General features: G+C 41.8%; 1 protein-coding gene and 1 long non-coding RNA gene across 2 annotated transcripts; both read left to right on the forward strand.

The window, feature by feature from the left end:
- Nucleotides 1-43,853: 43,853 nt before the first annotated feature.
- LOC148591354 (uncharacterized) lies at nt 43,854-121,591 on the forward strand. Its single transcript, XR_015914089.1, has 3 exons — nt 43,854-43,940; nt 47,229-47,313; nt 121,471-121,591. It is a non-coding gene; the product is annotated as an uncharacterized LOC148591354 (long non-coding RNA).
- LOC148591355 (uncharacterized) lies at nt 56,068-57,569 on the forward strand. The gene is made up of 2 exons (XM_088537718.1): nt 56,068-57,178; nt 57,559-57,569. Exons 1-2 carry the CDS (start codon nt 56,068-56,070, stop codon nt 57,567-57,569), a joined length of 1,122 nt encoding a protein of 373 aa, XP_088393844.1.
- Nucleotides 121,592-135,780: the final 14,189 nt, after the last annotated feature.

Genomic DNA, 135,780 nt, shown 5'->3' on the forward strand with positions numbered 1-135,780 from the left:
TTTAGGCTTATGTTTCACATATTACCCTGCTGTTCTGCTGAATTGTTGAAAAATGATGCCCAAATAGCTAGGTTCGTTCTTTACCGCTTTTACACGATAAAATTGTGCTATTGCTCTTTAACTTCAGTACAGCAGCATGTCAGTCTGCCTAGCTGATACCACTCAAAAAAATTAGTTATGTATCATCACATTTATTTTTCTTCTAAGTGACATTACTGGCCACACTAATAGTGCAACTAACCTCATAATATCCACTCTTTCCCCCAGGAAACGTGACTCTGTTCTTCTCCATTTAGTTTGATGCTCAAACATGTGGCGTCTCTTTCAAGTTCTTCTTTATCTCGGTGTTGTGGTGTGGGGGACTTCTCCAGATTATTTGCAATCTCTCTTCATACTTAAAACTAATGGTGGCATCCCCAATGGGAAACAGCGACTGTAAGAAAGTACACAGCTTGGCGTTTCCTCGTCTTTATTTCGCCCAACTTCAGCCATGGTGTTTCCTCTGAAAGAATGAAAACCATGGGGCTTATCAAAATAACATACCTCCCTGACTATTGATTGTGTCCTTTAATAGTCTGCCAGAATTAGATGGAGAAAATACTTTTTTACATCTTTTGGTGTGGCCCCCTGCCAGCCCAGCGTTGTTCCTTTCATTATATTATTGAGTGCTTCTTCCACTTTGTGGAGAAATTGTTCCACGGTTTCACTGTCAGGAAGTTTTTCCTGATATGTGGCATGCATTTATCTTTTCCACCCCTAGTTATATTTCCCTATCATTCAGATATTTGTCTGTCTTTTCATGTACTGAGGCATTTCAAACGCTTCCTGTGGGGCTGCCTCTCAGCTCAGTTAACGATTTGCTATTTCTGAATCAACATTTAATTCTTTTTTTTTTCTTTTAATCATCTCTTATTTCAATATCTTGATATTGAAAGTGATAGCGAAGATTGAAGAACAGAATAATGAAAGAGATTTATTATCTGTGATTTCTCAAGGTTTTTTCCTTCTGTTTCTAATTCTACCCTATTATTCTGCAAACTTATATTAAGTTTGGTGACTGATTAAAATCTCAAAGTCATTTATTGCCTTTTAAATTTGTTTCTCTCATTACATATATGTTCTTTGAACTATTTTCCCTTTTTTATTCAGTGGCATTTTTCTGATTTGAATCTCATTTTGTAATTTTTCTCTATGTATAGATCTGAATCTGGAATCCCCGTAGGTCCTTTTGAATTATTTGTTTGTCATCTTTAGTATTTACCTTTATGGTCTGTTCAGGATCTTATTTCTTTCTGCTAATATATTTATTAACCTCTTTCAGTTTGTAGTGATGCTAAAACAGGACTCTTACTAACTTATTTTTAACCTTACGATACTGTAAGATATTGTCTACATTAAAAATTGACATAAGTTTTTTCCCTACATTGTTTTCTAAATCACTTATTACTTTCCATAAATTTACTTCACATTTTGTGGTCCTGCTATTCCTGCTATATCCTGTTATTTTGTGTTCCTGAAAAAGTCTCGCCACAGATTTGTACGTAACATGATAGCTTTGTGGTGCCAGCACATCAGAGCTAATGGCAATCAGGGATGGGCTTTTCCCACTTTGCTTCCTCAAAGCTCAGTCTCCGTTCTGGAAAAGCAAGTCCATCCTTCACAAAGGGTCCTGTTCCGGCAAATATATGCCAGCAAGGAAAGATCTCCGGAATGAAATATATGTATAGTAGAAGGACTTACATGACATCTTTTTAACTCATTTGTCTGTCTGCACTCTGAGATTGCAAGTTTTCTTGAGTGCAAATATTTTATTTGAAATTTTTATATATGATTAATTAAAATTTAGAAGCATGATGATTAAATAATAATTAAATAGTCATAAAAATATGGATAATCCTCTCTGTGTTGCTGAACTTAATTCAGAGTAGTGCAAAGGGAAACTGCACATCTTTTAAAATGAGTTATGGAAAAGTTTACGTACTGTTAGCAAAAAGCTTCCTCAGCATGCTTTAATTTTGTAATACGTTAGCTGTTTTGTAAAATTATTTCAGACAGAAGTCATTTCAATTTTACCTTAAAATTTAGTTCCAATTTCTTTTGTCAGTTCTGGAAGGCAGAACAATTTTCTTAAGTGTTGAAACATTGACAATATGATTGCAATTTCAGGGAGTAACAGAAAAGAGCAAAATGTTTTGGCTTCTTCCATGTCTGTTGACTTCTGTGGCAACAGGATGGGATTGTTGCAGAAAGCATCAGCTGGATTCAAGTGTTGAAATGGAAACCTGAAGGTTTAGGTTGACTGTTGTCCTTCCTGAGGTTGAAAGCAGACCTGTAGGGAGCTGTCAGCGTCCTGCTGGAATGCTCTTGTGCATAAATTATTATTGCTTTTACTGTTCACCTGCTGCTTGTACTCAGTGCCGAGGCATATATCACACTTACCATTTGCAAGCTTCTGTGCACTTATTCACACTATTCTTTCTTTGGGCAGTGAAATATTACCCCTGTTATTAGAAGCTTTGACCTCTGGCACACAGGTAAAGCTAATATTTTATCAAAGTGACTGCTAATTTGGGGGTTCTGTATTTCTGAATGTTAGACCTGATAGGTTACATTTGAGTTTGAGGGTTTTGAGAGGTGCAGTGTGCTCCTAAATCCCTTCTAATTCGTTTGGAATCGTTCTGCTTCATATTTGCAAAGAGAATCAAATCCGGACTGTCTTAAGCTGTATGTTTCTTTTTTTTTTTTAAAAAAAGGGGGGGTGGGGGAGAAAAAAAAGGCGGTGAAGAACCATTATGTGAAGGTGGGAAATGGAATTTCTCGTTCCCAGACCTCCAAGGATATTTTTGCCATCTTCGTTTCTTTGATTTTTGAACCTGCCAGACATGTTTTTGCTCTGTTACTCCATGCCTCAAGTTCTTCATGATTACTTTGTCTTTTTTTTTCTCCTCCTACTTTTCTGCATTTCCCAGTTTCAGGTGATTTTTTGCTGTGCTGTTTGTCCTAGTCTGCAAGGCCAATGTCTCCTTTTCTCTGCACTGCAGAGCACTGGGCAGCCCTGATCGCAACAATGTGGTTGAAGAATTGCCTTTACCTTTTTCCATGGTTCTCATTAGGTTGTGAAAATCTGTTTGCATCATTTGGTCTTTGGGAACTTAGTTATGTCTAGGGCAGTGGAACAGAGAGGTGTATCTATGTCAGTGTTTTGGCTCAGTTCAGTAGTGTGTGCTGTAGCTTTTTCTCCCAGTTGCCCTCATTGTGTTTTCCCAGAACTGCCTAGGAGCATGCGAACTGCATTCCTTGCAGATTAAATGGAGCCAGACGATGTACTTGAGCAAGATGTGTATAGTGTGCTGGATGCTAGATCCTTGACATCAGTAATTTTCCTCTTCAGATGTGTTGCTATTGGGCTGCACCAGTTGTTAATGCAGACCTAGCCGATGAGAACCGTACTCGACTAGTCCTGCGGTGGGCCAGCTTCGCCAATGGTTTGTCAACTTTAACTGTTGAATTAAACCTGGTGTGAATTGGGCATAGCGCTACTAAAATACAGGTATCTGTAAATGAAAAAGCACTGTGGCCAAGAATAGCCAACGCTTGCTGCAATTTTAACCCCTGTTCTCTGACTGCTGTCTCTAGTAAGGTTTCTAGTTAAGTGTGTCTTATCAGTCAAACACTGGTTTGTCTCTGCATCAGACAAGCCTCTCTGCTTCTCCAGGTTTTTGGTAAGAACGAGGACTGGACTGAGACTACCCCAGATCTCACACTGTGGTAGAGCACCTTAATGTGGTGGGTCCAAGCTGTCTGTCACACAATTCCATGGATTGAACCTGGACAGGCCCCAATATTCAATCATAAAGCAGTCTGCAGGAGGGGATTTCACTCTTGGCCTCTAAGCACAGCGTGGTTTGACATAGCCAGGGCCCATCCCTTGACTCTGCGAGAAAATGACATGGTACAATCCTCATGTGAACAAGGGATCTTTTTCTTCTCTTTGCTGTCCTGCAAAATAAAATGAGGCTACCTTCTCTGTGTTGGGAATGCAGTATAGTTATGAATACTTATGGCTTGCTTGGTGAGCGCTAGCTGGTTTGAGCTGGAAATGAGCCAGGGGATACAGTAATACGCCAGAGCTTGAGCTGGAGCTTGTGCCCTTGCCCTGTTAAGGGAGCCGGCATAATCCTTTGCTGGCTGCAGAGGACAGAGGTGTCTTGTTTACACCCCAGTACCTTAGTAGTAGATATCCGGTCTGTGAGGCCTCATACAGAATTTCTTCTTGCAATTCCGTCTGGGTAAATTGAGTGGTTTTAACTATATTCCTGGATTGAAAAGAGAGGAGTGGGCTTGTGGATGCCAACCAGACAAATAACCAGGGAGAATTTGTATCTAGTAACTTCTGTAATTTATGTTGCTGATAATAAAACCTGGGATTATTTCAGGAGAAGAATGAATAACAGGCCCAAACAATTTTTCTTTAGAAGATGCAGTAGTTGATTCTGAAGTTAATTTAGCTGCATACGTGTGCGTAGTGCTGTGTTTCTTAGGTGTAGTTTGGAGGAAGGGACAGGTAGCTAAGGTAGCGATGAAGTTAAGGAAGCTGCAGACTTAAGTGACTTGTGTAATTTTTGCCCTTATTTTGTCTAGAGACCACCAGCTTGGAACAAGTCAATTTACAAAATATGTTTAGATACTTAGAGAAAACAGAGCGCACTGCCCACCAATTTTGGTGGCTCTGTAGTTACATTTTGTAATGATTTTATTTTTACATTTCTCTTGAAAAACACAAGGAAACTATTGAAGCAATCTGAGCACATCCTGAACAGGCAACACTTACCTGATACTTGAGTTCTGGTAACACATATAAAGTTAACCTTTATTCATCAATGACCTGGATGAAGGCACAGAGTGCTCCCTCAGCAAGTTTGCTGATGACACGAAACTGGGAGGAGTAGCCGATACCCCAGAGGGCTGCGCTGCCATCCAGAGGGACCTGGACAGACTGGACAACTGGGCGGTGAAAAACCTCATGCAATTCAACAAGGCCAAGTGCAAGGTTCTGCACCTGGGGAGGAATAACCCCAGACACCAGTACAGGCTGGGGACTGACCTTCTGGAGAGCAGCTCTGCGGAGAAAGACCTGGGTGTCATGGTGGATGATAAGTTGACCATGAGGCAGCAGTGTGCCCTCGTGGCCAAGAAGGCCAATGGGATCCTGGAGTGCGTTAAGAAGAGCGTCTCCAGCAGGTCGAGGGAGGTGATCCTGCCCCTCTACTCAGCCCTAGTGAGGCCACATCTGGAGTATTGTGTCCAGTTCTGGGCTCCACAGTACAAGAGGGATGTGGAGCTTCTGGAGAGAGTCCAGCGCAGGGCCACAAGAATGATCAGGGACCTGGAACATCTGCCCTATGAGGAGAGGCTGAGGGAGCTGGGCCTGTTCAGCCTGGAGAAGAGAAGGCTGAGAGGGGATCTAATTAGTTTCTATAAGTACCTCAAGGGAGGGAGTGCAGAGGATGGTGCTGGTCTCTTTTCAGTGGTGGCCACTGATAGGACTAGAGGAAATGGCCACAAACTGAAACACCAAAAATTCCATAGGAACTTAAGGAAAAATTTCTTAACAGTGAGGGTGACAGAGCACTGGAACAGGCTGCCCAGAGAGATGTTGTGGAGTCTCCTTCCCTGGAGATCTTCCAAACCCGCTTGGATGCAGTCCTGTGCCACGTGCTCTAGGTGACCCTGCGTATGCAGGGGGGTTGGACTAGATGATCTCTAGAGGTCCCTTCCAACCCTAAGCATTCTATGATTCTATGATTCTATGATTTTGCACACATATATGTTAAGTTTGAACCTGAGTAATTGTGAAGAGAGTCAGATAAATTGTACACAGAATGATTTCAAAACCACAGAGAAAGCAAATCAGCAAAATAGGGGAAATACATCTGTCTGGTCTCTTGCCATTGTAAAAACATTAGATATTAGTTCTAATACCATAGATAAAATATCAGGACAAAAATGAGTTCTCTTTTAATCACCACAATAATCAATAGTTTAATTTTCAAATGTGGTACTTTTATGGACCCTTTTTCTGGCATGCACAGAATAGTTTAAAATCTGTGTTTTAGATATAGTGAGGAGTACAGAAACTGTTGTATTTCCTACTCTTGTCTGGGAAGCCTTATAAGAACTTGTAAAACAGACTATTGTAATTGGTCATTACAGTATATGGCAGGGGTCCTCAAACTACGGCCCGCAGGCCGGATACAGCCCCCCAGGGTCCTCAATCTGTCCCGCCGGTATTTACAGAACCCCCCTGCCCCTCCGCCGCCGGGGGTTGGGGGGGGGAACCAAGCAGCCGCAGATGACTTCCTGCCACTTAATCCGCGCGCCGGCCTCCACAGCCCCCAAGCACCTGCCGGGACTGGGCTGAAACCAGCGCCTCGTCCTCGACCTGCCCTCCCCATCGGGTGCCTCTAGGCTACAAACCGCGCCGCCGCCGCCCCGTCCTCCTCCTCCTCCTGATGTTCGTGATTCTGCACAACTTCTAATTTTCATTCGTGGGACAAATGATTCTTTCGAAGTCACAGAGGCGCTTGCTGCACTGAAAAGCATCAAAGGAACAACTACAGGAGAGGATATCTATGAGAAAGTTTGTCAAACTATGAATGATTTGGAGCTGGACTGGGGTAAACTATTCAGTGTGACAACTGATGGTGCTCCTAGCATGGTGGGGTCCATGAAAGGAGTGGTTGCACGCATTAACAAAGAGATGGACAAACGCAACCATTCACATCCAATAGCCATACGCTGCATCATCCACCAACAAGCACTGTGTTGTAAATCACTGAAGCTGGACTCTGTCATGAAAATTGTAGTTTCTTGTGTTAACTTCATTAGAGCTCATGCACTAAAGCACAGACAGTTTCAGGAATTTCTGTCTGAGCTGAATGTTGCCTATGAAGATATTCTGTACCACACAGAAGTCTGTTGGCTGAGTCGAGGGAGAGTTTTGAAACGATTTTATGACTTACTTCCACAGGTTTATGATTTTATGCTTTCTAAAAAAGAAGAAGTACCAGAGCTCAAAGATGCAGAATGGAAATGGCACCTTGCGTTTCTGACAGATGTAACAGAGCTACTCAACAATTTCAATGTCCAAGTTCAAGGAAAGGGGAAGCTCATCTGTGATATGTATTCACGTATGAAAGCATTTCAAGTCAAATTAGACCTGCTCATTAACCAAGTAAAGGAGGAAAACTTCTGCCATCTCCCCACAACTCAAAACCTGTCTGCAGAAAAACCAGCAGTTGCATTCCCAAACAAAACATGTATGGATGTACTAGAAATGTTGCAAAAGGAGTTTCAAATAAGATTTAAAGAGCTTCGTTATAGAGGAATGGTTAGAGAGGCGCGGACATGGCTGCCCAGCAGGCCTGCTCAATTCAGGCTTTCAGGTTTCAGTGAAAGAACAAAGGGACTGCTAACTAGGAGATAAGGAAGTAGACCAAGGTCAGAGGGAATAAAAGAGCTGTTGAACTAAAAGGATGAGCTAAACAAGTAAGGGGGGGCTGTAAGGGTCTTAGTTAGATCATTGTCTACCAATTAGGAGCCTGTGTAATTACATCACTAACTGCTAGAATCATATAAATGTACTGCATGCAAGCTAATAAACGAGCAAGATCTTTTAACTCACATTGACTGTGCGTCTTGACTCCGGCTGACCTCCTACATCTGGCGCCCGAACAGGGACCCCTGGGACTATCGCTTAAATGCGGCTAGGGAACCCTGGAAGCTTAAATGCGGATTCGGTGGTGGAACGCTGGAAATACGCTTAAATGCGGATAACCCTTGGATCTGCATCCCAAGTCGCCAAGAAGCAGAAGGAAGGGTACAGGAGGTAACTCTCAAAATCTGCAGCCTGGAGGGGCAGCGTCAAGGACCAAGAGGTATTACTTAAATGTGGAAACCTCTCAGAGAGGTGGCTGTCAGGGAGGCAGTCGGAGAGGGGAGGTCAGGGGCAGGTTGCCAACCCGAGTAGCGCGCAAAAGGTTGGACCTGCATTTGAAGACCGCCGGCGACTATGGAGAGGGGGGCAGCACTCACTTTGCTGGGAGAAATACTCGCTAAGCAAGAGGCCAGCATGAGTACGAAGAAACTCTATGAGTTGTGTAAATGGGCACAAGAGAAGGGACGTCTGCAAACTCCGGAGCTTATGTTTAGTGCCACTGAGGGGCGGGAGATAGGGGGCTCTCTCTGCGATGCCACCATTGTGGGTAGCAAAACAGCTAAGGACCTGGGTTGTACATGGCGAGAAGTAATGATAGCAAAGGTCCTCCTCACTCCCGCGCAATATCTGCTATGGGAAAGGGAGTGGGAGAAACAAATCCAAAAGGTGGTGAACGCACATAACATCCCGGGAGATCCGTTGCATGGTGTAACTGTGCAGATGCTGATGGGACGGGGTCTCTATGGGGACCCCGCCACACAGCTAACCTACTCGATGCCCATGTATAATGCTTCGCGGAAGCAGGTGCAGTTTTTAGTGCCGTCAGAACGAAAGGCCCCATCATTTACGATGGTGAAGCAGGGATTGCAGGAGTCCTATGGAAATTTTGTGAATAGGCTCGGGCAATCCCTGGAGAAAGCTACTGAAGAACAGACCCTCTGCAAGCTTTCGATCTGGTGCAGAGAGAATGGGTTCAAAGCCGAGCCCCACCTAGTATTCGAATCCGATGTGAAAGCCAAAAGGAAAGTGGCCGTCGGAGCCACGTCCGCCTTTGCGAGCACTTCAGGACCGGGACCGCCATGCCACCGAAAACCGCTGGTGTTCGGAAGACCAACCGCCAACCCCCCCACCCGCGTCCTCGCCTGTGCCTGCGGCGCCTGCACCGTCTGTGCCCCGCTTCCGGATTCCCCCCCCTGTTGCGCCTGGAGAACGGCCCGGCTGGGTCCAGGACTTGTTAGATTGCCTTGAAAAAAGGAGAAGGGGGGCCAGGGAAGAGAAAGCGAATGAGATCAAGGAGACTTACGTTGCTGAGGGCTTGACAACAGCCAGGGGGAAGGTGCAGGGGAATTTGATCTGTCTTTTAAAGTGGGGGTTGAAGAATTGTAATGCTTTAAGTGAGGACAGAAACCGTTATTAGGGCCATTGTTTCTATTTGCCATGTTCATCTCTATAATGTGTTGTATCCTTTGTATATTGATGCTGACACGAGGTATGGTTGAAAGGTGGAAATTTGTATGATCTGTAGAGTCATAAAATTATTGTACGAAATAGAATCCAGACCTTGAGAAAGAAGATGTTTGCCTGCCCGGGCTGAGCAATAAGGAGCGCGGAGGTGGCTGCTCAGCCAGGCTCACAGCCGACCTCCTCAGAAAGCAGTTGAAGGCGGCTGCTCGACCGGGCTTGTAGCCAACTTAACTGCAAACATCCTCTAAATTAGTTTGAAGGTCAAACACCCGAGAGGGAGGAAGATAAGAAAGGCAGGACCCTCAGACTAACGGCTGGGACAATTTACTGGGATGCACACCTGCGCAACCACGAGGGAAGGTTATGTGACTGAAGGTGGAGTTTGTCCACCCCCCGGTCTGCCTGCTGGCACGTACTGGCCCTACGTGGCAGGATGCACCGGGCATAAACAGACAGTGCAGAGAGAGGGGGGGGCAAGACTCCTAACACTGAGGCCTACGTTGTCTCTGGGGGGACGCCCGCCAAGTTAGGAGCCTGTCAGCAACCCTCTAATCTGCCAACTCGAGAGAATGTTCAGTCTCAATGTCCTGCCGACAACCAGTGGAACTCACTAGTGGAGTGCACAGCTACGTGAGGTCGTGCCACTGGATGGAAATTGTGTTTGTGCTGTTTGTGTCTGTGGTCTTTAGATCTTTATTGTGTAATATATATCAGCAGAGAGGGCTGAATAAGCACAACAAGAAAGTGCAGAATTCGATGCAAATATAAATAGAAATGGAAATAGAGAACCTTCCAAAATGATAGGGACATCTTAATAATTGATTTAAAAGATTGTTTTTTCACCATACCATTGCATCCTGAGGACCATGACATAGTGGAACATATGAACCAAACGCTGAAACGCCAGCTACAAAAAAAACAAAAAATTGGCAAGAGCAGTCTATGTTTTAAATTTTTGAGATTACCCCAGGGCAGCCTAGTCTCTCTGATGGTCAAACATGGGGCTGGGCTAAAGGGAGCCCTGACAGAAGTAACTTCAGGTCCGTGTAAGGTGATGCTGAGAGACTGGAACACAGGAAAATGGACGGGACCTTTGGACTTGATAACCTGGGGAAAAGGGTATACTTGTGTTGTTACAGATACTGGAACCAGATGGGTGCCAGAATAATGGGTGAGACCTTGGCTGGAAGCAAACTCGGATACATCAGACATAGCATGCAAGTAGCTGGTACCCTAGCTGTGGAAAGTGTGAGCCTGCAGAAGAACAACATGGGAGGAGGAAGTGTTACTGTTATTATTAGCTGTATATTGTGGCTTTTAGGAGGTAATGTTGCTTTTAACGCTATTATAGAAGCTGATGCTACTTTTAATACTGATGGATATGTTATGCTTCTTAGGCGTATTGTTAATTATACCCAAATTAAGAGTTGTTGGCTTTGTGGGACAGCAGATCAATTTGATGCACTGGTGTTAGGTATTCCTCTAAGCAACTGGACAGACCTGAATCCATATAGCCTACTCAATGCATCATATCAGTGTAAAAAAGGGGGAATTGTGGGAGCATATCTAAGTAATGGAGGCTTCCCGATAGAAGACGGATACAACGAGCCGGACTAAGACCAAGGCGAAAAAATCATGGGAAAGTCACCAGCTGCAAGAACACAGAAGTAGGAGAGGAAGAACCTGTAAACAAGCTTATCAGTGCAGGATAGAGGACTGTGTGTGGGCCAATCATGTAAACGTGTTCCCCGATATCCAGGAACAATGCATCCATCGCCTAGGACAGCTCATCTCCACTCAGTGGGCAGGACGGCGATGCCCTGAACTTCCGATGTGCCTCACGGTCGTCTTCAACCCAATCTCGGTGTTTGCCCTCATCATGCAGTGGCAAAAGAAAAAAGGGGGAGAAGACGATTATCATTACACTCATCGCTTTATCATTCTGGAATGGGTATTTTTAGCAATGCAGCCAAAAAAAGAGTGTTCAAACTTGAATGGAAGTGCTCAGTGAAGCAATCAAAAAGGGTAGAGTTGTGGCAAATGGACGTCACGCATGTACCTGAATTTGGACACCTCAAGTATGTCCACGTGTCCATAGACACCTACTCTAAGTTTGTGTGGGCCACGACGCAGACCAGCGAAAGGACCCTACATGTCTGCAGGCATCTAACCACATGTTTTGCGATCATGGGCTCACCCGAGCACATCAAGATGGATAACGGTCCAGCCTATGTCAGTAAGTCACCGGGCTCCCAAACTCTCCAACTGGTCAGGCTATAGTGGAGCGCACAAACAGGACACTCAAGGACTATTTGCAAAAGTTCAATTCAATAGTGGACCCAAGAGAGCGTTTGGATAAGGTTCTATTTGTATTAAATCATCTCTGTGTCTTCGGGGACAATGTCGATCCATCCGTTGTTATCCATGCCACCTGTGTTAATGCAGGCACTCCCACCAAAGAAATGATGGTTAATTATCGTAACCCTTGAACGGGGATCTGGGAGGGCCCCACCACTGTCATATTTAATGGTCGAGGGCATATGTGTGTTTCCACCCAAACAGGTCCTCTGTGAGTACCCAGCAGGTGGACCGGAGCCGTACCAGAACGGAACGACCATCCCGAAGTCAGCCACCCCTTGACAGAGACCACACCCACAGGATATTTCCTTATATGTGGCAACCAGGCTTGGTCCAGAATTCCATCAAAGCCTATAGGGGGTCCATGTACGGTAGGCCAAGTAAGTATGGCTTTGCCCTGGGTTCATCCCAACAGCACCAGCGCCAAGAGAAGAACTCAGCGAATGGCACGTAGCATAATCCAGACAGAGCACTGTGATGATGAAGTCCGCCTCTGGTCCAAGTGGGAGGCCTTTTTCGCATTTTTCTTTCGTTCCAGGGGCAGTGGCAGCAAGAGCCCACAAAATCTTAGACACCCTGTCCTGCTGGGTAGTTAAACAAGCAAATGTCACCAGTCAGGTCCTCTCTAATCTGGCGCTAGATTTATCACAGGTACAACACGCAGTGCTACAAAATAGAGCGGCTATTGACTTGCCGCTACTGGCCCACGGACATGGATGGGAAGACTTTGAAGGGATGTGCTGCATGGACCTACAAGACCACTCTAAGGCAATCCACCAGCAGATTCAGCAGCTGATGGAGCACACCCGGAAGATACAAAAGGACGTGGGTTTCTTTGGACTGGATGGGTTAACAGATTTGTTGGGTATTGGTGGGTGGCTCAAATCTTTGTTTAAGATGGGATTAATGCTTTTGATTGTCATGCTTTTTGTCCTGTGCTTATTTAGCTGTGCTTTCACATGTGCTAAATGAATGTTATTCTCTACTACCAAGCACGCCTGGCTGGTGCAAAAGAAAAAAGGGGGAATTATAGAGGAATGGTTAGAGAGGCACGGACATGGCTTCCCAGCAGGCCTGCTCAATCCGGGCTTTCAGGTTTCAGTGAAAGAACAAAGGGAGTGCTAACTAGGAGATAAGGAAGTAGACCAAGGTCAGAGGGAATAAAAGAGCTGTTGAACTAAAAGGATGAGCTAAACAAGTAAGGGGGGCTGTAAGGGTCTTAGTTAGATCATTGTCTACCAATTAGGAGCCAGTGTAATTGCATCACTAACTGCTAGAATCATATAAATGTACTGCATGCAAGCTAATAAACGAGCAAGATCTTCTAACTCATATTGAGTGTGCGTCTTGACTCCGGCTGACCTCCTACACTTCGTCTCCATGAACAGGACATACAGCTTTTCCGGAACCCATTTTCTGTTGACATTGAAACTGTTGATCCGATTTACCAAATGGAACTGGCCGAACTACAGACTTGTGACTCGCTGAAAGATGCATTCAAATCAAGCAGCCTTACTAATTTCTATGCATCTCTCCCCTCAGAGACATATCATAATCTCAGGAACCATGCACTCCGAATTGCAACCATCTTTGACAGCACCTATGTCTGTGAGCAGACTTTTTCCCGAATGAAACATCTGAAATCTCCAATCGGATCCAGACTAACTGATGAACGCTGGCATCACTTGCTACGACTAGCAGTGACAAATATGGAACCTAACATTGACCATGTCATTAACCAAAAGCAGGCCCATAGTTCACATTGAAATATTATTTGTTTTTGTTGATTACAATTGTTCTTCATTTTAAATATTGCATTCTTTTTCCTGTTTTTTGTGCACTACTACAAATAAAATATGTGCAGTGTGCATAGGAATTCGTTCATTTTTTTCCAAACTATAGTCCGGCCCCCCACAGTGTCTGAGGGACAGTGAACCGGCCCCCTGTTTAAAAAGTTTGAGGACCCCTGCTCTGTAGCAACGACAGGGAACAACTGGAAACAGGAGATCTGCCTTCCTTGCAACTCTGCTACTGAACTAGTGTGCAGTCCTGTTCTCCTGTATCTAATACATGTTCCATACTTGTTTACAGCTTATAGAGCAAGAAAGAGAGTTTGTTTTGCTGTGATTAAAAGGTAACTATAGCAGCCACCTTCAGGTAAATTGTTAAAAAGCTGTTCAGTTGTATTTCTCACTTTTTACTTCAAAAAAAAAAGAAAAAAAAGTGACTCAAATTTCTTGATTTAAAAAAAAATGTAAAAAGAGCTGTCACCTGAACTTAAAACTAATTTGATTTTCTCTGGTGTGAATGCTGAGGAGACTGATGAGAAGTTTAAGATGGGGTGTGTCCCAGTGAAGTCAATAGTAGCTGAAAGCCTTGAGCTCCTGCCCCATCTGTAACTTTCCAGTAACAGATTAGTTTAAAACCAAAAAAATGTAAAATTTGGCATTGAAACAGGAAATATGTGAACCTGTCACAGTCAGCAGTCTCAAAGGGCAAGCTGCTTTGCAGGAGCTGTTTAACCTTAGGAAATAATTACACAAATATGCGAATGTTGTTTAGATAATTCCATGTGTTATCAACTCAGGTAGTCCATCATAACTGCAGACCTTGCAATGTCTAGGTGTTAGAATCTGGCGTAGTTGATAAAGCTTTGGTTGCTGCATCACTTCAGCTTGGTATTTAACAATTAATGACTGTGATATTACGTTAGTAAATTCAATCTGTTTTTTTGAATGCAACAGAACATAACACTGTATTCACTGTATGCACACTGCTTATCTGTGTATTCCTAATGGCTTGAGTCATTAAAATGTTATATACCTTTCAATACATGCACTAGCAATATTGGGAGAGACAAACCCAAATCTGTGGTTTCTCACTGTTTTTTTGTCCACATTATTGCCTGAGAATTTATCCACGATCATTTGTTTTTTTCATGGACTTTTACCATTGCAGACAGAATTTTTAAACTGCAAGTGAATTCTCTCACAGTCAAAACTTTCTTTGAAGTGGGAGAGATCGTGTCATTTGATTAATGTACTATAGACTCTGAGACAATATATTAATGGGGTAGCAAGCCTTGTAGGCTTGACAGCGATGAGGAAGATGCCAAAAAGGTAACAAAGAGAAAAATTTCTGAAGATGAGGATTCTGAGATGTAGCAGAGTTTTGTAAGAGAGATTAGAGGGCAGGACTTCCTCCCCTGCTCTCATCCTTTGCACCGATGCTGTGTAAGAGACCTAGCACCGTGCCAGCTGGATGTGCCCCTGAGCCTGGGCTGGCCCCTACTGTCCTGAAACCAGCATAGACAGCTTGTGCCATCCACACATATGGCATTTATGAGGGGCAGAGGAGCATTGCTGTGTGCCAGTTATTCCTGGTTGAAGGTCCCTTTGAAACTGAGCCCAGCTGGTGTAGGTTAGAGCAACCCAAGACTTTGCTAAACTGTGCCACAACTTGAGTCAAGGCTGAGCAGATCAGAGCGCTGTGGCCTCTTTCCTGACTCTTACCTCAATCTGTTGCTTTAAGCAGCTCACAGCTGCAGCAGGGGTTCTGGCAGGGGGATATTAAATGACGTCCTATATATATAAGAAACATGAACTTATTAATCCTTGTTTTACAATTTCCATAGACTGTACTATCAAACTATTTGATTGAACTTCTGATGTTAATAGGAAAAAAGTTCCATATTAACCATTTATGATCATTTTTCAGCAATAGCTATTTGGTTTAAAAAGTGAGGACTTCATAGTTAATAGTGTTTAAAAGACACTATTGCAAAAAAAAAAAAAAAAAGCACTATTTTTGAATGCTCATTTCTACCATGTGAAATAAATCTTCATTCTATTTACAAACATTAGATGATCTTTTTTTTCATGGAAAAGAAGTAGTTCCACATGGCAGAAGTATCTTCGCAAGTACTCCCATGCACTGTCATTAACTGATCCAGACCTAATGTGTGGCTATTTATATTCCTTAATAGTTTTATGGATGCCCCTTCTAGAGCTAGTTCCTGATATATGTGCCTCCTCTGGCATGCAGGGAAAGGAATAAATATAACATAAGCAACCTAAAATACCTCTGAATTACTTCTGTTGAACGATTTTAACCACATTTATCTCTCAGGTAATCTTCAATGGAATTTGTTGCATGCAAGTATGACAGGTATTCAATATCTGGTAGTCTCCATAGTGTTGGTAGTCACTGACAGCAAACAAGCTATATTCATTCTATTTTCATCTGCAAAAAGTACTCAAATTCAATAGTTATTAAGAAAAAGACATGGATGTCTTTTCATTTATCGCTGAACTAAATGGCAAATCTTCTTGATATTATTCCATATAAAATGGAACCATGTAAGATTTTTCATAATGCAAAGATTAAATCATTTGTACCCAAGGATGGGTATAAATTCTCAATAGACAATTTACTCCATTCTCCACCTGAACAGAGTGCAGGTGCAGGAGTTCACCTTATCTGTAGCTATCAAACGTATACCTGTTTTCAGGCTCCTCTGTTTTAGTTAAACATCACAGAAAGGCCTTTTCACACTAACAGGGATCTTATTTTTTAACTTTTATAACTGAAAATATATGCAGTGTGATTGCTTCCTATTTGCAAAACTTCATAATTTTGCATGAGCACTGCATGTAAAATATATTATGTGGGGTTTTTCTGCAGGTCAACCTCAAAGTGAAACTTATTTTCTTTGAAATATCCAACTGCACTTCTGAGAGAACTATTTTCAAAGTAAATGTATACTTTCTCTTCCAAACCATTTTTCATGGCTTTGCGATATAACACTTATTATACACTATATAAACTGTGTTAGCTATTTTCAAGATTTTTCAGTTTGGTTCCTTAACTAATAGTGTAATTTTGGAAAAGTATTAGAGTATGGACCCAAACCTGCTCATACTAAAAACTCTTGAAGCAGAATCTGCTGAAGCTTTATAATGTATCCAAATTTATTCATTGTAGCATTAGAATTTATTTTAATTCTGTTATATCATAATTGGTATGTCATAGGAATTTAATCATGTAGATTGTCATCCATCTCTGTAATTTTAGGCTGTTTAGATAATCAGTAATTTCTGGTTACAGAAAATAAATTAATGAAAACTTGCAACTTGTTTAGATCTAAATAAGGAAAATAGATTTCTAGTTGCAGAAGTTGCATCTTGAAGAGTTCTACTGTTTTTCTCGTGGATAATTTTAATTTATCCCCTTAGAATGAAGTGAAATGCAGTTACATCTCGCATCTTTTTAACTGATTGTGAGGCCTCGTCTGTCATCAGACTTTTGTATTTTGGTTTAATTAGTATTAGCAACTCTTATATTTATCATGTGTACCTTTTGCTAATGCCTTGATGCCTTATGAAAAGAAAAAAAAAATAACTATTAAAAAAAAGACTAAAAATAACCTAGAACATGGGCGGGGGGGAACGTTGTTTTGTTTTGGAAATTGGAGTATTATTTTGAGGTATCTGGAGACCCCTTTCTCTTCTTCCTATATCGAACTTTGGTATTTCTGCAGAAAAAGCATGGGAGGATGGATTATGCAAGCCTTGCACAGTGCCTTTGGATGCTTCCTGTACAATAAGCATTGTTGCCAGCCCGCCTGTCGGCAGGTAGCTCTTGGAGGTATCAGCAGTGAAATCCTGTGAGACCTCCCTGCTTGTCTTCTTGTTCATATAGTTACTTAAAGAATAGTGTTGGGAGATCTGGTTTGTGTTCAGACCTCTGTCATACAGTTCTTGCAAGAGCTTCAGCAATTCTGAGTGTCATTTTTTCCATCTGCAGAATAGGAGGAATTATAATCATGTGCCAACTGTTTCATGGTGGGCAGAGCACTCCAAAGTTTTGCTTTTCCCATTGCACTCGCAGCTCTACTGCATTGTTCTTCCTCCAAGTGTCTGAGAAGAGGTTCCCACACCGTGACGGCTCATCCTTGACGGAAGCTGGCACGGAGCACAGGGAAGCTGTCTGACGCGTTGCCCATGCTTTGCATGAGGTGCCCACTTGGAAAAGGAGGCAGTAGCAGCACATGCTGCCCATGCCGTGTTGGACTCGCATGAAATGTGGAGCTGAGCAGTCCGAGATGGAGAGGAAAACAACAGAATGAGACAGATATACAGGAAAACGTTGGGACAGACCAGATTGGATCCCAACCCAAAAGGAGGGTTCTCCTCATCCTTTGAGAAGCTGCAGTACAAGACCACCTGACAGTAATCGAGATCTTTGGTCTTGCCTGTAAAATCTCTGCCATTCAGTGTGGCTGGTAAACTGAAAAGGGCACAAGGTGACCTAAAATATGTTTGCTTTGTATTTGTTGACTGACACAGCATTAAGCATGGCTTGGTATTTCCCTCTCTTAGTCAACCTGTTTGGGAATTTGGTCCTTTCTTATTTTTCCTCTAGTACTAGTCAACCCTGCAAAGTCTTTGTGATTTTTGCAGGCAATATATAGAAATGCCTATTCCCAACCCAGAATGAACTGCTTTGATGCTTACTAGTATAGCAGGCTTTTGGGAAGATCTGTTTTTCAAACAACATTCCCTTTCTCAGGAAAGCTAGTTGTTTCTAAAACAGTGCAGTCAGTTTGCTGAAGTATCTCTAAAGTAGTGTGAAATCCAAGCAGAGAGCAGACCTTTTGAGGAGAAAAGTGTTTCGTGCTTGCCTATGAGATAGTTCGTATTTTCCTTAAAATAATGTTTTACTAACCTGAAGGTGTGTAAGTTTGCATGTCCTGGGCATGGCATTACCTTTGACTCCTCTCGTATAATCTAGGAAAATGAAAATACACTAGAGGTGGTGCAGAAACACATTAAAATATTATCTCTGAATTAAATATATTTCTTGACATAAAATGGAAAATTTTACTTTCAAAATTCATTTAAAAATGTAAATCAGTGTTTTAAATGTATTTTCCTTTTCAAATCTTACTGGTAGTACCACTACAGTTAGCACAGATGAGCCGGCCATTGTGTTTGCGCCTTTGGCTCTATGTCCAAGGAGACCTTTTCATATTTCTCTTCTGCTATTACTGTGGATCTCTAGGCTTATTATGTCTTGGGATTTTTGTTCTGGTGATGGGTTTTTGTTTTTTTTTTTTAATAGAAAAAGTGCACTGTCTCTGTGCAATATCTCCGATGGCTTTTTCTTGCACAGCCATTTCAGTTTATCAGTTTCCCAGATTCACTACAAAATGTTGTCATTTGGGATGTGCTACGTGTTTGCTGTTAACTGTTTAGTTTCAGACTTTTTCATCATCAGTATAAAATTCAGGAAATGCATTATTAGATATAAATCTAGGTTTTAGGTTTCAGAGAAACAGAGAGTTTTGCAGAAATACCTTCTTTCATCTGAGTATGTTTTTTTCTCATTTCAAATATTAAGATCAAGATGTGAAATATTCAAAGAACAAAATATGCTCCCTTCTCTGCAAGCAATCTTCGTACAATTATTCAAACTTGCATGAATCTACAAAAATCTTTATTCAATGAGTCTCAGCATAATTTATAAGAAATAGGACAAACTCCCCATAAAATGGACTGAAGACCTCATTTTAAGTTGAAAGATTACAAAATCTGCTGCAGAAAAGTCGGTACAGACAAATGCAACCTAAAATCAAGTAACTACAGACAAGTTGAATGACTTAGAAAAAGATTAAAAAAAAAAAAAGTGTTTTTCATAATCATACTTTGGAAACAAAATTTTCCAAGATGGATGCCTCAGGATAGCTACCTAAAATGTATTTAGATCTCTGAATAAATTATCAGATTTTCAGAGTGATGAAGACCCACAGCTGTTGACTTCAACACTTCTGAAAATCGAGCTACTTATTTAGGCATAGAATTATCAGTTTCAGATGACCAATTTGAAGCACTTGAAAATTTTAGTTCAGCTTTGCTGGCACCTTTTCTATCTCAACCTCTTTCACAAATGAGAATGCATTAAGGCTCAGGTGCCTTCCGAGGTATGTAGCATGACTTCTCCATTCCTCTTTATGCAGCCATAGCAATCATTATGTAAACCATGACCAAGAGACCCCCACTTTATTACATAATTTAGCAAGGTGATATATAAGCGCATTGCATTTAGTTGCAATGAAAAGAAGCAACAGCTGCCTGAGGCCGTCACCTTTCATATTAAAACTGCAGTTTTCAGTATCATAATTTCAGACAGACAGATGTAGCTAATCCCTGGATCCTTATGGACTCAGCGTAATTCCAAATCCTAAGGAGACCTACATTATTCTACAGTCTGCTGTGCTCACGCATGTAGCCAGCTATTTCTGGTATGGACACAATGTTGGCTTATTCCCCATCAAAGCTGTTTAAAATAGAAGCAAGGAAAAAAATATGCAGACACTATGAAGAGACAGTTTTTCTTCTAAATGTATATTACTTCTCCAACATTGTTTTCAGGCATATGCACGTCTTTTAGGTTTTTCAGAGTTTAGCTGAGTATATATGACAATGCAGTTTATCCTGCCATTTTATAGTATATATTTCGCCAATAGTAAAAGAAATGGTGATTCCAGTCTATATGTAACTTGCGTTAGTGTATTTCTTTTTGCTTTTCTAAAGTCAAATTGAGTCTTTGAACTGAACTATGGAGTTGTGCAGTTAATGATTTGATTTGCTAGAGCACTGATTACGCTTTAATTGGTGGAAGGCTTTTTTTGGACTGAATTTCTGAATTTTTTAGAGGCTTATTCCTGCTATCTGAGTCTTGTGGAAATCCTAAAATTGTGGGCTTTTCCCAGCAGCATATGAAATAATGAATACAAAATACCTGAAGACAAAATGTTAACCAGAAGCAGTCTCGCCTTTTTACAAGAACTAAATGCACCTCTATAAAAAATAAAAGAATTGCAACCAGTAGTAATTAAAAAACAGAATTGTCTGCATATTTGACTTGGAGAAATCTTTTAGTTAAACTAGTCATTTAGAAAATATCCCCGTGTTTTAGTGTGTCTTTTTCATTGGTATCCTAATTAAAATATATCACTTTCCATAAGAAGCTTCAGTTTACGTTGTTCTTCAGGTTTATCTTAGTCTGCTAATCATTTCCTTATGGAATTTTCCTTGAAAAGCTTTCCTCTTTCCTTGGAAGAGGGAGGAATCTTCTATCTCTACAGTCAAATTTCAGAACCCAGTTCAAAGACAGAAAATGAGCTCTCCCTCGTGTGGAGGTGATTTACAGGAGCTGCTATAGTAAGTTAACATTTTGTTATGTTGTGATCAAGAGCAGAATCTGCCCAGCATTAAGAACATCTTCTCCGCTTTGTAGCAAATTTGCTAAATGTGTTTTAATCGCTGCTAGAGGAAAGACTCAAAAGCATGTAATTGTTTCAAAAGCTTTAGGTACAGATCCACAAAGATTTGTAGGTATACCCTTCTTATTTAGCAACCTGAGCTTGAAAATAGAAGAAAAAGCCTAAATCTGCCAAGTCTTTTCCATTGATTTCATAAACCTATTAGATGTGTCTTAAATCCCCCAAATTATGTTTCAGAATAGAACTAAGGTACAGACTTGCTTCATTGTTCTTGATACAAGTTACTATAATTTATACACAGTGTAATTATCATGTTTTGATTGTCGGTTGCTTTTGTGGGTATGTACATACTTCTCACCAAGGAAATGAGGTTTCTGTTGTCTCATTCGCTGTCATCAAGGGACATGAAGTTAGTGGGTAGAGCAAAGGGGAAAGGGATGCAAATCCTAGGGCTTCATTCCCTCAGAACCTCTTCCTGGCACAAGAGTTCTGGAGCTGGAAAGAGCTGCAGTGTTGTGTTACACAGCTGAGAAATCTCAGTGTCGTGTTGGGGCATAGGAGTGAAAGAGCATCTTATTCTTGTCATCTGAGACTTGACAGATTTGGAGTTAGAGTGTAGAAAGTCAGAGAAACGAGTAAAATGCAGGGGGGAACTGGGCTGTCTCATAGTCACAAAGGAAATTAAGGAAATCAATGTAAGTCATTCCAGTGGCTCTTCTAAATTGACTTGGGTTCCCAAATTCCTGTTCCCTAATGAGAAGTAGCATTCCCCAAACTTCGGGACTCCAAAGTAATGGCTAATGTGCAAGCAATCAAGAGGTATTTAGTCTGTGCTTTATCTTATAATCTATAGTCACAAGCTAGCAATATGTAATACTTCAAAAAGTAATTATAACTGCTATAATTCTAATCTTTGGCATATTCGCATTAGACAATATTATTCCATTGATGTATTGCAACATACAGGCACAGGTAAAATATGCCAAAAAAAGCTAAAGATTGGAATTGTATTCCTATCCACATCTATCTTGTTACCATACTAAACCTAGCTACTTTAAACAAATGATCAGTAAACAAATATTTGACAAAGAATTGTTGAAAATAGGAAAAACAGTAGTGCCTTATAATTTTTTTGAATGCCTCTGCTAGGCTGAATTGCCAACATGGTATTTAGACAAAACTTTGCAGATGCATAATTTTTATTATATTTATTAAAATAAGTACCGAGAACACGATGGTTTTACTGGCCTTAAATTGCAATCTTAAGTTTATTTTATTTAGACAAATGAATCTATTCATTTTTGACACTACAGGAAATTAATTTGAAGCTTATTTTAACAACATGTAAACATACAGGAGCATGTTGCCTTCAGATAGAATTGCCGTTTTTAAAAAGAAAACATGTCACAAATGTAATTTTTTCTGCAGGATAATGGATCTCCTGGAGAACATGCAATTTATGTGTGGGACCATTTTATTTCCAAGTCAGCAGCAGAGAACGTGTTTTTTGTTGCTCACAGTTATGCTGGACTCACATTCATAGAGTTGGTAAGTGTGACTTCTCCATTGCCTTCTTTCCTAAAGTCTTTTGCAGATTTTCAAAATTCTTTGTGACCACTTTCTTCAAACAGCAAGTTAGGAACAGTTTTGACCAGTGGTCACTTAGAGCTGTGGGAGGATTTCTTTACACTGTATTTTTTTCTCTTTTACTGAATTTGATGATAAGGCTCTAAGCATACACTAACCTGAAAAAAAAAAAAATCATGGGGAAAAAAGCTCATCGGAGCTTCTTATTTTAGACTGTTCACCTAAAAGTAGTACTCACTGAGTTTCTGCTCTGTGCTTATAGAGACTGGAGGTCAAGTCTGAACAAAGTAAGAATAATTTTAATACTAAGCAAATTTTTGTATGTATATTGGAATTTAGCATGAGGGGAAATTCATGGGAAAGCAGTTTTTCAATAGAGGTCTACAGAAGTTGCTGGAAAGGCATTTTTCAATTTAGTAGGTGCTGGGTAAAACCTATTGTGATGTAAGTTTAGGAGAATTATGGTTAACTAAAACTATGCTACTGCTGAAGATGATGTTAGTCAGCCTTTCTGACTGTACTCTAGGAGGCAAAGACGTTCACCCTATCTGGAATAGAAAGAAGTTGCCTCGTAATGTTCAATTTATGCAGCTTGTATAGTAGAACACACTATAGTCTTCTCGTTTAATTCCAAAATGCTGGTGTAATCAGGACATGCTTTATTGAAGAAACTTTAAAAATGTTCCCCTTCTTGTGGAAACATAAATTTAGGGACTAATGACATAGTTTTTATAGACACAAGAATCGGCAGGCATATATTTACAATTTTTCTCTGGCCATGGCCCTGCTGTCATTCGGCCCCGGCTGCCCACATTGTGCATTGAGTGGCTCCTGCGCGACATGGTCACCACAAGCGTGTATGCTGTGTGTCCTGACACCCGCGTGACCTGCCCTGCTGCTGTAGGACTATATGTGTGTATATATGTGTATATATATGCACCCAGTGGGTAGGCATGCGCCATAGCTTCCCCCTTGGCGCCTGGACTGGCGCTGGGGGCGGCAGGGAGCGCGTGGGGCTGCAGGCCCAGGCCGCTGCGGCCCCACGGGCGCTCGCGGCGGGGCCGTGGCCGCGGGACTGCGCGGCGGCGCGACGCCAGGGGGCGATGCTGCTCCTCGTGTCGTAGGGCCACCGCTGGGGAGGGCGCGGGGAGCGGCGCTCCGCTCTAATCTTGCTTTAATTAACGCCTGCGTTCTTATTAAGAAACCCTAGGCTGCTTAATTCTGGGCCGGTTTTTTTATTATTATTTGTTTGTTTGTGGGCTTTTTGCGGTTTTTTTTGTTTGGTTGTTTGTGTTTTTTTGTTTTGTTGGGGTTGTTTGTTTGTTTGTTTGTTTTTGATTTTTTTTTTTTAGGCCAGTGTCCCTGTGCAGAGCTAATATTGAGGGTGGAGCCATGTTTGCAAACAAGCACGGAAGCAAACGTCCCGCGCAGTAGCGAATTTATTTATTTATTTTTATGTATAAACTTGAAATGTCATTCTTGGCAAAGCCAGCAGGCTGAGTTTGCCCTGTGATGAGTTTTAGATCCCTTGCCAGCTGTGCTTCCAGGCAGCGCCGGGGATGAACAGCTTTAGGAACGGGGGGAAGACTGAGGAGTTCTCGTAATTTATTTGCACAAAGATCAAGAGAAAGATGAGCTGAGGACGAGGAGAGGAAGTTTAAAAAGTGCATTTTCAGTGTGTGTAAAATATAGGGAGATTTCTTTATGCTTTGGGGAAAAAACAACCACTGCTATATGCTAAAGCACTGAGTCACTGTTTAATTTTATTTTTTTATGTTTCGTTTGTTTGTTTTTTCCATTCATGAACATAGTGTTGTTTTGGATGGAATTTGAAAATGAGATTGAATAACGACATGAGTATGATTTAGTAAGAGCAGGAATTATTTCGCAAACATCAGAGAATGTGTGTCAGTATTAACCTTGTTACCCAAATAATGTCCAAGCTCCATCATAAGACAGCAAATGCTGCTCTTAGCTCATTTGTGTCCTCTGTAGTCCGCAAAGCTTTTTAATGAATGTTGTATCCTATCCAGATAGGAGATTTTTCTTAGGCATGAAATTCCAATACTGCAGCTCGAGAGACGAGATCTTGAGGTTTAAAGTGCCTTTCCCTGCTGAAACTGCAAGGGAACTTGCTAAAAGTTGGATCCTTCACCCAGTGACTTTGGAATTGGGCCCTGTGTCAAATCTGATATGTTTTTTACTCTACTTCCCCAGTGTTTAACATAAATATTTCTGTCTGGTTAACTGTTGCTGACTTTAGTTAGCGTGTACGTGTTCTCACGCTGAGTGGAGCAAAGTCTTCGTAAATGTGTGTGGTTAACAGCTGCTACACTGGGTCCCTGCAAATGCTCTGTTAGTTGAGGTGATGGGTAGGCAGTGGAACTAAAAAGTTTTTTCCAGGTATAAGTTCTAATTTTTGGCTGTTTAAAACTTAATGATTTTCTTGCATAGGGAACATAATTCCTTAATAAACTTCCCAAAAAATGCCTTAGTCAAAACTCACAGACTTTAAAAGGTAAATTAATAAAACAACGGATTGTATTTTGTGCAGAGGGAATTGAAAATATTGTTTTAGACCAGCATGATCTTTTCTAAATGTCACAGTGATTTTGAACCATTTTAGTTATTAGCAATGTATTTCTTAAGCATTACATTATTATCTGTGTGTCAAATTTTCTGAAAAATCCTCCTAGAAGTTATTGCAGCACTCTAGGTAGTATAGCGTGTTGATTAAAAATACGTAGGTTTTCTAAATATTTCTGTATAATAACATAATAGTCCTGGACAGTTTTGAGTTCCTGCCTGATCTTTAATAATTGATATGTCACTTAGTAATTGATATGTAATTGATATATCGGTTAATAAGCAAAAAAAAAAATCAATATGGAACAGCTCTTTTTGTATTCACGTTTTTATAATTTGAAATCTTATTTTGATAGTACTCACAGTCTACATGCAGTGAGATGCCAGAACTGCTATAATAGGATTTTTCCCCCTCCTAGCCGAATGTTGCTTATGGCTGTAAAAAGTTAATTTCAGATCCTGATACACTTGCATTATTTTTTGAGACATTGGCTGAGTGTAGTACAGCAAAGAATACCACAAACACTGCGCCACTATGCTGTAGCTAATCGTTTATTACCTCCAGCCAAAGGAAGCCGTGTTAATGCGCAGGCCACAATGTCTCTTAAAACAAAGTAGGAAGCTGACAGAAAAGGTCTCTCAGACTTCTTCCTGAGGGTCTCGAGAAGAGGACCAAGAAGGAAAAGGCAAAACAATAGCTTCATTGTGTCATCCAGACTAATGTTCAACTCTGTTTAAATGGATTTTGGCATATTTGCAAGATCCCGTTAGCACATTAAAATAATATTTTATGATGAAGCTCTAATACTTACCAAACAATCCTGCCTCTGAATAGGAAAACTTTTTTTTCTCTGTTTGCTTAAAAATATGATTTATAGATGAAGAACAAGTAATTTAGATGCTTATCATCTGTGGTATGCACCATACCTTAGTAACGCGTTTATATTTTTTGGAGTATTTGCTGACAAAAGGAGCATGTTGTCCCTTCGTTTGCCAGGAAGGGATCTGTTGACTCCACAGCTATGTAAAAGCCTCTCATCAGCACCTATTTTAATCAGCAAGAACTTTACTATAAATGATTATCAGAAAAAGCATTGTGCTACGCTTTTATACCAATACATTTATTTTGAAATTAATAGGGAAAAATAATACAGAGTCTGTGTTTGAGAAGGGCTAATAAGCGTGCCCAGGAGACTTCCCTTTTTAAGCAATAAATGAAAGCTTTTGCATTGCTAACAGATTACAAAAGTTGCTTAGGTAATAAGACTCTTTTTCTCTTATCAGTAAAAAGGAAAAGGGGAGGGATGGGATGGCTCAAGGGATTGGTAATCAGATTACAAAGTCTTTCACTTCTAGGTCGCTGGTTCAAATCTGCCCCCTGTTTAGTAGTGACCAAAAGCTGTTCCCAGCTGATGGCTTTTCAGGAAGCTTTGTGAAATGCATTAGTGATCTATATCCAATGTCTAGTGAAAATCGCTGTTAGCAGTTGTGTTGGGAGTCTCAACTGAGATTATTCACATAGGGATAAATTTCAGGCTCGCAGACTGAAGAGTTTGGGTTGTTTTGTTTTATTTTATTTTCCTGAAAACAACTTTAAGAAGTTAGTGGAGCAGAGCATGCAGCTGAACTGCGCTATTGCAGCTGCTCTGAGCTTAAGCAGAATATCTTACTTTCCTGCATTGTCAGGATCATTTTTCACTGGCATTCCTTCATAAAAAAAGATGCTACCAGCTTTCTCGAGAACTAGACTGGTATTTCTTAATTTGAGTTGCATGTTATCAGTCCAATTTATTTCCAAATTATGCTAAAATAGATATAATCATAATTGCACAAAATGAAAAGTAAAAAGAAAATTACTAAATGTGTTTATCTTAGAAGAAATATCAAACTGTATTAGCAAAATTGATTTTGACATATCGAGTATAAAAACTTTCTATTGATGGTTTCAGTGCTGTATTTATGCAAAGTTATGAGAATTGAAGTTATGAGACTGTAACTTTGGTGGATGTTGTACTTGAGTTCTTCCACCGGAATGTGCCCAGGGAAAATGTTAGAAGAGTGTTACAAAAATGAAATACTGGAAACCAGACAGAGAAAATTTCCCTGTACATGCAAAAGAACCTTTCTGAGTGTACATTTCTTAGCACTGTGTTTTATTGGTGCTTGCCATCACATACTTAAATGATAGGTATAAAGATTTTACTCGTCAGTGTTTTGACGTGTTATTTTCCTTAAGTTGGGGGAGTGCTATAGGATACTAGCTGTGTGCAAGATGAATGTACTTTCTGATTTGTGAACCTGAAACAATGACTAACATATGTATTTTGCATAGTTCTATGGAAATCACTTGGACAATTTAGCGCTCTGCATGTGTCCATAGGGATACACACAAGCCATTAATAAAGTATGATTTTTTTTCTCCCCCCAAAAATGAAGAAAAAAACTTAGTATTTCTTTTGACACAGCAAGAACACTTCATATATACTGCTGTAGATGCTTTTGTACACAAAGCAGAACTAGATATTTCACCCATCTTAAAGCCTTGTTTGATTAGACAGTTTATATCAACCTTATTACTTTAAAAACTTTATTACCTTCACAAAGTTTTCTAGAACTTTACTGGTACCACATCAACTTGGGGAAATAAAACACATGCTCAGACTGAATATGGACTGGATAAATTATATGGCTATAGGAGCACAGATCATATTTTTATGATGGTATTTTAAATACAGGAAAGATGGTCCAATGTAATTAAACAAAAATAAAAATTCAAATTTAGGCAAGTGCCTTAGGAATAACTTTTATCGCAAGGTAGGAGTTGATTTCTATCCTGTGCCATTTCCTAATTGATTTGAAACCAGACAGAGCTTGGGGCTGCTGACCAGCATGGAAGCCCTTGGGCTGGACACTGTGCCAGTGCTCAGGAGCTGATGAGTTTCTCTGCCCTGGAGTAGCAGGGTCCCTCATATGGGTAGATCAGGTGGCCAAGGTTGGTCACAGCATCAACAATCCAGTTTGTAACTACTGCTACTTACTGTGGATTGTCTGACAGGCAGCAATTGGGGAAGTCACTGTAATTCAATCATGTGTCTGAACTCTTAGACTCCATAGTTTGGAGCTTCCTAAAATTTATGTCAACAATAAAGACAGCCAGGTGGTGTTTGAAAGCTTACGGGCTAGTCCCTGCTCGCTGATGCAGCTTACATGTGATACAGCACCTTGCTTAAGTACAACTGGGCACTTCTGATAAATGTCAATCATGCATCACCACTAGTGGTCAACTACACACTAGTTACTCTTTTTAAATGATATTAAGATGTGTCCGCAATAGCTGCAACATCAGATTAAGAATTTAGCACCAAACAAATGTTAAAGAAATTTGTCTAAAATTATAGCTTGTTATTTTCCTATACTCTGAGCTGACAAGAGGCTGTGAAATGCCATTTGTTTAAAACTGAGTGCAAGCTTGGAGCAACAGGATGACTGCATTTCTAATTTCATGCAGAAATACCTCTATTCTGGATAAATCTTATCCTCCTTGATGCTGAAGCACTTTGAACTTTCATGACACTGGATAGTCCAATTTAAGATCGGCAGTTTACGATGTTGTTTTTTTAATTATTATTTATTTTTTTCTAGATATGACACTCAAATAGCTATCAAGTGCTTTGGGAATCCAAGTAAACCAAATAGAGCAAAGTCATCTTCTACAGTGTAAGGTTTTGCTGGCAAAGATGTATGGACTAAGAGCTTTAAAAATCCTTCCCTGCCCCATCCAAGATAACTATGTTAGCAAAACCTCTGGTGCAGGTTTTTTATTCATACCTCTTCTAACAGACAAATGCTTTTGTTGGCTTAACTTATGTAATTTGGCAAGGTGACACATCTGCCTGACAGAAAACCTCCTATATCTCTTTTAAGAGGACTCTGTTGACACAGACCCATGGTAAAGGTAGAGCAGCAAAAAGTTCTGCTGCTGTAGTCAACTGTGCTGGAGGTTTAGGAGTGATCGTGTGCTTTCAACTATCCCAGTCCAAATGAACAGTAAATACAAAATGAGATACAGTTCAGCAGACTGCAGATTTTATAGTATCATTTTCCTGGGGTACATTTATGCCAGTGGACGTACCCAAGCTATGTTTAAACAAACAAACTTGACTATCAGATGCTCTTCAACATTAGTTGCATCGAATTCTGCAAACATTAGCAGCACGAATCATCCCTTATGGAGCTCCACATTCCTAAGAGTAGAGCAGCTCTGAGCTTTGTATATCAGAAGCAAGCCAATGTATCTGTAGTGCAATCTGCCAAATAAGAACATTAACAATTAAATTGTGATCTGGTATTGTTGTCTGTTCCCAATTGAGATAGATGGAACTTGTTCACATTTTGAAACTTTTTTTTTTTTTCTCCATGGTAATGACACTTACAGGCTTTCTGCAACTCAGAAATTTAATTCTGGGATATGGGATAGCTGCTGTCAAGAAGTACCAACTATCTGATTCTACATAACTGAGATGACTTCTGCCTCTCTCTCCCAAAATTCACTGCAGGTCTCTAGCAGATTAAAGACAAATATCCCAGCAACCTTCACAACAGAGATATCTTGAGATGCATTAGAAAAGAATGATTAGCTTTTGTTTGTTTTAGCTGTGCTTTTGATGGGAATGTTTTAGCAAAGATGATTAAGGGACTGGAGCATTTGTCATATGAGGAAAGACTAAGCGAGCTGGACCTGTTTAGTCTGGAGAAGAGAAGGCTGAGAGGAGACTTGATCAACATGTTCAAGTACCTGAGGGGTGATTGTAGGGAGGATGGGGCCAGGCTCTTCTCCGTGGTGGCTGGTGACAGGATGAGTGGTAATGGGTGTAAGTTGAAACACAGGAAGTTCCACCTCCATATGAGGAAGAACTTCTTTCCTGTGAGGGTGACAGGGCCCTGGAACAGGCTGCCCAGAGAGGTTGTGGAGTCTTCTTCTCTGGGGATCTTCCAAACCCGCCTGGATGCCACCCTGTGCCACGTGCTCTGGGTGTCCCTGCTGGAGCAGGGGGGTTGGACTAGATGACCTCTAGAGGTCCCTTCCAACCTTAACCATTCTGTGATTCTGTCTTGATCAAACCTTGCAGAATTGCAACTGTGCCACCTTATCTAACTTACAGTTTCCTTGCAGACCAAAAATGTATATGGAGTGCCAACATTTTGTCTTGTTTTTAAAGGACAGGTTTCGAACTCACGTGAGTGCTCAGTAAAGAGCTTTTATTAATGTTCATATCCTGTAACTGGTTGCATTAGATTCAGAGACATCTAGAAAACACTAGGAGAAATTTCGCAATCGATTTTGAGCTCTCCATTCTCCAAATCACGTTAGATAGGGTAATTTGTTAGTCTAATTCATTTTGCTTGTAGCTGTTGTAGCTAAGATGAAGTGGACCCTTTCTAAGTTCTTCAGCCGCATGGTATTACATCATTTGTTAACCCCAAATGATGTGACAGGCTTTTTACTGAGCTGATAAATTTTATCAGATCACCCTGAGATTTGTTAAGTGAGACAAGCCAAGGCAGACTACTGTGGCTCCAACCTTGCCCACAAGCCTCTGTTACGGCTATGCTGTGCTCTAACCTGCTAGCACAAAAACGTCTTTCAACCCACTGGAAATGTGTGTTTGGGAACTTGGTATTCTGCAGGTTATTACAGGTCCTTGAAGCCTTTCTCCTATAAATTCTTTATTAAGACACTAGGGACAAGGGAAACTGGAGAATTGCTTTATTAAGTTAGAGCTGAAGCCTGAGGCTTTTATACTAGAGCGCTATGAGTCTTACTGTTCACAAAATAGTACCAGCAGAATTTTGTGTACAGATTGTTTTTTGGTTTTGTACTAAGATGTGCATAATGGAGGTGACCTTTGCACCTTTTTAAAATCGGAGTTGTTTCAGAATTAAAAGTATTTCTAATCATAATTGATTTTAAGATTTTATACCCCAAATGTAAGGTATGTGTGAAAATTTTCAGTTGAAATTCTAAAAGGGAATTTAGTTACAGTGTGAACAGTGACAAGTCCTAGAATCCAGATGCCCTAAAACAATCTGTTCTGCTATGTCCATGCATTATTATTCCTGTTATAGTGTGATTTATTATTTTTGAAAATTATCAGAATTGTAGATGTAGCATTCAATAGATCTTTGATCTGATAGTAATTGAAATTCTAATCCCTAGTGAATGATACTATATGAAGGCTTGAGGATTGAATTCAATTTTAAGACGAGCAAAAAAATTGTGAATATTGTAGAAATTACAGAATTATATCCAGGAAGCTGTGAAACAATTTGGGAATCCCAGCCCACCAAACTTGCACTACAAAGAGTAATTACATGCTTCATGATGAAGAGTAGTCTCTCTCACTTCAGGAAAGACATTCACTCAAGTGTCACTGTTCAAAGGGACTGGTTACTTGATTTGTGCGACTCTGAGTTTAATGAGAGTCAAATGGATTCTTGAAAGAGGGTAGACACATATCAAGCTCCCAAGAGAGTACATTAATTTAAGAAAGAATCTCTATGTCCTTCCAAAAGTATTAAGGAAAATTTGTCTTTCACACACCACTCCTGGTGAGTGATTTCTCTCTTTGCCTTTAACATTGCTTTTGCAAATATTTCAGAGTCCAACTGATGCTGTTTTGATCCACTAGAATTTCTACAGAAAATTTGCTCCACTGCTGGAAATCATTGAACACATTCGGATTGGCATTGCCAGTTAAATTTCCTCTGAATAAAAAATTATTTTTGCTCCAGGTCAAATACTTATTGTAGACATACCCATTCAAGCCCAGTGCATACCATATAAACAGCATGCTGCAACTGAAATGGCAATGGAAGACAGGGGAAGTAGGTGAAAAGTTTTCTCAAAAGTTCAAGAGAGTGTGAAATTTGGGGGCATTTCTTATTTTTATCATATCCATTTTCCTTCCTTCCTAATTAGAAGCAACTCAGAGAAATAAGTATCCCCAAAATCCCACAAAAGCTTTTAAATCCATTGTGGTGAAGATTGGTTTGATTGCTTGAGCCCATAAAGATACAGGTGGCATGTTTTAACTTTCTTTAACCTTTCACTGAAGTTTCAATACTCAACCTTTTTACATTTGTTAGAGTAGCTATAAAGGGTATAGGAATGATGCTGCTGCAAAGAGTTACTCCCACAGGCCTGTAGAGAAATGCTGTGCTGAGGATCTGCACCACCTGCGCCTTGCTGATAATGTACAGGGGAGTGTTAGCGAATTGTCCTTGGCCGGCGGGGAATGAGGAGCTAGCTGGGAAAGAGTAGCTAGCCACTTCGGGTAAACAACTTTGCAGAGCTGAGAAGAGCCTATGCGGCCAGGACCTAGCAACCCTCCTAGCAACCAATCATAACGAGCCTGGAAATCCCTCAGATGCTTGTAGGTATAAATATACATGCACTTCGGCTAATAAACGGAGCAAGACCTAACCTCATATTGAGTCCGTGTCTTGTAATCCGGCTCGGCTCCCAACATCTGGCGCCCGAACAGGGACCTGGCACAACGGTGCGGGATTCCGGAAGCGACGCGGGGACCTGGCACAACGGTGCGGGTATTCGGGGGACCTGGCACAACGGTGCGGGAACGGTTAGCCTCGGAACATCGCCTTGAGACGGTGAAGGGAGGCCGGGGAGCTGAGAGGCGGCGGTGAGTGCATGCTAGCTGCAAGCCGGGACCGGGCGCAAAGGCGTAGGTCCGGGGGTGCTCAGAGGGGGCCCCTCCGCGAAGACCGCCTTAACCATGGACTGGGAGGCGGCAACACAGCTGCTATTGCAGATTCTCGCTAAGCGAGAGGTGGCTGTGAGTATGAAAAAACTCTATGAGTTGTTAAAATGGGCCAGAGATCAAGGCCACTTTTCGGATCCTGCCAGTATATTCAGTGTTACAGCGTGGTGGGATATCGGGGATTCGTTATGGAAATCCACAATCAGCGGAAGCAAATCCGCTAAAGAGATGGGGTTCACCTGGAAAGAAGTTAGGAACCATCTCCGTCAGATGGCTGCTGAGAAGAAGATGGCCATGGCGGCTTCAGAAATGTTGGGAGCAGAATCTGAGGTTTCACCATTTAGTGGGGGACTGAATGCTGCTCCAAGGGGTATTGTTGCCAGATCCCGGAAAACTGCGGCTGAAATCGCCGAAGAGGCTGGCCTTGGCTCAGAGTCGGGTAGAGCTGACCCCTATCGAGAGGCTTCTGCTTCTCCAGAGGAGGCAGGATCACCGTCGGGGGCTGAGGAAAGGGCTGGAGTGGCGAGAAAGTCGGCAAAAAGTTCGGGGAAGTGGGAGAGTAGTGGCAGTGAGCGTAATGCAGCCACGGATGCTGCGAAGCAGGCGCTGTTTTTAGTGCCGTCAGAACGAAAGGCCCCATCATTTACGATGGTGAAGCAGGGATTGCAGGAGTCCTACATAAGTTTTGTGAATAGGCTCGTGCAATCCCTGGAGCAAGCTACTGATGAACAGACCCTCTGCAAGCTTTCGATCTGGTGCAGAGAGAATGGGTTCAAAGCCGAGCCCCACCTAGTATTCGAATCCGATGTGAAAGCCAAAAGGAAAGTGGCCATCGGAGCCACGTCCGCCTTTGCGAGCACTTCAGGACCGGGACCGCCGCACCACCGCCGCACCACCCACAACCACTGGGGTTTGGAGATCCATCGCCAACCCCCCCCGCCTCGCCTGTGCCTGTGCCACCTGCACCATCTGTGCCCCTGCTTCTGGACCCGCCCTGGCGAGCCTGAGGAACGGCCCGGCTGAGTCTAGGACTTGTTAGATCGCCTTGAAAAAAGGAGAAAGCGGGGCCGGGGAAGAGAAGGAGAATGAGATCAAGGAGACTTACGTTGCTGAGGGCTTGACAACAGCCAGGGGGAAGGTGCAGGGGAATTTAATCTGTCTTTTAAAAGTGGGAGTTGAAGAACTGTAATGCTTTAAGTGAGGACAGAAACCGTTATTAGGGCCATTGTTTCTATTTGCTATGTTCATCTCTATTATATATTGTATCCTTTGTATATTGATGCTGACACGAGGTATGGTTGAAAGCTGGAAATCTGTATGATCCGTAGAGTCATAAAACTGTTGTGCGAAATAGAATCCAAGATCTTGAGAAAGAAGATGTTTGCCTACCCAGGCTGGGCAATAAGGAGCGCGGAGGCGGCTGCTCAGCCAGGCTCACAGCCGACCTCCTCTGAAAGCAGTTGAAGGCGGCTGCTCGACCGGGCTTGTAGCCAACTTAACTGCAAACATCCTCTAAACTAATTTGAAGGTCAAACACTCCAGAGGAAGGGAGATGAGAAAGGCAGGACCCTCAGACTGACAGCTGGGACCACTTACTGGTATGCACACCTGTGCACCCAGGAGGGAAGGTTATGTGACTGAAGGTGGAGTTTGTCCGCCCCCCGGTCTGCCTGCTGGCACATACTGGCCCTATGTGGCAGGATGCACCGGGCTTAAACAGACAGTGCGGAGAGAGGCGGGGCGAGACTCCTAACACTGAGGCCTACGTTGTCTCTGGGGGGACGCCCGCCGAGTTAGGAGCCTGTCAGCAACCCTCTAATCTGCCAACTCGAGAGAATGTTCAGTCTCAGTGTCCTGCCGACAAGTATTACCTCACGAGTAATTAGGCATACTTTGCTTCTTTAACGTGCTTTCACCTGAATAGCCGTAGCCACTTTGTTCTGTGTGATTATTGCCTAATCCCAAACCCATTCGCAACCTAATTGGCAACGAGGATGGGACTTGGCAATTGAGACAGTGGAACTCACTAGTGGAGTGCACAGCTACGTGAGGTCGTGCCACTGGATAGAAATTGTGTTTGTGCTGTTTGTGTGCGTGGTCTTTAGATCTTTATTGTGTAATATATATCAGCAGAGAGGGCTGAAGAAGCACAACAGGAAAGTGCAGAATTTGAAAGCGGGAAAGCCAGGAATAACTCAGACTATGGCTTTCCCCCCCACCTCCCCCGCCCGCCCCCCCCACCAGTGGAGGACTGGGAGCTGTACTCTGACTTGTATCCTTGGAAAGAGAGGAAACCAAATTGAAGCTATGCACACATAAATAGAAATGGAAATAGAGAACCTTCCAAAATGATAGGGACATCTTAATAATTGATTTAAAAGATTGTTTTTTCACCATACCATTGCATCCTGAGGACCATGACATAGTGGAACATATGAACCAAACGCTGAAACGCCAGCTACAAAAAACAAAAAATTGGCAAGAGCAGTATATGTTTTAAAATTTTTGAGATTACCCCAGGACAGCCTAATCCCTCTGATGGTCAAACACGGACCTGGGCTAAACGGAGACCTGACAGAAGTAAAATTGGGCCCGTGTAAGATGATGCTGAGAGACTGGAACATGGGAAACTGGACGGGACCCTTGGACTTGATAACCTGGGGAAAAGGGTATGCTTGTGTCGTTACAGATACTGGAACCAGATGGGTGCCAGCAAAATGGGTGAGACCTTGGCTGGAAGCAAACTCGCATACATCAGACGTAGCAGGCAAGCAGCCGGTACCCTAGCTGTGGAAGGCGTGAGCCTGCGGAAGAACAACATGGGAGGACGAAGTGTTACTGTCATTATTAGCTGTATATTGTGGCTTTTGGGAGGTAATGTTGCTTTTAACGCTGTTATAGAAGCTGATGCTACTTTTAACACTAATGGATATGTCATGCTTCTTAGGCGGATTGTTAATTATACCCAAATTAAGAGTTGTTGGCTTTGTGGGACAGCAGATCAATTTGAGGCACTGGTGTTAGGTATTCCTCTAAGCAACTGGACAGACCTGAATCCATATAGCCTACTCAATACATCATATCAGTGCACACAGGAGAATGTCACAATGGAAGGAATGCCCTGAACTCCCAATACACCTCGTGGTCGTCTCCAACCCAATCTCGGTGTTTGCCCTCATCATGAAGTGGAAAAAGAAAAAAGGGGGAGAAGACTACCTTGCGGTTTTAGAATGGATCTTCTCCTCAGTTCAACCGCGCAAGAGCGTGACCCCTCGGTTGGAAGCGATGGCTCACATGGTCCACCGTGGGAGAACTCGGGTGCTGGCAATCACGGGGGGTGAGCCGGCAGCGATCCACCTTCCCCTGTAGGCGGCGGATCTGGAATGGGCCTTGCAGCACTCGACTGCGCTGCAGTTAGCGCTCTTGGAGTTCCCTGGGGAGGTGACTTCGGAAAGGCCTGCAGGAAAGCTTGGTAACTTCCTCACCAGCTATTCGTGGGTAGAAAGACCAAAGTGTGTAGAAAGACCTTTGCGTGATGGCCTCACGGTATTCACGGATGCAGGGAAATCCTCCAGACGGGCGGCCATCACCTGGAAGGAGAAGGACCTATGGAAAGCCCACACCCTACAAGCGGTGGAAGGTGACTCATTGCAGACCTTAGAATTGGCGGCTGTCGCATGGGCATTGATGCACTGGAAGGACACGCTGTTGAATATTGTATCAGACTCTCTGTACATCGTCGGAGTAGTACAGCGAATTGAGGATGCTCTTTTGAAAGAAACTTCTAACCAGCGATTGTTCCAGCTGTTTCCACAAATCAAGAGAGCTGTGAGGTGGCGCTTGACGGTGTTCTGTGTCATCCACGTCTGGAGTCATCAATGGACACTAGGTTTGGGGGAGGGTAACGATTGGGCTGACCAGTTAGTGAGCTTGGTGCGTGAACATGGACCACTGAATCGTTTTGAAATCGCCTGTATTGCTCATGAACAGTTCCACACTAATGCCAAAGGCCTGACCTGGATGTATAACTATATCCGATGCCTGTGGAATTGTGCAGGCCTGTCCCCAATGTAGTCATCATGGGCCAGGTCTGGACATTGATGTGAACCCCAGGGGCCTGAAGGCGTTAGAGATATGGCAAATGGATGTAACACATGTTCCGGAGTTTGCTCGACTTAAGTATGTGCGTGTGTCTATTGATACTTACTCGCATGTAATATGGGTAACAGCGCAGCCTGGGGAAAGAGCCCTCCATGTGAAAAAACGTCTCACTGCTTGCTTTGCAGTATTAGGAGTCCCGGAAATGATTAAGACGGACAATGGTCCGGCATATGCCAGTGACACTGTTCGTCAGTTTTGCGAAAAATGGGGCATTAAGCATGTCAGGGGAATTCCAAATTCACCCACTGGCCAGGCCATGGTAGAACAGGCTAATCGCACCTTAAAAGATTACCTGATGAAATTTAAGGAAATGGCGGACCCAAAAGAGCGGTTGTCCTACACACTGTTTGTGTTAAACCATCTCTGTGTGTTTGGAGATGACACGGAACCCCCCATGTGGATGCACGCGCAGCAGGTCCGTAGTCAAAAGATACAGGAATCACCTATGAGTGTGCACTACTGGCACCCTCGAACCAGGTTATGGGAGGGTCCAGCAGAAGTTGTATTCAATGGTCGAGGGCATATGTGTGTTTCTACACCCACAGGTCCGCTATGGGTTCCCAGCAGATGGACTCGCCCTGCGAAAGGAGTCGCGGATGTAAGGGAGCATCCTGTCGAAAGGGACATGCAGGAGAGTGGTGGACAGCAGCGTTGCTGATGTTCTGGGTACTGGGCTTTGGGACGGAAGGGGCTCCAGTGTACCATCCACGGTTGTTTGATCCTCGACAGAACATCTGGGTGACCTTAGCTCGAGAGCTAAATACCACGCGTTTCTGCGCTAGTCTGGCCACCCCTAGTACCCCCTTTGTAACACATCTAGTTGGGGTACCTGTAAACGAGACCACGTGGAAGTATTTCTGGAATGCAGTAAAGGTAATGCCATCGTTGGGGAATCCCCAAACTTTGAAAAGATTGACAGCACTCGAGAACTTGGTAATGGGAATCAACCGTTTCGATCTTTGGAGCCACAACCTGCCTGTAGGGCCCGAACCGCAGGAGATAGAGTTATTAGACTCCCTTAATGCTTCTACTTGCCTTTATCTTAATGCATCGCAGAAGGGTTGCGCTTCGGGTTATAGTAATAATTGTCGCAGTAGCTCTCAGGCGTCCACCTGGTTGTACCCAATTGGCAACAGGAGTAGTTGGGAAAAATGGTGTGGCAAGGTGTCCCACAATTCCTCACATCCGGGATCCAACCCTGTAACCCCTCGGACATTGCCTGCAGGATACTTCCTCATATGCGGCAACCGGACTTGGTCCGGAATTCCATCAAGGCCCATAGGGGGTCCATGTACGGTAGGCCAAGTAAGTATGGCTTTGCCTTGGGTCCATCCTAACAGCACCAGCGTCAAAAGAAGAACTCGGCGAATGACGCGTAGCATAACCCAGACGGAGGACTGTAGTGACGAAGTCCGCCTCTGGTCTAAGTGGGAGGTAATTTTGACATCCCTCTTCGTGCCGGGGGCGGCAGCAGCGCGAGCCCACAAAGTCTTAGACACCCTGTCCTGCTGGGTGGTTAAACAAGCAAATGTCACCAGTCAGGTCCTCTCTAATCTTGCGCTAGATTTATCACAGGTGCAACACGTGGTGCTACAAAACAGAGCGGCCATTGACTTCCTGCTGCTAGCCCATGGGCACGGATGTGAAGACTTTGAAGGAATGTGCTGCATGGATCTGCAGGACCATTCCAGAGCAATCCACCAGCAAATCCAACAGCTGATGGAACACACCCAGGAGATACAGAAAGATGTGGGCTTCTTTGGGCTGGATGGGTTAACTGATTTATTGGGTATTGGTGGGTGACTGAAATCCTCGCTTAAGACAGGACTGATGCTTTTGATTGTTATGCTTTTTGTCCTATGCTTATTCAGCTGTGCCTTCGCGTGCTTAAGGCGAATGCTATCCTTGCATACTCATAAAGCCTGGTTGTTGCAAAAGAAAAAAGGAGGACTTATAGAGGAATAGCTTGGAGACCGAGGACACTTCACGGCTCCAGGCGGTCAGCACAACCCCGGCGTTGAAATGATCGAGAGTCCTTGAACTGCCCATCAGCAAATCAATAAACAACTGACGCTGCTCAGCAAGACGTCGGACTCTTCGGCTGGGAAGATTTTGCAGACCAACATGGACTTGGGAATGGGTGCATGTATTAGTAAAATCGAGGCTAATGTTACTAGTTGTTTTGTTGTTTATGCTTTGTATTTTTAGCTGTGCTTTTGCATGTATTAGACATAAGGTATTCTCGCTTACCAGCAAGGCTTGATTAGTGCAAAAGAAAAAAGGGGGAATTGTAGGGAAATGCTGTGCTGAGGATCTGCACCACCTGCGCCTTGCTGATAATGTACAGGGGAGTGTTAGCGAATTGTCCTTGGCCGGCGGGGAATGAGGAGCTAGCTGGGAAAGAGTAGCTAGCCGTTTCGGGTAAACAACTTTGCAGAGCTGAGAAGAGCCTATGCGGCCGGGACCTAGCAACCCCCCTAGCAACCAATCATAGCTAGCCTGGAAATCCCTCAGATGCTTGTAGGTATAAATATACGCGCACTTCAGCTAATAAACGGAGCAAGACCTAACCTCATATTGAGTCCGTGTCTTGTAATCCGGCTCGGCTCCCAACACAGGCCATCTACCTAAAGTCTAACTGGTCTATCAGTGGGTTCTCATGCTTGTGAGATCAAACCTTTAAGTTGCCTGTAAGCATATTCATGCTTTCCTTGTACAAGAAGTGCTATACTACATAATATTGTATACAAAAGATTTTATTTTATAATCCTTTTTAAAATATGTACGCTAAATGTATTATGTAGGCAATACAGTGTAAGAGACTATTTCCTGCACTCACTATACATAATGAAAGTAGCTTTGTGTGATTATAAAGCTATATTAATTGTATATATATAACTAGAGAGAAGATTGTCATCTGACATTGCAGGCAGCTTAGCAGTAGATCACTTGTAATTAAATTGACCAATAAATAGATAATTAACATAGTTGACTTTAATGGATGTATTTTAAGGGGTTTCAGCTTCTTGCTTATGTAAATGATAGAGTCTAACACTTGTGTGAATAGATCATTGACATTTTCCCTGGCAAAATGAAGGAACAAATTTTCACCCATCTGGATAGAGATGACTCAAAAAGATGCCTGAATGTTTTCTAATTTGTCATAGTGAACCCTGATCTAGGACTTACCAGTATAAGGGAATTAAGTATGAAGCAACAATGAGATGGTAAATATATCGCAAACAATAAATGTTACTGTTACTTCCTTAAATTATTCTTAAGAAAAACTATTTGTATTAAGACCCTTTATTCTTTTACATAATGAGATTATGCATGAAATAATTTCTATGTGAATGTAGTTTTTTTTAAAGTCATGGAATTCTGTGAAAGAGGATATCATTCTTTCTTCCTTCTTAAAAATCTCTCACAAACTAGGGCCAGAAGGGATGCCTGAAGGCTAGAGAGGCCTGCCTTAATCACAGCATGGTTCAAGGATTAGGAACTTCAGCCAGGGACTAAGTGTGTGTGCGCGAAGGTGGAAGGTGGACAGTCCCACCACCGACATCAAGATAAAATTTATCTGATCAGACTAGGGATGCCGTTCCTGTTGTCAGAGCTTCCCAGCAGAGAAGGGACACCAAGCCCTCCATTCAAGCTAAAATTGAAATTTCAGAATAGAAAAGGTGATTGGAAAAATGTGGAGGACCCAGACTGCAAACTGGGTCCTTCAGTGCTATGCTGTTTAGTGAATGGCAGAGCTCAGAGGGTGGTGATCAGCGGTGCCGAGTCTACTTGGAGGCCTGTGGCTAGCGGTGTCCCCCAGGGGTCAGTCCTTGCTCCAGTCCTGTTCAATTTATTCATCAATGACCTGGATGAAGGCACAGAGTGCTCCCTCAGCAAGTTTGCTGATGATATGAAACTGGGAGGAGTAGCTGATACCCCAGAGGGCTGTGCTGCCATCCAGAGGGACCTGGACAGACTGGACAACCGGGTGGTGAAAAACCTCATGAAATTCAACAAGGTCCTGCACCTGGGGAGGAATAACCCCCGACACCAGTACAGGCTGGGGACTGACCTTCTGGAGAGCAGCTCTGCAGAGAAAGACCTGGGTGTCATGGTGGATGACAAGTTGACCATGAGGCATCAGTGTGCCCTCGTGGCCAAGAAGGCCAATGGGATCCTGGGGTGCATTAAGGAGAGCGTCTCCAGCAGGTCGAGGGAGGTGATCCTGCCCCTCTACTCAGCCCTGGTGAGGCCGCATCTGGAGTATTGTGTCCAGTTCTGGGCCCCACAGTACAAGAGGGATGTGGAGCTGCTGGAGAGAGTCCAGCGCAGGGCTACGAGGATGATCAGGGGCCTGGAATATCTGTGCTATGAGGAGAGACTGAGGGAGCTGGGCCTGTTCAGCCTGGAGAAGAGAAGACTGAGACGGGAGGCAGTGAGGAGGATGGTGCTGGCCTCTTTTCACTGGTGGCCACTGATAGAACTAGAGGAAATGGCCAGAAACTGAAGCATCAAAAGTTCCACAGGAAGTTGAGGAAAAATTTCTTAACAGTGAGGGTGACAGAGCGCTGGAACAGGCTGCCCAGAGAGGTTGTGGAGTCTCCTTCTCTGGAGATCTTCCAAACCCGCTTGGATGCAGTCCTGTGCCACATGCTCTAGGTGACCCTGCGTGTGCAGAGGGGTTGGACTAGATGACCTCTAGAGGTCCCTTCCAACCTTAGGCATTCTATGATTTTATGATTCTATGATTCTATGAATGAGAACCTGGACAACCTGACAGAGAAGCTATGATGTGTTTCCTTTGAAATCATATAGTTATATCAAATTTGAGCAGCAGATGGGTATTAAACTTGTGTCGAGTGTTAGTTTCTTTTATATTTGCAAGTTTATTCTGCTCTCTTAATTTTTAACATAGACATGAGCTCAAATTTTTTTTTAAGAAAAGGTAAGTACATTCATTTGTTTTAATTGTGAGCCATATATGCATTGATTTTTGAGCATTTACTGAATGTTGAAGCTTTTGTCGCAAAAATATATAATCTGCCTGTATCTTCTCAAAGGATAAAGTATGATTCCTTATAAGAAGATCTGCGGTTTAAGTATCACCTGGATCTGTTCTCTTAGGTTGTTATTATCAGCAGAGAGTTCGAGCTGTTACAGTATAAGTCTTCTGGGTTTGCCATGCCACGTTGGGACATTTTGGTGTCACTCAAAGTTGGGCACAGTCACTTTATTCTTGTTTAAAATAAAGGTAATATTTTTGATTCTTGCTCCATTCAATTTACTGATTTAGTTTTTTTTTTTTTCCAAGTAAGCTCATAAAAGAAGCGATGCCTACCTTTTTCCTACCTTTTTTTTTTTTTTTTATAGTTATGTAACTGAAGCTCATTTGACCCCTTTAGTCCCTTGTTATCCCACTGGTGCATCAGGAAGCCCCTGCCCTGACTGTAGCCAGTGCTGTGTCTGAAATATCCAAGAACTCGCATTGTCAACCTCAATCTATCTACTGTCTCAATGGAGATTTGCTAATCTATCTACTGATCTCTTGCATTCTGCAAGATAATACAAGACAGGAGCCATCAAAGCTGTAACACTGAACCCAAAGACACCACTATTAGGTGTCTCAAATGCATTAGAAAAACAGACTATTGGTTTCTTGCTTGGGTCCCCACAGCTCCTGGATTCCTACTATAGAGCATTCCTGTGGTACGTTGTATCTGCTGATCATCTCTCTGCTGGCAATCATGTGCTGTTTTTTTTCCTGTAATAGTAGTGTCTAAACTTGATTCCGTGGCTGTATTTTCCTGTTCAGCCTTTCCCACTCTGGCTCTTTAGTCCATGCTGTGTGTGATTTACTGCTACTTACGCCTCACACTGTCAGAGTCAAGTAGGGCCTATTTCTTCACTGTATAACTGTCACGATGGGTATAAAGAGCATCATCTTTGTGGGCCATTTAAACCATTGGTTGCAGGCAGAACGTTCATCTCATCAATTTGATCAAGATCAAAACTACCCTCTTCCCCATTTTCTGTGTGATCCAAAAAGCAAAGGCTATATGTGTCCTGTGAAGAAAGATTAGGAAGAGATGGTAATCAATGCCTCCTGATTCTTACATCCGAATGAGGAAGTTGAGAATAATGAATTTGTATGATGGCTAGCCAGGGGAAAGGGAACTACCCATCAGTTTCTGTGATCTGATGATATTCTCAGGTGACCAGGATAGCTAATTTTTGATATAGAAATGTGAGACAAAATACCTTGAGAAAAGAAAGGACTTCCAGTGCAGAATGAACTTTTTTTCCTCACTGTTCATTAACAACCCTTCAGAAGATTTCAGGGAGTCATACTGGAATAGATTGAGCTGGGGATGATTTCAAGTTTCCCTCAGCATATAATAGCTCCTAGTAATTCATACGTGTATGTGCTTCAAGGACAAAGATACGGTCTGGGTTGCCAATTTAAATTACAGTATTCTGTGCAAGTCAGTGCAACCAATAAGTGCAAAAGTATACAGTGCTAATACATTAATATAAATATGTACAGTGCCTTTATTAAACTTAATATACACATCTATGTGAACCCCACATTTATACAATGGTACTGATAATTCTGATCAGATCATGGAAAGTGGTGGCTGGTGAGTTTAAGGAAAGTTTGCGTGCTGTGAAATGCTATTTGCTCCACTTTCAGATGGGAGAAAGCTACACAGGAGAAGGATGTTTCTAGTGTGGTGTGTGTGCCTGCATAGCTACACTGTATTTCTAGAGCTGTTAGGATTTGTATAAACTTTAAAACAAGTGAAGTCAATTATTGAACTTGTGTTACTCTTTTAATTTAGGATCATTATCTGTGACTAAGCAGATGCTATTCAATAGAAAGAAAGAACTTAAAGCCGGTATTTTTTAACAGATGATTAGGTAACTGCTGTGGCGTTGACAGACTGTTCACAATGTGTGGCATCAAGAAGCTAGCAAAACTATTCGAGAATGGATGCGAGAGGTAAGATCTTTATTTCTGAAGAGTAGGAGTAGATGAACCTGTATAAAACTCTATAAATACTACTTTATCTACTAACCTCTTCCATTTCTTTAGGATATGAGAGTACAGTTACAGAAAGGTGGAAATTGTTTGTCTAGTCCTGCCCCTAAAATAGAGATTAAATGTTTTCGAACTTCAAAATTACTAGTCAAAAATAATAAGAATCGATTTCCAGGGTTTCTTTTGCCTGTACAACAATATAAAATATGTGCCATAATAGCACAAACTGATAATGGAGCAACATCCTAGGGGCACTCCATGCCTCTGAGTGCTGCTCCTGACTGGTGAAGGCAGAAAAGACCCTTCCAGCTCCTCATAACTCAGATTGCTGATTTGTACGCCTGGCAAAGTATTTTTTCTCACAGCAGCTTTATGAGATGTAATTGCTTCTAAAGTGCTCTGAGATTTTTCTGATGGAAAGGCAGCATATTCTTATTACCACTGTCTAAGAGTAATGGCTAGTTGGTCCAAGATTATCTGATTATCAATTGATATGGCCAGCAAGCACACACAGCCACTCTTGGGTGAAGGATGATGGAATGCATTCATTATTCATTTTAATGCTTAAGTAGGGGATTGATGAGATTAAAAAACAAATTTTGTAAAGTGAGACCAGCTATACTCTGGTTTATGAATCCCTTTTACAGATCAAATAAATCTCATAGATGAGTGTTCTGCATTCCCATTTCACAACGTTAAAACAATAGATTTATATATAAAATAGTTTATCCTAGACTTTCTGTTATATATGACTTTTTTCCCATGGATTTAGTGAAACATAGTGCATAGACAGTCTATTCCTGACTTAACCTTACAGTTTTATAGGCCATGACTGATGGGAACAGAGAATCACCTGGGATGCAGTCTGACAGCTCTGACTTAAATGTTAAAAATATAAAGAATAGTAACCCGAACAGGCTCTGTCAGAAAAATCCCCATTTTCTTTATGGGAAATCAAAACCTTAAAATATATATTATGTAGTAAAACTAAAAATTTTAAATCCTGTAATTTGAATCTGACAACTCCATTTTTCTTTAAGCATTTGCTCTGAATAAGACAAGTGCATTACCTTTAATTTCATTTGCAGAAAGTAAATCTTAAAGAATAAGTTAAATGATTAATGGCCTAAAAAGTGGATGGAGTGTCATAACTTACATTAGCATTGAAAATCTCCTGCAAGAAAGAAGAATTTTATATATGTGAAGTGTGGCTGAGTAGTATTGACTAGCATATCACCTGGATATCTCCTACTTTAATCAGGTTTAAGGCTACTGATAAAATGAATAATAATTAAAATATGTACCTCATTGTTGCCTGTCTGTAGGGCTAATTGCTGTCATTGAAAAAATGAATTGTTAAAAAAAGTAATTCTTCATTGAAGCTCTCTCTCCTGTATCACTGGTGGCCTATTTTTAGTACCTATAGAAGTCATGATTTTTGAATTTATTAGAAGCTGCGATGAATGATAAAACAAATCATCCATTTACATATCTTGACACTGCTTTTGAGAATACTTATTTCTTACAGGCAAGTGTCACGTATATAAAAGCTGGTTAATTGTCTGCTAATCTTCTGTATTATCTCGAGCTCTCTGATGTAGTATTCTATCAGTAGTTAATATTAATTTTATTTATTACAAATGAATGTAATACTTCATAAAAATTCTACTTTTATAATTTCTACTATCTTACACTTGCAATTTCAAATTCAGCTGTTAATTAAAATTATACATGCAAATTATAAAATGTATATCTACTTTAAACCTTAAAGCCTTTGTGAAACATAGAAGTACTATGATTTTAGCCATTTTTGCTAAAAAGTTACATTACTGGATAGGGTGTTTGTTTTCATGTTTTTTTTTTTTTCTCCTCCATCTAGTTCAATAGTTCCATTGATCTACTGTTTCTTACAAAAATCTGCCATGCTTTGTGAACTTCACTTTCTAATCTCAGACAGCAACCCTTCCTTTATGTTGTTCCTGCTCTCCCTGGTCCCAGAACAGTAGGGTTGCCTTGACAAATCTATTCAAAAGCCATTCCTTGGCCTTTATTGGTGGGGACTGAAGCCTTTGAAATTCTCTCCTCACTGCAATACAGCTGACATCTTCCAGACAGAATGAATTAAGGAAATGCAATAAGACACTTGATCTACCAGTCAAGGATCTTTCCACAGTGAAGACAGATTCCATGGTGCACAACTAGGGTGGAAAGCATCTACAAATACACAATACATGCTTGTTTACCAGAATAGCAATAGGCTATTTTTTACAATCATGATTGATGGCATGATTTTTTAGAAATCTATCTGAAAATTCATTGAGTCTTTCCAAAAAAAAAAAAAAAAAAGTTGTACCCTTTTCTTTTTTTCTTTAATGAAGTGAATCAGGGCTTCCTGAAAGGGAAAATTGAGGTTTGTAATAAGTAAAGACATGTAGATCTTGGAGTTCAGGTGGCAATCCTATTAAAAATGTATTTGCTTTATAATTAAATCTTCAGTTCAATAGGTTTGGAATAGTTTCAGCATACTTTATTAAAGGTGTATTATTTAATACTTCAATTCATGGTCTTCTCTGAATAGGTTCTTTTAGAGTAAAATATTTTAAAACGTCGTCCTATTCAGAGATTTGAGAACAAAAGGTAAATGTAAATGCTCCCAGAACATAGTTCCTCAAAGATCAATGTTTACATTTTTAAATGTCCATCCCAATTAATCTTAGCCATACTGGCAGTTAGTTGGATATTAAGCTGCTGTTTTGTTTACTTTCACTCAGTTATAATTTCTTGTTTAGTAATTTTACAGCCATTCTCTCCACACCATATTCCATCAAAATATGTTGAAAATTATGACCTCTTAATATTTTAAGGCAAGCAGGCTGAGTATTTGTAAAAGTAGTTATTTAACAAATACAGAGAGCAGTAGCTCGAAGTGCCCCTGTTGGTCCAGTCACCTACTTAAGTTCACCCATGCTCAAAGTAGCATTTAAGCGCATGCTATTTAAGCACATTGTTGTTTTTTTTTCCTGAATTATAGTTTTACTACAATATTTAAGCATCAGGTAGTATCAATAAGCCAATGTAATTTCATTTTCAGTGAACTACTAAATTTCAGTAAATTGCATTGGGACTGCAATTTAAATGAGGTGCGAGTTTGAGTATTTTGATGTGATCATTGCTTTTACATTCAAAGACTGTATTTATTTTTGCTTTAAGTTATTGGCTTACTAGAAATTTGTCTGTCTAATATTACAGAACTGTTGTAACTGGGTGTCTAGTTCAGAACCACTAGATACATCAGTAGAGTCCATTTTGCCAGACTGCCCCCGTGTCTCTGCAGGTATGTCTTTTCATTTGCAGCAAGTGTATATATGTGTTTGTGCCCATGAGTAACTTGGTTATTTAAAAATACTGTTGTTTTTCAGCTTATTTTAAGCCTTCTGTGGCTGAATATGATTGAAAGCATATGACTGACTAAATACTGTTATTTTTTCACTTTGCCTAGGACTCAAATTCTGTTATTTGCTTATAGTTTGCTTATATTTTATAGTCGTCTCTTTGGATTTAGTTAATTAATGACTTAAAATAAGTAGAAGCTTATGAAAAAATATATAAGTCATGAAGAGTAGGAAATTCATGATTTATAGATATCTAACTTTCTGTAGACCAAGGATATCTAACTTTATTTAGACAAGAAGAACATTTTAAGAAAATATGTTAATGAAAGGTGCAAGTGAATGAATTAAGACACTTTCCTGAATTCTGATCAGCATAAATCTAGTTTAGATAGCAATATATTTACAGATCTTGGTCTTACAGATCCAAGAATCTTGGTTTGACATGTCTGTTGTTTTGGAAATACTCAGCTACTGGATTTCATTTGTGAATCCTGAATCTTGAGATGCATGAAATTATATAAAGAGCTCTTTGTTAGTGTATAATAATACACTATGTTTTATTATACCTATAGTAATAACTAATATTACACTAGTGTTTATTACACTACTTACAACCCAGACATTAGATGTAATTGTCAATGTGATGGGAAAATCTCAAATCTCTATGGTAAAGTCATCTAAAATACAGAAAGCTTTTACTGAAATTTCATGTTTTATCAGATTTCCTAGAAGTCATAGGTAGCATATTTTTGCATATATTTCTATATTTTTTTCTAGAAAATCAAGTTCAGAGGAGCATACTGCCCATACAATATTAATTTAAAAGCTGAGACGCTGTTTGGCCTCGATCTCTGAGAAGCACTTGTTCATTTGACAAGTGATTTGACAAGAGATTCATATCTGTCTAGATACGTGAGGTAGTTAATGAGATCTAACCTTGCAGATGAAGTTTATTTCGCAGCAGGATTTTTTTAAGGCTTGGAAAATGTAGTTGTGCTTTACCTGAGAGCTCGCAATGACCAGAGACCCATAATCACATTTGTACTGCGGTCATGGGACCTAACCGTGCAGATCATCAGTTCTGTACAGACTCGATGAAATGGCATTCTTCAGTGGTTTGGGAAAAGAAATATTACTAAAAGTTTCTTAGATTCCAAGTTTATATACCAACTTTCTGGTGCCTTAGGAAGACTACTAAAATTTGAAAGAAAAATATTGTTCAGTGGTAGAATTCTTTAAAAAATAATTAGCTTTTAATTGTGTGTGTGAGACTGTCGTGCAATAGTACATATTACAGAAGTCAATTTGGTCAGGTAGGTGGAGGTTTAGATAGCAGTAAGTATTTACAGTACAACTGCCAATGCTGGAAGGCTTCCATTAGAGCTTCTGTTCTCTTTCTTTGTAGTCATCCCATAAAAATAATGAAAACATATGATACAAAGAAGTCCTATCTGTTACTTAAAAAAACAACCAACACTTTAATAGGGGTATGAGTAAGTCTGAATATTACATTTCTATTGAGGAAGGGTCATAGTAGGCATAATGTTTATAACACACTGAAAGAAGTCCAAGCTCCACTGAAGTCATTGGCGAAAATATAATTTAATTAGGGCAGGATTTTAGCCAGTAACAGTTGCAAAAGTTGGCTATTTTTAATTAATGCACATGCAATGCCACTAGATTGAGATTGCTGGTATTTTAGAAGTTATTGTAACAGAGTTTCGATAATTATTTAAATATGAATTGGATATTATCATTTGGGTTCCTTATAAGTAAACACAGTTTTAAATAGTGTAGCTTTGTGTGACTATTGCTGAATTGCCAGTTTGGTCATGTTATTGTTCATTTTTCTTGTATTCATCTCTTATATGGACATCTCTTGTAAGACATTTACAGAGGAAGAAGTGAGTAATTCCTACAGGTTTTATATGAACAATGGCATAAGTCTGCATTATAGCTATTTGTAATAAATTGATGACATGTTGCTTGATGTAGGAGCATTGGTAATTCATGTGGGAGATTTTATTTTACTTATTTCTTGAGAATTACAGTACTGAAATAGCCCACACTAACATACCAGCAGCATTGCCCTTGTAATTTAAATGAATAACGGTGAGAGCAGCAAGAGCAACAAGAGATTTAAAAAAAAAAAAAAATCCTTTGCAGATTCACTTCACTTTTTCAGTTGGAAAGCAGAAAATTTCTCAGCTTTTATTTGTGTTTGTACTGAGAAGTAGGTTCAGAAATAGCTGCTACTTAGTCAATACTCATAAGCCACTGTTTCTATGAAGGGTCTGATATTCAGCCATTTCGCATTCTGAGATTTATAGGAAACCTCTGTTTGTGTGTGAACAATCTATATTTCAGGTTATGTCACAGTGTCTTGCTTGTATTTTCCTTACAAAGTGCTAGAGGGAAAAAAAAAAAAAAAACAGTTGTTCAAGCTTTTGATTAGAACATTATTAATTCAGATGTTTGCCATACTTCATTCATGTCTTAGTTACTTACAAAAAAGGAATTAATATTCTTCTATAATTAAACATTGTAGGCATAAAAATAACAATGATAAAGACAATTTTAGGGAAAGCAGGTCCCAGTAAATCCATCCTACGGCCTAATATCTCCTTCTGGATAGAGATGGGGTATTGCAAGGGTCCCATCTCCATGGTCTTTCCTGTGTCTCAAAGATTTGGTTATATGCCAGTATCATTGTATAATGTCTTCTTGGAGCAGGTTATCATCACACAAAAGAGATTATCTTCTAAAAATTCCCATTTGACCCAGTTATCCTATATGGTGTCTGTAATCCTAAAAAGCTTCCCATGAAGTATTAGAGATGTCTCTGCTAGCTCAAATGTCTTCTGTCAGATCTGGAGCCCCTGTTCAGGCTCTTGGTCAATCAGCTCTCCTTCTTGTTAGCCTCTCTTATTCTTCCCAAACAGAAGAGAAGGATCATCCTCCCCGAGCTATGGATGTTCTCCAGGGCAAGGTTGGTGGTCTCTTCCTTCTGTTGTTTCTCTGACTCACAGCCCTCTCTAATATCCAGTGTAATTCCAATACAGACAGTGTGATTGAAGCTTTCACAATCATAGAATCACAGAATGCTTAAGGTTGGAAGGGACCTCTAGAGGACATCTAGTCCAACCCCCCTGCACACGCAGGGTCACCTAGAGCACGTGGCACAGGACTGCATCCAAGCGGGTTTTGAAGATCTCCAGAGAGGGAGACTCCACAACCTCTCTGGACAGCCTGTTCCAGTGCTCTGTCCCCCTCACTGTTAAGAAATTTTTCCTTAAGTTCCTGTGGAACTTTTGGTGCTTCAGTTTGTGGCCATTACCTCTAGTTCTATCAGTGGCCACCAGTGAAAAGAGGCCAGCACCATCTTCCTCACTGCCTCCCGTCTCAGTCTTCTCTTCTCCAGGCTGAACAGGCCCAGCTCCCTCAGCCTCTCCTCATAGGGCAGATATTCCAGGCCCCTGATCATCCTCGTAGCCCTGCGCTGGACTCTCTCCAGCAGCTCCACATCCCTCTTGTACTGTGGGGCCCAGAACTGGACACAATACTCCAGATGCGGCCTCACCAGGGCTGAGTAGAAGGGCAGGATCACCTCCCTCGACCTGCTGGAGACGCTCTCCTTAATGCACCCCAGGATCCCATTGGCCTTCTTGGCCACGAGGGCACACTGTTGCCTCATGGTCTGTGGAGGCCTGCTTTGGAGACGGAAGTGCTGAATGCCTTGGTAGTGGATGGTTGACCACAAGGACGAATGTCTTATCAGCAAGGAGCAAAGCAGGAAAAGGAGGAGGACAACAACCGCATGTGGAATGTCTTGTCAGCAGATGAGGAACAAAGCAAGGAAAAGAAGATAACCACAACTGCATGGCTGGCAGGATGCTCATTGATTGTAATCTTTGCAACACTTGTGTTAAGAGAGTATAAAAGAAGTGGGTTTGAGAATAAAGTTGTCTCACTCTGCATCCCAGACTGAGTCCGTTCTTTCGCAAGGTGCAACAAATGGCGCCCAACGGCTTCAAGCCAATGGCTTGAAGACTAGCTGTCTCTTGATTGCACCGCCCAGCTGAACTCCCGGGATTCACGCTGAAAGGAGGTGTAAGGATCACGCTGAAAGGAAGCGTCCTTTGTGTGCACACCAACACCTCTTGAAAGGAAAGAGGTAAGCAGCTGGGGACTATGGGGTTGCACTTAACGAAGGAACAAAAAGATGTTTTAGAAGTCTTTCTTAAGATCTTAAAACAACAGGGCAAGAAATTAGATGAGGAAGATCTACAAAAGGTTCTTGCATGGGCTTCTGAAAACTATCCCTCCATGAACAGTAAGAACATATTTGATACGGAGAAGTGGGACCAAATTGGGGTCCAATTATGTGACTGTGCCACTCGTGGTGATAAGGCTGCTGCTGGCCTGTTGCCACAATGGCGAGTTGTATTCGAAACGCTGAAATCTCACAGTGGGTCGCAGTTGAACACAAATGACGGAGTCGGGGCCCCTGCCATCCCCTCCGCATCTCCATTACCTCAATCGTGTCCTGATGAGAATCAGAAAAGAAAATGCGCTGCAAAAGCCTTCACGGTACAGCCACCTGATGACCAGGACGATGATCCTTTTGACCCGGGTCCTATTAACCCTGAGAAGGAGCCAGACCTATACTCCCTGGATCTGCATGATAAATGGGCCTCAGTAAAAGGAGGAGCAAAACAGGCGGGGGATGTGGGCATGCTGAAAGCCTTCCCCGTTATCTATGCGCCAGACCAGAATCCGCACTGGGAAGGATTGTCATACTATCTTATTAAGGACGTGCGGCGCACGGTGACAGATCATGGCCTTGGTGCACCATATACCACCCACCTTATACAATCTCTTTGTGATACTTCGGTTTTTACTCCTCACGATTTTAAAACTTTGTTTCACCTGATTATGACTGATATGCAATATACGATGTGGGAGTCAAAAATGAGACAGCTTGCTCGAGCACAGGGGGAGGAAAACCAGCGGCTGTCAAAAAGAAGTCCATTACGGGCTGTTACTGTGGACGTGCTAATGGGGGAGGGTGACCACAGTGCCACAACAGCACAAGCAGGAATTCCCCCGAGGGCCTGCAGCAAGTTAAGGCACTTGCTCTCCGCGCCCTTAAGGCCGTCCCGGAGAGTGGTAAACAACGACAGCCTTTTGCTATCATAAGACAAGATGAGAATGAGCCTTACATGAAGTTTTTAGATTGGCTTAATGAGGCTCTGGAGAAGCAAATTGATAATGAACAAGCACAAAGCTACATTTTTAAACAACTAGCAGTTGAGAATGCTAACCCTGATTGCCAGAGAGTTTTGCGAACACTAAAGGATCCTACTATTGATGACATGCTGAAGGCGTGCATTAATGTCGGCTCTAAACTGTATGAATGCTCTCTGATGGCTGAGGCATTTGCAACAATGTCTATGAAAAATCCATGCTTTGCTTGTGGCCAATTTGGTCATATCCGTAAATACTGTCCAAAAACGCAAGCAAACAGAGGAGCGCCTGGAATATGTCCACGCTGTCACAAAGGACGACACTATACTAATCAGTGTCAATCAAAATTTGATAAGGAAGGTCAACCATTAGCCCCTTCGGGAAACTTCAAGTGCAGCGCGGCAAGGGGTCGCGCTGTGACAACAAATCACCCCTCAGAGCGGCCTCATTGGGAAGCAGCGGCATCGGGAAACGCGGCATAGGCTCTTTTGGGTCCACGGGACAACCAGAGATTTTCTGGACTCAACAGATAACTATGAATTGCCCACAGATATCCTGTACACTACAATCAGGAGTGATAAAGTTTAATGCACAAGGAATTTTAGATAGCGGAGCGGACGTTACAGTCATCGCTGCCTCGCAATGGCCAAACAGTTTACCCCTGGTGAATGCGCATACATTGCTTTCGGGAATTGGTGGGCAGAGTACCCCAATGCAAAGCGAAAGCCTGATAAATATTATTGGTCCGGAAGGAAGAACCGCAACCATTAGACCATTTATATTGCCTGGATCCATTACCCTGTGGGGGAGAGACTGTTTGAGTCAATGGGGCATGCAGTTAAGTACGGATTTTTCTTAGGGGCTACTATCCAGCAGCAGGTCCAACCCTTGATCTGGAAAACGGACAAGCCAGTATGGGTGGATCAGTGGCCCCTTCCACAAAATAAACTGCTGCAGTTACACAAGTTAGTAGAGGAACAATTGCAAGCTGGTCACATAGTTCCTACTACAAGCCCCTGGAATACACCAGTTTTTGTAATTCAAAAGAAGAATAATTCCTGGAGATTGTTACATGACCTTAGAAAAATCAATGAGGTCATTGAAGATATGGGAGCCTTACAGCCTGGAGTCCCTTCTCCAGCGATGTTACCTCAAACATGGACTTTGATCGTAATAGATTTGAAAGACTGTTTCTTTACCATTCCACTTGCACCACAGGATGCACCTCGGTTTACATTTTCTGTACCTTCCATCAATGCTATGGAACCCCATAACAGATATCATTGGAAAGTTTTGCCACAAGGCATGAAAAATAGTCCTACATTATGTCAACAATTTGTGGCAGCAGTCTTAAGTCCAGTACGGAAGTATTTCGACAACGTCCTCATCTATCACTATATGGATGACATATTGATTGCTGTAGAGCAAAAGGAAACGGCACAAGAGGCTCTGCGTCAGATGACGCGAGCAGCATCGGCTGCAGGATTAAAAATTGCAGAAGATAAAGTACAGGAAACTCCGCCTTGGCGATATTTAGGATGGAGAATTTCTGATCATCAAATTTGACCACAATTATTGACTCTAAAGACAGACATAAAAACTTTAAATGGTCTTCAAAAACTTTTGGGAACTATTAACTGGATCCGTCCCTCCCTAGGGATTTCCACAGAGGAATTACATCCTCTATTTAAGCTTTTAGAAGGAGATACGAGTTTGACATCCCCAAGGAAGCTTAACCCTCCCGCGCAAGCTGCACTTGACAAAGTTGTGAACAAATTAGCCACTCAGACTGTTCACAGACGAAAGCAGAACTATCCTGTCAGTCTTTTTGTTTTTTATTCTAGCTTCCAACCTTATGGCCTATTAGCACAATGGATACCACAGGACGCATGTCCGTTAATAATCTTAGAATGGGTGTTTCTACCTCATAATTTTGGCAAAACTGTCACCACCGCTATTGATATGATCGCGATGGTTATTCAAAAAGGAAGAGAGCGTTTGATGTTTCTAGATGGCACAGAGCCTGATATTATTAATTTACCGCTCAGTACAAAACAATTAACCTTTCTGACTCACCAGACTTTTGTTTTTCAGTGTGCCTTGGCAGATTATCCAGGACAAATAATTATCCACTTTCCAGGACATAAAATCATACAGTCTTTTAACTCTATTTCTCTATTACCTGTTTCCCATTTGAGCCTTACACCAATACCTGATGCTCTTACAGTATTTACTGACGGCTCAGGTAGGACAGGGCGTGCAGTTGTAGTCTGGAGAAATGATGAAGGGCACTGGGAGAGCAACGTACATGTTGTCACAGGCTCATCACAAATAGTGGAATTATCAGCGGTCGTCCGCGTCTTTATGCGATGGCCCTCTGCAGTTAACATTATAACAGACTCTGCCTATGTCGCAGGGTTAGTCTCTAGATTAGAACACTCCTTTTTAAAAGAGGTTTCAAACGAGACCCTCTTTGCGCTTCTCTGGAAGCTCAGATGGCTATTAAACAGAAGGATTTATCCGTACTTTATCCAACATGTACGCTCGCACACCTCGCTGCCTGGACCTATTAGTGAAGGTAATGCTCAAGCAGATAGCCTTGCAGGAGCTGTAGTTCTACCGGATTGCTTTGCACAAGCATGTTTGTCGCATGACTTTTATCACCAAAATGCAAAAGCGTTACGGAGGTTGTTCCAATTGACTCAGGAACAAGCTAGACAAATCATACAGTCATGCCCAGACTGCCAACGCATTTTACCAGCACCATCCATTGGAGTAAACCCTCGTGGTCTTTCTGCGCTTGAAATTTGGCAATCAGATGTAACGCATATCCCTGAATTTGGCAGATTTAAATACGTGCATGTTTCTGTTGATACCTTCTCATCCTGTATCTATGCTTCTGTATATACAGGTGAGAAGGCCAAAGATGTATGTCGACACTTTATGATGGCCTTTGCAATGTTGGGAGTGCCAAAAACTATAAAAACTGACAATGATCCAGTCTATATAGCACAAAAAACACAAATATTCTTTCAACAATGGGGAATCCAACACATCACTGGTATCCCCCATTCACCCACAGGCCAAGTGATTATTGAGCGTACACATGGCACCCTTAAGAATATTCTACAAAAACAAAAAAAGGGGAATGTAGGGTTATCCCCACAGGAATGCATAGCAAAAGCTTGCTATGTGTTGAATTTTTTAAATCACTGGACAGAAGAGGGACCCCCTATATACCGACATTTTGATTCACACAGACAACACAAAGTTCAGGAAAAAGCCCAGGTTGTAGCCAAAAACCCACAGACGAATCAGTGGGAAGGACCTTTTCCTTTAATAACCTGGGGTAGAGGATATGCTTGTGTTTCTACAGGCTCAGGGCCAAGATGGGTACCTGCTCGATGGATCAAGCCTTTCTTATCACAATCATCATCATCATCTGTACCATGACATCACCCACACCGCAGTGGATGCCACCCCAGCCTAAAACTAACATATGGGTAACTCTGGCCAATCAAATGGGACAGGACACGTTATGTTTGCCATTATCTAGTCCAGGAAATCCTTTTGTAACCTGTCTGGTAGGACAACCTGTTGATGATTGGCAGGTTCCCCTCGAAAGGCGTCCATATATAAGTGATAAACCAACTGACATAGTTGATAAGTGGAATAATTGGGTCCCATGGTTTCCAAAAATGAATATAGAGCCACAAGAGCTAGATTTGTTAGGATCAGTAAAAATGGATTATTGTGTGTATCTTAACTATACAGATGGATGGGCCAACTGGAAAGAAGTATCCCCTCCCCTCCCAGGATACAAAAGACGAGATCCAAAGGATCCGGAGCCACATAAAATACAATGGCTGAATGCTACCTTACCGGAGTATAGAAATGCCACTGCATGGTGCAACTATACTGCCGCAAAATTAACCTTATCTGGTAGATACCCACTCAAATTACCAAAGGGCCTATTTCTAATTTGCGGAGATCGTGCCTGGCCTGGTATCCCCTCTCGTGCATGCGGAGGACCATGCAGCATTGGAAGGCTGACTCTGTTGACACCCAACATTTCAATGATTAATAACCATAGAAAACGCCCCAAGCGCGCCATACACGCTTTTCAATCTGAGTGTGATGACCAAGTAACATTTTGGAACACTGCAGAAATCACATCAGCATCTATATTTACACCCGGGGTGGCATCAGGGAAAGCACTAGTAACCTTAAATAAGCTTGGTTGCTGTCTGGCAAAACAGACTAATGCTACTTCCCTGGCACTGAGTGGGCTATTGCTAGATGTTAATTCTGTTAGGCATGCTTCACTTCAAAATAGAGCTGCCATAGACTTTTTGTTATTAGCACAAGGCCATGGGTGTCAGGATTTTGATGGACTCTGTTGCATGAATTTATCTGACCATTCGGAATCCATCCATAAAAGCATTGAAAATTTACGAAAAGGAGTGCAGAAGTTACGTCAAGACGATGGTTTCAATATTTTTGGGAATCTTTTGGGGAATTTAGGATTAGCTGCGTGGATTAAGGGAACATTGCAAATAGGTTTGATGTGCCTGATAATCTTTGTTTGCCTTTTAATTTGTATCCCATGTTTGTTAAAAACAATTCAGTGTTTAATAGACCGTGCCTTGAAACAAGCATTCTTCATAAATAAAGAAGGGGGAGATCTGGGGATCTCAAGGACAGACTCAAGAGTGTTGGTGGAGAGACCTTGGGAAAAGGACACTATTATGCTTGTTGGAATCAAACCATGGGAGTAAATGCAACAAACTAAACAATCTTTTGCTTAGCCATATTAACACAAAGTTTCTAATTATTGTATTAACTGTATTTTGTTCATTTGTGCTACCTGTATTTTGTACTAACTGTATTTCATTTATTGTGAGTGTATCTATCTGCCTTGTTTCTTATTATGTGTTCAGTGCTTGACTGATTGATCCTTTAACCAAGTTATGGCTGTTCAGCTAAAAACAGCTATGGCAATACCACAAACAAATAAAGAAGGGGGAGATGTGGAGGCCCGCTTTGGAGACGGAAGTGCTGAATGCCTTGGTAGTGGATGGTTGACCACAAGGACGAATGTCTTATCAGCAAGGAGCAAAGCAGGAAAAGGAGGAGGACAACAACCGCATGTGGAATGTCTTGTCAGCAGATGAGGAACAAAGCAAGGAAAAGAAGATAACCACAACTGCATGGCTGGCAGGATGCTCATTGATTGTAATCTTTGCAACACTTGTGTTAAGAGAGTATAAAAGAAGTTGGTTTGAGAATAAAGTTATCTCACTCTGCATCCCAGACTGAGTCCGTTCTTTCACAAGGTACAACAATGGTCAACTTGTCGTCCACCATGACACCCAGGTCCTTCTCTGCAGAGCTGCTCTCCAGAAGGTCAGTCCCCAGCCTGTACTGGTGTCTGGGGTTATTCCTACCCAGCTGCAGGACCTTGTTGAATTTCATGAGGTTTTTCACCGCCCAGTTGTCCAGTCTGTTCAGGTCCCTCTGGATGGCAGCACAGCCCTCTGGGGTATCAGCTACTCCTCCCAGTTTCGTATCATCAGCAAACTTGCTGAGGGAGCACTCTGTGCCTTCATCCAGGTCATTGATGAATAAATTACAGGACTGGACTGAGGACTGACAACTGGGGGACACCGCTAGCTACAGGCCTCCAAGTAGACTCGGCACCACTGATCACCACCCTCTGAGCTCTGCCATCCAGCCAGTTCCTAATCCACCTCACTGTGCACTCATCTATCCCACACTTCCGGAGCTTGCCCAGGAGGATGTTGTGAGGGATGGTGTCAAAAGCCTTGGTGAAGTCGAGATAGACGACATCCACCACTGTCCCCTCATCTATCCAGCTGGTCATTCCATCATAGAAGGCTATCAGGTTAGTCAAGCAAGATTTCCCCTTGATGAATCCATGCTGACTGCTCTTGAGCACCTTCTTGTCCTCCATGTGCCTGGAGACAACGGCCAGTATGAGCCGTTCCATCACTTTTCCGGGGACGGAGGTGAGGCTGACTGGCCTGTAGTTGCCTGGGTCCCCCTTCTTGCCATTTTTGAAGACTAGCATGGCATTGGCTTTCTTCCAGTCCTCCGGCACCTCCCCCGTTCTCCAGGATCTTTCAAAGATGATGGAGAGTGGCTTAGCTATGACATCTGCCAGCTCACGCAAAACTAAACAGGTGGTAGCAAATTCACAACAGGTGGTAGCAAATTTTCCCAGTTGATCACAGCTTTATTTTTCCTGAGTTGTGTTATCTTAGGGTGTCTCACAGGAAGCACCTTAGTGTTTGCATGGTATACATTCCTTAGCTCATGTATTTCTGCCAATGATAGCTTTTTGTTTAGCAGAGTAGACTAAACTTTGCAGTATTTTGCCAAAGTGCACCAGCACTTATTTGCATAATCAAATAAAAAAAACTATTGTAGCGTTAGAAGAAATTAATTGCCTAATCAAATCCTTTTAAAGTCTCTCTAGTTGACCTCCAAAATCACTAGTTATTCTTTAAACAATTGCAGTCAATGTAATTAAAACATTGTAAATTAAGGAAATTATAGCATCAAAAGACAAACAAATGACACAATGGAATGGAGCATTGATGGTAATCAAGAAAAGCTCTATTCAAGGAAGAGCTTAGTCTTGAATAAATATATATATATAGTACAAAAAGTGCAAAAATTAATGTAGCTAAACAAAGTGGACTCAGGCTGGCTGTAGAAATACAAACTTAATTTTAGGGAAAGATAGAAGCCATGTTGGAGGTGCTGGGCTTTTAACTCTGAACAGTATTCAGAGACAGATAATATTTCTTAGTCCCATCAAGGAGAATTTTCTGTTATATGTAATATATGTGATATGCTGGAGAGTTGTGGAGGGTTGAGTTAATTCATGAGATGCCCGAGTGTGGAGGGGAGAGAGTGGCAGTCCTCCCAAATTAGGTAAAACAGCAAGCTTTGTACTTGTCAGTGCAGAAACGCAGAACTTCACTTTGCACAGAGGTTCAGAAAGTGACTGTCTTGCTGCTTTACCTTCTTGAGTCCTTTGAACTTGGCTCCCTCTTGATGCAGCTTCAGTTTTCCCTGGGCTGTACTGTGCTGTTTCAATATGTCTCTTTCTGACTAGAGGAAAATAAAGCAGTGTTGCCTCCCAGGTAGCATCTACTTGTGGTACCAAAATGCGAATGTTTTGCCTGTCAGAGCTTGCCCTGGCGAGGAGTTGGTTGTCATCCAGTGAGCCTCTCAATTTAAACATAGTCAAAACCACTCCTTCACGTTAAACATGCTGTGCACTTTGGGGCTTGGGGCTCTTTTGGAGATAAGTGCAAGAGATTTGCAGTTCCAAACAAATAAGAAATGTGATTCTGCAGAGCTCAGAGAAAAGCAGGGAAAGCTGGTTACCTGCTACTTTTGAGTCCTCAGCATAGTCTGATTTAATATCAAGACAAGAAGTGTGGTCCCTTTGGGATGGCTGCTTTGTGCAAAGTAATAGAATAGAATCAATAATCCTTCCACAGGTCTACAGTAAATTTAGATATTCAGGGCTGTTAGATCTGCTTAAAAGCACTGATCCAAGCAACTCAACGCATAACTGGTACAGAGGGCTTTTCTGTAGAGCAGGAAATGCACAACCGAACCCCTGTGCACACTCATGCAGAACTGTCGGATAAAGCCCTTGCTCCAGAGCATGTGCTGCTATCAGTGAAACCAAGATTTTATCCATTAGAATCATAGAATCATTAAGGTTGGAAAGGACCTCTAGAGATCATCTAGTCCAACCCCCCTGCACATGCAGGATTAGATTAGATTCCAGGGATGATTTTTATTAGCTTTCCTTAGCAGCTGACTTTTGCCCACTTTTCAAAAAGTTCAATTTTGTATTTCTATAAAAAGGCGACATTGAGCCATAGACCTACCCCATGCTGTGCAGGCTGCGGGGCTCAAACAGGCTGATCCCCAGTGAAATGAATTGGGCTCCACACTGCTACAGTCTGTACTCAGAGTTAATTCCATGAGGAAGGCTTGTGACAACCATAGCAAAGGGCCAACTTATTTTTCTCATTTTTTCCCCTCAGCTTTAATTACACCACACTAAACTGCCATTCTTAAACATTGATGAATCTTGCTCATAACAGGGCAGAAGCAACCATATGAAGCACTCGAACCATACCTGACTTGTGCCCGTGGTGCATTTCAGTCCTGTTTAACAGTGCTTCTGAATTTTTACTCTTTAATCAGCTTGATGAAGAGAGTTTTATACTATATTTTGGCATTTGTGTTTTATGAGCAGTGCTAGGCATCCAATAACTTTAGTAGTTTAAGAAATAAATACAAAACCATGTATATTTTGCAATAAGACAAATTAGACAATTTACCCATTTCATTAAAAAAATGTTATATTTACATTCAGTAGTCATTTGTGGAGATTAAGATTACAGTAATCAGCATTTACTTTAAACCTCTTTCCATGCTATAGCCTGAAGTTCTTGTATCTCTGTAAATAAAGGCTTTTTACTAAGGAGAAAAGATAGCCAAGTAATTTGTTTTAAGATACCTGTAGCATTAGTAGCACAAACAGAGGGATGCAGGAATCTGTGAAGGTTGATTCTTAGCTTCATGGTTAGACCTCACATGCTGGCTTGAGTGGTCATACACTCAAATTTTGCTGCTCTAGGTTGTCAGTCAGGGATTGGAAATTATTATGGAAACTTTGAAGGGTCCATTGATCTTAGCAGCAGCTTTGGCAGCTGCTTTACATGTGCGCTAAGTCCGACTTTACCTAATGGCTTCTTAGTGTGGAGATAAGTAGCTTTTTACCTGCTCCTGATTCTTCAAAGCAGCTCTCCTTTAGTCTCCAGCTCAGCCTCAGGTGTTTCAGGCAGCTTTTTGTTTCATGTCTAATACCTAACTGGCTGTGAGCTTGTATGGCGTGTTTTGAGTAGCCTCCCTGCTCAGTGCTTTGGAAAGGACAAGTACTAGAAAGACTTTACAGGTTGTTTTCCAGAATGTCAGAGCCTCAAAAATGAAAATGTAAATTTGGAAATACTGACTTGAATTACAAGATGTTACAGTGGTGAGAGGAATCTATTTTATAACTTTCTATGAGCAATTAGATGTTTGATATATGGTGGGGTTGTAATTTTTAGGATAAAACACTCATATTCATCAACTGTTTAATAAAATAGCTAATATGTATTTGGAGAAGTACTGATATTAGAGAAACTATTTTATCAATAATTATACCTGTACTCAAATATACCATTTATCATTGCATTTTTTTAGGATAGTGAACTAGTTGCAATGATATGTGTTTGCTGCAGAGTTTCTAAGGCTTTGACTGTGATAATAATGAATAATGTAAATTATTACAGCCAGATATTTCCTATAAAATGTTTGACTGTTGTATCCACTGCTTCCAGCGCTGCTTATTATTGTCTCATTAGATCTTCTTACATTCCCATCTGTCTTAAGTCTTATTCTAACGTGTGATTGGAAACCCCAGAGTTCAGAGACTTTCTGAAATCTAAATTCTGTCCTTATGCTTCGTCTTAGCCTATGCAGAAGCAAGCCAAAGCCTACAATGAGAATATAAGGAGCAGTTTGTCCTCTGCATGGTCATGGTGTTAAGATGCTTACACTTTTGCCCTTACTGGTCCTTGTAAGTCCAGTGTCAGTGCAACAAATAATGAATACATTCATGTTTAGAATAGGCAGATGCAACTTTATTGAAGATCTCCAAATGACAGTTTAGACTGACATTTTAAAGATGCTGTGATAAGTATAATTTAATTATTGCTGAAAAGTCAATCTAACATCAGTTCAAATGGCGCTAGTTTTGTCTGTGGGAGGGGAGCAACTAAAGCAAATTATGCTTGATCTTCTAACCCTATGAAAATCCTTCATAAAAAAATGAAGGTGGGATTCAAACTGATCTAATTCTTAAGACAATGTCAGAATATGCCCTAGCAGAAATAGATACTTATCCACCTCCTTTTTCTTTAGGTAATGGCTTGTCACCACATTTTTAATGCAATTCCTTCCCCACTTCTCAATTAGAATAGGGAATATTAATCAGAGGGTTTTAGTATGTCTTCCACACCCAGAATAAAAGGCCATACTACTCTCTCTTCATCTCCTCTGAAATATCGATAGGCTCCAGTCCAGCAATAGTGAATGTATCTCAGTAAGTTTTGACTCAAGTACTTTGTGGACTGAAGTTAAATACTAGTTTTTCTATTGCAAGTTGCATACACTTACTCTTAATTATTTTAAAATTGTTGTCCATCTTTGCTCCTCAATATTTCTGGGAAGCCAGAATGTCTCTAGAGATGGGATCCAGTACATCAGTGTTTTTTTTTCCTAAAGACTAGAATTCTACTAAAAGTATGAGCCTATTTAGGCCTTTGAAAGATCCAAAATTTAATACTTTTTTTTTTTCCTTCACATTGACATAATATCCATAAGACCTTTCACATTTCAGTTTGCATTTTCTGTTAGTATCCAAATTTGCAAGTGTGGTATAATTTTTTTAAAATGTTTCATTCTAATTAAGAACTTTTCATCTTTTTTTTTTTAATGAAAGCACATATTTCTGCCAGGAAGAATGTTTAAATGACTTAGTTTGCACTTTTATTTAAAGGTCTTAACATTTTGTGTTTATGCTGAAATCTATAATTTGCATTTGGTTAAAGTGTGTCTTCCAGAAAGTCATTCAGTCTCTGGCTGGAAGGATTCAAGAGATGGAGAATCCATTGCTTCCCTATGACATATGTCAAACTTTTAAGAGGAGCAGCTTCCTTCCAGTTTGCCGTTACCTAGTTTAAGATTCAGCCATTTGTTCTTGCTATGCCTTTTTCTACTAAGTTAAAGAGACATTTAGTAAATGTAGTTTTTCTCCTTGTGAATTATTTACTGAAATCAAGTCAACTCTCAGATTCTTTTGAGAAACTGCATAGATCGAGTTCTTTAACTCTCACTGAAAGTTACTTTCTCAAGGTTTCAAATATTTTTATACATTATTCTTCGGCCTCTTCAGTCTTTAATTTTCCTTTTTAAAATGGACTTTTCTTTATCTCATCCACACAATGCACACACAGTTGAGATCTTCAATGCCTGCTTTTCTTATGTTTTATCAACCAATTGTCACATTAGACCGTTTGATCACCGTATTGTAGAGTCTGCTTATAAAGGAGCTTGACCACCATCTTCTGATACCCTTTTTAGAACTGCCGCTCTTCGTCTTGTTTCTGAAGTATTGTTCCAAAATGTTGCATGTAGTTATTTTAAAACAAAGAAATGAACACACATTAAAAATAAATAAATAAAAAGTTGAAGACTTCCTTGTTAATAAGATGTCTGCCTATACTCATTTTCATTTTTTTAACACCAGGGAATTTATATTTACTTCCTGTGTTGTTGAATAGCCTTAGAAGTGGTATCAACCCTTGTAAACTCTATCAGTAATGCCTCTATTAAATGGTAATTTCTCCATGACAACTACATTTGCAGATTACTTAGTTTGCAAGTTGTTAGGATTATTGAGTAGTATTGATTCTTTTTACCTGCTTTCCCATGTAAACAAGAATTCTGCAGTCGTGCCATTTGTCCCCTTCTGAATTTATGAAACATAGATCAATTTCTTCCTAATTCAAAATTTCAATTGTAATTAAGTTTCTCCAAATGTGAAAATGGCTGGCAGTCTAGAGGAAGACGTTACTTTTTAATGTCTCTGTTGAAGGAAAAAGAGGAGTGGCTCTGGTGTTACGCATGGCATCTGAGAATAACAACTAGCCAAACATAGCAGGCTCCAGAATAACTCAAAATGTATAGGGTCCTTGTTCCAGATATTTCACAAGAAATCTGAGGGGAACAGGATGTAGTTACTGGAAAGAAAAGGAAGACAAAAATCCTTAGGAATCCTGTCTTCATTTGTTCAGAATATTCCAGAAAAAATACATAAAATGTCAGACCACAAATAGTATACTCTATTTGCATATCAATCCTTATAACCTAAGCATGCCAATTCATTAAAGAGTGAAGCTGACTTTGTTTAAGACTTATTTTCCATTAAGTCCCATTCACTTGACTTAATTATATTTCTGTATCTTAGTGCTTCATTAATAGATTCCAATATCGTAGAACTGTGAGGCTGAAAGGGATTTTTAGCATTTATCTACTTCATCCAGCAGCCTAAGGCAAGATCAAATGTTCATGTGTCATTTCCTGCCAGTTATCCCTCTGATTGGTTCTTTAGTAGTCCTATTGTGAGGATCACATCCTCCTTGGGCGGTCTCTTCAAAACTTCACTAGCTTTACCATTGGACAGAAGTTACCCTTATCACCCTTTCTGCAAACATACAAATTCAGGACCAACTGTTTAAGCAAAGATTCCACCAAAAAAAAGATTTAGGGAATTTTTTAGGGAATTTTTTTTGGTTTCAGAAGCTATGCTTAATTAGCAATGCTGTGATGCCCACAGAAAATGAAGTCTCATACTGAGATAAATAACTGGAAATGTAGCCCATAAAACTTCTGTAGTTATCCCTCCATTCTGATCAATACTGGTATACTCTCAGATGGGGTACCATGTCCTGTTTTAGTATTACGCCCTAAAAAAATGCATCAGTTGAGTGGAATGGAAAGCATTGAAAATAATAAGTCTAGAGCAAATGATTTGCAAGCAAAATTTGAGTGATTATGGATTGTTTCCCCTAAAGAGGAGTATTTTTGCTGGAGAGAGAAAAAGGTTACAATAAAAAAAAGTCAGAAAAGCTGATTCACCATGTCCATGGTAGCTATGGAAGGAATTTATGAGACTATATACCCAGTTTTCCATTATTTTTCCTAAGATTTATGCGAGGCTAACCATGCAGCTAGTCTTTTCTGGAAGTTGGATTAGGATTTTTCCTTCTTATGTATTTTCTCTGCTATTTTTTAGTTAATTTAAAATGAATGAGAGTGGCCAGTTAGCTGTTTTATGATTCTTGAATGCAAACTCTGCAAGCCTACTAATTTAGAAATATTTATCCCTGTGTAGATATCGATTAATGAAATAATAGAAAGTACTTCATCACACACTTTGCCATCTTTTGCAAATAGAGAATAGAAATATATATTGAATGATTTCAGAATTTTTCTATATTGTTGCTTACAGTTTCACCCAGTCCATCTGAAAAGGGGCATATCTTTGCTAAGAACTATGTTTCTTGTGTGTGTATGAAAGGACTTCATTTTAACAAGTCTGCCAGCCATAGTTTGGTACTCCTTTGATAACTTTAGCTTTCCATATCATCTTTTTACACTGATAACAACCTATTTCCACTTTTTTTTTTTTTAATCTAATGACTGATTTCACTTTTCTACTGAACTGGGACCAAAGCTCTCTGGTTTGGTTTTTGGTCATCCAACAAACTTGTTAAGAATATTTTTAATTAATTTCTGTTCAAATATCTTCTCTTGATTGAATTTGTTAATATTTCTCTTTACCTTGAAGAACATAGCTTTTTGAAGCACCAAGCATATATATTGTTAGCTGACTTTTCTCTGTTTAATCAGACTGAATATAATCAGGTCAGAGTCACTGGCCCTAGGCAAGCGCTACTTCCAGCCCAGTACAAGCGCAAACTTCCAGCCCAGTAATTTCATTCATCTTTATCCATCATAGTGCTATCTAAAATGTTAAATTCATGGAGAGCATTATATCTGTTTTGATTTTTTAAAAAATCATAATTTTTAGAAACACTGATTTTGATTTAGAACTGGCCAGAAGGGACCAATGGTATACTTTTCTGAACTGATGTCTTCCATAATGCTGAGACTTTCCATGCATCCCACATGTAGGCTTAAGGAGGAGTTTATTCTAGTCTCTACTCAACTAGTCTATTCCTCAACTTAGACTGCCACAAACTTCCTGAGCAGCATCTCCTCTTGGCCTTTGAAAGCAGATGCATGCCTGCATGTATGCATTAAAGCTCCACGATCAGATGAGTCTCTGGAATAAATATTAGTGTTTTTGGACTAGAAATCCATATGAATCATCCTAAACCTTGAAACCTTGAATCATCCTAAATAGGTAATATTAAATAGTTAATAATAATTAATATTTTATTTCTTCAACTATACAAATTATTTTAACAGTTGTCAATGTCAACAGCAATGCCAATTATATCAAATCCGTGCTCATTGCTGGACAACAAACAAGAAGTATTAGAAAATCTCCAAACAGTGCCACAAAATTGATTTAAAAATTCTTTTCTTTTTCATCTTTGCCACATACATTTATTTGCAACACATGGAGGTTAAATTTATATCATATTTGCCTTCTTTAGCGCCTTGCCCTCAAGTTGCAAATTTAACAGTTTTCTGCCTGCTTGAACTAGCTTTCAGATGAGAAGATTAGCTTCCCAACCTGTGAGATAACCAAGGAATAAGAAACATGGAGATCCATGATGCCATTTTTAGAGGCCTTTTTCACAGTATAACTGCACTTTGAGCTTTCTCCTATCAAGAAAAAATCCTATATTTGGAAGGCCCAATTTTCTGTTGAGAGGACTTGTCATTTTCTGCTAACCAGTGTCAGCAACTAATCTCATCATGCTAATGTGCAGGGACAGTTAAGTGACTTGTTTTAAATGCATTGTGATTGTAATCTATTAATTAAAAGCAAAAGCAAACAACTGCTTATAGCTAATGCTCAGGTGCTTATTGTTTACATAAATAGTTTTAAGAACAAGGCTAATTTAAGTGAGCATATTATATTCTTACATTTATGACATGAAAATCATACTCTGTGTATAAAGTGTGTGTGTATATATATACGCATATGTCAATATTATGCATACTTATTTATTCCAAGAAATACTTTAATTACATTTAATAGATAATATTATTTTAATTACATCCTAATTTTAATGTCAAAGAGTGGAATAGAACATTTTCCCATGTTAAAACTTTTATTTTAGGTAGGTTTACAAGACATATATACCACATATTAACAGACAAATAATGCATGTGGTTAATACAGTAACACATTTCGGATTATGTTTTTAATTGCTGCTGTGAGTACAGTAGCTAGTTTCAAGACAAATGTCATGTACTTTTGAGCAAACGCTGTCTTAGCAAATATTAAATACCCATCATTACTTTTAAGGACAGAAAGAATTTTCTCTTTGTTAATTTGACCTCTCTGCAAATGAGATACTGTATACAGAAATTCTGGTTCCTTTATTTAAGATTTCATGTTGCTATAACACTTGAATTAATACATGCTATATACAGCACACATATATAATTTTATATATAAATTAGATATATCTGAAATCTAAGGCCAACTTTTACTGTCACAAACTCGCATGATGGTGCATATGAGTTCTACAGAAGGCTTACACATGTGTATGAAGGCGGACCTCTGCTCTGAATTTGCTTTGCTAGACAAAACAGATTATATTTATATCTCTGTGTGTTGTTTTCCTCCTTGCCTTCAAAGTGATCAGTGATTTTATGTCAAAATTTAAACTGTATACTAAAGTAAGTGTTAAACTAAGAAGAGCCTCTCTTGTGGTGTATTTTCAGTCTTTTGGAAATTTACATTTGAACATTCATGCTTTGTGTGAAACATAATGATGGTCTAGCCCTGCTAGAATGTATGAAGTACTGTAGTTGGTAGATCTGGAGTTTTCAGATGCAGCTGCACTTATGGCAAATGTATAAAAAATCTCAAAATGTTTGTTTCCTGAGAACTGGTGTCACTTTGAAATTCTAGGGTAATTAAACTTTGATGACTCATAATTAGTCTAAGTTGTTACATTGAAATATTTGTTATATGAGCCATTTGGTGGTAGAGGTCTAGACCTCCACTTAAATAACTTGTCCATTTAGTGAAATCTATCCCCTTTTCTGTATTTTCCCACAAAAACAGACACAAGTAAAATGAGAGTTGAAGATCTCCTAAAGCAGTAATATGGTGCAGTCTAGTGATAATTCATGTAAAAACTTTGAAATATGATTTATTATAGAATATTCTGGACATTTATGGTTTTGAGAGTTTCCTACTACTGATTACAAAACTTAGACTTATATACTAGGTATAGCTTACAAATTTGGCATAGCTTATGAATCTTACAAATTTATTATTACAATTAGGGACCTGATTCAGCTGCCATTAAAGTCAAATTGAAGAATCCCAGTGGTTCTGATGGGTCTCACATCAGACTTTTTGTCTTTGGACACCGCTATTTTAAACCAACTACAGAGTATATATTAAGGACATTTTTTTTCCAAGTGTATTTTCTTTATTCTTCTTATAATAGCCCTGGATGACATTTATTAAACAATTGTTTTATCCTTTATCTGATGTAATCCTGTCCTCGGCTTGAGGATACATCTCCTGTCCTCCAGGAATGCCTAAGCTTCCCAGAACAGTCTATGTGACCGTGCAGAAGAAAGGACACAAGTTTCAGGGGGCAACTAAAAGAGCACTGGAGGGTGCCTGGCTTGGTAGGTGATCGTCAGATTCCTCTCCTGTGGGAGCAGTTTTAAGCCCCCTTCCAATGAAAAGGGAAGAGAAGCTGCTTTCCTACTTATGTGTCAGTGCTCTAGCTGTCATATAAGAGATGAGTGAAGGCAGCTTCCTTTCCTCATCCATTTTTAAGTAAAGAATCCATTTTACCTGTTTGTTTGTTTTTTCAAGTTGAAGAGCTCTCAGGAGAGTTGTCTAGGTTTTATACTTCAGTCTGGCAATACTGTAGAGCTTAAGTATCTGAAGTCCTTTGACAGAGCTGGCCTGGCACATTCACTCTTTTCAGGCTACCGTGTCATAGCTAAAGCATGGCCAAGCCCCATGGCTTCCTACGCTGTACATGTGTGGGGAAAATCATAAAAGATGTGCTGATCTTATTGTTAACTAGCTAATCTGTTCTACTTAATTATTTTTGCCTGCGCCTCATAATGCCATGTGTTTTTTGAAAAGATAGATCTGATGATGGAGTAGTTAAAGGAGAGGCTCATCCAAACTAGCAGGAGGGCTTCAGACAGGGCTGTCATACAGCCGAGTGGTGACAATCTCGGGTCCTGTATTTTTGCTTGTGTTTCTTGTGGGGCTGTAGCTGTCACGAAACCTGCTCTGCAGAGCTTATGGTCTAATGTAAGACTACGCTAGCTCAGGCCTCTTCGTTTGCAGAGCAACCTGCGGACAAGACTGATTTCTAAGGAAGAAATTGGCTTAGAAGAGATGTGCTGTTCTATTTTTGTGATGATGCTAAGGAAAGGAGGTGTCAATGACAGATAAACTACCATCCAAGAGACTGGCTTTTGTATTTGGTATATATTTGTTATAGTGTGAGAATGAAGTGAAGAGAAACCAGGAAGATACAGAAGAGGGGCCAGAGGAGACCTTACTGAATCACAGTGGCATTTACCTAGAGGCAATCTACAGATTGCTCTCGATGAACCAGCCCATCAATAGCTTATTTTTAAACAAAGAGATCAGATACAAATGTGCATTAATATTAGGCTACCTAAACTGTGGCAGACCTTGCTGGATTGTGCAGCAAAATGTTTTATTAAATGATGAGCGATTCCTGATGAGATAGAAATATGAGCATTTATAACAGACAGTTACTGTCAGATTGTTTTATTTTTCTTTCTGTTGCTAGTTGATGCAAGGAAGGCCTACTTTCTGCTCATTTGTTTCTTCAGTAGAACTACATTTTATTTGTATTTTTAACAGTGTAATCACAGTTTCTATTTTGCACCAACAGATAAATATGCTATCTTGGCAACAGGGGAAGTGAGGATAGGAAATGATTATAGTGGGTCCTCTTTCACCCCTCCTGGGGAACTTAGAGGTTCGATTACTTCCCTGAAATGCCTGTACACCAATGCGCAAAGCATGGGGAATAAGCAGGACAAACTGGAGATCTGTGTGCGGTCCCAGCGTCACGATCTCATTGGAATCACAGAGACATGGTGGGATAGCTCACACGACTGGAGCGCTGCCATGGAAGGCTATGTACTCTTTAGGAAGGACAGGCTGGGAAGGCGAGGTGGTGGAGTTGCTCTTTATGTGAGAGAGCAGCCGGAATGCATGGAGCTCAACCTGGGGGTGGAGGATGAGCGAGTTGAGACCATGTGGGTAAGGATTAGAGGGCAGGCTAATGTGGGAGACACTGTGGTGGGTATCTGCTACAGGCCACCTGACCAGGACGAGGAAGTTGATGAGGCCTTCTATAGTCAGCTGGATATTGCCTCACAGTCACAGGCCCTGGTTCTCATGGGGGAGTTCAACTTCCCTGACATCACCTGGAAGGACAACACAGCCAGGCACAAACAGTCCTGGAGGTTCCTGCAGTGCGTTGATAACTTTTTCACGCAGGTCGTGGAGGAGCCAACGAGGAGAGGTGGGCTGCTGGACCTTGTGCTAACAGAGGGACTTGTAGGAGATGTGAAGGTGGGGGGTAGCCTTGGCTGCAGTGACCATGAGTTGGTGGAGTTCAGGATCCAATGAGGAGGAGGCAGGGCTGTAACAAGTAGCCTTGCAACCATGGACTTCAGGAGGGCCAACTTTAGCCTCTTCAGAGACCTCCTCGGAAGAATCCCATGGGCTAGAGCCCTAGAAGGAAGGGGGGCTCGAGAGCTGGTTAGTTTTCAAGCGGCACTTCCTCCACGTCCAGCAACAGTGCATCCCTGTGTGTAAGAAGTCAGGCAGAGGGGGCAGGAGACCTGTGTGGATGAGATGGGAGCTTGTGGCAATGCTCAAGCAGAAGAAGGCAGCATACAGAATGTGGAAAAAAGGACAGGCCCCCTGGGAGAAATACAGGAACGTAGTCAGGGAATGCAGAGATGCGACAAGGAAAGCTAAGGCGCGGTTGGAACGCAATCTGGCAAGGGACATTAAAAATAACAAGAAAAACTTCTTCAAATATATTAACAGCAAAAGGAAGATCAGGGAAAACGTGAGTCCGCTGGTGAACAGGGTGGGTACCCTGGTTACGAATAACACAGAAAAAGCAGAGTTGCTGAATGCCTTCTTTGCTTTGGTGTTTACCAAGGGCAGCCCTTTAGAGCCCCATGCCCTAGGGACAAGAGAAGAAGCCAGGGGAGAGGAAGACTCGCCCTGGGTAGAGGAAGATTGGGTCAGAGAGCACCTAAGGAACCTCGATACCCACAAATCCATGGGCCCTGATGGGATGCACTCCAGAGTGCTGCGTGAGCTGGCGGATGTCATAGCTAAGCCGCTCTCCATCATCTTTGAAAGATCCTGGAGAACGGGGGAGGTGCCGGAAGACTGGAAGAAGGCCAATGTCACGCCAGTCTTCAAAAAAGGCAAGAAGGGGGACCCAGGCAACTACAGGCCAGTGAGCCTCACCTCCGTCCCCGGAAAAGTGATGGAACGGCTCATACTGGCTGTTGTCTCCAGGCACATGGAGGACAAGAAGGTGCTCAAGAGTAGTCAGCGTGGATTCACCAAGGGAAAATCTTGCTTGACTAACCTGATAGCCTTCTATGATGGAATGACCAGCTGGATAGATGAGGGGACAGTGGTGGATGTCGTCTATCTCGACTTCACCAAGGCTTTTGACACCGTCCCTCCCAACATCCTCCTGGGCAAGCTCCGGAAGTGTGGGATAGATGAGTGGACAGTGAGGTGGATTAGGAACTGGCTGGATGGCAGAGCTCAGAGGGTGGTGATCAGTGGTGCCGAGTCTAGTTGGAGGCCTGTGGCTAGCGGTGTCCCCCAGGGGTCAGTCCTTGGTCCAGTCCTGTTCAATTTATTCATCAATGACCTGGATGAAGGCACAGAGTGCTCCCTCAGCAAGTTTGCTGATGATACGAAACTGGGAGGAGTAGCTGATACCCCAGAGGGCTGTGCTGCCATCCAGAGGGACCTGGACAGACTGGACAACCGGGTGGTGAAAAACCTCATGAAATTCAACAAGGTCCTGCACCTGGGGAGGAATAACCCCCGACACCAGTACAGGCTGCGGACTGATCTTCTGGAGAGCAGCTCTGCAGAGAGGGACCTGGGTGTCATGGTGGACAACAAGTTGACCATGAGGCAGCAGTGTGCCCTCGTGGCCAAGAAGGCCAATGGGATCCTGGGGTGCATTAAGAAGAGCATCTCCAGCAGGTCGAGGGAGGTGATCCTGCCCCTCTACTCAGCCCTGGTGAGGCCGCATCTGGAGTATTGTGTCCAGTTCTGGGCTCCACAGTACAAGAGGGATGTGGAACTGCTGGAGAGAGTCCAGCGCAGGGCTACGAGGATGATCAGGGGCCTGGAATATCTGTGCTATGAGGAAAGACTGAGGGAGCTGGGCCTGTTCAGCCTGGAGAAGAGAAGGCTGAGAGGGGATCTAATCAGTGCCTATAAGTACCTCAAGGGAGACAGTGAGGAGGATGGTGCTTGCCTCTGACAGAACTAGAGGAAACAGCCAGAAACTGAAGCATCAAAAGTTCCACGGGAACTTAAGGAAAAATTTCTTAACAGTGAGGGTGACAGAGCACTGGAACAGGCTGTCCAGAGAGGTTGTGGAGTCTCCTTCTCTGGAGATCTTCAAAACCCGCTTGGACGCAGTCCTGTGCCACGTGCTCTAGGTGACCCTGCATGTGCAGGGGGGTTGGACTAGATGCCCTCTAGAGGTCCCTTCCAACCTTAAGCATTGTATGATTCTATGATTTCCCAGCAATCATAGGTGGATTCATGTATCTTCATCCAAAGTTTTATGAACCATGTAAAAGAAAAATATTCACTAGGTATACAAATAAGGAAATAGAAAATGATTTTGGATATTTATTCTTTCTATTTTTATGTTTGTTAATTCTGATGATTTTTTGTGCCCTACAGGTTTTTCTAAAATTCTCTGACTTACCACCAGACTTGAATGCTACTAAATGATTTACCGAAGCTTTACAAGTGATATTTCAGCTGTTGGAGAGGCTCTAAGAGCATCCCCAAATATGTTATAATATGGCATTAGAATTGCTATGGATATTGATGCAAAATCAGTGCAAATAGACCCTGCATATAATTCTATACCCTTTCTCTCAAGTTTACTCTTAGCAACCCTAACTTACTGCTTTGATTTCAGTGCTGAATGTGCAGTATTTTTAGAGGTTGCCCTTTAGATCCTTGTTTTCGTAATCACTATGCCAATGCACATGAAGGAGTTTTTAGAATTCAAAATTTTTTGACATTGTTGTCAGACTTCGCTTACTCATTTGGGTTTTGCTTTTGGCTTTTGTTTAGCTTACGGTTTCTCTTGGTAAAATACTGCAACAGCTTCTTGAATGTGCAAAAGGTTCTTAACATCTTAAACTTTGGCATCTGTGAAAGTCCATTGTTAAGCGGGAGCAAGTGCTGGTGATGTGCACAGCACGCTTTGGCAGAAGCGGTCACCATTTCATCGATATGCCTTCCCTGGATGGCTTTAGAAAAAGTGTCTGGCTCCAGTGTACTATTAGGCTGTAATTAGTGTAACTAACAACTAATATGAAAGAGAAGAATAGAGGTCACCATAGACATCAAATGTCTTAACAGGTTAAGGTTGGAGGGCAGTCTGTTCCCTTGCTTAATCTGTTGCCATATCTTCTGAGTTTTGTTGAAATCTTCAATGATGACCTCTAACCTCGACATGTTGCTCCCTCATAATTTACTGGTCACATGCCATATTCTTTATTTCTGCCTGTTTAGACAGAAATGGGGCTTCGTTGTGAAGGGTGTCTTCGTTTTGTGCTCACATTATAAATGTGCACAGGTAAACAGCTTTTTAATGTAGAATAAAGATTTTTCTGCTTTAATATTCTTGTCCTGCTAGCTTTCCTACAAAACAGAGTTGTTTTCCTATACTTTGCCATGGGATTTGTAGACAGCATTTAACCTGTAGAACAGGATGAGGTTTAAAATCTAATTATTAAATCAATTGACTATTGCAATTGTTTCCAAGCGATACTAAATATCAAGCTTTTGTGAGCTACTGTCTTAGACCTAATTGTCCAAGGATAATTTTGTTATATTTTCAATAAACATGAAAATATATTTAGGGAAATATATAAGATATATTATCTTTATCTTATGAGATAAAGATGCAACTTAAGAACTTTGTTTTGTGGGGAAGATAGAGTATATATCCTTCCCATGGTTTTTCAGTAGAGGAAATAGCCATCAAGAACACACTGTTCAAGCTGCGTTGTTTTTTTTAGATTTGTTGTCTTCTTGGACTTGTGAACTATTCCATTTCTTCTAACTCTTGTGACTTTCATGGGTTGGATTCAGTCAGAGGAGGTGAAATGCACTATTTATTTCCCAGGCATCAGACAGCTGGTTCTCCTTGATCCTACCTGGCCCTAAGGGAGAGGTAGTTCCGATTCTTTCTTATTTTGCCTGTTGTCACCTCACCTTCGGTGACAGTCATGGTTGCCTCCTCCACGCGAAGGCTAGCAAACCCCTCTAAGGCCAGAGGCAGAGATTCTTTATGGTTTACCCCTTCCATCTTTTCCTTCCCCAGCATCATGCCCTACAGTTTCTCGCTGTGCCTGAGCACCACAGTTCTGAGAAGGAAGATGCTAGAAGTCACTTCAGCAAAGTAGCACACAGCAAGCTATCTGCCTGGACCAAACTGAGCTTTGGTCTAATTATCTTTTTTTAACTGATTAAAATGCTATAAAAGGGAGTAAGAATGACTGAGAGGGAGGGAGAGTAGTCCAGTGTTAGATTTGAAGTTTGCCATAAAAAAAAAAAAATCATTTTTCATACAAGGATTTCACAAGCAACGACTCCTAGATAGTATTTGGGAAATCTTTCTTTCAAGACTATCTTGCGATTAAGTAGGGGAGTACTACATCAAAGCTGCACTGACCTCAAAGCTTAAAAACACTTACAGCTTACAGTTATTACTAAAACCTACCACTTCACCCTGCCAGCAGCTCCTCTTAGCTGGCTCTTTAAGTTACACCCATCTACTTCCTGCCCTCTGAGCTAGGGGGGACGGGGGACTTGTAAATTAAATATAGCTGTTCTCACTAAAGCAATTTAAAAATCTAGGGAAAGAAAACAGCAAATAGAGGTATTAAGACATCAAAGATTTAATACACACTCAGCAGTGATTTACATATGCAGAATCTCATTTGGCCAATTTTAATGAAGCTGTCTGTTTTGAGAAACTTTTCTGACTGTGTTCTCCCGCTGCATAAACCCCCCACGTGAAGTAAGCAAGCTATTCAGACCCCTCTTTAGATCCAGATGTTAGCTATCAAGTACAGAAACCTGTACAGTAATCTTGACTGATGGACAAAGTTAACACAGTTGATAACCTGGCACAAGTATACTTGTTTTGGGACTACAGGATTTTTTCACTTATACACTCCTCAAATACCACGGATCACAAGATCAATTCCAGGCCATATTCTATAGTGACTATTCACAGCTTCTGATGTTCATGCGCATCCATATGCCTCACCTGAAAACAATGTGTCAATATTGGGCAATGCTCATCATTCATTGCTGTGACATTATTGGCTCTTTTGCATTAGCAGGAGGGATTGTGGAAGCAAAATTTGCATATTTGATATTTGTGGAGTCCCTGAAACAACTCATTTGTAATAGTATAGGACTGTACTGCACTCTCTGAGCTGAAATAAGAAGGGTAAAATGTACTGAACTGGTAATTTATTGCAGTATTAATATTATTCAACACAAAATTGTTACATTGTTATTTTTTGATCGAGAGTTTTATGCCTAGGGTTTTTGAAATGGTACATTAATCTCTGAATAAATTTTGTCTTGCAAATGACATTAATAGAAAGTTAGGAACAAGTGTGAGTCTTTGAGTGTGTTTTATATAACAGTTTATATGTTCAGCACAGATCAATTGGCATGCTCTCTAGAGCTAAACGCCATTAATTCGTTTACAACTGCTCGTTGCAATGAAGAGAAATTACCAGTGAAAGAGCTGATCGTATGTTAAGGAGAATTTCTCTGCTTCCACGCATTGTTCTAGTTTTATATTTTGCAAGTGTGTTCAGTGCCTTTGCAAGTGTTTAAAGTCAATCTTTTTTTTATTTACAAAAGAAAGAGTTTGGCAGCAGTCAGCAGTTCTGAATCTTCTGGCAAGTGTCCAACGCGCTGGTTGTTTTGCCACACTTAGTTCCACATCGCTGAGCTTAGAAGGCAGATGTGGCACAGCTCTATACTGACCTATTGGTCATGACCACTCCTACCTCATTTGGAGGGTTTTTCATCCTAACCTACTTGCATAAATAATGCAGTTCTGCAGCAATAAAGGAAGACTTATAATACAGAAACGTGAAGGCGATTAGCATATTGTTTTGGGTGGATAATAGTTGCCTCTAGGTGTAAATAAGTGAATTATAATGCAATACAGACAGTGGAAAAATAATACTGTCTTTTAAAAAATTGACATATGAAGAAAGAATACAGGAATACCTGTTAAGTCTAAAATGCGCACAACAAGAGTATGTTCTATCTAAAGACTGTGCCTTTGCTTTCAGCGTATAGAGAGGGAGAAAGCTTCCTGACTGGCTGCTTATTCAATCAAAATGTCAGATTATTTGGAATAAATAGTTATTATGGAGTCAGGTATTCATATATTTATAAATTTATATATATATATATATAATATATACATATTTATATATAATATATATACATATATTATATATATATATGTATTACATATTATAATATTATAATATTATATATAATATATTATATTATATTATATTATATTATATTATATTATATTATATATAATATTATATTATATATAGTATTATATATAATATATATAATATAATATATGTAATATATATATTATATATATATTATATATATACAATTTATATATTTCACTGTGTGATAGATTTTTTTTCTTCTTAAAGAATACATTTCCCTGAAATAAACTGTGCAGAGTAGGAACAGCATAGTCATTTGGAGTTCATTGAAAATATAGGAGGACATCGTGTTTCCTGTCCTTATGTTAAGTTTGGCATATTAATTTTTTTGCACAGCTTGCAGCATAGAAATGTAATCTACAGCTATGGCAAGGCAAGCTAAACCACATGTAAATTTGTTAAGTACTGCTGGATTAGCAGGAATCATTGGACTGTGCAAATACAGAGACTTGACTTCTTCCATAACTTTATTTATGACTTAAAATAGCAAGTTTTGATTTTATTGACTATAAATAAACAATCACAAATCATCTGCGGAAGATGCTGTTTCATACGCTTGCTTGTTTTCACAAAGGCAACTCTGCAATTTAGCCACAATACCTTTGCAGACAGAGCTGAATTTGAAGTTAAGGATCAAATACGTGAAGATAAAGATTCAACAAATGTTGTTAGCTATTGTTTTTTAAATTAGTACATGCAATTCAGAAAGCCATAGTGTGTTTCTTAACTTGCAGGTTTTTATCTAAATTTGTCATTACTTTCCTTGTGTATTCTTTGCCTGTTTAATCTTTTGTTCCTTTTATGTTCAAAGATAATAAGATTATGGAAGCTACTGATGCTGCAGTCTGCATTTAAATTTAATTACGGTATAGCTGTGTGGAAAGAATTCTTCTGATGTGAGGCTGGTTTGCTCTTCTCTCTACATTATTAAACCTCCTTAAGTACATCCATTATACCATTCACCTTGCTTGACTTCAAAGAATGCAGCAACTGTGTAAAGAGGATGAACTGTAGCTCTGCTGAGTGGGTTACCTGTAGTTTCTTAGAAATGCTAATGCATTATCTGGCATGTTTGTAAAATTATCTGCTTGCTTCTGGATTTGAAAAACCATTCGGCAGTTCTAGAAGCAAAATAATAAAATGTCCAGGGCAAAGAAAATGACTGCAGATACTTTGGGATTTGAAGTCATTGCCATTCGCCCTATAAAGCCATTTCCACAAAAGAAAATATTAGTGATGAAGGTTACTTCAGGAGAAAACAAAGTTGCTGCTATTCTTAAGGAATCTCTTTGAGTGTAGTCTCACTGAATCTCTTATGAAAATGATCTGGACTAATGCCTGGCTTATCATTCAGAGTTTATTGGGAACTAATCTGTTCAAAATGTTTGGAATAAGCTCAAACCTGACTTGCTCATCTAATGAAAAAGGTCAAAACCAAAAAGAAAATGCCACTGGTTTGTGTTAAGTGACACTTCCCTGATTGTCTAATTTGATTACACAGAGCCACTGAAGCCCCAAACAAAGCTGATTTAGCTATAATCAACTTCTTAACCTTTTGAGAACTAATGTAAACACTACCTACTAGTGGCTAATTATGTTGCTCCGTTACATACAAGTGCAAAGGTAAAAGTGTAGAACTACAGTAACATGTTATGACAAGATTACTCAAGGGAATTGCGGCCGTCTGCATTTTATGTGCACTCATTGATTTCTTTTTTAGAAATTAAAAATGGGTTAAAAGCACTGAGCATCTGTGCATGGATTTTGAGCAGCATTCCCCTATCATGCAGCTGTCTTGTCTTGGAATTCTGCTTCCATGGGGGAGGCAAGACTAGTCTTGGCTGTACTGCCCTATCTTGGTTTTGATGTTTTGTAATCATTTCATATTAACTTTATCATAATTGTTTATTTCTAATAAATCATCTGTGTTTGCTCCCTTGATGAAGAATATTTTTCAGGATGATTTGTAAGCTTTTTAGAAAGTAGATCATGTCCATGTCAGGCACCTGAATCTAGGTGGGGTAAACAGGATAAACTTTATTTTTCATGTTATGCATATACATAGTATACAAGAACTCAAAAGCTGAGGTCCAAAAATGTCTCTGCGAAATCAGTGTGTCTTGATTTCTTGTGTGTTTTGGTCTGTATCATCCTTCTGATTTGCCAGGAATTTTCTAGTTCTATGTCCTTCAAAACTTTTAGGAGACTTCTAAGCCAATGAACTTTCAGTATATTTTAATGTACTGAAATGGCCACACTGCTGGCCATGGACCAAATTAGGGTACTGCACAAGGCTTACTTTGTCCCAGGTCCAGCAACGAGGACAAGGTGGCCAGTGCTTCCTCTTTGACATAGCAGTTGAGCTCACTGGCACCTTGTCCTTATGGGTCATTGGTCTCCTGGTCTGAGTGCTACATGGGTTACTCTTGTCACACATTGTTTTTGATGATGCTAAAGTAGGTGAAAGATCCACAAAAAAGAAAGGAACAGTCTGTTCCCTGTGTACAGTAAATGGTGCAAAAAGTGATAAAATTAAATTGCAGCAAGGAAAAGTTGGATTGTGCATTAAAAAAAAAAAAAAAACTTTCTAAGGGTAGGGCTGAATGCTGAAGTATAAAGCCTATGAGGTCTCCATTACTGGTGTTGTTTAAGTACAGGTTACACAAGCACTTGCCAGAAATTATGTGGGTGCAGCTGATGTTGCCTTGGGCAGGGCATGGAATGCCTGACCTTGAGACATCTCTTCAGACCTGCATTTCTATGACCGTGTGACTAGCCAGGAAAAAATGAAAACTAAAGGACAGCAAATTCAGAAGGCAGAAAGATTTTTAGGTTCATAGTTTTTAAGTTGTTTTCATAATTTTTGAAACATGCTTCATTTTTTTTAAGATATAATGAAGAGGCTACAATACAATCAGGCAAAGCAACTTATGTAATGCAAAATTGATTTTTTAATCATTATTTGCAAAAGTAATTCACAGATAAAAGTTGTGAGCTTTGTTTTCTGTATTTTGATAGTACTATTTATTGGTTTCAGCAGAATACAGAGAACTGAGTATTATTGATAGCAGCGTTCTCCCAGTTTGACATGTAATAGCAAAAATAAGTCTGTTAGGAAGTGCTAATCAGAAATGCAATACCCATAGTCATTGTTTTTGATGTCTACAATGTCCACATCAGGGAGTAAAACAAATATTGGATTGCTTAGGTGGCCAGTGACATACTGCAAATAACAAGCAAGTCTTAGTAAAATGTTTGTAAACAATCCATTTCCCAATTTGTTAAAAGCATACCTACAGCAAACAGATTGAAATCTGGAGTACGTTGTGGATTTGCTAACCAGAAAAGAGCATACATTTGTAGCTAATGTTATTTATAATAAATAACTGAAAGCTTTCCACAGCACAGTAAAGCATACAAGAGTAAATTAACAGGGAAGTCTGTCTTTTATTCTTATTAATTCCAGTATATCTTGAGACAAGTGATTTACCATAAGTGAAATTAAAGGAGTAAATACTGCTGGCCAATTTGCCTCTGATCTCATGGCTTCAAAAAAAATCCTTGCTGGGGTACCTTTAGCAGCAATTGTGTGGGCTCTTGCCAGCTTAATTCGCACCCAGTTTCCAGGAAGGAAAGGAACCATGCACTCTTGCATTTGCTACTTTCTCTGGAGAGTGAAAGAATAGATTGGAATAATGATTTGTCTGAAAAAAAATTTACAGACCAGATCAAAACAATACCCCAGGAACCTTTTATTTTTTTCTCCTTCCCTGAAGTCAGATCCCCAAACTCCTGGGAGTTTGGACAGTGGGGATGCTTTAGTAAATGTGCGGTGATAAAACTGCCAGATTGAGGGTTTCTTAAGTGCTACTGTCCAAAATCACCAGCCATGCTTGAAACTAGTAATTCTTGACAGAACATACACTCTCAGTATGTGACTTTTAGCTGCAGGGGGCCAGAGCATATGCTTTACAGCCAGAAAGTTGTTTTTTTTTTATTGTATTTGTGTCATAACCTCTTTTATTGCAGTTTTAAATTCTTTTCCTATTTTAGTGTTCAAGGCTTGCTATGAAAGCCCCACATAAATAATTGCAAGAAAATATATATATATGAAAGTGTAGGTTGTTGAAGAACTTCTGAATAAGTAACTGATACGTAACTTTAGATTGTAACTGATGACTCTAGATTGTAATTACCAAAGCTGTCTGCTCAGTGCCATTGACATCTATCTCCCCTTTACAAAGGAAGATATGGACTGTCCTGGGACCTTAAGCTGCAAAAAAGTGCATTTGTGCTAAAATGATAGGCACATTTGCTTCTGCTGCTTCCACTTCAGGGGAAGTAATTCCAGCAGAGGTGCAGGGCATAGAGCAGAGAGCAGCAGTGCTTTGCACTCCTGCCACTGAAGCTGCTGAAAGCTCACGGCCCAGAGCCCTGAAATGCTCTCCCAGCTCAGAACTGTTTTAGAGCATGTTTAAATGTATTGTCAGTGTACGTAAAAACGCTTAAGACTGCCCTTTCTGCATATGCTTTCAGAACAAGATATTTCGATTTCCAGGATTGTAAGTAGATTCATAATTGTTTACAGTACAGGCACAAAGAATACTACTTATAAAATGCTGCCAATGCATTTGACAGCAGTTTGGTTTCTTACATTTTTGTAACTACGTTCATCACTTACTACTATTCTTCATTTATTACTCTTCATGTATTTTTTTTTAATCTGAAGATAATTGAGAACTTAAAATTGCATAGTAGTTAGTGATGGTCATGGTTAGTTCTGCAGAACTTTCTCATCTTCCAATTCTCCTCACCCTGACAAAAGGGAGTTTGGGCTATGAAATTGTATGCCCTTTGTCAAACTATTCCTCATTGAGGAATATTTTATTTCTTGGCTACTCCCAAGATCTCAAGGTGCACCAGCAGAAAAAATTATTGCCTGCTATAGGCTTTTGACAGCAAATATGGTTGGCTTCCTTGGTGGCCTGCAGTGGGGAGATGCTTAGGTTAGATTAGAGCATCTAGATCTACAGTAGAGAGTTTAGATCACCTCTCCATTTATCATCTCAGAGCTGGATTATCAAAGAGCTGTGACAAGGTGGATTTGGTACTGTCAAATGGCAAACTGCTTTAGTGCTGTCAGTTCCACATTTGTGCCCTGTCCCTTTTTTAATGTGTGTTATTAATAATTCTACTTCTTGATAAAGATAGTCTGCTTGCCCTTTTTAAACATGAGTGATGAGTATCTCAAAGTGGAGTATCAATTACAAAGCCATGAGAGTTCATCTACTTTGTGAACATGACTATCGCTCGAGAGAGTCTTACACCAATGCTGGGTTTTATACTACCATAGATGCGTGTCACCTATGGCAGATATGTAGACACTGTGTTCACATAGCCTGGGCTGCACCTAAGAGGTGGTGGATCTTGATCAGAAGCCTTAGCCTTCAGAGGTACCTCATCAATAGGCTTATGGACTTAGGTGGAATTTAGGTTGCCTGAGTGTACCCTAACTTCTCTATGCTTTGGTTCCCTGTCCCTAAAACAAGGTTAGTGCTATTCTTCTGTGGTGATAAATGTGATCCAGATCACATTTGTGGGACAAATGTTTGTGGGACATGCAGATATTATGGTGCATACCTGAGACAGAAAGACCTGGAGTGTAGAAGATCTGTTTATTTTAGCTAGGATTTTTCTTTTGGAAAAAGAAATTGCATTTGGGAAGTGGCTTTAGTAAAATCTTAGTCAGCTGCTATGAAAATATCAATTGAAGTTTCTCGAACAATTAAAAATAGTGTTATAGAGAGAGAAATTTCAATTTTTGCTAGTAACAGGAATGCACAAGCAGCAAGATCCTAGAAGAAGAGATACTGTAAAAATAAGACTGGCCATGCTCATGTTGGCAAAATAATTGAAAGCACGTTTGAAGACCTGTAACCTGTGGCAAACTAAAATATTTACAAATGAGAAACTGAATAAGTATTTACTTCTGTGATCATTTATGGCAAACAAGTAAACCATGTGACACCCTTTGAAACAATAAAATAGAAAAAAAACCCTATAAGTTTAATCAAAAGTTTGTTTCAGTCATTGAAATTCTGTTATTGCTGCTCACAAACATTAAAGTCAATCAAAACATCAGTAGCCTGCGAGATCAATATTTTTAATATGTTTGCATTGCAGTGCTGCAGATTTTTGGCTAATCATAGAATCACAGAATGCTTAAGGTTGGAAGGGACCTCTAGAGGTCATCTAGTCCAACCCCCCTGCACACGCAGGGTCACCTAGAGCACGTGGTACAGGACTGCATCCAAGCAGGTTTTGAAGATCTCGAGAGGAGACTCCACAACCTCTCTGGGCAGCCTGTTCCAGTGCTCTGTCACCCTCACTGTTAAGAAACTTTTCCTTAAGATCCCGTGGAACTTTTGATGCTTCAGTTTCCGGCCGTTTCCTCTAGTTCTGTCAGAGGCCAGCACCATCCTCCTCACTGCCTCCCTTGAGGTACTTATAGGCACTGATTAGATTCCCCTCTCAGCCTTCTCTTCTCCAGGCTGAACAGGCCCAGCTCTCTCAGTCTTTCCTCATAGCACAGATGTTCCAGGCCCCTGATCATCCTTGTGGCCCTGCGCTGGACTCTCTCCAGCAGCTCCACATCCCTCTTGTACTGTGGAGCCCAGAACTGGACACAATACTCCAGATGTGGCCTCACCAGGGCTGAGTAGAGGGGCAGGATCACCTCCCTCGACCTGCTGGAGACGCTCTCCTTGACGCACCCCAGGATCCCATTGGCCTTCTTGGCCACGAGGGCACACTGCTGCCTCATGGTCAACTTGTCATCCACCATGACACTCAGGTCCCTCTCTGCAGAGCTGTTCTCCAGAAGGTCAGTCCCCAGCCTGTACTGGTGTCTGGGGTTATTCCTCCCCAGGTGCAGGACCTTGTTGAATTTCATGAGGTTTTTCACCGCCCGGTTGTCCAGTCTGTCCAGATTCCTCTGGATGGTAGTGCAGCCCTCTGGGGTATCAGCTACTCCTCCCAGTTTGGTATCATCAGCAAACTTGCTGGGGGAGCACTCTGTGCCTTCATCCAGGTCATTGATTAATAAATTGAACAGGACTGGACCAAGGACTTGACCCCTGGGGGACACCGCTAGCGACAGGCCTCCAACTAGACTCGGCACCGCTGATCACCACCCTCTGAGCTCTGCCATCCAGCCAGTAATGGATCTCACCCATATTGATTTCCATGGGAAATATCAGTCTGATACTGAAATAATTTAAAAAAAAAAAGGCAGAGATTATTGGTTTGGAATTTTGTAGGAGATAGAAGTATAAAAATTGGTTATTGACTAAATCGCTTGGGGTGAATGAACCTTGGGCACTTGCAATAAACTTGTAGCACAGAGTCATTACTGAATACTACCTTAGTCCCTTAAACCTAAAATCAGTCAATAACCTATTATAACAATGCAAATTGTGATGAAATAATATAGCGGATAGTTCTCCAAGCAGCGGGATATTCATAAATAGCTGCATGCATATCTGTGTGGACGTGTTAAACTCTACTGAAGTGTACACAACAGCTGGTTTTGAAGTTTATTTTAATATATTGAGTTTATATTAATATAAATGTGAAAGGGTTGATTTGGACTAAATCTTTAAAATAAGATTAATGCTTCTGTGGCTACTAAAATGAATGCAAATATAGCAAATTATTATGATTCAACTATAAATGCATGGACAAGTGCGTTTTGTGCTGCCTCAGCTCTAGGCAAATGCACAGTAAACTTTTTTTCTTTTCATTATGTGTGTGGAAAAAGAAAAAAACAACAAAAACAAAAGCAGAGGCTGCCTGTAGGGTCCTCGCCTGTACCTAGTGTTGTCCTCCTGGTCTCAGTGCTCCATATTCAGCCTCTCCCTCCATATGTATTAGCCATTTTGACTTTGCTTTCCTCAACAAATTCTGTTCAGGGAGAGGGTTCTGCCTGCCCCTGGAGATCGTGCCTCACTGTGATACCTGGGCGTCATTATGATAAAATAAAACATTTCTCAGGTAGAAAACAAATTCTGCTTTCCCAGCCAGGGACTAAATCAGTTTACCTGAAGTAAGGTAAAGAATACTAATTTTAACTCCTAGTTAAGTGAACCACCTGAGAGATGCCTTTTGATTACCTCTTTAAAACTGCTCTGAGTCCATGGTTCATTCTGCACTGGGGACCAGGAACTCAAGCGCCTCTGCTACAAGTAGATGATGTGGTATGCTAGCTATCTAGTGAAATATGTTTTTACCTGAGCTATATAAATATTTAACAAGTATATCCTAAGTGATAACTTGGTGCCTGTGATAGTATCAGAAAAAGAGACAGTATTTGTGTTTGAATATTACAAAGTTTTGTTTGTGGACATTTTCAGATTTCCCATGGTTTTTTGTCCCCCAACCCAAACACACACACACGCACACACTTTCTTCCTCTGTACTTTACCTGACAAGAAACAACACAGCTGCTGGGCAGAGGTCAGAGTAGGGACAGCATCGGTGCTGTGGAGCTCAACAAAGTCTGCTGGAGCCCAGCTCAGCAAGTTGGTGTCTCAGTTTAGCTACTGATGTCTGGCGGCCTCTTGCCTGCTAGAATCTCCATGGCTTGGTACCTTTGGGGAGCAGCAATTAATGAAGTCTAAAATCTCTTCGTAAACTTGTTAGAGGAGTCTCATTATTAAGAAGTTACCTCTGTAGTTACTCTTCAAGTCACGCGATTTCTGAATAATTAACATTTTCCAAATTACTAGAGCCATTTATTTAGGACAGAGATAGGCTTTCACTTTTAGAAGCAAATCCATGATGAATTGCATTAAGCAACAGTAAGTTTATGGCTTCTCGCCTATACAGGGCAGGAAACGTTGTTAACCGTGTATTGATTATGTGGAACCTCTCAAACTCACCTATATGTTGTATATATTAGGATTTGGGCTTATTTTCAATAGTTATTATTTTGATGTGACCAGGTTATATTTCACTTTTTTTTTCCTCACAGTTTTCATTGTTTGAAATTCAGTATTTGATTTTTGAAAAAAACAATGTTTCAGAATAAAAATGCCCTTATTCGCAAGTTCTACACCCCAGAACTGTTTAAATGTGTCACCTTTCTGTTATTAAATAAGAAAAAAATAGAGATAAGATGGGGAACATTTCCCAAAAATGAAGTGGTAAAGTAAGATAACATTTCCGCTTGTAAAAATCATTCTTTCTCATACCCTGAAACATAAGAGTTTGGCTTTAATATAGTTTTCATGATTCCTGAAAAAGAAGCAAACCAAAACAAACAAAATCCAAAAATGTTGCATATTTTTTCCAAAAATTATACTAAAAGGGTATTTTTTTATAAACTTTAGCTGTCATGTTTAAAAAAAAAAAGAAAAGAAAGAAAAAAAGAAAGAAAAAGCAACATAGGGTCATAGGAAAAGTTTAAAATAACCAGAGCAAAGGAGAATATTCCAGGTAGTCACTGCCCATCTTCAAGCCTGAAGTAGGCAGGAAGAGGACAAACACTACTGAGTAAGTAGGGTGGAGGTACTGTAGCAAGTTCACAGGTAAGTATGGAAACCAGTGGTGATTTTAAATTATATGACTTTTGACCTCATTTGTAATGGTACATTCTCTATAAACACTACAATTATGGACACCAAAATATATTTTTTGTATAAAATAATGCCTCTACTTCTGACTCCCCATGGTCTCCTCAGGCACCAGCAGGATGGAAGCAACCCTAATAAGGTTGTTAGAGATGTGTTTGCCTTGGAAAATAGTGTCATGTGCCGATCCTGGCACCTCTTAAAGGTTCCTCATCCTTACAGTGGCGACACAGTTGTAGTTATTTTCATAATCTCCCCGTCAGAAATGAAAGTAATATTAAAAAAAAAATCCGTTTTTTTAATACTGCGTTTCAAAAGTGCAATAAGTATTTTTGAATATAAACACTCTTATTTTAGCGCAAACAGCCCCATATTGAAGAGCTGTTATTATGCAGGGAAATGTCCCTATAGAAAAAAGGTCAGAGCATCTCAGGACAGAGCTTGCAATTGGGAGGGCAGGATATCAAGCCCCTTGGCAGTTTCCTGATTTCAATGGGCTGGATTGTAATTCAGACCGCGTGGGAAACCTGATTTATAGCAGGGCCCTTTGGCTTCCTGGCATCCCTATATTTGACACCATTGCTGTGCCTCCACATGCTGCAGTCAGCAAGGTAGTCCATGAGCAGAGCGATGTTTCTCGAGCCCCTGTGTCAGGGCACTTTTCTATGGCTGGATCTGAGGCATTACACACTTTTACACTGCTTTGGCTTTATTATTTTTATTATTTTATCCAGCATAGAGGGGCCAGGGTGGAATAACAACTCACGCCAGGCAGGCAATTGTGAATTAGATTTAACCATGAGTAAGCTGTCAGCGAAAGTGATGGGAATAACACAGCCCTGCTTCCCCGAGTGATAGGAGAGGTTGGCTGCAGAAGCCCAGACACAAGTTCCCACGCACCGAGCTGAGGCTCTGCCCCATATACAGAGTAAATTATCCCGCTTCGAAATGTGTATCTTAAGCAGTCCAATCGTATAGGTTACAGAAAGAAATTCCTTGTGTACTGCATGTGCGCAAATAATGAACAGGCGCTGCCGTCTCATACATCAAAGATGAGTTTTGAGGACCTAGAAAAAGTCCGGCAAGTCCAACTTTTATATGGTTATATCATGCTGGTGATCAGTAATACAACTTTAGATAATTGTTATGTCTAATCTGGTTTAGATTATATCGTTGTCATTTTGTCAAGATGCAAGAGATACTGCTTTCTGATGACTTCTCTAGCTTGCATCTAAATGTTGTTATCTCATTTTGGCAGTGTTTGATTCTATTTTCAAGATTACAGAAGAATGTAGTGAGCTGGTTTAGTTTTTTATTTATAAAAATAGCATTTTCCTATTAACCTGTAGATAAACCATGCCAGGGAATGGCTGCTTCCTAAGTAATGGAGTTTGGAAAAATAAAATGTTCATCATCACCCCAGTCCAGGAAAGTGCTTGAAGCGCAATGCTGTAGGACACTGGACGCCATTATTTCTTACTGAAGTTAATACAGATCAAGATTGTTTGGCATCCTGCAGGATTGCTACCTTAGCCGTGTACACTGAATTCAGTGCATGCTGAAGTCTTTTGGGGAATTTAGGCTCACTGTGCTAAATTTTCAATTCTTTAGGTTTCAGTTATGTTGATACCTTTTTATATGCAAAATAGTTAATTATGAATATAAATGCTAATTTCCTGCTATGTAATATGCTACTGCATTTGTAATCAAGTCTTCCAGACAGGTAGTTTAAGTGTATCTGAATAAGCTAGTTCTAAAATAGGGAGGCTGTATTATTGTTATTTTACTAAAATACAGGAAAAAAAAAATACTAGCTCTATGACGGTTGGGCAGCCCTATAACCCCATACAACAGCAAATGTTCTACGTTAAGCTAAAAATGTAAAGAAAAATATAAATATGGTATTAAATGAACGGCATGCAACCTTCTGAACTTTTTCTTTTTTTACATTTTTCAAAGTTAACAGCTCCCTTTAAAAAGGAAATTAGAAATATTTTGCTGTGACTGTACAGGAACATGATGTTACAAAAATACGTCCCCAGATACGGGTGTTGGAACTGCATCACTAGTGCATGTCTTTTTTCCCCCTCTAATTCCTGCTTTCTGTCATAATGGGAGAGAAATTGATTCCAAATGTGTTTTTTTGCCCCCTACTCCATACATGCTAGTACCTAACCTTAAATGATGTTTCTCCAGTCGCGCCTGTATTTACAGTAATTATATGCATAATGTAGCATATTATTGTCTGGACTTCCTGTTTAATCAGTACAGAGCTTCTAAGTGCAACTGAAAAGGGCAAACAAAATTAAAGCTTTATATACCAAAACAATTTTGATTTGCTAAGCTCCTGGCATTCCAAAGTACACAGATTTGTTCCACCAAGTTTTGCAATGGCTTGCAGATGGGCAATGATTAATCAGAGAGCTAACTGTGAAGTAGTTTGCAATTAAACTGGAAAGCTCTGAAGCATGCTAATTGAATCAGAAAATTAGAGACACTGAACAGTAATTGGCCATTTCTCATGCAGCAGGTGCTAGGCCACTCATCTGTGGAACAAGGTATTTAAGGCACATTAGCACTAGTAAAAATACTTCTTGATATGGAACAGTTAGATTTTTTGCTCGTTTTCACCATGGATGTCAAAACTACATCTGTGATGTCTAGTGCTTGCAGTTCTGTTAGAAGGATTTGAGTAGGGTCATCATGAACCTATATGTATGCAGTATTTTAAATGAGGTTAAAGTTGAGGTACCCAGGTAACTTTCTAGGCCATACAGATTGACAAATCCCTCAATTAATTTCATTTCAAAAAAGTAAATGTGGCAGATTATGTGCCTTCATTAAGTTTTAAAGACCCCTCTATAATGTTTTATTAAGATCACTTGGCACAGTGTTACCCAAACTGGATGTTAGCGATATGTACTGGGGAAAATGACTGCAGTGGTAGTTCAAGTGCTTTGCCACACTCCACATCTTTAAATGGTGTTTGCATACTTTGCAAGCGTCAGCACAAGTACTTTTCCATCACGCCTGTGACTTTTCCATCTATTACCCCTCCCCAAAAATCTTGATGCCTTTGCTTGAAAGCCGCTCCAAAACATTTACATGATCAATGTTTGTTGCTTGAGGGATAAAGTTTGCTCTTCCATGGACAAGTGAGAACATATTGATCGTTTTATTCTATTTGCTATTTCTAAATTCAATATACCTCTGGAGTCAATAAGCGAGATCAAGAGCATATTCTTTGTGTGTGTGTGTGTGTGTGTGTGTGCCTGCTTGTAGCTTGTTCTCAAGATCCAAGATACATTTTTGATTAATCACGAATGCTCTGGGGTCAGGGAGAACCAATGTGTTTGTGGAGTGTCAGCTGATGCTGTCAGATAAATGTCTTAAGCTTAGCCAGGGTTCATGCCCCAGCTTTAGGCTGTGCCAAATGGCAACTGAGCTGTTTGTTCACTGAAAGGACTGACCTTGCCATATGGGGCTGCAATCAGGTGGAAAAAAAAAAGCAGTGGAGATGTTTTAATTAAAACTTTACAAATCTTAACTTAGTACGTTTTCCTCATATTTAATGCAAGTGGCTTTTGCATTTGTTTGCTAGCATGCGCCTTCATGCAGCTCCCTTTCCCTGTGGCTACCTGTGTGACATGATGCTATGGACATTCCTCAGCAGGGGATTACGGCTCCTGTCATTAGCAGCCTTTGACAGTGTCCGGGTGCTCCCGACAGGACTTTTGACAAGGTATTTTTACGCTGGGCCAAAAGAGGGGAAAAATAAACATTTTTTAGGACAACCAGGGAGGAGTTTACATTTCAGGTTTTACATTCCCTCATAATCTAAGTTCCTGGCCTAGAGAAAGGGGCATGTGAGATAGTGATGCTCAGCAGTGCCTTCCCTTGTCTGTGGCAGACTTTTAAGATCCTATTTACCTTATCTTACAGTAATTTGTCCTCTCTAACTAGCCAGAGAGTATAAACAAGAAATAGCGACACAAGTGCTAAGCTAACACCTGGAGATCACTTTGCACTAAGGCTGCCTGTTTTGTAGTGCTGAAGGCAAAAGGATGGATCATATGGTGGTGCATAAATAAGTGAAAGCTCCCAGGGCTACTTCTGAGCATTTGTTATAAAACACCCAGAATCTAGAAGCTTTCTCTCCCTCCTAGCTCTCCCCCAAATTGTTTGTTTTGTGGTCCAAAGATTATGCTCTACTTTTGCTTTCCTCTCAAGAAGTTCATACTGTCATGGGTAAATCATCAGGGCTAATTAGACACAATAATGCTGTGAAAATTTGAGGGGAGAAAAAAAAAAGATATAACACATCTGTCATGAACTCCCACCATATCTCTTGGAAATGAGACATTTTTAATATTTTATGCTGAACACAAAATATCTTGAGGAAATGGTTTTATATTCTGTATACCAGAACAAAACCTTCAGCGTCAGATGAGTAATACTGTCTAAGGAGGCCCTTAGATGATGTTGTTTAATATCTCACCGCTCTCAAAATATACATTTTATTTTAATTAAATGTAGTTTTTATTTTTAAAAAAGTTGTAAGGAATAATGAAGAAAGTACCAGATGCATCTGAAATCTTATTTGAAGCCTGAAATGCACTCCAAATACAGGAACAGACATTGCTATATTTACACTGAGCCCTGCAGAGATTTTTTTAATGATATCTAAATCAAATGAAATACAGATATTTTGTACTTAAAATTAACTTTAATCAAAACTCTATCTGTTTTTGTTTCAGAACTAATTTTGACTTTCTTAAAATGATATCTCACATAGAGGTTTAACCATGGTCTCCCACTATATAATATTGAGCTACATATTTTAATTTACTTGATTTGTCTGTTGTGTGTAACACAGAAATTATGTGTGTGCAAGAGACATATTTGAAAACCTTTAATCGGTTAAAGTTGAGTAAATCCCCATTGCATGTTTATTTTTGGTGGCAGGACAGAGATTAATAAAAATATTAATTTGGATGACAGGAAAATGAACTTAATCAAATTCCCAAAGTCCTAATAAATCATTCATTTAAATATATAATGTTAGACATGTTCTTTAAATAGATTTGTAATCCATATTAAAAAGAGAAACATATCCTGCTTGGCACATCTAAAATCACTTCTGCTTTATGACTATGTTATTCCTGACCTGCACAAATCTGTCTCCTTCCTGATGTGGTGTTTGCCTGCACCATTTCTGCAGCTTTTTTCCCCTGGGAAGCCGCCAGCTGCAGTTGACCCCCACTCAGCAGCTCCATTACTTTTTATACATTGAAATAGCACCATGATACAAGAGCCCTGAATGAGGAAGGGACTCCACACTACAGTTTATCAGACCGAGGGTGAGTCTGTGCTTCTTGCAAAAATGACCTGTGGCTTTCCAAGCAGGAGATGATAACCACAACAGTAACAGGGCACCTTGCACTGCCCAAAACATCATGGTGCTCCGCATCAACTTGGCCAGGGGTAGAGAAAAAAGATATGACTCTGCCCTTAGGCAGAGCTGCAAAGGCAAGGTAGGAAAGGGGAATGACAAAATAAAATTATCATTGACAGAATTAAATCAAAGAAACAACAAAAGTTTTTATGAGCACACTTATCGATATAGTTGTAGTAAAGGTATCACAAGCAGTTTGTTGGCTTAGGTTCTGAATGCGAGTTGTTCAGAGTAACTAAGTGAATCCAATTCCATGAAACAGAACAATTTCTGTTGTTACCTCTCAGGCACTACAGCCCACTGAGAGATTTTGTTATGGAGTAAAAGCCTATAAGGATTTAAACTATTAATTCTGAATCACAGTTAGTAACATTGACGTTTTTAAAATAATGTATTTCTCCCTTCCTACGTATATAGTTATGTATTTTATTACGTCTGCGCCTAACTATTTCTCTTTGGGAACTGTCTGACTATAGAGCTTGATGAGTTTCACAGTCAGTGTTCACCTGTCCATTTTTTTAATGCTGATAAATTCAGATGTCATCTCATTGCCTTAGTGTCTTAAAGTTCATGGTTTGGTTCCCTTGCAAATAGAGTTAATTCACTGCTTTACTGGCTTTGAACTAGACATAAAGAGAAGATAAGGTGCTTGTAGTCTGAATATGACTTTAATGTATCTTACAGGGGAATGCATATTTGTCTTTTAACACTAGGTAGAGAAAGAAGGAAAGAAATTTTGCTTTGCTATAACTAGACACCATGAAAAAAGGTTGAGGTTGTCTAGCTATTAAAAAAAAAAAAAAAAAAAAAGCACTTAAGCTAACCCAGGAAGCAAGTTAATACAGAACTGTGCTTGAAAATCCAAATAGGCATCAGTCGAAACAGATTCACAGAGAAGGCTGCCGAGGCCCACCCCGCGAGACGGAATGAACAACACTTCAATGTGAAGCAGGTTCGATTCGCTTTACTATTGTCTACTATGTAGCTTTATACAATTCTATCACCCGTAAACACAGACACGCGCTAAGCAACAGCATTCCCATTGGTTAGGCTATAGTGTCCATGCATAGCTAGTTTGCAGCTGACTGGTGTTCTTCTCGATGCTCTGTTGCTGGGCCTCCCGGACGCTTATCTGGCTATGGCTGGCCTAATTCATTAAAAGTTACTAACAGGCGTTATCTTCTCCGGGTGACCTTGGTTCCCATCACTTCAGCTCCTCGGTTCTCATCGCCTCAGCTCCTCGGTTCTCATCACTTCAGCTCCTCATATTCTTGCAAAAGCGCTAAGGCCCCAACAGAAGGCATCTGATTCATTTGGCAGAAGTATGAGGGACCTCCCTCTGCCCACCTGGGATTCTGGCGCTTTGAGGCAGTCTGTTTTCTGCAAAAGAAGAAAAGGAAAGGTAAAAGCTTGCCTTCAACTAGACAAGGCAAGTAAAGACAAAGCAAGAGCATATGTTCAAATGATAGAAAGATAAAATTATATGGGGGAACTGACACCTTGCACAGGTTTAGAATTGAAACATGGATTTAACCTCTTTGACATGCATGCCAGGCCAGACAGCGAGGATTTGATCTTTTCCGGATATGAACACAGAATGTCAACTTCCTTTTTGTGTCTTTTGTCTTACTTGCTGGGGACAAGTTCAGAGCTTCTCCTGGTGTTTGCGAAAGTGATTTCCTGAGAAGACTGTCAAAGAGTATAAGCCACCAAACCAGGTTACCACCATCTGCAGTGACAGAGTAACATTGATTGTGCCTACCATTTTTCCTAAAAGTTTTTAACTGGCTCCTGCATTCTTAGCCCAATATCCATTTCTCTGTTGAAAGATCTTCATGGACATTTTAAAGCCATGCAGATGATTAACCTAATCCATGGCAAGAGCAAGGACAGCTAGAAGCAAATTCTACTTCAAGAAAGAGCCCAGAAGCCATCATTATAGACAGGTACTTACAAAGTTCTCCAGAAGTTAGTGTTATATTAGTACAATAGTCTGTATTAGTAAACTAAAATCGCAAAAAAATGTTCTAGAGTGAGCAGCTTTCTATGCTGTCAAACCATACAAGCAGTCCTTGGTGCACTATTGTCCACACTAAGTACTACTCAAGTATTTTACAGACACAGTTCTAGAGTAAGAAATTTCCATGGGCTGTTCCAAAGAGGCAGTTGCATGAAGTCACCCTGTTTTGGAACAAGAGAGTTTAACTTAGGGAGTAGAGACACACGCCATTTTATGCAAGTTGGATTCAGTGCCCAACAATGTTCCTGAACGTGTTAAGTTTATTAACATAGATATAGCCTGTGTATTCTTAAAAATTAAGACTATCTTACATTTGATATGCTCAAGAAAGCAGAGACAGTGAAGGATACAGAGAGAAAAGTGGAATGGTGAAAGCATCAAAACAGGAAAACAATCTTTACAGTAGCATTCTGGGTGGATACCTGCAGGGCAAGATTTCATTGGCAAGACCAGAGAAAAGGACAGTTTAGTAACCATGATCGAGCTGATGAGTCTGGGCAGCAGTGCTCACTGTTTTAAAGATGTCATATAGAAAGAATCTACACAACAGTGACAGTCTGAACAGAGGCCAAGAGGAAGTTTTAGTTAAAAATGATACCTGCCGTGTAAGCCTGACTGATGATGTCTCAAATGGTCAAGAAAAGACACGGTAGGAAGGTTTGTAAAGGAAACCTTAAGGTCTCTCTTTTTTTTTTTTATGTGATATGATTTTTGATGTGATTTGATGTGATTTTTAAATTTCAGATGACATCATCACCTGTGAAGAAATCACACACAGAATCACAGAATAGTTAAGGTTTGAAGGGACCTCTAGAGATCATCTAGTCCAACCCCCCTGCACACGCAGGGTCACCCAGAGCACATGGCACAGGGTGGCACCCAGGCAGGTTTGGAAGATCTCCAGAGAAGGAGACTCCACAACCTCTCTGGGCAGCCTGTTCCAGGGCCCTGACACCCTCACAGGAAAGAAGTTCTTCCTCATATGGAGGTGGAACTTCCTGTGTTTCAACTTACACCCGTTACCCCTCATGCTGTCACCGGAATCAGAGCCACAAGATTTTAGGTGAGAAAAATGGAGCCTAATTTGGACTGATAAAGTATAAAGAGTGATAAAATCTTAGTGTCACTCGTAACTTCCTGGTAGAGATGGTGAGTTGAATTATAATGAATTATTGGGAAGATATGAAAGATGAGAGAACAGAACAGAGAGTAGAGTGCTATGGAGGAGAACCAAGGAAGGGTCATGAGGATGGTTCAGTAGTAGATGTGCTGAAAATGTAAAAAGTGAAGAAGGAGTAAAACAGTGAGGAGGTTGCCAGAAAAAGAAGACAATATCAAGAGCAGGAGCATGTCGGCGCTAGCTGAGGGATTAATGTGGAAGAGGATGAAGAATCAGTTTTGAAAGCTAAGCAAAGATGACAATATAAGGGAAAAATAAATTGTGTTTTATATTAGATTTTTACCTTTGTTTTCAGTGTCCATTAAAGGTAAGCATTTAGCAGCAAAAATGAAACTCTTTCAAAGCTGAATTTCTTATTATAATTATGTAAATGTTGCAAGTTGATTAAGTCTTTGTAGTTATGTTTTGGCTCATAGCAACATCTTTATCAGCAGCATACTTCATACTGTAGCGGTTAGCATGACACTAGAGAGAAGTATCAGTTTATTTCTTAGAGCTAATTGGCTTCACTACATAGTTCAAAAATCATTGGCATCTAGTCAAACCATGCTCACAAAAAAACACATCCTACTGATAAACTAAGATCTAATATTAGCTGTACTGCTCCTAAAGATAAATGAATGCATATCTAACTTATGTCATTATTTTAAAGCTATATATAATAATGTAAGTACTATAACAAATAAATTCAGTAGGTTTTTTTGTTCGTCAGGTGCATAGGTGCAGTTGTCATAAAATGTGTTTTTTTGTAAATGCAAAATTCTTTTCTTTTAATCATAATTTTACTTTCATGAATTTTAAGAAGATATATATAGTATAAGCATTATCAGTAATTAATATGTTTTCAGAAAGATCAGATAGAAGATAGGTTGGATGTAACCCCTGTTGCCGTTCAAATGGCGCGGCGACCTGGTTCAGGAACAGCACGGAGACCACCCCCAGGCCGCTCGGGCCATCAGCTCGCTGACACCAATGTGGTGGACGGCAAATGGCGTTTATTGATGGGTAACAAGGTGTTATATAGCTAAGGTTTACAACGTCACATCCGTCTGCTTACATCATAAACTAAACGCTATTGGCTATTAGGGGCCCTATCTTTCCGTACAGCACGATATCTTCCGGCCGCCGGATCCTAACTATCTGCAACAAACCCCAATAAAAAGATCCAATTGCAAAGAATAGGAAGTTTTGTATCTAATTTATTGAGAGTATGAAGAAGTAAAACAATAGAATTTTTATTTTAAATTTCAGTTCCAGGTTTATAACTGACATAGACATGGTATTATTTTTTTATTATTATTATGAGGCTTCGGTAGTTGTATTTATCTATTATTTATTTGCATTGTGCATACAATTAGTAAGACCTGATTGCAAGACAAGCAGCCATGGCAGCTTCACCAGCAGGCTCTCATCTGTTCTGACCCTTCTGAGCAAATGTTAGCACAAGTGGCAGGAGTGGGAACAGGAGAGTGATGGATGGCGGTTAGGGGAGCAGGATCAGTGGTGAGGTGGAAAAAGGAGGCCAGGACAAGAAAATGCATCCTTCTGAAATGCTGTCATTTGTCAACAGTGAGCAAGAACCACTGTCTCCAAAAAGCCTTGTTTGAGCTTCCTCACGAAAAGGAAGAGTGGTAGGGCATTATATCTGCTGATGCTAAGAAAGAAAAATGCATAGTGTTGGGTGACCTTGTCTTCTGGAATTTGATTTGAGTTTTGTCACTGATGCCAGCTTGTTTCATCCTTCCTATTATAAGACTGCACAGAAAACCTTCAGTAGTAGCAGCAGCAAATTATATGTTGCATTGCATGAAAAGTTGTTTTCAAGAAAAAAAAGGGGAAAAATGTGAACTCTAGCTCCAAACATCTAGTTTGGACTCTAGCATCCAAACAACTAGCAACCAAACATCTGCCTTAGTATTATAATGGGTTATAATGCTTGTAATGGCTTGAAGTACAGAGATGCAGGGCCTCTGACCTCTGGAATGTTTAACAGACCAGTGTTGTTCCCTACTTTGCCTGTTATTCATGGCAAAGAGAGTATGAATCATGCCTGTAAACTGATAAGAATTGGGTTTGAAAGCAAATGTTGTATGATCGCTACAATAACCTTTCATGTAGTAAAACTTCAGGCTATTTTTTTTCTCAAGAATAGAGCTTTAAGATTATTTTGCTAAAACTAGTGAATGTACGTCCATGAGCAGTCACCACAAGTCCAAGAGGGTGAGTGTACCAGTTCGTGCCAGTTGCCAAAGGTAGCTGGGTGAAAATGAGGCCTATGGAGCAACAAGATTCCCACTTTATTAATATGTAGGTTGAGTTCTTCAAAGATACCTGTTCCGCTATCTTGTATGATCTCCTATCAGGATTGTATCTGCATCTCGCTTGGTTTGACATTACCTGTTTTGAATAGGACAAGGATCGCTGTGGCCATCGCTCCTGCTCCCAGCTGAATATTCATCCACTCCTTTGTGGCTTCTGTCTATGTTGGGCATCACTGAGCTGCTCCGACACTTGCTAAAGTATCACTCTTGCCCTTGGATGACTTCTGGTGAGACAAGTTCACATCCGGCTGCTTTTCTCCCCCCATCACAGAGAAAAGAGCTGTCTCCAGTGCCTACTCCTTGGAGAAAGTTGATTCATGTGTAAATGCTGGCTTGGCCTTTATTTGTGTAGCCTGGGAGAGTACACACACAGATAAGGGCTTGCGGGTCAGGGTTTCCTACGTGCCGGCTCCTCCAGCGGCTGTGGTGACACTGGTAGGATGGTTGTCACAGCTTATCAGACAGGCTCTGATGTCTTATCATTATTTACTCAATGCCTAGTGCAGAAAATAAATTTTGACAGGCTTTTCTAACGTTTTGGCGTGGTGTTTATTGTAGCTGATGGCGTGGCTATTGCCAGCCCTCCGTCCAGGGATTTTTGAACATCTGTGTAGATAACTTTGATGCCTGTACTCACATCTTTATACTGAAATGCTTTGATTTAAATATTCATTACACCCAGACCAAGTACATGCTTCAGCTTACGCAGCCTGCAGCAAAGTAGGTATTATCCGAGAGCAGCAAATCACTCCTAAGATCTTATACTTAAAGAAATAGCAGAGGGGTGATTGTGTTAGTTTTGCTCGGAAAATGTTTTAGAGTTTGATTTTTATTTATTTATTTTATTGTGAGCTTATAACTCCCAGTCACAGTATTAGGTAGCTCTTAAATTCTTCACATAACCCATGTTGTATCTATCTCACTTAGTAATGTAGTTATAATATATTTGTCTATTTTACAACTATATTTGTATCGGCATAGAAAGTGTGCAGCGGCTGGGAACTACGTGGGGGTGGCAGAAAGTTATTTGATCTACAAAATCAGTTATCCGTCACTCATTTGCCTTTCACTGAAACATAATAAAGAATCATTATGGGCCTATTAGCAGCGCTGATGTAAATGCCTTATGATGTAAATGCCAAATGATGTTATATGCCATTTTCAGATCAACAGTTATCCACACTAAAGTTAAGTTGTTAGGTACAACCTGCTTTGTTTAAGAAGGCAAATCATAAATCAGACAGGATATTAAGCTCGTGGAATGTAAATTCAGGACCTGGAGGGTTTGATCTATCAGGTCTACTTCAGTTTAGACCTCGGGTTCTCCTTCCATTGAATAACCAGTAGACAAGGTCATCTCTGCTAACATATTGTTGTTATCGTAGCTACTTTGGTAACAACGTTATGGATGGGTTTTAAAAAGCCTTTGCAGAGAAAAAGCAAGCCTTCCAATGTATTTAAAAAACATGAAATTAAGTGACTCAGACTGGATTAGGAGCGTCAGGATATAACTTGTTGCATACCCTGTTTTATATCTCCCACAAAAATTCTTTTCCTTTAACATTGTTAGTAATGATATCACATTTCTTGTATATAATATTGATTCTATTGAAATCACTTAACAGCTTTATTTGCCAGAGAGAACCTGTCTAAAAAAAGAAAGTTGTTAATACTAATATTTTTAAATTCATCTCACATCCCTTGTTACTCTTTCATCTAGTTATTTAAATTTCATTTTGAAAATTCCCACACTGTTTCAGAATCCAAGTTTTCTCTTGATCTTGTCAGTGCAGTTTGAAGCGAGCATCTTCGAAGCTACTAGTAAGTCCACTTCCTCTCTCTTTCTGTGGAATAGTGAGAGCCTGTGTGCCCCACATTGGGGATAAGAAGGAATTTTGGAATATGATCAAAAGGCAGTTCTTCAGAGTTTTGGTCTACCTTCTCTTAATACTTAATAGTTCATTTTATCAGCAGGAATATATAATGTCTGAAACCAGAGAGCAGAGAAGTTTGTGTACTGATAAAAGTCTAGTTGGTACCTGTACAGTAGCAGTAGTGTAGACTTGTGGTTCAGGCAACACAGGAAGCAGCGTCGTGTCTCCTAGTGGCATGCATCTCAGAAAGGAAAGGTTTGGCAACTCATTCCAAATATTTTGCTGACAGTACCAACACTCAGCTGGTAATAAAATGAGCTGCTATTGGGAAATGGCTGGTTATGACCGGGCGGGATTTCAGATGATGCATTTAGGACTGCGAGTTAGCAGGTAATGACAGTAGTGAAGTCTGCAGCTTGAATAAGTCTTGATTTAATTGGATTGATAAAAGCTACAGTCTCAGCTACAAGCCAACCTAACTGCATGGTACCCTTAATTCTGATACATTGTAGTCTTATCAGTATAAAATCACATTTTCTGAAATGTATCTTGATAAACCAATCTCAAAAGCACTCAAAAAATTTAGTAATATTTTTTCCAGTAATATCAATCTGTTTGTATAGTAACAGAATGGAAATATTTGGCAATTCTATATGTATACAAATATGCTCCATGTATATAAACATGGAATGTAGTACACAAATATGCCATTTAATATAAGCAACAACATTCTGTGGCAATTTTACCAAGGATATATTTTATACATCTGTGAAGAGATATATATATGATATAATTATATGACAAATACAAATATTTGAAGGTAGTGAACAGATTTGTTTATATGCATAATCATTTACTTAACAGGATAGCTGAACTCAAATTCAGAATTCTTATTTGCATTGTGCCCTAAACATGCATACATGCAAGTACCAGTCATAAAAATAAATCTTTATTTCAGAGAACTTGGTCTAATGATATACGTGAGTACTGAGTGCTAAATTGCAACACAGACTGAATGAACACTGCAGTGCAATTAAATAGATATGTGACTTCTTACAGTGGGATCCTACATTGCTTTTATTTTAAAGACAAAGTTGTCATGTCTCTGACATAAGGTTAAAATGGGCAGATTTTCAAGTGGGTTTAGCTTACATTTGTGTGTGAAAATGTAAAGGTAGTGGCACCTCTGATTTCTGTTCACGGACATCTTGATTTATGAGCACAAATAAATGTTACAAATTATGTATGCATTTAAACTGCATGACACATAAAGAATTGCATGTCGTTTGCACAACTTTTAAAATTTGAGCCCACCAGGACAAGCCCTTCTACCCAGTGGGAAAAAAAACAAGCAAGAGAAGTTGTTGAGTTGAAGTAACTTTTGGTAGCTTTCCCCATTAGGTGAGGAACCACTCTACACATTTTTGTGTTTAGAGTTACATATCATCAGTTAATAGCAAATAAATTTTGTTTAGTTTAATATCTGAACTGAATTATTACTTCAAAGTAGCAATATTTCACACTTACAACCTAATAACTAATAAAACTTTCTTTGTGCCATTATTTAGAGAAGAAAAAAGCAACAACAAAACTAACTATATTGTCATAAAGTCAGTGTAACAGTAATTCTTATAGCTGCACATCTCACTATTTTCTAGATTACTTTGCAAATAATAAATCAAATTCCTCCTCAAGGTGACATGCCAGTAATTTCAAATTTGATTAGCTTTAAGTGAAGGATGTCGATACATTTCTACGTGAACTAATCTTTGATAGCTCAGCAGACTGATAACCTTAACACTTTTAATGCCTCTCTGTAACAGTATGGCACCCTGAAATAATGCTAAGCTATTTTAAATCTAAAAAAGCATAGGGATTCTGGATGAGGTGTGCCTCAGCAAGTTTGATTTTGGCCTGTTCCTTCTGAGAATCTAGAATACAGTACAATTGTATAGGTGTTTTGGTGCTTTTATTTTTAATTTATGAAATGGAAATGGGTAGGACAGAAAGTGAATTTCTGCATCATCCAGTTCCATGTCCCATAATTCCAAGTTTACAGGTAATGAAGATAAGTCCTGTGGGATCCATAAAGTGTTTGATCCCCATATATCTCATACAAAAAAAAAATCATAATTCACTACTTCAAATTCTTTGCAAAAGTGCCAGAGAAGAAGAGTTTTATGCTGCCATTTATGTTACGATTTATTATTTTCTATAAAGGGGCTGTGATGGCACCAGTCATTGCCAAATCTGGATGGTATGCTGTAATAAGACACTAATAAACGAAGCAACAAATAGTAGCTGGCAATATTTAAAAGTTATTGGCCATAAAACAGAGATATGAGTGTGTCAACTGTTTTTTTTTAATCTGGATGATATGATGAATGAGCAGTATAAATGTCATAAATAGGTTATTAAATATGAAACTTTATATAGATGATTGCTTGTTAAGGTAGATTAATAGTTTTATAATTTGCAGGATTTATTGCATATTTTATGTGAGTATGAAGTTGCCACTTTTGAAACCCTTGCGACTTTATTGGACTTGATAGTTTTTCTGTACTTGCAATTGATCAACTAAATTGTTGTTTTGGGGGGGTAATTGATGCCATTTGCAGTGGAGTGGCCTGGGACTCTGCTCCACTGCCTTTGCATGTTATTCAAGAGGATACCAGTACATTAGCACAGGAACACAGATGCTAATATCTGAAAAGAGGAAAAAAAGGCAAAAAATAGATGACTATCTTTTTAAAGTAAGTTGTTCAGTATACGTCATGACGTTATACATCATACAAAGTGAAAATTTAGATGCACTTTTCTTTCCTGTAGGCTGATCATTAAAGTTGCCGGTTATGTTTATTCTGACTTTGTATGATTTATACTATTTTGGTTGGTGGTTTTCTTTTTTTTTTTTCTTTTTTTAAACTATTCTGTTACCCAAACCTCAAATAATCAGTAACCGTTAACTAGAGATATGGAGATATGGTAGTGGAATTTAGGGATGTGTTTTCAGATGCATATGAATTGATTACAGCATAACAGTGCTTTTAGGGACCAGCCATTCTTAGCAATATATGAAATGTTGAGTTATAATTGATTGACGTTATCAGCTATTCTGTACTGTTTCGACTTCAGAGGTAAGAACATAAATGAACTCAGCCTTTCCGTTGGCAAAGATCAGAGAACCAGCTTGATTGTGAGTGATTCAATACACAAAAATGTTATCTTGTTAAAATGAAATGATATTATCATATCTGATTTCTTATACAGATTATGATAATGAAAGAAGGGTTATGGTGTTCTTTTGACATTGAATCTGTGCTTGTGCTGATAGTCCTGTCTACAGATGCTCCAAAATCCTCCTTCAAACTTAGGGAAATCAAGTAAGATTTTCTCTCCCAACAAGATTAGTTCCGCTTTGGTGTTCTTTTAAATAACTATTAGTTCTAGCTTTAAACGTCTATTTTTTTCCTTCTTAATTTCATTTGCTACCAATATAATTGCTAATATACATTTCATAGCATTGTATTATATGAATTCTCTATATCTGAGCAGTGTTACACTGTACTTCATTTACTCGTTATAATTGAGATTATTTTATCTACTACTGTAAAAGCCAGTATGTTTAGGACAGCTCTCTCCATTCCCAGGTTGTATCTAGGATTCAGTAGAAGAGTCCAGTGGAGAAAGGAACACGTGATCTTCAAGGGCAGCACAAAACTCTAAGATATATATACAAAAATAGTATCAGAAGAGCTCCAGTAAGAACCATCCCCTCAGGCAGCAAGTCTCCAGCCATTAAGACTAAGAGCAGTTGCCCATTTCTGTATTACACAGCCACAATCCCATTTCTCTTGCTCCATCTCCCTGGGTTCTTCCTTCATCTCCTCCCTCTGGCAGCAGAGGAGTCCCCGCTCTTTGGCCTTTGGGCTGGTCCAGAGGAGGCACTGACTGACCTGGAGATGCTGCTGTAGAGCTCAGAGGATCTTTTTCTCTCATTCAGCATGATGATTTTCCATCTTTCAGTCTGCTCTGCTTGAAGTAACTGCCTATGCCCAAAGCCAGACTGGTGATCATGTAATTAAAACCTATGTTGTAATCCAAATGAGAGGTCAGTAGGGAGAGTGTTCTGCTATTTACTTGATTGAATGCCTCACTTTGCCCTTGAGTTGCACTTGTAATATTCTCTCAGTCTGTAATTCTTTTTATTATTTTTAACCAAGTTAAAAGGAAAAAAGAGAAATACCACCATGTGATACTATACTGATATTAGTCAGTTGCAGAGTTAGAAATTTTAGCTCTAGAGCATAGATCTCAGATACTTGAACTTGAATTCATTATACATCATGACATAAATCATGCGATGATGTATACGTTATGATATATGCATACAGAGAATGATGTATATTTACAGTGATGTAAAGTAGCTCATACTCTTAGTATTAGATTAGTAGACCGTCACCTTCTCCATGATCCAAAACTAGAGGAAAATGAAATGCAGATCTAGACAGTCAGTTTGAATTTGCTCAGAGGCAGATCATGATGCTGGAAGGCTGCACTCAGTTACTATGGAAAGACGTGTCCCCTCGTGGTCACAGAGCTTTCTTTCTGCCTCCATCCTCCCACAAAGTCTGTCCTCATGTCCCTGCTGTATCCAGGCTCCCTCTGCAAAATTTTCTGTCCCTCGTCTGTACATCCTGATCTCTTTGTGCAGCCAGTTTCCTGCTTTTCCAGGCATAATCGTCTATTCTTCACCTACAAACCTACTTCCCTGATGTTCTCAAGCCTTTTGCGTGCATGCATATGCAGTCTGTTTGCACAGCCGATCTCCCGTGTTGGTGTCCTCTGGCCCCCAGGACTAGTTCCCTTCTCTCTCTATTTCCATTAGACTGTTTTTTTTTTCCTCTTCCCTTACTTTGCCTGTGATCCAGCAGTGGAATTTGGAGCCGAGGAGCATCCCAGCTCTTAGTTCTTGTGCCTAATGCCACAATGGCCTCCAGCATCTGGGAGCAGCCGCTGCAGAAGGAGTCTGTCCAGGCCCCTTCAGCCCTGGGCTGCAGTTCACCCATTGCAGACAGCATCTTCAGAGGACTCGGACCCATTTAGCTGCCAAATTCTGAGTAGTCTTTGCTGAGCATATGCAAGTGAGATTTTTTCAAAGGCTTAGGCAGAAGCTGGGTGGCTTTCCATGGGAACTGCAAAAGGACAACAGGGACCATAGCTTTCAAATTTCAAACTGTTGCTGGGAAGAATAGAGACGCAGGAGCTTCTCAGCAAAATTCTTGTAAGACTTTCTCTCTCTCTCTTTTTTTTTTTTCTTTTTTCCACAACAGGACCAAAATATGTTTTTTCTCAATCTTATTTCCTGAAGTAACTAAATCCTTTTAGTTAAAACATAAAATAATAATAATAATAATAGTAATCAGCCTCAGGCAGACACAGAGCATGGGAATTTTCATCTCAAATACTTAGCTTGGCAAAATTTGTAAGCAACTGAAAACAATCTCTTGCAATGGGAACTATTGAGTTCTTTAACTACAGAGTATCTACTTGCTCAATGCACAAAAGTCAGATAAGAATATCTCCATGACCCATTTGTGGTACTTAATGATTTAATAAGTATCTGTTTTTCATATTTCAGAAATCCGTGTTAAGCAGCAGGTGTCCTAAAGAGGCATTTGTTTCTACCACTTTTCAGACCATGCCAAAGCTCTTGTATCTCTTTGATTAGTTAAGCATGTCTGTTGCTGACTTATTTTATGTATTTATTTACTGAAGCATTTTTGTTTTGAAACTTAATTCAAATATTTGCATGCACATTAGAAATCCAGCTCAGCACAGTAAAAGTTCAGCCTCATGTTCCTTAGAGAGGCAACCTTAGCATCTTCTGGACAGAAAGTATGAAAATAAAAACAGGCTAGAATAAGATGGTTCTTCACGCAGATTGCTAAAAATAAAATGCGTGTATATATATATACATACACATACATATATGTCTCCTCACCTCCAGCACATAGACTCATGCGGCAAATCCTGAAGTTCTTAGTATCCAATTATATTCTGAAAGAAATCACTCCTATAGACAGGGTACACTTCCATGACAGAGACTTTGCTCTGTTCTTTTACCAGGAGCCAAGTTTTGTTTTCCCCACTTCTCTTGTGAAAGAGTGTGAATATCTGTGCAATAGAGATATGAAGGAGGACACGGTGGCCTCCACATGAGCACTCTGTATTCTAGTTTCTAGCAACTTCAGAAGAGATCCTAGTAAGCTGATTTTTTTGCTGTTTCCCTGACTGCAGCTGCTTTCATGGTCCCTCTTAAATGAAGGCACTTTTCTTGGCGTGAAAGCAAGTTCCATGGAAATGCAACACAGCTTTATTTTTGCCATAGTGTGTGAACTCTTTGCAGGGAGAAGCGATATATCTCATCCTTCCAGACCCGTTCTTCTCAGTCCTTCCCTGCCCAGCCTGGCAGCCGTCCTCTCCTTTGCAGGTGCCCAGATCCACAGACTGGAGAATGGGGTGAGGTTTCTGAAAAGCTGGCTGGCAGGAGTTGGCTTTTCCTGCTGCGTGGAGACATCTGTATTCGGAGCAAACCCTGCCTCCGAAAGGAACATCCCCTTGACTTGCATCCCTTCTAACTCAGGTGTGATTCCGCAGATTTCCGGTATGTTTGAATTTGGGCATGGAAAGACAACCTGGAAACACATGAGATCTGGAACACTGGCCTGCAAAGCCCTGTGAGGTTCCGTGGGGAAGTCACTATCATATAGTGCAACCATAGAGTTACGAATGCAAACTGTTCGTGTCATTTCAGTACTAGAGCTGAAAAACATGTCAAAACAGATGGATATGTTGTTGACTGAAAGTTCCTTTCTTTTTAGTCATTCATAGATTTTCTCTTTTTTTTTCTTCACAACATACTGAAAAAAAATGTTTTCTTAATTTAATATAGGAATATATTGTGGTTATAATGTTTAATTTATCCCTAGACTAATGGAGAATGTACCGTACATATTCCAGTCACAGTACAAGTTTTCCTTAACTGCCTGTATATAAGCTCCCCTCTAACTTCCCTCTACAGGAGATTTAGTTTTCATATTTGTTGCAGATAGTTAGGGAACGACGGCCGGAAGATATCGTGCTGTACGGAAAGATAGGGCCCCTAATAGCCAATAGTGTTTAGTCTATGGTGTAAGCAGACGGATGTGACGTTGTAAACCTAGCTATATAACACCTTGTTACCCATCAATAAACGCCATTTGCCGTCCACCACATTGCTGTCAACTAGCTGATAGCCCGAGTGGCTTGGGGGTGGTCGCCGTGCCGTCCCTGAACCAGGTCGCTGCAGCCATTTGAACTGCAACAAGTGGTGCCGAAACCCGGGAACGTCATCGCCTGGATGAGCGAGCAGCGTGAGCAGCAGCCAGAGCAAGTGGACCACCCCGGCGAAGGGGACACTACCGAATCAACAAGGAGGATGGAAGCCCTCATAAAGGTCGTATCGCAATTACATAACTACTGGGGGATTGATTGTAAGCCAAAAGATTTTACTCTTGCAGTTACAAGGCTTTTGAAAATTAAGGCTATAGACCAGCCGGTGGATATTCTCCACCCTGAACTGTGGGACAAATGTACTAAGGCATTAGCTGAGGAGACAATGTTCTCAGGTTGTGGGAAAAACCTTAAGGCTTGGGGAAAAGTTGTACAAGCCTTACAGAAAGCTATGAAAGAGCAGGAGACTTGGGTAGCAGTAAAAGACTGTTTATTGGCCACGTCCAAAGTGGGAATCGGGACAACTGCGCAGACTTTGGACCCCCCAGATGATGGCAATTCTGCTGAGCCTAAAGGTCAGCAAGAGGGTGAAACATCCCCTCCATCCCCGAGCCCCGCCCCGCTTACAGAGGAGCAGAAACAGCCGAAATCTGTTTGGAGCGAGCTAGCCGAGGAAGCTAGGAACATTGAAAAGAAGTCAGAGCATAATGACGTCTGGGCCAGGCCACCACCCTATGCCCCTCAATATGGCGCCGAGCCACAAGGGGAAGGGCGGGGCGAGGGTGCCCCTGGCGCGAGTGAGGCGCCGGAAACCAATGGGAGTGACCGGACAGCTGAGGGCGGCCCGAGGGAGGGGCCGGGAGCAAGTCCGAGGGAGGGGCGAAGAGAAGACCCGAGGGAGGGGTCGAGAGCAAGTCCGAGGGAGGGGCGAAGAGAAGACCCGAGGGAGGGGTCGAGAAGAAGTCCGAGTGAGGGACGGAGAGAAGACCCGAGGGAGGGGTCGAGAGCAAGTCCGAGTGAGGGACGAAGAGAAGACCCGAGGGAGGGGTCGAGAAGAAGTCCGAGTGAGGGACGGAGAGAAGACCCGAGGGAGGGGTCGAGAGCAAGTCCGAGGGAGGGGCGAAGAGAAGACCCGAGGGAGGGGTCGAGAGCAAGTCCGAGTGAGGGACGGAGAGAAGACCCGAGGGAGGGGTCGAGAGCAAGTCCGAGTGAGGGACGAAGAGAAGACCCGAGGGAGGGGTCGAGAGCAAGTCCGAGTGAGGGACGGAGAGAGGACCCGAGGGAGGGGTCGAGAGCAAGTCCGAGTGAGGGACGGAGAGAAGACCCGAGGGAGGGGTCGAGAGCAAGTCCGAGGGAGGGGCGAAGAGAAGACCCGAGGGAGGGGTCGAGAGCAAGTCCGAGTGAGGGACGGAGAGAAGACCCGAGGGAAGGGTCGAGAGCAAGTCCGAGTGAGGGGCGGAGAGAAGACCCGAGGGAGGGGTCGAGAAGAAGTCCGAGTGAGGGGCGGAGAGAAGACCCGAGGGAGGGGTCGAGAGCAAGTCCGAGTGAGGGGCGGAGAGAAGACCCGAGGGAGGGGCGGAGAGGAGGTCCGAGCGAGGGACCTGGAGCGAGCCCGAGGGAGGGGCGGAGAACCGATCAGAGCGGACATTTCAAAAAACGCCGAAGCCCAACGAAAAAGTACCGGAGCCCGGAAGTGACCAGTCAGTCGAGTTCCGACTCCGGATCAGACACTAGTCAGGACGAGTGGCTCACAACCGATTCAAACTTAAGGAAGGAGAAAAAGAAGGTAAACATCCGAATTAAAGAAAAACCGGCGGGAGCATTCATGATTAAGCATGTTGCAAAGGAAGAGCATCTGACCCCAATTCAGGTGGCTGTTACCTTCAAAATAAAACTAATGAAAATTGTGAGTTTCTGTTCACAGGACCGGATCATCGGACACCCCTGTAATCCGTACACCCCGGTGACAAGCGTCCCGCCCGAGCCTGCGAGTTCCACGCTGACCGAATCCAGAAAACAACAAAACAGCCTCCGCAAGAGGGGGCCGCGATGCCTTTGCGTTATCTTAATTTTGCAGCTTGTCACTATAGGACAGGTAGAGTCACACCAGCCCTTTAAATGGGGTACTTGAACAGATCGAACAATCTCGAGCAATTAGTACAAAAATAACTACAGGGCCACCAGTTTTCAGTGCCATGCCTTGCCAACTAGCACCCATTGAACCCTGTTCCAAACGCAGCTGGTACAAAAATTTGTTCACCGGTTCGCCGTGGTTAACCACCCTGATATCCACCTTGATAGGGCCGATCACAATGATCATGATGACGCTAATCTTTGGACCCTGTATATTGAATAAGCTCATGCCGTTTGTCAAGAATCGGCTAGAGAAGGTTAACATCATGTTAGTAGAATACCAACAACTGCTTTAAGAATATATCCACTCAGTATTACCCCCAAGTTACAAGGTACACCCCCAAGGTACACCCTATTCCTACACCCTGGTATTACCTGTCATCCCCTATCTTCTACGCGCCTTCTTCTTTGTGCCTTATGTTTTATGTCAAGTTTATGATATGTAATTTTAAGATTGGTATAACTATAAGAATAGAATAAGATAGTAATAAGATAGTTGTATTTTAGCTAGTTTTGTTATGCATAGGGAGGGGGGAAGTTGTTGCAGATAGTTAGGGAACGGCGGCCGGAAGATATCGTGCTGTACGGAAAGATAGGGCCCCTAATAGCCAATAGTGTTTAGTCTATGGTGTAAGCAGACGGATGTGACGTTGTAAACCTAGCTATATAACACCTTGTTACCCATCAATAAACGCCATTTGCCGTCCACCACATTGCTGTCAACTAGCTGATAGCCCGAGTGGCTTGGGGGTGGTCGCCGTGCCGTCCCTGAACCAGGTCGCTGCAGCCATTTGAACTGCAACACATATTAACTCATTGCAGGATCTTTTATGAGCAGTGACTGTCAAACTGTGCTTGTCTGCACATTTGTGCATGCTGATATTGTTCTCATTTAGACCAGCTTCAGTTCCTGCCTCAATCTTGTTTTTCCCCATGCTATTTTTTTCCCTAATACATCAACAGTTGTTTTAAACTTATTTTGAATAAACAACCTTCAGTGGTTTAGACAAATCAAGCCAATTTGGAGCAATAAGTATTGCTAGATATGCACAGGGCACAAACAAAAGAATTCCCCAAATGTATTTAAGTGATTTTCTTTCTGCTTTTTTAATATAATATTTGTGGACCAACTGTGGCAATAACTGATAATTTTAATACAAGATGACATAATTCCAGTTCACCGATTCTTTAGAGAGAAATTGCACTGACAACGTCTTTTCATTTTGTTCTAATTTTATATTTAAAAAAGTTGATATTCTAGATGTAAGAAAAGAAAATAATTTGAATCCCCAAGTTTTGAAACTCATTTAAATATTTAATCTCCCTTCCGCTTCCAAATATACTTTCCTGGCAGGTTCTTGCTTTTCCTTCTCCAGCTTTCGAGGTTTACCATCTTTCTAGCTGACGGAGACTAAACTGAAGTTTTCTTCTGAACCTGCTAAATGTTTGGAAAAAGATCTCTACCATGACATGAAGGATCCTGCTCAATTTTTTATGGCACTTAGCACTCTGATTTAGCAGTGCTAGAAATGGACGCACTGAGTCTGTCAGAAGTCGGGATTGTATTTTGAAATCTGAACTAGATTTGGAAATGCACCAAGGTTGTTAAACAACTTCATTATTGTTGCAGCTTGGAGCAGGTCAGGAATGCCAGACAGCAACTTCATAGAAGCTGGAACTGACTTCGTTTATTTCGCATTACCTATCACAGTATATAGCAATTCGCATAGCAACATCTCGGCAGAGCATCAGTAATTGGTTACAAGCATTAACGTGCTAACATATCATAGGTTGCTAAGCCGTATCCAAGCGCCTAACCGCAAGATTTAAAAACAGCATCTCAGTCCTAGGAACTTCCTCAAGTACAGGAGACACTTCCTTAAAAGTTGTTTACCGAAATTCAGTGATTCTGCACGTCAGCCTTTTCAGTCCAGGTTAAGGACGGTCAAAGGCACCCCCCTGTACAATGTCCCCCTACACATTATTTTCTCTCTCTCCTTTGTTTTTTCTCTCCTCTGCCATTGGTAAATTGATAAACTACTTCTTCAGCATGGAAATGCCAGTGTTGGCTTGAAGATAAGTTTTTGGAGGTTGATGATATTTATTATATATATAGTGGATAATAGCTGATCAGTCCACATTTTGAAATAAGTATGGTCTCCCATATAGAGTTTACTTAAATAATGAAGTGGTTAAACACTGCTCTACAGTTCTGCAATTAGATGATTAAAGGAGATTATCAGGAAAAAAAAAAAAGACTTTTGGGACTGCATTCTGGCATTTTGTGCTATTCTTGTGGTATACAAGGCAGGAAATGATGGGAGCTTCCTCCTGCAGGAATCTGTGTTCATCCCTTGCCATGGATCATGCCTGGTTCGGCTGAGCTGTCTCCAGCTGCAACTTAGAAAGGGTGACCTTGGTGGTCCTCCTTGTAATCACAGAGTGAGAGTTTTCCACTTTTGAGGCTTTTTTTTTTTCCTCTCTTTCTTTTCCTGAACTTAACTTTTTTCCTAGACTTCTGAGTTCTTTATTCTGCTGATGATAGACCTACCTCCTACACACAAACATACTCATGCATCTAACTCAGAGGAACAAATAAATTTTAGGCTGGAACTTGGCAGCAGTCACCATATCCCTAAACGTAACATGCCATCTCATTTTGTCTAAGTTACAACTGTCCTTGGCTTCACCCTTTCTGTTCTGTACTCTGCTTTGCTGAGCTGTTGGTCTTTACCATGTCTCTCACATGGTACCTATCTTTAACTCATCACTGCTTCAATGGCTCGGTGCAACCTCCCCTTACTTCCCCAAATGAATTGCAGATACTGAGGCTGTGCTTGATTTGCTTGTCTTGGTAGCAACATTCACTATACTGATTCAGAAGAAGTAAGAAAAGAGGAGGACCCACCAGAGAAACATATTGAACATTTCTAAACATATCTGCCATTTTCTGTAGCAGAGAGAAGGGATAAGTGGGGATTAAAATGCAACTTTATGAACATTAATATCAAATGCTGCTTCTAATGACATCTTTGAGGTTAAGTAATAGGAACTGTGATATTATTCAGCTTAGTTAAATTTGGTGTAATTCACATCTGCAGAGCTTTTGTGAATTAGTGCTTAGTCTTAAATTGCTGTTTTCTATGATATGGAGGCTTCAGAATATCACATATTGAGTCTTGATATGTTATGAATTAGGGTGCAGAAGTCTGAAATCCATGAGACACATGCCAGAAAAATGCAAGTTCCTGAGTAGTTCTAAAGCAAATATGTAATTAATTTAGCTTGCAACATTAAACAGCTGAGATGGCATCCTTACAAAGAATTCCTTCCCCCTCTTTATTTTCTGTTCCAACCTACATGTTGGAAATGGCCACTGGAGATGGGCCCTTTTGCAAAGCTCTGTTCATGAGCTTCAGTGTTTGCCCAGCACAGCTGATTTTTTGCCTCGCACTTCAACTCATTGGTCTGTAATAGGTGCAGATCTGTATTGATTACTGTGACTTGCAGGAGAGAAAAAAAATCTTTGCACTTCAGATTGGATATAAATTATAAATAGCATCTCTAAAGGCTATGCAGTGCAGAAATGGCATTCTTCTGAGGCAGCCGCATGTAAAGCTGTTGTTGTAGAGGTTATTAACTTTATGATTGCAGCACAGGTGTACTTGACCCACAGCAATGATCATTGTCCATAAAATCTTGCAGTCTGGCCTCAATCACCTGCCTTTCTCAAAAATGTTCATTAGCGATGGCCAGCAAAGGTCACACTAATAAAAGAAGGTTAACGCCCACTAGATCAGTATAAATTCACTGGTGAAACAGCATTATCTTCTTCCCATCTTTCTCACTAATACAGCCGTGCAGGCTTCTGTAAGTAGGTCGCATAGGTCTTAGGTGTACAGTGCATATGTGTGTTTGTAAATATATGTTTGTATACATATATATATACGTAGCATAGTGAAACACAAATGAGAAAAATGCATCCAGTATGACCTAGCCATAAGTGACAAACTGCAAGAGTATGAGGGTTATCTATAACTTTTTTTTTTCATTTTTTTCCAGAATTTCTTATACTTAGTCAATAGAATTAAGTTTAATCAAAACGAACAGAAAACCTTACAGTGACTCCCAAAGTTTGAATTTTTAATTCCATTTGCTATGCACTGCTTGTATTCTGGGGGCCTAGCTCTGTTGTCCTAGGTATTGCACAAACACAAATATTTCCTTCGCCTGAAATCACCAGAAAGTGTCCTAAATTGCTCATGAAACCATCCGTCTTACTAGAATGCCAATTTATATCTTTTACCATTTGGGGCAGGACCATCATGTTTCTATGGATGGGATGTGCTCTCTCTCTCTCTCTTTTTTTTTTTTTTTAATCCCTTATAAAACCCTCTTTATTTAGGGATCTTTGAGCGGATGCTAATATTGGCATTAGAGCATCAGGCCCACTGTAAAGTCGATTAATGGCCCTGAAGGCACTCAGGTAGAGAGGGTACCAATAGCCTCTTTCCTCATTGCTTTGCCTGGTAGCCAGAGCTGACTGGTGGCAGCAGAGCTCCTCACTGCTCTGTGGCAGCAGCTTCGAGAGGTGCCATGAAGCACGTCCTGGGAGAGTATTATTTAGGGGCAAGTAGTCATAAAACGCCATCCTTGAAAGTAGCTGTTTCTCTAGTTGTTTCACATGTCTAGTTCTGCGAGAATCAGCAGAAGTGCTTGCTAAGTTATAAGTGCTCGAGTTAGTAGAGGTTGCCAGGTAGGGGTATTATTTCAGCTCACTGACATGTAAGCAGTAAAGAGTTGAGGAAATTTGAAATCTTTTACTTAATTTGAAATCTTTTACTTAATTGTAGCTGTGTGTACCTTGCAATACTGTGACCATCTAGAGCAGGGGTCCTCAAACTTTTTAAACAGGGGGCAGGTTCACTGTCCCTCAGACACTGTCGGGGGCCGGACTATAGTTTGGAAAAAAATGAACGAATTCCTATGCACACTGCACATATTTTATTTGTAGTAGTGCACAAAAAAACAGGAAAAAGAATGCAATATTTAAAATGAAGAACAATTGTAATCAACAAAAACAAATAATATTTCAATGTGAACTATGGGCCTGCTTTTGGCTAATGAGATGGTCAATGTTAGGTTCCATATTTGTCACTGCTAGTCGTAGCAAGTGATGCCAGTGTCCATCAGTTAGTCTGGATCCGATTGGAGATTTCAGATGTTTCATTCGGGAAAAAGTCTGCTCACAGACATAGGTGCTGCCAAAGATGGTTGCAATTTTGAGTGCATGGTTCCTGAGATTATGATATGTCTCTGAGGGGAGAGATGCATAGAAATTAGTAAGGCTGCTTGATTTGAATGCATCTTTCAGCGAGTCACGAGTCTGTAGTTCGGCCAGTTCCATTTGGTAAATCGGATCAACAGTTTCAATGTCAACAGAAAATGGGTTCCGGAAAAGCTGTATGTCCTGTTCATGGAGACGAAGCTCTTTAAATCTAATTTGAAACTCCTTTTGCAACATTTCTAGTACATCCATACATGTTTTGTTTGGGAATGCAACTGCTGGTTTTTCTGAAGACAGGTTTTGAGTTGTGGGGAGGGGGAGGAGGGGGGGGGAGGGGGAGGAGGACGGGGCGGCGGCGACGCGGTTTGTAGCCGAGACGCGCCCCCTGGAGGGGGCAGGTCGAGGACGAGGCGCTGGTTTCAGCCCAGTCCCGGCGGGTGCTTGGGGGCTGCGGAGACCGGCGCGCGGATTAAGTGGCAGGAAGTCATCTGCGGCTGCTTGGTCCCCCCCCCCACCCCCCGGCGGGGGGGGGCGGGGGGGTTCTGTAAATACCGGTGGGCCAGATTGAGGACCCTGGGGGGCCGTATCCGGCCCGCGGGCCGTAGTTTGAGGACCCCTGATCTAGAGCCTCTCACTATCGTGTTGATCTTAATAACTGTTCTGTCTTAGATTTAGGGCACTCCATGTTTCTTACTGGGCCTTCCCTGTAGCCACTTGAAACAGTCGTATTTTAGAAACAGTCATTTTTTTAAAACTTACACTCAAAAGGGAACGACTTGGCTTTTGGTGACACATTCACTTGCTTAAACTTTCACTTCTTTGGCCAGTTAGAGCTCAGATAAGCACACAAATGACCCATGCTCGTTTATAACAACATGATCAAAGATGAAAAATGTTAAATTCCTGTTTAGAAATAATTCTGTGATACCAGAGTCATTTAATAGCATCCACATAGGTACAGTAGAGGCAGGGAATATCATTGCAGGCAGATTTGAACATCAGAATTGCATCATATGAAGACTTTAATGTCTGTGCTTCTGTGTAGAGAGAGAAAGAGAGAGCATGGGGGGAGGGGGAAGAAATTTCCATTGATTCATAACTTTGGGGAGGAAAAATCCATTCTGAAAGGCATATCACTTTCACATTGCCCAGTCAGAAGGCATTGGTGTGTTTGTTCATTTGTTGGTAAAGGAAAAGCAGAATCGTGTGACTTCTCTAAGCTGTGGAAATAGGAATAAAACCTGTTTAGTGAGTTTAAAGTGCTTCTATGCATGCAAATGGCCCTGAAAGGCACTGCTTCATCTAATCCTCAAGTTTTGATAAGGTTTAAGGCCTTTTATGCTAGTGTAGTTTAGCGTCTTGAGTCATAAATGTGGCAGTAACTTCTGCAAATGTTTGGAGCCAAGAAATTCACTGTGATTGCAAAGTTAACATCCTACCTAATGCTGGCATTAACATTTCTCAGCATGGTAGGATTTGGAGGCAGCATGTGACAGTGGGAATAGGGCTGGCTCCCACTGCAATCAGTGGTAAACTTTCCACTGCATGAGATCGGTTAGTGAGCAATGGCAATGCTATTGCTCCAATAAAGACTAAATCGTGAAGCGTGGAGCACCCTTAATTCATTGTGAAGCCCACGGCATTTAAAGATGAGCTGCTGCTTAAGGAATCAGAGCCAAGGTCAGCACGGCGGCTAATATCTGTGGAAGAAATTTTTCAACCTGGGAATTTTTCTTCCTGGGCACAAGAATGCTGGCGGCAGCGACTCGCATTGCAGTCTCTCCCGGCCACGGCGCACCGTGGGAACCCTTGTCCCACACATCTTGTAAACGCCGCAGGGGCCCCCGTTGTTCGTCAGCGCTTCTAAACACTGCGGAGGGAGCCTTTTGTCCGGCGCCATCGGTAAACTCCGTAGGAGGGCACCTTTGTGCCGCACAGCTGGCGATCGCCATGAGAGTGAATGATGGGGCTGCCTGGCTCCGCTGGGAGAGCTGACGCAGCTCGTACGGCCCACGGGGCTCGCTGGTTTCAGAGCCTGCGAGCCTCTCTAGCTTGTTTTTCTGGGGAGCAAATAAAAAAGGTGAGGCGCCTGAAACAACCTACCTGAATGTACACACCAGTGAGCCCTCAGGCAATTCGTTCAATCACACTGTACAGCCGCCTCTGGAAACAGGGAGCCAAATTGGGGCAGCTTTTTATTATTTATCTGTCTCTTCTTATGTTTGCTTCATCTCCTGTTGAATATATCACCTGCTAATTTACTTAAGCACTCTTGTTATTCTTCCAGATCACCAATAACTGTGTTTAAAAGGCTTGAATGCTAGTACCAATCCCTCTGGCATGTCATAGGTGTATTCTCAACTCCATCCTGTTACTTACTGTTGAGCTTCTCAAGTGCTCTAGCTGCTTTCTGGAAAGGGTGACAGTGCTCGTTTCTGAGAGATATCTATGAGATATCATACATTGCCTTATAGTTGCAAAGTTAGGCTTTGCTTCAGTCAAAAAGCAGTGAATCTGATGAACCACTCTGTTCTTCCAAACTTGTGACTGTGCGACCGCAGGGATGAGAGGCGAGTGAGGTGAGATGCTGGCTTGGGTCCTGGTGTACGACATCTGAATGCACCCAAGTATTGCACTCGCTGGTGCTTCTGGTGCTGAGAGCATGGGGTACCCAGAGCAGCACTACTTGGGGCTGGCACGGCTTATTTCCTTGCTGCACCTCATCTGCAGCAGTGTTCCCATCTCCAGGGAACCCGCCCCAATGGTGTGGAGATGCACTGCACTGCAGTTGTACCTACATAAATCTAGAGTATCCTAAGAGATCCTTGACTCTTGCAAAAGCAAATCATTTACAAACTAGATGTAAGGGTGACTTGCAGCCTGCTAGAGAGCAGAGGGTCATATTCCACTGCAGGTGATTTCCTCGGCTTCCTTGCGTGCTTTTCTTTTTCTTTCTTTCTTTCTTTCTTTCTTTCTTTCTTTCTTTCTTTCTTTCTTTCTTTCTTTCTTTCTTTCCTTCTTTCCTTCTTTCCTTCTTTCCTTCTTTCCTTCTTTCCTTCTTTCCTTCTTTCCTTCTTTCCTTCTTTCTTTCTTTCTTTCTTTCTTTCTTTCTTTCTTTCTTTCTTTCTTTCTTTCTTTCTTTCTTTCTTTCTTTCTTTTTGAATGATGATCTGTTGTTTTAATAATATTCAAAGGTAAATTTTACATGTGGTAGTTTCATTTAATTCTTCCTTTCTCAAATTAGCATTATTTTTTTCCTTCTCCATGCCCCTAGTCTTCTGGTGTCTACCTGATTGTGCATGAATTTTCAGAAATAATTGCCAGTAGTTCAGCAAGTTCGTTAACTGATTCCCTCAAGACCCTCAGATACATGTCATCCAGACCTGAAAATTTGTATATTAATTTTTTGCAAGTATTCCCTTACCTGGTTTGGTTTGGTTTGTATCAACAAATATATTGGCAAGTCTTTGTTATTTCTAATTGTCAATATCTCTTTGTTTTGGTGGATAAATTGATTATAAAACTTGCTCATTTGGCAGTCATTATTCATTTTACTTCATTTATTAATGGAACCACTTTCTCTTTGGAGTTCTCTTCCTGTGATGCTCTGGACTTGTTAAAATATAAATCCAATTCTGCCCAGCTCTTTCTTCACTAGCAATTGGGAAGGCATTCTGCTTTTTTTATCACGTTTCTCACTGAAATCCGTAAGTGACTCTCCATTTTTTCTTTGTACCTTGCTCCCACAAAGATACTCCCCCAGAAGAGAGTCTTTTATCTCTGTGAATCCTTGAGTAGCCATATTGGCTGCCTTGCTGTTTATTTGTGTGGGTTTTTTTTTTTTAATTCTACAACTGTAGTCCTAGCATATTTTAGGATGTTCTAGCTGTCCCCCACGCTTAGCATGCTGTTTTCATGTCTTTTTATTACACCACACTCCTAGGATTTCTCAAGCACCCAAAGAATTAATGTCTTTGTTGTTTACTTTGTGCTACAACCCCTGCTTAATACAGGGTGTTGAATTGTGTAGTTTAAAATCACCATTGAAATTAGTGGGCACAAAGGGTGTAAATATCTTGGAGTAGTCTGGCTTTAGTACAAAGGTGTCTTACTGTCTGATTTTTGCAAACGGTTCTTTCTATCAAAAAAAAAAAAAAGGTTTCTCATGCATTTAATTTAGCTTTGTCTACTCTTAAACAGCACTGAGCTTGTGGGCTTCAACAACATTTTTCCTCTTTGTGAAAAACCTTATGGCCAAATCTGTCATCACGGTTAGGGTGTAACTCCTCTTGCTTCTGTCCAGTCTTATGGACCTCCGGTATATAAATCACAAATGCATGACCTGCACGGTGTTAAATTTTTTTTAGGTGTCTCTCTTTAGTAATGGTTGGATGTGAATATGTAAGGACAAAATTTGACCTTTAAATGAGCGTTAAAGGGCCAAGGTAGATACTTGGCAGGCTTTTCTTATTGCAATATTAATCAAGGAAAGAATCATCATAATCCTAGAAACTAAATAGCCATTGTGATTTTATCACCAGGGAAATTGTTCATCTGTCAGTAAAATTGTTACTAGCAAAGGGAAAAATAGAGAATGTTAAAATTGCTTCAGACCACTGAATCATTGGGTCCCTCTAGACTCAGAGCTTGAATTGTGCCTTGCGAGGGTTGGGTTGAGCGGGGCTGCTTCAGGAGAACAGCAGGTTAATCGCTTTCAGTAACACCAGTGCACGTGGGCTCCATCCCTCCTGGGGAAACGGAAAGAGTGCATGAGAGAAGGCAAGATAGAGGCAGAGGGAGGCTTCTTAAACTTATTGTTTCATCACTTTTTATTTCTGCATGGCCCTTTAGCAAAGGAAAAGTGTTTATTAAAAAAAAGAAGAAAAAGAAAAAAAGCAGCCTAATCTTCACTGCTTGTATATTCAACTGGTTTAAGCTGGCAGATGTTAATGAGTGTGAATATGGCATAGACATAAAGAAATGTATCAAGGCAGGAGGGAGTGACAGAGATGGGTTCATATGTCTGCATAGGGCCCAGAAAGCTGTACATGAAGCCCCCTTTGCCTCAACATGATGCTCATGTAGGCTGCAACATGGAAACGTGAGGCGACCTACCTGCATTGGAGTGTCCTCTGTGTGCATTACAATAGCATATTTCTCTGTAAAACATGCTTCTGTAGGTGACACCTTGGCTTATGGAGGCGTATGGTGGCTGTGGACAGCCACATCATAGCGTACGATACAGGTCATGCCACAACCAAAGCTGTTTTGGGCAGGAAGGGTCTGTGGTGTATGCCAATGGGAGAACTTTATCCCTGTGCTCTGGTTGGACACCTTGGTCTAGGGGATGACCCTCAAGTAGGGGAAAAGCCTTGTTGATACTGTTACGGGTTGGATCTCAGCTGGGAAAGGGGTAGACTGTCTGCATCGGAAGAGCCATCTGTAAGACGTGATAGCTTGCTGTTCAGTAAAGAGGATTTGCAAAACCATGGATGAATCTGGAGGTGGAAAGCATTTGTATGAAAGGTGCCTGCAGGAAATCTGTGTAAGATGTCAAGAATTGTCTTTGTACAAGGGACAGGGAGGACAGGGGAGTCCGTGTGTGTGTGTGTATGTGTGTGGCATGGATTGTCTTTGTGTGGAAAAGTCCCTTTGTGTGGAAGCGACGGCTTTACGTGGAGGCTGTTTTGGAGGCGCCTGTGTGATGGCCACTGTGTGGCGAGCTGGAGGAGGCAAACGTGGCAGCCAGCACCTGCACGAATGCATTTCTGCAGGGGAAGGCAGCTGTTTCCGAAAAGGATGTGTGTTCTGGGCAAGAAGAGTTGCAGTCGGCGCGAGAGGGTCTCCGGCGGGGATGCCGGTGGTGGCGGTGACCTACGGCTGTTTGGTGGGTATCTCTGGAGGAGCGACTGTGCTGTGTGCCTCCGGGTCCCACAGGCAGCCTGGTCAGCGCCTGGGCGCTACAACCCTGGGCACCGCATGCCCTGCCTTGTCCTTCATTGTTGTCACTGCCTGATTGTGATACTGTCACAAAAGCTGTTGCTAGGCAACAAATGTGGTTACCAGGTCTCAGCAAATAGCTGAAGGGGGAAAGCAAAGTGTTGCACCATTGTAGAGTAACCATAGCAATGACCTACTATTACCAACTAAAGAATTATCATTAACAATGTTTAAGTATCAGAGGCCTGTGATCCAGAGACTTCCAGGCAGCATCCCCGCATAATTGGGTTATCCAGGAAGAGATCCCAATTCTTCCCGAGCGCTGGGCTCATTATGGCTGCGGGAGGGAGTATGGATGTGAATATTGTTTAAATTTCTTTTATTTTTATTTTCCTAATAATGCGAACGTTTGAGGAAAACACTAATCAAATGGTAGGTGAGCACTGACTGTGAGAGTCAGGTGAACAGGCAGAGGGAAAAGGCAATGGAAGCGGTTCCCTTTCCTGCCTCCTTGTTGTGCACTGGTTTACTGGGAGAAGCATCACCAAAGTGAGGCATTAGGTGTTTCTAAAAGTCAGATGTTCTGTTTCTCTGTTTTGGTTAAAAAAGGCTATACTGTGCTGGAATCAGTGTTTAAAAAAAAAGAAAAAAAAAAAGAAAAAGAAAGAGAGAGAGAGCATCCAAGTCTTGAAAATCAGATGCATTTCTCTGAGCAGGGCCAGGCAGTTGAAGTGCTTTAATGGAGCCAGTCTTAGCAGGGGACTTTGGGCTTTGGCTTTCCCAGGCCCTGGAGCCTTTCAGGCTCAGTATTTCCCGAGCAAGCAGCAGGGAAAGGAGGCTGGCCAGCCACATGCATGCGTGTGTGCACGCACACTGCGTGGACACCGGTGTTGGCACCCCCTGTAGCATGGTGGCCCCAGAGTGGCCCCCACGGCAGGGACAGGGACAGGGACGGCAGTGGTGCGGTGACTCCCTGGTGCTTTGAGCGCACCTGAGGCACCCAGCAACTCAAACTCTGCCCTTTCCTCTCTTGCAGGTACCGAGCGTCACGAACTGACTTCCTGGAAGAGCTTCCCATCTATTTTCAAATTCTTCAGTGAAACAATAGAGGCAAAGAACAGCTCAGTGAAGCCGGCCCCGACATGGCACTCCAACAGGCGCTCTAACAGGAACAAATATGACAAATTTTAAGAGCAGAAAAAAACAAACCTCTTGGCTGCTTGTTTTCCGCGAGCAGTCTCCCAGCTCCTCATTAGATTGTTTTCTTCCTAGAGCACAGGGTCGTGATGTATACATCTAAATAGCATTTTGCATTATTTCTAGATGAGTGCAACTGTCAAAGCAATATGGGTTCACTGGTTGTGCTTCCTGTGGGCTGTAACTTGGATTTCGTGCTGCCCATCAGCACGCAGATTAAGGCTGACAGTGGTAGTGCACAATGTAGCATGGTGCAGCTCTATTTGCCCCGACATAGCCCTGCACCAAGCTGATGCCAGGATTTAACAGCTTCTTCGTGGTCCTATTGCCTGCAGGATTTTTTTTTTTTGTTACTTCCTTCCAGGGTTCACCTTTTTTTTTTTTTTTCCTCTCCTTTTGCAGGAGCGAAGTTTGGGTTTTATGCACAGCCGGGAAAGGCGGGGTGGGGGGGAGTCACTTTTTTTCCTAGGCCGGAGCAGTGCCAAATCCCAGGGGATCCTGTTGTCCCAGAGGATGGGGGAGAGGGGCTGCTGTGTAGCTGGGCCACCCCAGGAGCTTGCGGCCACCCCGACCGCTTTCCACCCAGCGCCGTTTCCCGAATTTACACTGCACATTTGGGGTGTCCGTGCTGCTCCCCAGAGCCGGGCAGGGGGCAGGTCTGCCCCCGCCCCCCGCCAAACGCACTACCCCGCCACGGGTGCATCAAGCGACCCCCCACCCAGGTGCCAAAATATCGCAGAGAAGGTTCTATTTTTTTAAGCGTCGATGCCAAACGAAGTGTACAAAAACTTATACTGTGACAACTGTGCACCCGCACACTCAACCTGGTGGGTTGAAAAGCAAGCTTTTATTAGCCGGCCGGTGGCAGACCTCTTACAGTTTGCCTGAGATCCGCGCCATCTTGGGAAAAGTTTGTGTTTTTATAGACAGCTGCAACTCCTGCATATGTTATTTGCAGTTACCAGTTCTTCACGACTGATATCTTATCTCATGGTTGCAGCAAGAGCAGGGTGACTCAGCATAAGTAGCAAGCTATGTTCACAGAAGCAAATAGCGAAATTAGGTACCTAGTCACCTCAACCTTATTAACCTCTTACATGGCCCCTCTTTGCATAGGGTCCTACAAGGGGGCGACCAGCGGCCCCGGGTGAGTCCAGTGTCCACCTCCCCTTCCCTGTCCTTCCTTCCCCTTTCCCTTCCCTCTGCAGACAGCAGCTGCAGCGGCAGGTCGAGTTGCAGCTCCCCGCCCCTCCCCGTTTTTTTTTTTTTTTTCTTTTTTCTTTTTTTCTAATCCTCCATTAGTCCAAACAAAATCAGTCTTCTGGAGTCTGAGAAAGGGACGGAGGCGGGGGGGAACTGATCGATGCTCGACAAAGCTTCGGCCCCTTCCTCGGGTAGGAAAGACCTCGCTGGTGGTGGGGGCAGAGCTGCCCACCCACTCCGGGTGGCGTGTACGCTGCGGCCATTATCGGCTGAAAGGGGGAAACAGACCCCAAGTTCCCAGAAGAAAGATTCCCAAAGAAGCCGGGGAAGGTGGAGCAGAGGCGGGTATGAAAACATGCTCGCATTTATCTCCTCATCTGGGTAGTGCAAAAAAAGCAACAGTGATAGTCTCAGGACGGATGAATGTTGGTTTGATTCATTTGGATCTATGTTTTTAAAGTTTCACACCACTGGTCTTTCATGTAGTGATGTCATTAGCAACCAGCGATCTGACATGAATCATAGAATCATAGAATGCTTAAGGTTGGAAGGGACCTCTAGAGTCCAGTCCAACCCCCCCGCACACGCAGGGTCACCTAGAGCACGTGGCACAGGACTGCATCCAAGTGGGTTTTGAAGATCTCCAGAGAGCCTGCTCGACTTTCCTCGCGGGCAAACTCGGTGACGTGGGATGTTATGCAACGGTCTGTGCCACTGAGGGTAGCTTTGGGAGTCCAAAAGTGCCCCGAAGGTGGTGACAAGCAACCAGCTTGTTGTGAGTGAAAGCCGAAAATGCTGTGGCTGGAGAGATGGGTCAATGCGCGTAAATAAATAAATAAACAAATAAGAATAAAATTTAAAAGTTCAGCAAGGAAATCAGTCAGGTAACCTCCTTGTTTGGATCTTCAAACACAGCAGGACTGTGGGGAAAAAAAATAGAAAAATAAAATAAAAGCCCAAGAAATCCCTCCTGTGTCTCGCGCATACAGTGCAACATGCTGCTTGCAGCCACCGCGGAGCAGTTCTCAGGGAAAGGGTCCTGCTTTTCCTGAGAATGCGCACCCCCCGCCCTGCTCCCAGGACATCACTAATTGTTTTTCCCCTCTAGGAACTTCATCCCAAAGTACAAATGAGACGTGTCACGTCTAAAACCGCACGGAGCTGCATAACTCTCGCTCCTGCAGGTAGTGCCGAGCAAGGTGTGGTGCAACAGCAGCTACTTGGCTGCATCCCGGCGAGCTGTGAGATGTGCGCATGTTTGCAGGGAGCCGGAACTCGCAAGGATGTGTGTGCGCGTATGTGTGCGCAAGTGCGCCGTACGCTGACTCACTCGACAAAGTGTGGGAAAAAAAGTCCTTCTGGGGAAACTTGGAGGGAGATGTCATTTCTCATGGTGCCATCACCATGGCGCACGTTTCCACGTCTCTGCTCCATTTGGGCTCGCATGCATTTGTGAGTATTTCACTAGATCAGTGACAGCTCTTTATTTGCATAATTATATGCTCTAGTCTGAAGGGAAAACTAACCCCAAATTTCATGGGTCACCAAACTGCGACAATCAATGTTTTATTGCGTATGCTAAGCAAAACCTTAGGAGCTATATAAAGTTTATTGGGGAGTTTCTATTCCTCAGAAATTTGAAGATTTGGTGCCTCTTGAATGGATGCAAAAATCTCTCCGAGCTCTTTGTAACCAAATTCCGTTTAAAGACAAAACTAGAGATTAGCACGTAGATCTGGATTTCCAACCCACCAGCATTACCTCAAAGTAGATTCAGACAAGCAGCTTTACTGCATTTCTAAATTTCACCTCATAAGATGTACTGTAATTTGAACAGCAGAAAAACAAATAATAAAAGTGGCCAAATGTGTCAGAAAGAAAATCGTCTCCTCTCCCATCAAACCACCACCAGTGACCTGTGCACTTAATTTTGTCCACTTAGAGTAGCTTTTTATTCTATTCTTCCTGGTGAACGATCTTCCCCCACCCCCCCCATCCTGCCCCCATAGGGACGAGTAGGTACTGGATGTAAATACAAGGAAAAAATAATCTCCCGAGCTGCAGGGCTGGTTCCGGCGCATCCGTTGCACAACGTCCGCATGCCCCAGTTACGGTGCACACCAAGTTGGGAACGTGAGCAAAACACATTGTTACGAGGAGGAGGAAGAAGGAATTTAGTGGCAACAACTGACCAGCAGTAAAGCCGCTGATGAGGGAGGATGGGGAGAGCCGCATACACACCCAACACCCCAGTCTGGTAGATATTTTTTTAGCTGCCGTTTGGAGCTCTTGGCCAAACGGTGCTCGCTGGCGCTTCCGCGGGTCCCTGCGGGCGTGTAGGTGCCCTGTGGATCTCCGCGCTCGCGGAGGTGGATACGCGACCATACTTAACTGAGCTGGTCTCCACGCAGTGACCTTGCTGCGGTTTGCAGGCTTGCGCTAAGGTCCCTCTTCGCCAGCAGACTTTTTTTTGAATCTTATATATATATATATATATATATATATATATATATAAAAGATCTTATTTTAAGCAGCAATATCGTAATGCATTTCTAAGCGCAGAGCAGAAAGAGGAGGGCAGCAGGACCACACAGCTGCGCAGAGCTGGGAAGGTGCGTGGGTGGGGAGGCTGCAGGGAGAGGAGTTTCTGCCGAAGAACCTCCTATCGTGGCACTAAAATCATCTCGTAAGCTTCCTCCACCTCCTTTTTTTTTACTTTATTTTATTTTATTTTATTTTATTTTATTTTATTTTATTTTATTTTATTTTATTTTATTTTATTTTCTGCAGGAAGGGGGTTTCTAGCACAGCCCAACAGAGGGAAAGTTTGACTTCACTCCGTGTCTCTTGGGATGCAGGGGGATGTTTTTACTCCTCGGTGGTTTGCAACAGATGCAGCCGGCTCGCATCACCTTCTCACCTTGCCAGAACGAGGTGCAGCATGACTAGAAACTACAAAAATAGGAAAAGAGAAGCGTCTCTCCGTCACTTATTTCTCGCTAAAGGCAAAGCAGAGAGAGCTGGTCCGTCTGTGGAAAGGGCCGAATCTCTTATTTTGTCCTGTACACTTCTCTTTCCCCAAGCCTCACCTAACGCCTACTGCCTGGCAAAGGGCCGTCTCCAGGTGTTTGCCCTCAAATGCCTTCTTTAAAGCCGCTATCTCGGTCACAGTTAGATAAATAACCTTCCCTGGCAGCTCCCCCCACTCCAACTCCCGGGATAGTTTTACTCCTCTCTGAGCGTGACTTGCCAAACGATGAAATATTGTTGAGAGTTGTAGAATGAACAACTTGGGATGAGCAGCGCAACATCTAGGGATAAAAGTATATTCCTACCCAGCGTTGTGCCCGATCTGGCTTGTTTCCATGGTGCAGAGAAAGCCATTAACATTCTGGGGAACCTACAAATATTTAGCTAGTGCTTCCTAGCAAATAGCAAGTGAACTGTTGCCAGTTGCTGGTGCCAGCCCTTGCTGATGCTGGATGCCTTCCTTGCACGTGTAACATCCACCTTCGCTCCCTCACAGCTTCTGCGTTAATTCAGTTAGGAGCGAGGCTTTGGTTTGTTCTCACGCCTAGCTGGGATATTCGGGAGATTTCCTCCTCTCCCCAGTTTTAACTGCACTTAGAATGGAGTTTGGGGGATTTTAAGTTGTTTTCACTGTACTTTCTTCTAGTTTTGTGTACATCTACTCTTTGGGAGAATGCCAGAGAGATGAACGATCGAGACTGTGGGGTGCTGTCTGTATTTCACTGTTTCCCGTGGGCTTCCTGCTCCACTGCTCCACCAGTTGGTCACTTCGGATCAAAGTGGCAACTGTCCCCGAAAAGGGTGAGCATGGCCGGGCAAGGGGCCATTAAAGACGCACTCGCCGCTCACCGCGACTCTTTCCGGCTACTCGATGAACACGAAGGCCGGCGTTTTTGCCCTCCCCTCCCTTGGGCAACGGGGAGCAGCTCGAAATTGTAGCCACGTCCCGGCGTGGCCAGCGCCCCGGCGCAGTCGCCCGCCCCGCGCAGGCCGTGGTCCGGGCCGAGGCCGGGTCTGGGGCCGGGGCCGGGCGGGCCCTTCCCGGCCTCCGCGGCGGGGTGGGCAGCACCATGGACAGCGCCGGCCACAGCCTCCCGCACAGCCCCGGCCCCGCGGGCTCCGATCCGCCTCACCGCAGCCCCTCCAGACTTCTTCCCGTTCCTCCAGAGCCGCGCCCGCCCCGGGGTCCCCGGGTAGCAGCGTTACCCAGCGGGGCGGGCGCCGGAGTCCCGACCTCAGCCGCCTCTCCCGGGCGGTCCCTTTGGCCAGCGCTGGTGTTTCAGGCGACTCCGTGCGGGTAGCTCCGAACCACCCGCCGGCAGCAAAGCCAAGGGAAGGGAAAAGGGGCGGAAGTCTCCCGCTGCGCTGCCCCGCCGGGACCGCCCCCGCCACCACCACCCACCCATAGCTCGTGAAGCAAAGCTCTTGGCGTGGCTGCTGCCCTCAGGCAGAGGGGGGAGAAGGGAGGAAAAAAAAAGAGGCGGGGAAGAGAAAAAGTTCATTGTTTATTAAACGCCTCTCGCCTGCTCTTCGGTGTCCCTCGGCCCCCTCAGCGAGAGAAGGAGGAGCGGGAGGGACACCAGGCTGTGTGTGAGCAGCTCTGGGCACACACGGAACTCGTCTCGGGACACACCAGTGAGCATCGGCCCCTGCCTGCAGGCACCCGAGCCCCCGTCCCCCTCCAGCGCAGCGCAGCGCACAGCGCTGCGGGCTTTGTGCCCCGGGGATGGCGTTTGGCCCCAGCGCCCCGCACTTCGGGGATCCCCTCCCGGAACCCTCCCCGGCTCCGGGTCCACTGGAGGCGAGGGCGGCCGGGAATCCGTTTGCTCCCTGGGCTGCCCAGGAGCCACGCTGCCCCGGCGCCTCCCCGCACCGCTTGTGGGCTCCTTATTTGATTTGATTTTCCTGGAGGGGTGGGGGGGACTCCAAATGGCCAGCATCGCCCTCCAGCCACCCTTCGTGGCCACCTCCTTTGGGGTTGCGCAGGGCGCGGAGGTGGCTTCCCACTCCCCCGGGGTCCCCAGCGCGGGGGGGCTTCACTCAACGACTTCGTCACCGAGGGAGCTGCCTGCAGCGAAGGCTTTTCCACGGGCACCCGAAAATGAAGGCTTAAATATTTTACAGCGCTGAATATTAATCCAGCAGAGGAGTCGGTTGCCTTTGCCTTTTTCTCATCTCTTCTTCTTCTCTCTCTTTTTTTTTTTTAATTTTGATTTTTGAAGGCAAGATGGAAACAGGGCTGGGGTCCATTTAGCGTTTTTACTTTGGGCAGGAAAAAGCACCCCTCGATCTCCAGCGAGCCCTGGGTTCTCCGAGCACTTCGAAAGCGAATGGAAACGCTGGAGTTTCGTTAGGATCTGCCCCAACTTTTCGGATTCAGACAGATTTAGTTGCGTTTTCTGTTTCTCTCTCTCTCTTTTTTTTTTTTTTCCTTTTTCTTTTATTAATATTCTCCGTCTTTCTCTGTTTCTCTCTTTCTTCAGTCCCTATTACTCTGTGCGCCTTCCCAGGAGCGGGTCACTCACTGCCTCTCACCCTGAGCAGATCGCGACACCGTCACTTTCGCTTCCCGACGGTTCCTGCGCCTCCTGGCCCAGCGGCCCTGCTGCTACGCGGCGCTCCGTGCACTCGGACGCTCTTGGCAGCAGGGAAAGGGTCATTTAAAGGTGTTTTTACCTGTCCAGGCTTCCGTCTGCGCGGGGAGTGCAGAAAGTTTCCCATAGAAAAAGAGTGAATTATTTTTTTTCCTTCTGGGACACGGGTTTTCTCTCTTGGAGAGAAAATAAACAAATCTTACCCAGCCCGGGGAGGAGTGCGGAGCCCTTCTCCGCGCTTTCCTCAACCCCTCTTCCCGAAACCCTTCAAAGTAGTTTGAAATGACTTTTCTCCTCTTTCAGTCATTTGTCAATGTCAGACCTGCGCTGACTGCTTAGGGAGAGAGAGAAGCAAGCGCGTGTTTCCAGAGAGACCCTCGTGTCCGCTGGGCTGCGGAGCCAGTACCGGAGCCGGTGCCCTGGACGGGGCTCGAGCCCCTCGCAGGTCTCTCAGGCCGGGGCGGTGCGGGGAAGCCTCGGGGGCGGCCGGGGCAGGTGACGCCCTCCCCGGGGCACCTCGGCACTCATCCTGCCACCTGAAAACCCGCTCCTAGCTATAACCTTCCCCAGTCTCAGCGAAGCTACCATTCACTTATCAACTAACTCCCGTTGTCCTGAGTATTTTGCACGGCGAAAGGAATATTTTTAAAAATATATATATATTAATTAATTGCAAACTCCAAATGTGTTAAGGCTTCCGGAAATATTCAGGGTGCTTGAGCGTGGCCACCAAACGAGAGGGCTCGCTTGCTTAGGCATAGCTAGCGACCAGGGCTGCCTGGGGCGACTTGCAGAGCTGCGAGCCCTCCCAATGGCATCTCTCCCCGCAGAGCTCGTCGCCGAAACGAATACCTGGCCGATCTGGGCTGGGGAGACATTTAAAGGTAAGGACAAGTACAATTCCGGCAGAAGGGCGACTGACACAACTCCCTTCTCAGCTAGATGAAGTTTCCTTGTTCCTCTCTCTCTCTCTCTTTTTTTTTTTTTTTTTTTAACAGAAAGGTACAGGGGATTTGTTAGCGTTTAAGGAACTCGAGGTAGAACAAAAGCCAAAGTCTTAAGCATATAAGTTTTCATCATCAGCTTTCAACCTTGCAAAACTAGAGCCATTTGTTTAACTTAATCCTTAACATATGTTTGCAACTAGCAGATTTTTTTTTTTTTTTGGTGCGTGTGGTTTGGAGCTGATCAAGTTGTAAACTTTCTGCCTCGGGTTTTCAGCGCCTCCTAGTTGCATTTTAACACTTATTGAGGGAGAGAGAGACTCCACAAAGATCCCACAGCACCAAATCCAAATAATCCCATCCAAAGCCCTAATAAAGTTTACCAGTCAGACTACTCAAACTCCTTCGGCTTCGTTCTACTGAGAAGGGAGCTGCCACGTTTCTGAGAAAAATGAGTTTAAATGAGCAATTCAGCATCATCCTTGTCTTGTCTTATCCAGAGAGTTCTCTGGAAGGCAGATGATTCACGGTTTACTATTACTTTTCCCTGTCTACACTTTCCTTAAAGTAATCCCGAGGTAATCCTGGAATTATGTAAATGATGGAAACCTCCCGGTTCAATTAATAACAGTAATAACAGCAGCAGGGCAGTGAGGATAACGCTACAGCCTGCAGTCCGACCATCTAAAATGTAATTCATTCTTTGTCAGTTTTGTCGCCTCGGATAACTTTACAAATATTTGTCCTGCAAGAAGATAATTTCTTATTTTCAAATGGCTTGATCTGATTCTTTGAATACGAGAATTAGCGTGAAATCCTAACAAGGCAAGGAATGAATTAGGAAAATACTCCCTCTCTCCTTAGTATTTAACGCTTTGCTTCGCTTATCGACATTTGTCTTTGGAAAAACAAAACAAAACAAAACAAAACGAAAAAAAAACAAAACAAAAACAAAAAAAAACAGAATGCCTCAGAGAGTCCTGAAAAGATCAAAGGCCTATACTTATTTTTCGGGCATTTACGCTTTAAATATATCATAATTGCTTTGATCGACTAATGACAGAGTGACACGGCGGGTAACTCCGCCTGACCCGTTTATGTTCCTGGTGACACTAGACCCGCGGAAGCATTTTCCGCTCACCGGTGGCCCATAAGCGGTTGACCACTGATCCGTGTCGTTAAGCGCATCCCAATTAGGCCCCTTCGGGCAGGTGGTCACTGCTTTCGGGAGGTGTTTTAGGATGCGCGTGGGCATAAGCGAGATTTTGTTTTGATCACCTCTTGTTTTCTTTTCTCCGCGGCGGCCGCAGCGCTGAGCAGCGCGGGGCAGTTGCGCGGCGGTTTGCGCGGGCGCGGCGCTCGGGACGAGGCGCTGGTGGCGGGGTGGCGGAGAGCCATCTAGCCCCGGCCGCGGGAAGCGGCGGCGAGCGGGACGCGCAGCGGGGCGCGTAGCCAGCGCGGCCGCGGAGGCGCCGCCGGGGGAAGCGCGGAGCGACCCCTCTCGCCTTCCGAGTGCTTCGCTCTTTGCCCTCCACGCGCTCCCCTGCTTTTTAGGATAATCTGTTTCTCCATCTTTTTTAACGAATTCCGTGGGAGTCCCCTCTCCGCTGCGCGCCTCTTGCTGCGCCGGGGGAGGCGGGCGGCGCGCATCTGCCTGGCGATTATTGCCGTTCAGCGCTACTCGTGCCGGATAGTGCCTTTTTAAAGGGGAAGGAAAAATATTAACAAACAAACAAACAAATAAATAATGTACCGCCTTCTTGGCGCGGCAATAAGAAGCAATGGCGCAGTTAGCGAATAGCCCCGAAAGCACCCGCGGAGCCAAGGCAATTTGTTAAGGTAGCAGGAGCGACTAAATGCGCTGCTTTCGGTGACACCTGAGAGCAGCATCGGCGCCTCGACTGAAACTTAGAAACTGAATTGCCCTTATCTACGGACAGGCAAACAAGCAAACAAATTTGGGCGGTTGTTTGGATCGCGCTCTCAAAGAAAGCAAAACAAAGATCCCCTTTGATTCCTGTCCCGGGACGGGTCACCTTTATTTTAGAAACTTCCCGGGCATAAATAAATAAATAAATAAGTGTTTCGGCTCCGAGCTTACATTATTTCTGCAAAATTAAAGGGGGCCCTCTGTGATCTGCGGGCACTGTAACTAGTCTGTGAGTAGCTTGAAGCTTTAATACTAAATAAGAGTCATTATAAATTCTCCGTCTAAGCGGTCATCTGTGTGTTTGGGGAATAAAAAAATACGCAGATGAATGTCTAAGTATTAAAATATATTTATTATCAAGTTATTACTTCACATTTTTTTCCTAGTCACATATAGCTGTTTTCTAACACCAAACCATGCCATTTTCTATTCTGTGGCATTGCTTTTGTTGTTTGGGCTTTTTAATAACTTATGCAGTGTTTTGTCTACGTCAGAGTACTAAAATGCTACTGCAGGTCTCTCTAGCATCTTTCTCTTTCTTTCTCTTTCTCTCCTTTTTAAATTTATTTATTTATTTTTATTTCTTCTTTTCTTCTCATTCTCTCTCTGCTTTACAGCTTTTTGTCGAAGAAGGTCACAATTGCGATTAGGAAAATAATGCGCTGTGGCATAAAGGTACACGCCTGCCTTCCTAATAGTCACTTATGCAGGCTGCTCTCAAAATGTGGAGTTTCATCTTAAAAAAAAAAAAAACCCTTTTGCATGCCATGTATCAGTGTCATGATGCAGAAATGATGAAATTAGCATTTAGATAATAATAATATTAAACTCTTTCGGCGGGTGACAATATTTAACCCTGATGTGGTAAATTAAAGGCGGCTCTGCACGATTGCAGGGCGAGGGCTCCGCGGAAACTTGTGCGAAGGGGCTTGAGGGTCCCTCTCCTGTCCCCTTGTGTCCGTCTGTAGCTCAGTCTCTCTCTCAAGTTCACCGCAGCTCCCGAAGTTCAGATGCGACCTACGGGGCACTGGGGGCTTGAACTGAAATCAGTCTTTAACTTCCAGGGCGTCTTATTAAATCGCACACTTCTCCATCCAGGTTTTCTGAACCCATCTCCAAGATAGGGAACCCAGCTGTTTAATTTAGCATTGATTTATTGCTTTTAAAAGTAAATTTACACACATGCCAACAGTATTCCGTTTTGTTTCCCCAGACCCAAAGATTTTATTTCTACATAGCTCTTGTCTGACAAAACAATGTCTTTATTAGACATCGATGGGGAAATCTGTCTTATTTTTGGCTGACTTTATTGCTCCATTACTTGCTGAGAGTTTTTGTGATACAGCACAAGCTAAGGTCGGAAAAATACACACAAAATAAAAGGCAGGCATAGAAGCAAACCCCAATGAAGGTAGCAGCAGTTGTGGATGCGGGCGTCTCTAGTAGAGTCCATCAGCAGCCAGGATCATGATTAGAAAAGGGAAAAATCATTTTAATTTGCAGCATAGGGTAGTTTTTTTTTTTTAATGATGAGGATGACAGGCTCTTCCTTCAATTGCAGGAGTAAAAGGTCTCTAATATCTCATAGCTCTTTGCAAAGACACTCTGGGAAAAAAATGTATCTATAATTATTGAAGGGGAAAAAATACAGGGTTATCCATACCATGCTGCCTTACCTCTGTGCAGTAAACTCCCAGTTACCAAATCTATGTGATGGCTGCACTCAGGGGAATTAGGATGTACTTTGGAGCAGCTTTTACAGTACACTTCATCTACATTTTGATTTTCTTTAGTTCTCATTAAAAGGCCACTTTCTTCTTTTCACTGATATACTGTCTTTGCGTCCTTCATTTCACTCTTCCAAAAAAAAAAAGTTCTCATACGTAATCGAGGGGGAAGATGGAAAATATTAATAAATATAAATAAATAATAAAATAATGTGGGCTGGATTTTTTCCCCCTTTTTTCGCTCTTTGTGCAAGTGTTTTATTTAAAAGCAGGGGTTGTTCTCACTAAGGGAAGGTCCTTCGATGAAAGTGAGGATGGAGGGACATTCTAGCAGCATTTGGAAACTAAAATAAGAGGCGGACACAGTGCGAACAAATCTCCCTCTCCTTTTCTTTCTTTCATTATTTTTTGTGTGTGCGTTCCGTGCTTGGTCTCCCCTACTGATTATTCGGAGAGGCATCTAATAATCACTTTAGAGATGTTCAAATAAGGACACTTGCTCTTTTCTAGTAAGAAGTAAAGATGTGAGAGGTTTTGTTATCAGGGGTATAGTGAGAGCTTTGTAAGATATTCCCTTTCTTTCTCCATAAATACACCCTCCTTAAATAAAGACGCCCTGTCTTAAAGCGTGACTCTCCCCGCTGGCTCTGTCCGCTTTCTGTTCGGTGCGTCCACATAAATCCAAACTTTGTGTCGCTTGACATATTTGAATGATTTTTTACCAACGCGGGAAGGATTTTTTTTTTTAGAAAAAAAAAATGACTTTTTTTTCCCCCCATGCTCAACCCCAAGCCCATTTCTGTTCGGGTCGCCCTTCGAGAGAGAAGGAACCACGGCTCGCAGCGCAGGCGAGGGAGGCTCGGCGAGCCCGCAAATCTCCTGGTCTTTCAGGAAGCGTTTTGCTACCCCCTCTTGGCGAAGGGGAAAAGGAAAAAATAAAAGAGGGAAGAAAGAAAAGAGGGGGGAGGGAAGGCCCTGCCACTCACACAGAGCCCGTTTCCTCGGCCTCCCGGCCCCATGCCCGCAGCGCTAGGCCCAGGCGCGGGGCCTCACGGGGAGCCGCCGTGCGGGTTTTGTGCGGGCTTTGTGCGTGGGGCGAGGGGGTGGTCTCTGTGTGTGTGGCCTGGGCTGCCCTGCTGCACGCGGGGCCACCCACTCGCAACCTGCGCCCCCTCCCCGCAGCGTTGTCCCCAGCCCTCCTGCACTGGGCGGCCAAGGGTCTGCGCGGGGCTTGCGGGGGGCCCAGGGGCTAGGGAGGCATCTGCAGCTCATCCAAGGGGGGGGGGGGCTCGCTCAGCACGAGCCTGGCCCCTCCATTGCAGCAATGATGCAAAGACGCTAATGGCTCTAGATCCCAACTTGTCCCCTCACCCTCCTCCCCAGCACAGGACGCCTGATGACACCCTCCGCGTGGGAGCAGTGGCTCCGAGGGGCGCCGCACTCGCTGCGGGCGGTGAAACATGTGGCTAGTTGGCTTGGCCTCGGCAGGGACATGGGGAGGACGCAGGTAAAAAAAACGTCCAAGTTGGAGCATTGTTGGAAAGGGCACCCAGGGCCGTGCGCGTGCATCGTTCTGCCTTGACATGCAATTAAATTACAGCAAATTCCTCTTTAAATAATATCGTTGGGAATCCTTTAAGAGTCGGGGAAGTCTGAGGTTAAGTAGCTTTTTAAACATCAGTTCTAAATGGCTTATGCAATGAATAGCTACCTTCAAATCCTAAAACCATTATAAATATGCCATACATATGGGTGCCAGTTTATCACTACATATTTCTTTTTAAAATGAGGGAAGCATTCATAAAAAATACTCGGAACACTTTATTTTAGGAAAGCAGATGTTAATTTTTTCATGTATCAATTTTATGAGCAAGTACATGTGCAACATTGGAAAGCATCTAGAACGCCTCTATTATTTGGTAAATGAGTTAGTTGAGGCATATTATTCTCGGCATAACCAAGGTATGGGTTATATGAAAAAAATAAACATCTGTGATTTTAGCAGGAGAGATTTTTTTTTTAAGAGTTCCTATAAAAGTAGGAAAAGCATTTGTGCTGAGCGAACACACCTGCAAAGGAGTAAATTGGCTATGCTGCTACATAAAAACTAGGTTCTGCTGCGCAGTGCAAGGAGGTTACCAAACTCCGCGAGGAAAATGCTATCCTGGATGCAACTTTTCTGCAGAACGTGCTAACATATCCTGGGCACTAGATGAAAAGCCCGGGGATGTTTTGTAGGCAAGAATTGCTCTCTCGCTCGCTCTATAAACAGCACAGCATTTAGCTCCCAGGAATGTATATTAGCCACAGTTTCCTCCTGTCAGTGTTGAAGATTTCCAAGAGACTTCAAGGGGCTTTTTTTTTTTTTTTCCCCTCTCCATACCAAAATATCTGTGAGATATGTTCGTGTTGCAAGGGGTTTTACGAGGGCCTGAGTGCATAGGGGAAATGTAAGGCTTTGGCATCATGATTAACAGTATGCAATTCTTTCTTTCGTTCTTTCGTTCTTTCTTTCTCTCTCTCTCTTTCTCTCTCTCTCTTCTTCTCTCCGTCTCTCCTTCCCTCTTCCTCTCTTTCTTTCCCTCTTTCTTTCCCTCTTTCCCTCTTTCTTTCTTTCTTTCTTTCTTTCTTTCTTTCTTTCTTTCTTTCTTTCTTCTTTCTTTCCCTCTTTCCCTCTTTCCTCTTTCCCTCTTTCCCTCTTTCCCTCTTTCCCTCTTTCTT

This window comes from Tinamus guttatus, unplaced genomic scaffold (genome assembly GCF_059628265.1).
Source record: "Tinamus guttatus ecotype Peru unplaced genomic scaffold, ASM5962826v1 Tinamus_guttatus_pri_ptg000858l, whole genome shotgun sequence".
Taxonomy (NCBI): Eukaryota; Metazoa; Chordata; class Aves; order Tinamiformes; family Tinamidae; genus Tinamus; species Tinamus guttatus.

Coding starts and splice junctions, on each gene's coding strand:
- LOC148591355 (XM_088537718.1), top strand. CDS start 56,068: ATGACATCACCCACACCGCAGTGGATGCCACCCCAGCCTAAAACTAAC.